The 144,179-nt window shown below is 43.3% G+C and overlaps 3 protein-coding genes across 9 annotated transcripts; all 3 read left to right on the top strand.

The window, feature by feature from the left end:
- The first annotated feature begins 8,880 nt into the window (after positions 1–8,880).
- On the top strand, positions 8,881–17,970 carry LOC115162357 (protein max-like). 3 transcript variants are annotated; one of them, XM_029713586.1, is made up of 4 exons: positions 8,881–9,066; positions 16,689–16,796; positions 17,151–17,274; positions 17,494–17,970. In XM_029713586.1, the coding sequence occupies exons 1-4, from the start codon at positions 9,031–9,033 to the stop codon at positions 17,679–17,681; spliced, it is 456 nt and encodes a 151-aa protein (XP_029569446.1). In that variant the 5' UTR covers positions 8,881–9,030; the 3' UTR covers positions 17,682–17,970. The 3 variants fall into 3 exon arrangements, with proteins under 3 accessions (XP_029569446.1, XP_029569444.1, XP_029569445.1); XM_029713584.1 differs by having other exon boundaries at positions 8,882–9,066; positions 16,689–16,805; positions 17,136–17,274; XM_029713585.1 differs by having other exon boundaries at positions 8,885–9,066; positions 17,136–17,274.
- Positions 17,971–25,095: 7,125 nt separating this feature from the next.
- Positions 25,096–34,849, top strand: LOC115162356 (ras-related protein Rab-15). Of its 4 annotated transcripts, none has more exons than XM_029713581.1 (8): positions 25,256–25,321; positions 26,489–26,624; positions 32,264–32,324; positions 32,516–32,576; positions 32,717–32,794; positions 32,968–33,057; positions 33,153–33,218; positions 33,807–34,849. In XM_029713581.1, the coding sequence occupies exons 2-8, from the start codon at positions 26,618–26,620 to the stop codon at positions 33,963–33,965; spliced, it is 522 nt and encodes a 173-aa protein (XP_029569441.1). In that variant the 5' UTR covers positions 25,256–25,321; positions 26,489–26,617; the 3' UTR covers positions 33,966–34,849. The 4 variants fall into 4 exon arrangements, with proteins under 4 accessions (XP_029569439.1, XP_029569441.1, XP_029569443.1 ...); XM_029713583.1 differs by having other exon boundaries at positions 25,268–25,321; positions 26,533–26,624; XM_029713579.1 differs by lacking the exon at positions 26,489–26,624 and having other exon boundaries at positions 25,096–25,321.
- Positions 34,850–38,371: 3,522 nt separating this feature from the next.
- On the top strand, positions 38,372–137,485 carry LOC115162355 (signal-induced proliferation-associated 1-like protein 1). 2 transcript variants are annotated; one of them, XM_029713578.1, is made up of 21 exons: positions 38,372–38,662; positions 80,823–82,384; positions 82,643–82,773; positions 83,837–84,025; positions 84,301–84,475; positions 88,023–88,126; positions 88,309–88,466; positions 116,769–117,348; positions 119,072–119,346; positions 122,628–122,879; positions 122,975–123,124; positions 123,441–123,580; positions 124,022–124,104; positions 124,816–125,186; positions 133,102–133,326; positions 133,637–133,793; positions 134,036–134,237; positions 134,492–134,635; positions 134,770–134,878; positions 135,136–135,214; positions 135,625–137,485. In XM_029713578.1, the coding sequence occupies exons 2-21, from the start codon at positions 80,938–80,940 to the stop codon at positions 135,766–135,768; spliced, it is 5,115 nt and encodes a 1,704-aa protein (XP_029569438.1). In that variant the 5' UTR covers positions 38,372–38,662; positions 80,823–80,937; the 3' UTR covers positions 135,769–137,485. The 2 variants fall into 2 exon arrangements, with proteins under 2 accessions (XP_029569438.1, XP_029569437.1); XM_029713577.1 differs by having other exon boundaries at positions 38,373–38,662; positions 134,492–134,644.
- Positions 137,486–144,179: the final 6,694 nt, after the last annotated feature.

Genomic DNA, 144,179 nt, shown 5'->3' with positions numbered 1-144,179 from the left:
CCGGATCCAAGGCAGCTGCTTTGAGGTAGACTGGATCTGAAAAGGGGGCAGTGATTCCATCTTGTGTCCTGACCATTTTCACATTGATGAAGATTCCAATAAATCTTTTGTTCAGGGATGCCTGGAGACTTCTGACCAGGCCGCTCAGGAAATGGACTTGAGGCTTCCGCTGCTCCAGGTGGCGATTCAGGGACAGGACCGAGGGAACAACAGAACTGATTGTGACTATCTTCTCCCCCTGTGTCATATCTGTTGCCTCTCCAAATGGCTTCAGGATGTCCACCAACTCCTTCAGCTTATTCCACTCCCGTACTGTGAACAACTCCTGGTGCCCAGCCTTTTCTAGAACATAACTGAGTTTTTCATGGTCACATTGGATAACTGCCTTCTTGTCTGAGTGTTGAGTTCCATATTGTGTTGACAGCAGCAGGGATGCCTCTTTCTCCAAATTCAGCCTCAAACACCTCTTTGAATGTTGTGCTTGTATGTATCAGTGAGCTGATTTTTGATAACTTTGAAAGAGGAGTCATCACTTTTGTTTCTTTCAAACCATCTCCCACCACCAGCTGGAGAGTGTGGGCAAGCGCTGTTTTTTTGCAATAGCAGCATCCACTGTTTGCTGGTCTTCCAGGGTTAGGTCATTCCAGAGCTCTGGGTCATCAAGGTGATCTTCGTCATGTACTTCATCTTCTTGTTCAATGGGGAAGCACACCTTGAATGCCTTTCTCATGTTGGCAGCATTGTCACTAATGATATAGTCCAATTTATCTTTAATGCTGTACTCACCACATATGGCCTCAAATTGCTCACAGATTCTTTCGGCCATGTGTGGGCCTTTGAAGTGGTCACAGGCCAAGTGATTGGACTTGAGCTGTATCCTCTCTCCATCTTTCTCCATACAGTGCACAGTAACACCAAGGAACCTCCTCATCTTTCGGTCGGACCAAATGTCCACTGTGACTGAAACATGGTCTGTGTTGCTCAACTGAGTTTTCAGTTTTGAACGTCTCTCTGTAGCGAGGTTCTCTACTTTTGATGTCAATGTTCTACGACACACTGGGCTGTACTTACTGTCAACCACTGACAGAAAGTGATGAAAACGCTTGTTTTCCACAATAGACAGAGGCCAGTTGCAATTGATAACCAGGTCGGACAGTATTGCATTGTTGATAGCTTTATGTTGTGGATGATTCATGCTGTACTGCCCTACACGGGTCTCCATGAACTGTGACATTGGAGACTGTTGTGGTTCACTTGTGAAACTTTTGTTCATCTGGTATTGTTCAAATCTGTAAGCATATATAAAAAAAAAATTGAGCGGGGCAGTAGCACAATCTTGCCTGGTCTCAATCTTGGGTGCAATGATCACGTTCCCGCTCTGGCTGACTGTGTGGAGGCTCATTGATTTAACGTTATGTTAGCCTACATGCTATACTAGCAAAGTTATGTATAGCTGTTGGCTATATTAGCCACGACTTACCGTTCTTTGTGCAGCTTCAAAAGTCGAACAAAGATGGAAGTTGTTGCACCTCCATCTGTAATTTTCTTCCCACATGTTTTGCAAGTTGCAATCCGTTTTTTGTTGACTACAGCGTAGTCTGTATATCCAGAAATAATAATTGTGGGTATCATCTTTCCAATGGCTCAATCTGAATTCACCCGCCGATGTTCCTCTGCACTGCGACGCATAACTTTTTCTCTGCTGGCACAATTTGATTGGCTGCTGTCTTATTCAAACTTTAATCCGTTAAATGAAGAGTTAATGCGCTGCACACTTTTTTTAATAGCATAATTTGTAATATTTGGGCTTGGGGATGGTATCAAGTCAGGTCGAGTCATAAGGCTCAAGTCCAAGTCAAGTCATGAGTCAATGGTGTTAAAGTCAAAGTTGAGTTGCAAGTCATCATATTTGTGACTTGAGTCCAAGTCATGTGACTCGAGTCCACACCTCTGGTGAATACTTTATAAAGGCACTGTATGTGTTGTGATAATTGCATTGTAGTTCATATGCCTTGCAACCGTGATATATAGGCATAAGGCCGAGACAATAAGAAGACACAGTTGCAGAATAAATTCAACCACACCTTCATTTAATCACAAAACCGTCCACAAAGCATATTGCTTGTAACAAGCAGTTACATGACCTACAGCATGGTCAAGCAAGTTCATGTTTCAGACATTTTCGGACTACTAAACAACTATTGATTTTGAACCACGCAGAGCTACCTACCGCATGTCGCAAAGAAAACAGTTACTGCCTCCACTATTCCAGCACCATTTCAACAACATCAAATCACCTACCCTTAGTCTAGTACAGTGACAACTAAAAGATACCAAAAACAGTTTAGTCCAATCAATATAAGCTAAATATGATGTGGCTGTCAATGGTTCTGATTTTTTTGTGTGTGTGTGTGTGTGCGTGCGTGCGTTTGTGCAAATAGAAAAAACATGTTGACTCACCCTACTTGTAGAGAAATGGTAATGGCATCCTCCTGTCTTTCATGCAGTGGTGTATATTCATGGATGCCAAGGGAACACAGGCTTCCCCAAGAAAAAAATACGAAAACATACAAAATTATTTATCTTTCGACTCTCTCTGTGTTCATACATTTCCTTCAATTCGATTGTATCTCACCAGAGAAATCATCCGAGCAAACGAAACAACTACTGTCTCAATATGTGTAGTTGATCTATCTGATGCTGTTTGGTCAAAAAGAGCATGACATTGTTGCTGCACGTAGTATTGAATGCAAGGGAAGCCAGCAAGCATTTGGCCCCCCTTGATAAAAAAAACAACAAATAATAGCCAATCAGCGTTGAGCTAAACTGATGAGCTCAGCTGTGAATGGTCTTGGTGCAGCAAAAAAAAAAGTGTAAAGGGAAGCTAGTTTGGATTTGGCTTCAGACAAATCACATCAGAAGCTAAATGTCATTGACAGAAAAAAACTTGAATTGTTGCATGTTGTTGTCCTCCGGTGGCTAGCTAGGTAGCTAAAATCGTCCCTTTCCTAAATTAGCCACGGATGGAGATAGGGAGTTAGACTTGTGGTTTTACTTAATTCTCCATACTGGCCAATGATTATAACAGCGATTCTGATCCAACCATAAATTCATACAATGTGCCCCTGGCCTGAGAGGATGGAAATTCAATATGTAGCAAATGTTAACTAGCTAACATCGTTATATTTTTGTCTTGTATTTTATGCCATTTGCCTCATGACTCCTGCGTGCTTTGTTGACTATGAACTTGCTTGTTTACCTAACCATGGGACAGACTGTTTATTCCCACACTCGGGACTCTGACTCTCTATTGGTTACACGGACTCTTGGCCTCCCATCCTATTCTAACCACCTCTCGCTGGCTTTGTATTCATGTCACCTGATGAGATTGCTGTACAATATGATCTTGTTGCCATCTAATGTACATTCAAATGTCATAAATCAACACTTGATCCCCTCTGTCGAAGACAGTGGTATTGTTAATAAACACGACCCATAAAGAAAATGAGAATTAAAAACAGGTTCAGCCCTTGGTTCAACCGTGATCTGGCAGAGTTACTCCACCTCAAGAATTCCATTTGGCAAAAGGCTCAGCACACGCATACTCAGGCTATCCGGAAGGCCAAAGTTAGTTACTTTAAGGGGCAGTTCTCTCTCTCTAGATCTAACCTCAAGAAGTTCTGGAAAATGGTTAAAGACCTGGAGAATAAACCCTCCTCCTCACAGCTGCCCATGTCCCTTCATGTTGATGATGTGGTTGTTACTGACAAGATGCAAATGGCTGAGCTCTTTAAATCACCACTTCATTAAGTCAGGATTCTTATTTGACTCAGCCATGCCTCCTTGCCCATCCAACATTTCCTCATCTCCCACCCCTTCTAAAGCAACTAGCCCCAACGCTCCTCCCTCATTTTCCCCTGCCCCACTACAAAGCTTCTCCCTGCAGGCGGTCATTGAGTCCGAGGTGCTAAAGGAGCTCATTAAACTTGACCCCAAAAACATTAGGGTCAGATGGTCTAGACCCTTTCTTCTTTAAGGTTGCTCCCCCTATCATCGGCAAGCCTTTCTCTGACCTTTTTAACATGTCTCTCCTCTCTGGGGAGGTTCCCATTGCTTGGAAGGCAGCCACGGTGTGTCCATTATTTAAAGGGGGAGATTGAGCTGATCCTAACTGTTATATCCCAATTTCTATTTTGCCCCGTTTATCAAGTGTTGGAAAAACTTGCCAATAATCAACTGACTTGGTTTCTTGATGTCTGTAGTATTCTCTCTGGTATGAAATCTGGTTACCGCTCAGGTTATGGATGTGTCACTGCAACCTTAGAGGTCCTATATGATGTCACCATTGCCCTTGATTCTAAGCAATGTTGTGCTGCTATTTTTATTGACTTGGTCAAAGCTTTTGATACAGTAGACCAGGGGTGGGCAACTGATTGGTGTCACACTTTTTCTCCATCCCTAGCAATCACAGCTGATTAATCAAATTGATCATGATTAGGTGGTTATTGGAGTCAGGTGTGTTAGCTTGGACTGGGGTAAAACTGTGACACCAAATCAGGCCCTCGAGGACTGGAATTGCCCACCCCTGCGGAAGACCATTTCATTCTTGTGGGCCGGCTAAGGAGTATTGGTGTCTCTGAGGGGTCTTTAGCCTGGTTTGCTAACTACCTCTCTCAAAGAGTGCGGTTTATAAAATCAGAACATCTGCTGTCTCAGCCACTGCCTGTCACCAAGGGAGTGCCCCAAGGCTCGATCCTAGGCCCCACGCTCTTCTCAATTTACATCAACAACACATAGCTCAGGCAGTAGGAAGCTCTCTCATCCATTTATATGCAGATGATACATTCTTATACTCAGCTGGCCCCTCCCCAAATTTGTTGTTAAACGCTCTACAACAAAGCTTTCTTTGTGTCCAAAAAGCTTTCTCTGCCCTTAACCTTGTTCTGAACACCTCCAAAACAAAAGTAATGTGTAAGACGAATGCCCCTCTCCCCACCGGTGTGCTTATTACCTCTGAGGGTTTAGAGCATGAGGTAGTCACCTCATACAAGTACTTGGGACTATGGCTACATGGTACACTGTCCTTCTCTCAGCACATATCAAAGCTGCAGGCTAAGGTTAAATCTAGACTTGGTTTCATCTATCGTAATCACTCCTCCTTCACCTCAGCTGCCAAACTAACCCTGATTCAGATGAGCATCCTACCCATGCTAGATTACGGAGACGTAATTTATAGATCAGCAGGTAAGGGTGCCCTTGAGCGGTTAGATGTGCTTTACCATTCGGCCATCAGATTTGCCACCAATGCTCCTTATAGGACACCTCACTGCACTCTATACTCCTCTGTAAACTGGTCATCTCTGTATACCTGTCGCAAGACCCACTGGTTGAAGGTTATTTATAAAACCCTCTTAGACCTCACTCCCCCCCATCTGAGATCTCTACTACAGCCCTCATCCTCCACATACAACACCCATTCTGACAGTCACATTCTGTTAAAGGTCCCCAAAGTGCACACATCCCTGGGTCGCTCCTCTTTTCAGTTCGCTGGAATGAGCTGAAAAAAAACCCGCTCAAAACTGGACCGTTTTATCTCTTCATTCAAAGACTCAATCGTGGACACTAACTGACAGTTGTGGCTGCATTGGGTGCTGTATTGTTGTCTCTACTTTCTTGCCCTTTGTGCTGTTGTCTGTGCCTAATAATGTTTGAATTATGTTTTGTGCTGCTACCATGTTGTGCTGCTGCCATGTTGCTACAATGTTGTTGTCATGTGTTACTGCCATGCTATGTTGTTGTCTTAGGTCTCTCTTTATGTAGTGTTGTGGTGTCGCTGTTGTCGTGATGAGTGTTTTGTCCTATATTTTTATTTATTTTTTAATCGCAGACCTGTCCCCGCAGGAGGCCTTTTGCCTTTTGGCAGGTCATCATTGTAATTAAGAATTTGCTCTTAACTGACATGCATAGTTAAATAAAGGTTAAATAAAATAACAAATAAAAACGTTATCCATGAATGGAAGTTAGGCTAGCGAGCAAGCATTTTAGCCAGGTAGCCTAGGACAACAAAAAATATGTGTGTATTGTATGACAGAGTCATAAACCACGTGGAGAATTAAGTAAAACCACAAGTCCAAATGCGCCTATCTCCATCCATGGGTAATTTAGGAATGGTACAATTTGTACCTAGCTAGCTAGCCACCAGAGGACAACAACACAACAAGATACAACAATTCAAGTTGTTTCTGTCAATGATGTAAATCCAAACTGGCTTCTCTTGACACTTTTTTTTTTTTTGGTTCGCCAGGACCATTCACAGTTGAGCTCAACACTGATTGGCTATTATTATTATTTTTATTAAGTGAGGCCAAATGGTAGCTTGCTTCCCTTGCATTCAATGCTACGAGCAGAACCAACGTCATACTCTTTTTAACCAGGCAGCATGAGATAGATGGCATACACACAAAGTGACAGAGGGGCGCTGCTTCACTCACTTGGATGCTTTCTCCAGTGAGATACAAATCAAATTGTATTTGTCACATGCGCGTAATACAACAGGTGTAGCCTTTACCGTGAAATGCTTACTTACAAGCCCTTAACCAAGCAGTTCAAGAAATAGAGTTAAGAAAATATTTACTAAATAAACTAAAAAGTAACACAATAACATATCATTAACGAGGCTATATACAGGGGGTACCGGTACCGAGTCAATGTGCGGGGGGTACAGGTTAGTTGAGGTAAATTGTACATGTAGGTGGGGTAAAGTGACTATGCATAGATAAACAGTGAGTAGCAGCAGTGTAAAAACAAAGGGGGGGGGGGGGGGGTCAATGTAAATAGTCCAGGTGGCCATTTGATTAATTGTTCAGCAGTCTTATGGCTTGGGGGTAGAAGCTGTTGAGGAGCCTTTTGGACCTAGACTTGGCACTCCGGTACCGCTTGCTGTGCGGTAGCAGAGAGAACAGTCTATGACTTGGGTGACTGGAGTCTTTGACAATTTTTTGGGCCTTCCTCTGACACCGAGACTCTGATAACTTACTTACGTTTTATTTAGTATTATTTTGTGGCTACGGGGGGGGGGGCTGGCTTCTCTTGGTATCCATGAATACACACCACTGACCAGGTGAATTCAGGCGAAAGCTATGATCCCTTATTGATGTCCCTTTTTAAATACACTTCAATCAGTGTAGATGAAGAGGAGGAAACAGTCAAATAAGGATTAAGCCTTGAGACAATTCAAATCGGGCACGTCGCGCAGACAGGGATTGTGTATGTGTACCATTCAGAGGATGAATGGACATGAGAAAATATTTAACTGCTTTTGAACAGGGTATGGTAGTAGATGCGTTTGTGTCAAGACCTGCAATGCTGCTGTGTTTTTCATGCTCAACAGTTTCCCGTTGGGTATCAAGAATGGTCCACCACCCAAAGGACATCCAGCCAACTTGACAACTGTGGGAAGCATTGGAATCAACATGGGCCAGCATCCCTGTTGAACGCTTTCGACACCTTGTAGAGTCCATGACCCCACGAACTGAGGTTCAATATTAGGAAGGTGTTCTTAATGTTTGGTATACTCAGTGTTTAACTTCACATTTCAGAGAATTCTTTGGAGGCAGCAAGATGGCAATGGCTGTATGTTGGCCATTTGTTCATGTAAACAACAGTGAGGGTTGAGGGTAGCATATGGTGTGGGTGGTGATGAATATGGCGTTGGAAAGAGCTGGTTGTTCTATGAACGTTGATTCAGTTGATGTAAGTTTTCTAGTTGGGCTCGGTCTGGCCCATCTGACAAAGTCAAGCCTACTTAGGATGTTTATCATTTGATAGTGTCATTCTCTTTACTGCTAAAGAATCAGTGTCAAACATAACTAATACAAGAAGCACTTTAGTATTTATTATCAGAATATATCTACTGTAAGATCATCCATTAACTATCAGAGGACCATATGGCATAATGTCAGATGGTTGGAACATTTCTGTTTACTTATCTGATTGATTAGGTGAACACCAAACATAATCCCACTATGAATACTATAGGTGGCCTGTTTTTTGGGGGGTGTATTACAAGTACAAAAAAGCATATATCTAAAAAGTGTACAGTTATTTCCTTGATTATCAAATATCATACCCATTTGTGAGACGATAAAATGTTTTACTTGTTCTGCCAATGTTGCATACCATCAGACTGCAGCCAGGGGAATTTTCAGGTGCTGGTACGGAAACAATGGCTATATGCAGGTCCTATGGAGAGAAGTGTATGCTCAGGGTGGGGAGTGGGGAGGGCTGCTGAAGCTGAGCTGCCATCTGGCCTCATAATCACAGGCTGCAGACGGAGATGCCTGGTTATCGTCGCCACCTGCCTATACCCCTCTATTATTCTTGTGATCAATGGCCTCTGCAAACAAGAATGGTAACCATGCATGCTTAAACAGGAAAAATATAGATTCAACATACATACGCCTAATTATGAATAATAAACAGGCAAAGACAGCTATGGTGATATTACCAAAGATATTGTTAGGTTTCCCCCCTTTCATCTGTGATATTACTGTGAGTTCTCATCTGTATGTAGTTTGATAATTCCACCAGAATCCCTCAATCAAAGGTAATAAATTAACAATTTATCAATGTGAATTTACTGATCAGAATCTGTCTGTCTTTCTATGTATCTGTAGAAGACACTGCATTAGGATCAGCTGCCTATTCACCACAAGGTGTACGGTAAAATTATAAAAGCAGATATTGTAATAGTATTTCAAAACTTTGTCAGGAATAATACAGTCCAATTACAAAATGGTGACATAATGGTAAGTGTTTAATGAGTCACTCCAAGGACACCAATACCCATACAACATTTCGTGTTCGCACATGCGCATTACAGGCTGTTGTGTCCATGTGTAGGCGAATCACGTGGAGAGAATCCGTTGGTCGTCTTGTCCCTGCTGTAGGAGTTGCTCCGTTCTTGATTTCATTTTGGTTGCTACCTCGCTTTGTTTTTAACACTCCCCCCCTCATACATTTCACCAAAGAATGAGCGACAACGAAGATATCGATGTTGACAGTGACGTAAGTTAATGTGCTCGCTCGAGCCTTTGAGGGAAACGCGTGCTTGTTGTTTCCTGGTCTACTAGCTAGCTAGTGTAGCTGAACTGGCAGATCAGATATTTGACCCAGTAACCTGTAAACCCAGTTAGCTAAAACATTCTATCAACAAACGATATTTTATGTATTTTTAATGTCCATCTACGATAATGTCAAGTAAACGTTTGACTTACTAGCTAATGTTAGCGTTACCAGTTTTAGGAGAATGTAGTTAACGTTAGCCAACACGGAGCTTTCCTGTTCTATTTGAAGTGGTTAAATGAATGAAAATCGCTTGCTACCTAGCTAACTTGGCTAGACCCTTGGGCATCAACAAACAGCGATGCCTGCGACTCAAAATCCAGCTGCATCATTTGTATATCTTGTAAAATGATAACAACCCCACCATTACGCTGCTCTGCACTGGGGTTGTCTATCTTGCAAGAAGATAACCCCCCAAATTATGTTGAGATGCACTGGTGTCGGAACGCAAACATGGTTACATTAAGACACCTGGAGCTGGTGCCAGATATGGGTCTGAAAACGTACCTCAATGCAGGAATGGGATTAGTTCATGACTCTGTCCCATTACATTACATCATTGGATGAAGGCGTATTTTGTACGGGGGGTTTTAAGAGCCCTGACACTTGGTCTCAACATTAACACGCATCACTTGCAGTCGAGTTTTGGAAGGATAAGGAGCTTCTATTTCATATCAGTGAAAAATAAATGTAGTTCAATTGATACACACCTTTTTATATTGTTAGTGTTCCCACACTGCCATATCTTCACGAACAGCGCGTGTTGACAGAGGGACCACCTGTGCTCATTGGCTATATAACATGGTACGAACAGCTGTGTGTAAAAGCGTCAGCATGCTTCCGTTCGGATGGCATATATTAAGACCTTCGCGAGAAAAAACGGCAATAGTACTGTTTGTCCACTTCCTCAAGATATGTAATTGATTTTGACATTTTGAGAGGAGGATTTCATAGTTGCGCAATTTTGCTTCTGACTAGGATGTTTGGTGCAGTATTTCAAGTGAAAAAATGAGAACGAATCGTCTCCTTCAATGACAAGGTGCACTTCATTGAAGAATCCCTACTGTTGACCAATGGCCGACGAGGAGGGTGTAGACTTCGGCTACAGACCTGGCTACCGACTTTGCTTGCCTCCAGGAAAAAAATGTGTTCTCGAACAACCTGTGCTAATTATCTATCTAGCATCCGGGGAACACCGGTCACAGGAGGTTGGTGGCACCTTATTTGGGGATGGGCTCGTGGTAATGTCTGGAGTGGAATTAGTGGAATAGTATCAAATACATCAAACACATGGTTTGATGCCATTCCATTGACTCCGTTCCAGACATGATTAGGAGCCGTTCTGCCGGAGCAGCCTCCACTGACCTGTTTGTACACTAATGTGGGAGAAAGTGTAGTTTGTCAACTGGAGGCACACAGCATATAGATCTGTACAAAACTCCCACAGTAAGTCTTTTTTATTTGAAATAATATTTATTGCTGACATGAAAGATAAGGAGCATGCAGTGCGTTCTGAAAATATTCAGACCCCTTGACGTTTTCCACATTGTTACGTTACAGCCTTATTCTAAAATTGATTAAATGTTTTTTTCCCTCGTCAATCTGCATACAATACCTCATAATGACAAAGCAAAAACAGGCTTTTAGAAATGTTTGCTAATGTATAAACTGATACCACATTTACATAAGTATTCAGACCCTTTGCTATGAGACTTGAAATTGAGCTCAGGTCCATCCTGTTTCCATTGATCATCCTTGAGATATTTCTACAACTTTGAATGGAGTCCACCTGTGGTAAATTCAATTGATTGGACATGATTTGGAAAGGCACACACACCTGTCTATATCAGGTCCCACAGTTGACAGTGCGTGTCAGAGCAAAAACCTAGACGTGAGGTCGACGGAATTGTCCGTAGAGCTCCGAAACAGGATTGTGTCGAGGCACAGATCTGGGGAAGGGTACCAAAACCTTTCTGAGGGCCAAACTTTTTCAACCTCCTGAGGTCGTGCCTTCTTCGTGACTGTGAGTGTGTGTTTGGACCATTTTAAGTCTAGTGATTTGGACACGAGGAACTTGAAGCGGTCTACCTGCTCCACAACCGCCCATTGATGTGAGTGGGAGTGTGCTTGTCCCCCCTCGTTTCCTGTAGTCCACAATCAGCTCCTTGGTCTTCTTGACGTTGAGGGAGAAATTGTTGCTCCGGCCCCACACTGCCAGGTCACTGACCTCCTTCCTGTAGGCTGACTCTTGTCGCCGGTGATCAGGTCTGCCACTGTCGTGTCGTCAGCGAACTTGATAATGGCGTTGGAGTCCATACAGTTGTGGGTGAACAGGGAGTACAGGAGGGGACTAAGCACACACCCCTGTGAGGCCACTGTGTTAAGGGTCAGTGTGGTTCAGGGGATGTTGCCTACCCTCACCACATGGGGTCGGCCCATCAGGAAGTCCAGTTGCAGAGGGAGGTGTTCAGACCCAGAGTCTTATGCTTGGAGGGGATAAGGGTATTGAACGCTGAGCTGTAGTCAATTAACAACATTCTCACATAGGTGATCCTCTTTTCTGGGTGGGTGTGGGTAGTTTTGAGAGCAATTGAGATTGCATCGTCTATGGATCTTTTTAGGCAGTATGCAAATTGGAGTGGGTCTAGAGTGGCTGTGATGGTGGTGTTAATGTGTGCCATAACCAGCCTCTCAAAGCACTTCATGATTACAGAAGTGACTGTTACAGGGCAGTAATCATTGTGATATGAAGCCTTAGAGTTCTTAGGAACAGGAATGATTGTGGTCATCTTAAAATGTGGTGATTACAGACTGGGACAAGGAGAGGTTGAAAATTGAATGTGAATATCCCTGCCAGCTGTTCTGGACATGCTCTGAGAACGCACCCTGGAATATCGTTGGGGCCCGGGGCCTTGCGGGTGTTGACCTGATTTAAAGACCCTTCTCATGTCGGCCTCGGAGAGTGAGATCACCCAGTCCTCAGGGTGGGTGACAGCCCTCACACACGACTCAACGTTGTCAAAGCGTGCATAAAATGCATTGAGTTAATCTTTTAGAGAGGCATCGTTGGGTAGATCACGGTTGGGTCTTCCTTTGTAATCTGTAATGGACTGTAGCCCCTCTCACATGCGGCAGGTGTCGGAGCCTGTGTAATATGAGTCCACCTTATTCCTATATTGTCCTTTTGTTCGTTTGATGAATCTGCGGCGTTAGTGGGCCGCCTTGTACTTATTCCCGTCTTTGGTCGTAGCATCAGGGTTGTCTACGATAGCTCTGTGTGCGGTAGCCCTGCTTTTTAGTTTAGCGCCAACCTTGGTGTTAATCCAGGGCTTTTGACTGGAGAAGCAGCAAACCCTCACCGTGGGTACCACGTCGCCAATGCATTTTCTAATGAAGCGGGTGGTTAGCTCATCTATGTTATCGGCGGAGTCTCTAAACATATTCCTATCAGCGCTAGTAAACTAGTCCTGTAGCATAACATCTGATTCTGGAGACCATTTCTCAACTGAGTGAATCGCCGGTGCTTCAGGTTTCAGCTTCTGCTTGTAAAACAGGAAGCAAGAGTACGGAGGCCTGATGTGATTTGCTGAATTTTTTTTTTTTTTTTTTTACCTTTTATTTAACTAGGCAAGTCAGTTAACTTCTATGGCCTAGGTGGGACGCAAGCGCAAGCGTCCCACCGCTGGTACACCCTATCAACAGCAGGTGAAATATCAAGGGCGCCAAATTTGAAAACAATTAAATGTCATAATTCAGATTTCTCAAACATACAACTATCTTACACCCTTTGAAAGATAAACATCTCCTTAATCTAACCACGTTGTCCGATTTCAAAAAGGCTTTACGGTGAAAGCATAAAGTTAGATTATGTTAGGACAATACATTGAAAATAGCTGTGTGTAATGTTTTGTCAATGCAAAGACGGGCGTCACCAAAAGCCGAAAACCAGCTAAAATTATGCACTAACCTTTGACAATCTTCATCAGATGACACTCCTAGGACATTATGTTAGACAATACATGCATTTTTTGTTCTATCAAGTTCATATTTATATCCAAAAACAGCATTTTACAATGGCGTTGATGTTGAGAAAATATTTTCCCTCCAATACCGCCAGTCAATCAGCACAACAAATTAAATAATTACTATTCGAAACCATTGGTAAAATATTATATTGTCATTCAAAGAATTATAGATTAACATCTTGTGAACGCAACCGCATTGCCAGATTTAAAAATAACTTTACTGGGAAATCACACTTTGCAATAATCTGAGTACTGCGCTCAGAAAAATAGGCTTGGCGATACAGACTAGGTGCCATGTTGGAGAGATCTAAAATCAAAAATAATATGTAAATATTCCCTTACCTTTTGATTATCTTCATTAGAAGGCACTTCCAGGAATCCCAGGTCCATAACAAATGTAGTTTTGTTTGAAAAAGCTCATAATTTATGTCCAAAAAGCTCTGTGTAGTTAGCGCGTCCTGTAGGCTACTCAAAAACATGAATGTCGCCCGCCAGACTTGTCTTCACCAAAGAGGGGAAAAAAATAATATTTACGTTCGTTCAAACATGTCAAACGTTGTATAGCATAAATCATTAGGGCCTTTTTCAATCAGAACTTCAATAATATTCAAGGCGGACGATTGCATTCTCTTTTAAAACGTATTGGAACGAGAGTACCCAAACATGCACTCGCGCGCCAGAGTAGTATAGGCCATCCGCTTATGACCAACTTTCCAAGCCTCTCGTTCGGTCAGTTTTCACAGTAGAAGACTCAAACCACTTTGTAAAGACTGGTGACATCTAGTGGATGACGTAGGAAGTGCTCAATGATTAATAAGTCCCTGTGTGTTTCAATGGCTTAGGCTTAAAAGTAATTCAACACATCAGATATCCACTTCCTGTTAGAATTTGTCTCAGGGGTTTGACTGCCATATGAGTTCTGTTATACTTGCAGACACCATTCAAACAGTTTTAGAAAATTCAGAGTGTTTTCTATCCAAATCTGTTAATAATATGCATATCCTAGCTTCTGAGTTGGTGTAGGAGGCAGTTAAAAATGGGCACATATTTTTTTCAAAATTCTCAATACTGCCCCCTAGCCCCAACAGGTTTTAAGAACAAATTCTTATTTTCAATGACGGCCTAGGAACAGTGGGTTAACTGCCTTGTTCAGAGGCAGAACGACAGATTCTTACCTTGTCAGCTCTGTAAGTCGCTCTGGATAAGAGCGTCTGCTAAATGACTAAAATGTAAAATTATGTCTTTTGACAGGTTGTTCACACTTCATCAATAGGTGAAAAGACAATGCAGTCATTGCATTTGCGGCTGTTTGTTTCTGTTAAAGCCCAGAAAGCAACATACAGTGCTTTTGGAAAGTATTCAGACCCCTTGACTTTTTCCACATTTTGTTACCTTACAGCCTTGTTCTAAAATTGATTAAATCGTTTTTTTCATCAGCAATCTACATACAATACCCCATCATGACAAAGCAAAAACAGGTTTACCTATGTATTCATACCCTTTTACTCAGTACTTTGTTAAAGCACCTTTGGCAGCGATTACAGCCTCAAGTCTTCTTGGGTATGACACTACAAGCTTGGCACACCTGTATTTGGGGAGTTTCTCCCATTCTCTGCAGATCCTCTCAAGCTTTGTCAGGATGGATGGGGAGCGTCGCTGCAAAGCTATTTTCAGGTCTTTCCAGAGATGTTCGATCGGGTTCAAGTCCGGGCTCTGGCTAGGCCACTCAAGGACATTCAGAGACTTGTCCCAATGCCACTACTGTGTTGTCTTGGCTGTGTTCTTAGGGTCATTGTCCTGTTGGAAGCTCAACCTTCACCCCAGTCTGAGGTCCTGAGCACTCTGGAGCAGGTTTTCATCAAGGCTCTCTCTGTACTTTGCTCCGTTCATCTTTCCCTCGATCGTGACTAGTCTCCCAGTCCCTGCTGCTGAAAAACATCCCCACAGCATGATGCTGCCACCACCATGCTTCACCGTAGGGATAGGTCCAGGTTTCCTCCAGAAGTGACGCTTGGCATTCAGGCCAAAGAGTTCAATCTTGGTTTCATCAGACAAGAGAATCTTGTTTCTCATGGTCTGAGAATCCATTAGGTGCCTATTTTTAGCAAACTCCAATCGGGCTGTCATGTTCCTTTTTACTGAGGAGTGGCTTCCGTCTGGCCACTCCACCATAAAGGCCTGATTGGTAGAGTGCTGCAGAGTTGGGTGAACCTTTCAGAAGGACAACCATCTCCACAGAGGAACTTTGCAGCTCTGTCAGAGTGACCATCGGGTTCTTGGTCACCTACCTGACCAAGGCCCTTCTCCCCCGATTTGCGCAGTTTGGCCAGGCGGCCAGCTCTAGGAAGAGTCTTGGTGGTTCCAAACGTCTTCCATTTAAGAATGATGGAGGCCACTGTGTTCTTGGGGACCTTCAATGCTGCAGAATCTTTTTTGGTACCCTTCCCCAGATCTGTGCCTTGACACAATCCTGTCTCCGAGGTAGACGGACAATTCCTTCCATCTCAAGGCTTAGTTTTTGCTCTGACATGCACTCTCAACTGTGGGACCTTATACAGACAATTGAATTTACCACAGGTGGAATCCAATCAAGTTGTAGAAACATCTCAAGGATGATCAATGGAAACAGGATGCACCGGAGCTCAATTTCGAGTCTCAGCAAATAGTCTGAATAGTTATGTAAATAAGGTAATTCTGTTTTTTTTTGTTTTTTTTTATTGTAATCTGTTTTCACATTGTCATTATGGGGTACAAAACCGAAAGTTAAAATTTAAGAACGGGAAGCATAGAAATAGTGCACATAGAACAGATTTACACTTCTTAGACTTGCTTTCAATGAAAATGACAGCTCTGTAACTTAGATTTTTATGTGAATTTGGTCGATTGCCAAAATGTTACATATTGTAGCTTTTAAAGGGATAGTTCACCCAAATTACACATTGGTTTCCTTACCCTGTAAGCAGTCTATGGACAAGGTATGACAGCAATCCATGCTTTGGTTTAAATTCCCTTGTACTGTTTCTACATGCTAATGTTCTAGCATTTATGGCATAAATCCCATTTGTCATGGGACCAATATTAGCATTTTTCGCACATGTCCAAATCTTTCAAAAGTATCTCAAATGTATTGTGAAGCTCAAGTCACTTAGATGTTTTGAACATGTGTGAAAAATGCTAATATTGGTCCCATTACTTTAATGGGATTTGTGCCACCAATACCTTGTCTATAGACTGCTTACAGCGTAAGGAAACCAATGTAATTTTGTAGTTTGGGTGAAATATCCCTTTAAATCGTGCATCAGTCTATATTTATCCTTACTGTTACTAGGATCAACTCATTAGCAATGTGTTGGACTAATGTGTTAAATCATTGAGTTCGGATTCTAATGGGGATTAAAATGGACAGCCTATGTTTTAAAAAAAACTTCAACATTGGAGGAAGAAGCCAACTTTAAAATGTTTGCTTTAACATTTGGCCACCTATTAGCCCTATTGCTAGTTTGGGTTGACATCGATTCCTCTGTGAATCTCTCTTTGCAGGCTGACAAACGAGCACATCACAATGCGCTGGAGCGCAAACGTAGGGACCACATTAAAGACAGCTTCAGCAGTTTACGGGACTCTGTGCCTGTGTTACAAGGGGAGAAGGTTAGTGAAGTTAGTAATCGGTATTTTCTACTTTCCAGCTCTGTCAGACTGTAGAATAAATGCAATATGAAGTTAGTAGTTTGTATGAATGTCCAAATGTATTAATGCTAAATGTACTACTGTAGCAATGATGATCAAATAAGCCTCACCCATTATTTTGAATGGTATATTTTTCATTAATGAGTTAATAATCAGCTTGGAATGATACTTGGTTCCAATAAACTAATGGTATTTAGCCTAATCTTGAATAACTAGGCCACCAGTGTGTCATCTGTAATGCTCTGATAAGGACAAATGAAACATTGCCTCATGGCTGAGTTTTTAATTTGCTGCTGACAGCAATCTGTCAAACAGGCTTCCCGAGCTCAGATCCTAGACAAAGCCACAGACTACATCCAGTACATGAGACGAAAAAACCACACACACCAGCAGGACATTGACGACCTGAAGAAGCAGAATGCAATGCTAGAGCAGCAGGGTGAGTGTGGGCTCAAGGCCCAGGGACAACTGCAGGTGTAGGAGGGTGAGTCATGGTGTCTCTTGGTCATGGGCACTACTGATCAGAACCATACTTGCACTACTTACACTCTGCTTCTGATGGCCTTTATTGCATTATCCCAGTGAACAATGTTTCACGGTGGAGAAGGGAGAGACTTATACTTATCCTATTGTTCTGTGTTTCTCTGGTTGATTTTAGTCCGTGCACTGGAGAAAGCCAAAGGGAACACTACGCTCCAGGCCAACTACTCTTCCTCTGACAGCAGCTGGTACACCAACCCCAAGGGGAGCACAGTGTCTGCCTTCGATGGAGGCTCCGACTCCAGCTCTGAATCAGAGACAGAGGAGCCGGTCAATAGAAAGAAGCTGCGTGTGGAGCCCATCTAGACTCCATCCACAGTGCTATCACCAGAGAGACTCTTATCCACCAGCCCCCTCCTCCTCCTGTTCAGTCTGTTTCCATCCTTCTCATGCCAGTCCAGGAGACAGAGGGAAGACCATGTGAGAAAGGTGCGATCATGGCTTTTCCAACATTTTGTTACGTTACAGCCTTACTCTAAAATGGATTAAAATGTTTTTTAAATGTATGCGCATTACCACATAATGACCAAGCAAAAACTGGGTTTTAGACATTGTTGCACATTCATTAAAAATAAACGTATCATATTTACACAAGTATTCAGACCCTTTACCCTTTACTTGGCAGTGATTACAGCCTCGAGTCTTGGGTATTACGCTACAAGCTTGGCACACCTGTATTTGGGGAGTTTCTCCCATTCTTCTCAGCAGATCCTCAAGCTCTGTCAGGTTGGATTTGGAACATCGCTGCATAGCTGTTTTCAGGTCTCTCCAGAGATGTTCGATTGGGTTCAAGTCTGGGCTCTGGCTGGGCCACTCAAGGACATTCAGAGACTTGGCCCGAAGTCATTAGTGCATTGTCTTGGCTGTGTGCTTAGTGTCTTTGTCCTGTAGGAAGGTAAGCTGTCACCCCAGTCTGTCTTGAGCAGGTTTTCATCAAGGATCTCTGTACTTTGCAGTGTTCATCTTTCCCTCGATCGTGACTAGTCTCCCAGTCCCTGCCGCTGAAAAACACCCACACAGCATGATGCTGCCACCACCATGCTTCACCGTAGGTATGGTACCAGGTTTCCTCCAGATGTGACACTTGGCATTCAGGCCAAAGAGTTCAATCTTGGTTTCATCAGACCAGAGAATCTTGTTTCTACATGGTCTGAGAGTCCTTTAGGTGCCTTTTGGCAAACTCCAAGCAGGCTGTCATGTGCCTTTTACTGAGGAGTGGCTTCCGTCTGGCCACTCTACCATAAGGCCTGATTGGTGGAGTGCTGCAGAGATGGTTGTCCTTCTGGAAGGTTCTCATATCTCCACAGAGGAACTCTGGCGCTCTGTCAGAATGACCATCATTATTTATTTACAATTTACAATGACGGTTAACAGTGGGTTAACTGCCTTGTTCAGGGGCAGAATGACAGATGTTTACCTTGTCAGCTTGAGGATTCGATCTAGCAACCTTTCGGTTACTGGCCCAACGCTCTAACCACTAGGCTCCCTGCTGCCCCTTTGACCTCATGACTTGGTTTTTGCTTTGATATGCACTGTCAACTGTGGGACATTATATAGGCAGGTGTGTGCCTTTCCAAATCATGTCCAATCAATTGAATTTACACCAGATGTACTCCAGTCAAGTTGTAGGAATATCTCAAGGATGATCAATGGAAACAGGATGCACCTGACCTCAATAACTAAGAACCTGTTTTTGCTTTGTCATTATAGGTTATTGTGTGTAGATTGAGGAAATGTTTTTATCCATTTTACAGTAAGGCTGTAACGTAACGATGTGAATAAAGTCAAGGGGTCTGAATACTTTCCGAATGCAGTGTATATACAACTCTTCAACCTTTCTCCTCCTTTGCCAGTGTATTGTCACGCCTCATGGTGCACAAACACCTCTCAACACCCCCAAAGTGACACAGCTCTGCAGTTTGAATTACTTAATGCTTTTAAAACATCATTATTCAGAATCGGATATGAAGGTGAACAGCTTTAGTCTAGCTACAACAAATACTCCCATGTCTCGTTTTGGATCACCTCAATGAACCTGTTCGAAGAGTTGAGACTTACACAGACCTTTTGAGAAAATGTCCGTAGGAATAGTTTACCTTTTTAATATTTGTACTTTTCCACAAAATAATGTTAAGTTGCTTTGAAAAAAAATGTATGTAATGCAATCTTCTGGAATCAGGGTGGATGGATGAAGTCTTTAAATATAGGGATTTGATTACACATATTTCAAAGTGATATGTTAAAATTGATTTCTTATCCCATATTGTACATTTTTGTTGAACTTTACCACTTGTCAATGGAGATTGTTCATCCTTCATCAGTGTTGGCATCATTTAATATATTCTCACCTCACAGGTTCAGCAATGTTTTATTTTGTTATTCTCAAGAAAATGAATATTACATGTATTTTTTCTAAATGGATAAATATTTAATGTTACACAATGCAGTTAAAAGGTAGTAACCTTTTTATTTGTATTAAAGGAAAAGGCCATATCAGTGTAGTGCATATTACTGTATACTTGTAAATGTTGTCCATTCTACAAAGAAAAACCCCTCGAAATATTTGCCTGTCCTGGGAATGTTTGTCATTTAGATTTTTTATTTTACAGATAATTAATGTGTTTATTCTATTGATATTACAGGTGTTGTAAGTACTGCCAACAATTCTTGCAAGTTGAGGCATACCTTTGCTGAGAAACTTATAAATAAAACTATTTTATCCAGTGCTGTGTTTAGTGACAGGATGCATTTATTTTGAATGGTAAACTCTTGGTCTGATGGGGTGTTGTGATAGCGTAGCATACTTTTAGATGAACAGTCAACTAGATTACCCTTGTTTGAAAACCTAGATAGACTGTGCTTCAAGGTGGTCTTGCTTACAATCTCCCAGCTTTTATTATGACATTTGTTAGTGGGGGACTACAATACAGATGTAAAATGGTTCTGTACCAAGTCTACCTTATCCAGGAAGTCCCATTGCGGTCAAAATACCTATTTTACAAGGGAGACCTGGCCTAGATGGCAGCTTAAAATATATGTCAAAGAATGCATTACTGTTTGGTGAGTTTTCTTGGTACTTCGTTCTTACCAGCACCATTAGTGTCAATGTTTGTCCCACATTTTAAACCCTACATGCTCTAAGCACTGAGTTGCAAGGTGCTGGCTGACCGGCCTATTGACAATGCCAATTTGAAGTGATAACTGAGCTCAGATTATCCACATACCTGACACACACCTCTCATGCAGGCTCATCATGCATTTTAAAGGAGCCATCTTTATCTGGTGATGTAGGCTAAGTACCTGTTCTGTTTAACAAATCAACATTTTATTTGTCACATACACATGGTTAGCAGATGTTAATGCGAGTGTAGGGAAATGCTTGTGCTTCTAGTTCCGACCATGCGGTAATATCTAACAAGTAATCTAACAATTTCACAACAACTACCTTATACACACAAGTGTAAAGGAATGAATAAGAATATGTACATAAAAATATATGGATGAGCGATGGCCGAACGGCATAGGAAAGATGCAGTAGATGGTATAGAGTACAGTGTATAAATATGAGATGAGTAATGTAGGGTATGTAAACATTTAAAGTGTCTAGTGATACATTTATTACATCCAATTTTTTATTATTAAAGTGGCTAGAGATGAGTCAGTATGTTGGCAGCAGCCACTCAATGTTAGTGATGGCTGTTTAACAGTCTGATGGCCTTGAGATAGAAGCTGTTTTTTAGTCTCGGACCCAGCTTTGATGCACCTGTACTGACCTCGCCTTCTGGATGATAGCGGTGTGAACAGGCAGTGGCTCGGGTGGTTGTTGTCCTTGATTATCTTTTTGGCCTTCCTGTGACATCGGGTGGTGTAGGTGTCCTGGAGGGCAGGTAGTTTGCCCCCGGTGATGCGTTGTGCAGACCTCACTACCCTCTGGAGAGCCTTATGGTTGTGGGCGGAGCAGTTGCCGTACCAGGCGGTGATACAGCCCGACTGGATGTTCTCGATTGTGCATCTGTAAAAGTTTGAGTGTTTTTGGTGACAAGCCACATTTCTTCAGCCTCGTGAGGTTGAAGAGGCGCTGCTGCGCCTTCTTCACCACGCTGTCTGTGTGGGTGGACCATTTCAGTTTGTCTGTGATGTGTACACCGAGGAACTTAAAACTTTGCACCTTCTCAACTACTGTCCTGTCGATGAGGATAGGGGGCTGCTCCCTCTGCTGTTTCCTGAAGTCCACGATCATCTGCTTTGTTTTGTTGACATTGAGTGTGAGGTTATTTTCCTGACACCACAATCCGAGGGCCCTCACCTCCTCCCTGTAGGCCGTCTCGTCATTGTTGGTAATCAAGTCTACCACTGTAGTGTCGTCTGCAAACTTGATGATTGAGTTGGAGGCGTGCATGGCCACGCAGTCATGGGTGAACAGGGAGTACAGGAGAGAGCTGAGAACGCACCCTTGTGGGGCCCCAGTGTTGAGGATCAGCGGGGTGGAGATGTTGTTTCCTACCCTCACCAGCTGGTGGCGGCCCGTCAGGAAGTCCAGGACCCAGTTGCACAGGGCGGGGTCGAGACCCAGGGTCTCGAGCTTAATGACGAGTTTGGAGGGTACTATGGTGTTAAATGCTGAGCTGTAGTCGATGAACAGCATTCTTACATAGGTATTCCTCTTGTCCAGATGGTTTAGGGCAGTGTGATTGCGATTGCGTCGTCTGTGGACCTATTGGGGCGGTAAGCAAATTGGAGTGGGTCTAGGGTGTCAGGTAGGGTGGAGGTGATATGGTCTTTGACTAGTCTCTCAAAGCACTTCATGATGACGGAAGCGAGTGCTACGGGGCGATAGTAATTTAGCTCAGTTACCTTAGCTTTCTTGGGAACAGGAACAATGGTGGCCCTCTTGAAGCATGTGGGAACAGCAGACTGGGATAAGGATTGATTGAATATGTCTGTAAACACACCAGCCAGCTGGTCTGCGCGTGCTCTGAGGACGCGGCTAGGGATGCCGTCTGGGCCGGCAGCCTTGCAAGGGTTAACACGTTTAAATGTTTTGGTAGTGGGCCGTGTCTGTGGCACTGTATTGTCCTCAAAGCGAGCAAAGAAGTTGTTTAGTTTGTCTGGGAGCAAGACATCGTGGTCCGCGATGGGGCTGGTTTCCTTTTTGTACCCTGCCACATACCTCTAATGTCTGAGCCATTGAATTGCGACTCTACTTTGTCTCTATACTGACGCTTAGCTTGTTTGATTGCCTTGCGGAGGGAATAGCTACACTGTTTGTATTCGGTCATGTTTCCGGTCGCCTTGCCCTGATTAAAAGCAGCGGTTTGCGCTTTCAGTTTTGCGCAAATGCTGCCATCAATCCACGGTTTCTGGTTGGGGAAGGTTTTAATAGTCGCTGTGGGTACAACATAACCGATGCACTTGCTAATAAACTTGTTGTTGTTGTCCGACGCTATGCGGAACATATCCCAGTCCACGTGATCGAAGCAATCTTGAAGTGTGGAATTCGATTGGTCAGACCAGCGTTGAACAGACCTGAGCACGGGCGTTTCCTGTTTTAGTTTCTGTCTATAGGCTGGGAGCAACAAAATGGAGTCGTGGTCAGATTTTCCGAAAGGAGGGCAGGGGAGGGCTTTGATATGCTGATAAAATTTAGGGAGCCTGGTTTTCAGATTAGCCTTGTTAAAATCCCCAGCTACAATAAATGCAGCCTCAGGATATGTGGTTTCCAGTTTACATAGAGTCCAATGAAGTTCTTTCAGGGCCGTTGACGTGTCTGCTTGGGGGGGATATACAAGACTGTGATTAGAATCTAAGAGAATTCTCTTGGTAGATAATGCGGTCAGCATTTGATTATAAGGAATTCTAGGTCAGGTGAACAAAAGGACTTGAGTTCCTGTATGTTGTTATGATCACGCCACGTCTCGTTAATCATAAGGCATACACCCCCGCCCTTCTTACCAGAGAGATATTTGTTTCTGTCGGCACGATGCATGAAGAAACCAGGTGGCTGTACCGACTCTGATAACATATCCCGAGTGAGCCATGTTTCCGTGAAACAAAGAACGTTACAATCTCTGATGTCTCTCTGGAAGGCAACACTTGCTCGGATTTCATCTACCTTGTTGTCAAGAGACTGGACATTGGCAGTAGTATACTCGAGAGCGGTGCGCGATGTGCCCGTCTACGGAGCCTGACCAGAAGAACGATCCGTCTGCCCCTTCTGCGGCGCCGTTGTTTTGGGTTGCCGGCTGGGATCCGATCCATTGTCCTGGGTGGTGGACCAAACAGAGGATCCGCGTCGGGAAAGTCGTAATGTTGGTGAGTTGACGTTGCTCTTATATCCAATAGTTCATCCCGGCTGTATGTATTAAAACGTAAGATTTCCTGGGGTAACAATGTAAGAAATAACACATAAAAAACTAAATACTGCATAGTTTCCTAGGAATGCAAAGCGAGGCAGCCATCTCTGTCGGCGCCGGACAGTGAAGAGAGTAAAGGAATGACAACACATCCACTTCAACGACTGATGTTTGTCAAAGTTTGAGGATGAAAACATGTTAGCAATTCAAAGGAGTTCGAAATGATGCTTTCAGTATGTACACTTCACTGGCTTTCAGTTTTGGGTAAATGAGCATCACATGAAAATATTCTCAGAGGATGGATGGTAGACTGGTATGTCCATGTACTCCACACTATCTGCTACAATAGCCTATCAACACCAAGATGTGCTTATATTGCTAAAGTGCTTCTGAAATTATGCCTATGCAGGCATCAAACCTTAACAGGAGGAAATAATTCCAGTATTTGTGACGAGAAATAGAACAGCACTAACATCTGGTAGATAAGGGTAATAAGTAGCAATACTTTCTTCAGGAAATCAGTATGTGCAGTTCAACGTGAATAATTTTTTTTCCAACTGCTACCATTTGACACTAAATTTAAATATGAAATACTGCTTGTATTTTGTTTGAAAACTTTTTACAGAGATGAAACGAATATATAGTTTGTTTCATTTGTGAAAGAGATGGGCTACTTTGTAACCCCTTTATTTTCGTGGCGCTCTCATCGCTTCTCCAAGCCTTTGATCTAACTGCCCTTCTGAAAGCAGGTTCGATCCTTCCCTCTGTCAGATCGGGTCGCAAATGATAGAGCCACCCACATGCATGTGAGTTCTCGCCATAGAGATCATGACTAGGAAATAACCAATGTTTGCATGGACATTGTAGGAAAAGTAAACGGGTTGCGAGCCATCAGCTAATGATCAGAGAGCATTGTCTTACAATTGGTTTCCGTAGTTTGTAAATGGCTTTAAGATATGACCGCCATCTAGTGGCCACAAATTAATTACAATATTTGGTTCAACATTCCAGCATCGCAGGTGCATCAAACTAAGAAGAAAATGTACTACTTTAAAACAAAGATGCTGTCACATACGCGATAATGGCACGTGTAGACCTACAACGTTGTGATTTCTATACTTCTCACTAATGGGGAATAAGGGGAAAACTCAGGGAAACAGGTGTATTCATTACGTCTTGCAACGGAAACCATTTATCGTTTAAGAACCAAATGGTACGAAACAGCGTGGGACCTACCTGAATTTGTCCAATAGAAACTCGTTTTCGTCACCAAGCTTTTCCGTTTGGAGTAAACGATTTCTGTTGCAAAACATTTAGCAACAGACGAAACGTTTTGCAACCGAATAGGCGTAATGAATACACCCCTTGAATACCTACAAGGAATGCAACTAATTTCCTCATCAGTAACTATGCTATATCTTTGGAATATGCGACAGGCATGTTTTATTTCATAGTTTGTTTTGTCCACCATGGCAAAGCAGTACGACGTTTTGCTCAGGTTGCTGATTTTAGGAGATTCCGGGGTTGGGAAAACTTGTTTGTTGTGCAGGTTCACGGATAACGAATTTAATTCATCGCATATCTCTACTATTGGTAAGCTGTTGTTGATTGCAATCGGTTAGTTAGTTTGACCGTTGATTCGTGCAAGTGATTGATAGCAAGTAATTCTAAAGGAAAAGCTAGAATGGACTTTCTTGTAGTTTTATCATGGGGCGCTTCAACATCTTTGTTGAGGGACATGTTTCTGAAACGCTACTGCGCCGTAGTCCTAACTGTATCAAAGGTTGCCTTTGTAGCATTAACAAACTTAAACAGAGGAAATGTTTCACAGAGTGAGAACCTACTACAAACTTTGAACCAGGTGATTGTTTTCTCATCTTCCATGTATAACATGTAATTCCTGGGCCCTGGCTATGGACAGTTTGTTTAGACACCCCAGTGAGCCCACTGTGGACAGTAGAAGTGCTTAAAATAAGTAGGGCCTTGGTCACAATTTTTTCAGAATCTGAGAGTGAAATACTTACACACTGGTTTCCATTACAAGACAGAATGTTGAATGAACTTCATTTCAACTTAGTTTACCTGTTGTCCGTAGATTTTGTCCCTATGTCGGAGGTAGTAATCTGATACAAAATGTCAGTGTTATCAACCCGACCTAAAGTATTCTTGTCTATATTTCTGGTTTTTATTTTCAATACTGATGCAATTCGCACATGACAAAACACTTTCTTAATATGGCCAAGCCTTTACTGAATAGTGAACACGTCCAGCTAATTGCGAGGATTAACGTGCTTCAGTCCACTATATTCGGTTAGTGTGTTGTGCGTCACATGCAATGCTTCAACAGATTGAAAATATGAGCGACAGACTAGCACCGCCGCAAACAGTCTGGTAAACAACACTTTCCTGTGGATACCCTGTTTCCACCAAAAGGACCAGTAGCATGTACAATAGTGATCGGTCATTCGAAACAAACATCTTTTTGAACGGATTTGTTTAGTGAAGGTCGTTAATAGGGGTGAAACGGTTACCGGTTTCACGGTTTTAGTGTTACCGTAGTAGTATTATCGTTTTAATTATCATTAAAACCGTGTTTGATTACCGTGGTTTGAAAAACTCAACCAAAGTAGGCAACAGTCTGAAGCAGGCGTGGGTTTTGTTTGTGTAAAAACATTGTGGAAGGCAGTGACAGTGCTCGAGATTTTTCAGCCTTCTAAGAGGACCAAATCTGAAGTGTGGTCGTACTTTGGGTTTTACAAGAGTGCTGAGGGAAACTCAATCGAAGATGGTCACCCTTTCTGCAGAACCTGCAACAACAACAAAAAATCGCTGCGAAAGGGGGCAACACTTAAAATCTCTTGAGTCATCTTCGTGACCACTTTAAAGTGAATGCAAGGTAAGTTAACTTTTAGCTCAATGCATAATGGGGGGAAAATGTCATGGTTTGTCTAACTTACTAATAGCTTGTCAATCATGTAAACTGAAGCTTTCAGTGCTACCTACTCCTGTAAAAACACTACAGTTCTGCTGCTGTATGCGTCGTGTGTCTGCAGACTCTATTCGCCCATTGCACACGATAACACGTTATGTAGTTTAGTCACCCAACCAAAATATTTTGTTCATTTAAAACCCGTCAGTCGTCGAATTGGTTGTAAAAGTGTTCCAACAGGAGAAACACGATAGACTCCTATACAAGACTCCCGTATTTATGTCAATTGTTGGGCTCTTTGCAATTACTATCACTGTCTAAAGACTCATTTGTATTTATGTAAATTGTACATGGGGTCATTGCATATACTGAAATGCAACACAGAAGATAGACTGTATGTGTGAATAATTACAATGCAACGAGGGGCCATGCATCAGAGCTTTTGTGCATCCCAGCAACCAGCGTGCCATCAGAGAGTGTTCAGTGACAGCGTGCACATTCTCTCCCCTCGCAGATCACTACTTAAACCTGACAAAGTAAAAATGCTGACATTTTTACATTTCAATCTCAAGTGAACAAAGATGCATACATACAGGATGTTAGGCCAGCAGCACCTTATTTATTTATGAAGGAGAGAACGGACATACAATCAGTGCTGTTCATTTGATTTGTTTACACATTTTGTTATTTTAATGTCAACACCTGCACATTGGCTTTGTTTACATATGGTTGTATTGTTCTTACATGCACATTGCTTTACTTGTGTTGCTTTTATATGCACATTTTGATTTGCTTAAGGTTGTGTTCATAACCTGCACTAGGGAAACCTACCTCATGGCCACATGGTACCATCTTTAATGTTATTATTTTAATCTTTATGCACACAAAGTGCATAGTGCTGCTAATTTTGTTTATTTGATTTGCTTAAGGTTGTGTTCATTTAAACCCGCGCATGGGGAAACTTACCTCCTGGGGACATGGTGCCATCTTTAATGTTATTATTTAAATGTTTATGCACACAAAGTGCATTGTGCTGTTCATTTTATTTGTTTGTTGATTTTCAATATAAAACTTGCTGAAATAATTTCACTGTATCAGTACTTTTTGAAAATTTCCAGCACATTTTAACAATATCGCGATAATACTGATAACCGTGCTAATTTTGGTCACTATAATCGTGACATGAAATTTTCATACTGTTTCATCTGTAGTTTAAATTTGTTTTTTTTTTTTAGCTCAAAACAACAATTACTTACCTTCAAATAAGTTTAAAAATAATTTTCTAAAGAGGGTCAATCCTCAATGCAGAAACAATACATTTTACGTCATTTAGCAGACGCTCTTATCCAGAGCGACTTACAGTAGTGAATGCATACATTTCATACAATTTCATTTTTTTTTTTCTGTGCTGGCCCCCCGTGGGAATCGAACCCACAACCCTGGTGTTGCAAACACCATGCTCTACCAACTGAGCTACAGGGAGAATGTGTCATTCTGGTCCATGCCCATTTTAGCATTTCAAAAAACTTTTTGTTACATGTGATCTAATTTATTCAGGAAAAAATGTATTGAAAGAGAATTTTATGATCTGACAATGGTGGACTACTTTTTGGGCTTTACATTGGATATTTGACAAGTTTCTTTGGTTCTAAAAATTTACATTTTGAACAGAGTCAGCTCAATGAAAATACTCTGAATTCCCATCACTAATGTACAACCGGTAAAGGAAGTCAAATATCTTTTTATTCAACATTCTGCCTTGTAGAGACTATTCCCAGCTAGCGATGAGGAAGCAGCCCTCTTCCGGGGGGCTGGAACTGATTTGAATCGGCCCAGAATCTAAATGAATGACTGCCCAGAATCGGCCCAAGTACATCGGGCCGTTTCCATCTACAGGAATTAAGCCGACTTTTCTGGCATCTTACCAGAATCCCCCCCAGAAGCGGCCCGATGCCAATTTAAATAAATGTATTCAAAATTACCCAATTTAGTAATTTTAAATATGACTATTATACCTGCAGAAAAAACATTTGTAACATAGTGAGGGGAAAAAAGTATTTGCTCACCTGCTGATTTTGTACGTTTGCCCACTGACAAAGAAATGATCAGTCTATAATTTTAATGGTAGGTTTATTTGAACAGTGAGAGACAGAATAACAACAAAAAAATCCAGAAAAACACATGTCAAAATTTTTTATAAAATGATTTGCATTTTAATGAGGGAAATAAGTATTTGACCCCTCTGCAAAACATGACTTAGTACTTGGTGGCAAAACCCTTGTTGGCAATCACAGAGGTCAGACGTTTCTTGTAGTTGGCCACCAGGTTTGCACACATCTCAGGAGGGATTTTGTCCCACTCCTCTTTGCAGATCTTCTCCAAGTCATTAAGGTTTCGAGGCTGACGTTTGGCAACTCAAACCTTCAGCTCCCTCCACAGATTTTCTATGGGATTAAGGTCTGGAGACTGGCTAGGCCACTCCAGGACCTTAATGCGCTTCTTCTTGAGCCACTCCTTTGTTGCCTTGGCCGTGTGTTTTGGGTCATTGTCATGCTGGAATACCCATCCACAACCCATTTTCAATGCCCTGGCTGAGGGAAGGAGGTTCTCACCCAAGATTTGACGGTACATGGCCCCGTCCATCGTCCCTTTGATGCGGTGAAGTTGTCCTGTCCCCTTAGCAGAAAAACACCCCAAGTATAATGTTTCCACCTCCATGTTTGACGGTGGGGATGGTGTTCTTGTGGTCATAGGCAGCATCCCTCCTCCTCCAAACACGGCGTGTTGAGTTGATGCCAAAGGGCTCCATTTTGGTCTCATCTGACCACAACACTTTCACCCAGTTGTCCTCTGAATCATTCAGGTGTTCATTGGCGAACTTCAGACGGGCATGTATATGAGCTTTCTTGAGCAGGGGGACCTTGCGGGCGCTGCAGGATTTCAGTCCTTCACGGCGTAGTGTGTTACCAATTGTTTTCTTGTTGACTGGTTCCAGCTGCCTTGAGATCATTGACAAGATCCTCGGCCTTGGGAGATTGACAGTTCTTTTGTGTTTCTTCCATTTGCGAATAATCGCACCAACTGTTGTCACCTTCTCACCAAGCTGCTTGGCGATTGTCTTGTAGCCCATTCCAGCCTTTTGTACGTCTACAATCTTGTCCCTGACATCCTTGGAGAGCTGTTTGGTCTTGGCCATGGTGGAGAGTTTGGAATCTGATTTGCTTCTGTGGACAGGTGTCTTTTATACAGGCAACAAGCTGAGATTAGGAGCACTCCCTTTAAGAGTGTGCTCCTAATCTCAGCTCGTTACCTGTATAAAAGACACCTGGGAGCAAGAAATCTTTCTGATTGAGACTGGGTCAAATACTTACTTCCCTCTTTTAAAATGCAAATCAATTTAACATTTTTGACATGTGTTTTTCTGGATTTTTTTTGTTATTCGGTCTCACTGTTCAAATAAACCTACCATTAAAATTAGACTGATCATTTCTTTGTCAGTGGGCAAATGTACAAAATCAGCAGGGGATCAAATACTACGGTAGCGTCCCACAGACCTCCTAGAAAAGTTAATCAAGGTCAACAGACAATCGGAACAGTTTCAAACAGTACTAGAAGCACAGTTTGGATTCACCAACAACACAGAGCTGACGCAAAGATTTCACAACAGGATATGCTTCAGGTAACAGATTGGCATCATACAGTGTCTTAAAGTATTCACATCCCTTGACTTTTTCCACGTTTTGTTCTTATAGCCTGAATTTAAAATTGATTAAATTGAGATTTGTTGTGGGGGGGGGGAGCAGACATTGAATATCCCTTTGAGAATGGTGAAGTTATTAATTACACTTTGGATGGTGTAACAATACACACGGTCGCTACAAAGATACAGGCGGCCTTCCTAACTCCGTCGCCGGAGAGGAAGGAAACTGCTCAGGGATTTCACCATGAGACCAATGGTGACTTTAAAACAGTTAGTTTAATGGCTGTGATAGGGGAGAACTGAGGCTGGATCAACAACGTTGTACACTCTACATGTTGCGTTTATATTTTTGTAAAGACTTGTTGGTCCCATGTTTCATGAGCTGAAATAAAAGATCCCCAAAATGTTCCATATGCCAACATTTCTCTCAAATGTTCTGCATAAATTAGTTTACATCCCTATTAGTAAGCATTTCTTTAAGCTAAGATAATTCATCCACCTGACAGGTGTGACATGTCAAGAAACAGTATGACCATTACATAGGTGCACCTTGTGCTGGGGACAAAAGGCCACTCTAAAATGTGCCATTTTGTCACACAATGCCATAGATGCCTCAAGTTATGAGGGAGTGTGCATTTGGCATGCTGACTGCAGGAATGTCCACCAGAGCTGTTGCCAGAGAATTGAATGTTAATTTCTTTACTGTAAGCCGCTTCCAACTTCATTTTAGAGAATTTGGCAGTATGTCCAACCGGCCTCACAAACGCAGACTACGTGTAACCACATCAGCCCAGGACCTCCACATCTGGTTTCTTCACCTGCAGGATCATCTAAGAACAGTCACCTGGACAGCTTTTGAAACAGAAGTATTTCTGCCTGGTAATAAAGCCCTTTTGTGGGGAAAAGATCATTCTGATTGCTTGGGCTGGGTTTCTCCAGTGGGTGGGCCTGGCTCCCAATGGCTGTGCCCCTGCTCAGTTATGTGAAATCCATGTATTTCAATTGACTGATTTCCTTATGTACTTAACTCTGAAATCTTAGAAATTGTTGCGTTTTTATATTTTTTGTTCAGTGAAAATTAAAGAAAAGCTCATTTATAAATACATTTATAAAAACATGTTTTCACTGCCATTATGGGGTATTGTGTATAGATTGGCATCATACAGTGCCTTCAGAAAGTAGTCACACCCCTTGACTTTTTCCACATTGTGTTACAGCCTGAATTCAAAATGGATTAAATAATCACCAATCTGTTACCTGAAGCATATCCTGGTGTGAAGCGTTTGCCTCAGCTCTTTGTTGGCATGTGTGGTTTTTGTTGTGACGTTAATGTTGCAAGCAGCTGACCTTTTGCACCTGACTATTTGCTGGGTTTTTGCGCTTCTTCAACTGTGAAGCTATCACTCACACCACTGACATTTTAAATGTATACATTTTTCATGCAGAAGTCGATAGACAACCCAAGTCACGTCTTCCTTGGCCCTGCAGGAATGCACTGTAGTAAATAACAATTGAATTCCCTTTAGCAAGATGACCTCTAAAGACCGATTTTGAAAGGACCTTCAACTGGGTTAAGTGGGTGTCTAAGTAACCCAGTCCTCATCAGTATCCCCTTCAAGTTTGTGTCACTGTTACCCTTAGCCCAGGGGTATGAATGTTAACCTACCAGGGTTACTTATTGACTAGTACAGGCTGTTTTGATGCACTAATAGGATATATTGAGATTAGACTACACTCTTTGAGGCTTCGGTAAAACTCCAGTCCGGCAATGGAAGTATAAAGAAGCATGAAAGCACAAGCTCAGTAAGGAAAACTGGAGGGAGATACAGAATTCAACAATGGGGAGATGGAGGACCAAGAGTAATACATGTTTGCTTGCAAAACGTAATTTTTAAACTTTTTTTAGGAGTGGATTTCAAAATGAGAACATTACAAGTAGATGGCATTAAAGTACGACTACAGATATGGTGAGTGACAAGATCGTCCAGACAATGACTTACCATATACAGTAGTTATTGACACACCTATCACAATTGTGAATTTTACATTCTGTAAAACAGTGTTTGAAATAAGCTGTACCTGTTGATTTGAGTAAGATTATAAATATTCTGAAATGTGGTCACATGTAAAACTGGGGATTGCCTCTGTCTGTGTGCAGGGATACTGCTGGCCAGGAACGATACCAGACCATCACCAAACAGTACTACAGACGGTCACAGGTGGGTTCTCTATACACCAATAATCCCTGTTCAGGAATGAATAACTGTACCAGTTAAAAAGCAGTTTACACAATATGAAGTGCCTAGTCATGTGCTCACAATCTGTCATGACAGTCCCTCCCCTCTTGATCTTTCACTAGGGAATTATCCTGGTGTATGACATCACAAGTTCCAGCTCCTTTCAGCACATTTTGAAGTGGGCTAGTGATGTGGATGAGGTAAGGCTAACACCTACTGATAAAACACAGCCCTCTCCATTCATGCTGTCATTCTTTTTGTCCCCCCCTTCTCCTTTTCTCTGCTTCTGTGTTTGACTGACCTAGTATTTACATCGTCTCTCATTGAACTGGTGCCCGGTTGTCTATTTCTCAACCCTGTCACACTGTTTCAGTTCGCCCCTGACAAGGTGCAGAGGATCCTGGTGGGGAACAAGGCTGATGAGGAGCAGATGAGGAAAGTTCCTAAAGAACAAGGAAGCAAGGTTGGCCTTTATCTCACTGTTTGACTCAGCCATAATAACTATTTTCTTTCATACACAGTTGAACATTTTCCATCCTTAATGAGCTCTTGTTACAGCTAGCAAAAACCTATGGAATGGAATTCTTTGAGACAAGTGCCTGCTCCAACTGCAACATAAATGAGGTGAGACATAGACCTTATTGAACAAAAATATAAATGAAACATGTAAAAAATGTCTATGATTTTACTGCGGTAGAGTTCATAGAAGGAAATTAGTCAATTGAAATACATTCATTAGGCCCTAATCTATGGATTTCACATGACTGGGCAGGGGCACAGCCATGGGTGGGCCTGGGAGGGCATAGGCTCACCCACTTGGGAGCCAGGCCCAGCCAATCAGAATGCGTCTTCCCCACAAAAGGGCTTTACTATATACCGAAATACTCCTCAGTTTCATTACCTGTCTGGGTGGCTAGTCTCAGATGATCCCGCAGGTGAAGAAGCCAAATGTGGAGTTCCTGGCTGTCGGGTGGATGAATTATCTTGGTAAAGGAGAAATGCTCGCTAACAGGGATGTAAACACATTTGTGCACAATTATTTGAGAGAAATAAGCTTTTTGTGCGTATGAAACTGTTGATATTTTACTTCAGCTCATGAAACATGGGACCAACACTACGTGTTTGCGTTTTTTATATTTTTGTTCAGTATATTTACCTTATGTTGGGGAACATGAGGCAATTGTGGTGATATATTTTCTTTACATCTTCCAGTCATTCGTCCGGTTGACACAGCTGGTTCTACAGGCTCACAAGAAAGAGATGGATGCGTTCCTGGGTTCTACTAATTTATACCTAGACATGACTTCTCTGTGGGGAGAGCAGGACAAACAGGACAGTGATGAACACTCCCTGAAGCCCTGTACATGTTAGCATAAGGGCCAAGCTCTCAACCCCTGGCCCTGTGACATAATAGACATTGGAATGAGTAACTTATGAAATGTAAGAGTATGTTCTGTGCTTACTGAATATTACCTTTGCTTATGCTCATATGAATGCATTATCACTTTTTGGCCTACTCACTGTTTTCATCTTCATTCATAATTTCATAGTTACTTGGCTTTTTCATGTTTATTACCCTATTCTGCAACACCTAAACTGATGGCACGCTGAGTTAAGTAGTCCACATGTAATAAGAACATTTGCCAGCTGAGGGGCTGTTGTCTGCCATACTCTGAAAGCTGCAACTCAGTTACTGGGTATACTTAAGCCTTCTCCTGTATAATTTGTGTTGCCAAAATCTTACGCTTCATATCACAAACAACTTTGCTGTCTACTTGAAATAACAAAAAGTATACTTACAAAGTAATTTGCTAAAAATATGAATTGTTGGGCTATAGTGAAAGACAAACTGAGGCTCTTGAGTGGTATGAGGATAGGGGAGACAGGGAGGGCAAGGCTAAATTATTAATACACAGAAATAGAATCCAAGCTAGCTGGAAGGGATAAATTGCCTATGGAAGACCAACCCATACTCAGACAAGCATTAATGCAAAAAACTCAACTTCAGTTTTAGATTATGTTCAACTCAATCTTTGAGTATGTTGTGTGAATTTCACTGCTAATTCTAAGTGTTTTTCCAGGTTGAAAATCTGTAGCAAATGCCACACTGGTGCATACACGTATACTATTATAAAGGGCATTTAGTGTGTTGCTGACTGTTTTGGTGAAGTTTTTTTTTAATGGCTGTGCTAGCTATAAGATCCTTTTTTGTGTGGAAAAATAACAAATACTAATTAAAAGTCCAGGTTAATTTATTGGTGCTCTTGTTGTTTTTGTGAGATTTACTAAAGGGGAGTTGAGTGACGACTCGTTCCTTTGAGTTTTTAAATTAGAACTAGAAGATCAAATGGAACAGTCCTTTTTTATCACATACTGGGAAAGGCAGGTAATGACTTGATAAATGGTTGATGGTGAGAAACTGATATAGGCCCTAGAATTAGCATAAAGCTGAATATTGTGCCCGTATCATAATACATGGTTCCCTTCTTCCTTATTATTCTCCCAGGAAAAGTCATTTGTCATGACAGACAACTAACTAGCTACAACCAGTGTATTTTATTTTACATTAGATCTCTGGTAAATGTTTTGATACTGTGGAATACATTCTTACAAGATCAGATTCACAGACGAGTCTGACTAAAACCACTAGGTGTATTTGTCCTTAATACAAAAACTTGAAGGGGTGAAGATGTTAATGCCTAAATGTAATTTGTATGAAACACTTTACTGTGCAATTAATCCTGTTATGATATTATGCTGTTTTAACAAACCATGCACGGTATTACCATAGGTTTAATATAACCCTCTTCATACCGATCTGTGCAAGTTTACAACCGATCTGTGCAAGTTTAAAAGCTGAACTATGAGCATGTCTGTGTGTGAGAGTATTGTATGTCAGGTGGGTGTCAGTTTTCTGCAGTTATTTGACACCCGGGTAAGGTAAAACGGTAGCATATATTTATTTGAAGTTAGATGAGGTGTGGTGGGATTAACACAGACACACTGGTCCTCACTTCTGCCAGCGTGACCTCAGGACCATGACGTTCATTGCTAGGACCTATGATCTGAAGTCCACAATGCTGGAGGGGGATTCAGTAGACTTCAATGTGTTCCGAAGGGCAGGTGGTCATCATTGAGAATGTGGCATCGCTCTGAGGGACAACCACACAGGACTATAGCCAGCTCAACCTGCTCCAGAGCATGTATCCTCACCAGCTAGTGGTCCTGGGCATCCCCTGCAATTGGTTTGGCTACCAATTCACTATGTAACATCTTGGCCTTTGTGGTTCAGTGAAATCCATAAAAACAATTAATCTTGTAAAATATTCTGTTACCAGTATCAGTTGATTTTAATTATGAATGTCAGATGAGAATGTTTGTTTTACAGGAGAACTGTTCAGGATCTCCCCCATTTTAACTCATTGAGGTATGTGCGTCCTGGAGATGGCTACCAGCCTGGCTTCACGGTCTTTGAGAAGTGTGACGTGAATGGAACCAACACCCACCCTGTCTTTGTCTATTTGAAAGACAAACTTCTCTACCCTGATGATGATGATGATGATCCACACTCCCTCATCCAAGATCCTAAATTCCTCACCTGGAGTACCATCAGCAGGACAGACATCTCATGGAATTTTGAGAAATTCCTGGTTGTGCCAGAGGGAGAGTGCTTTAAACGGTACAGCAAAAAATTTGAAACTATCAACATGGAGCCTGAAATCCAAAGACTGAGTCCAACAAAGACCTGAAAATAGCATTGAAATGTTTTTCTTGTGCGCTACTCCTTCTGCTACACATGACTTCACGTCTATGATGATAGAGAGGACCTATTATGGTGTCGTCCATCCTTTTGAGGTTTATTGAACGAGGGTAATATTCTAAAAAACCTATGGGAATATTATCTGAAGCCTTGTAAGTGCTCAAGTGTTGTCGGTCATGCTGCGATAGTTTGTCTTACTCATCATGTAATGAAAAGATGGAAAGCATCCGTTATATTTTTGTTGCTCCTGTAACATATACTCCCCTATGTATTTATTTGGAAAGTGAAGATAATGTTTAATTTGGCGCTATACTCCAGCATTTTGGATTTGAGATTAAATGTTTTGTGAGGCGACCACACAGAATGTGACCTTTTTATTTGAGGATATTTTCATACTTATCTGTTTTACCATTTAGAAATGAATGCACTTTATTTGATCTACTGCCCACATTTTTAAAGGGGTCAAGTTTGTCTATACAAACTTGTTGGATGTATTTGCAGTTTGTTTTGGTTGTTTCCTATTATTTTGTGCCCAATTAATGGTAAATAATGTGTTGTCATTTTGAAGTCACTTTTTTTTGCAAATAAGAATATAATTTGTTTCTGAAATTACTTTGACATTAAAACGTTTTGAGCATCACACTTATTTAGTAGCCTACTAGTCTATACAGTAAGTTCATGCCCCCCAAACTTACCAATAATAGGGGAGGCTGGATTTTTTTTTGGGGGGGGGGGGGTTGTTGTGTATCATATTTTATTTTTATTTGCGCAGATTACAACCGGTTTAGACCTTACCGTGAATTGCTTAGTTACAAGCCCTTAACCAACAATGCAGTTCATGATATGACATGCCTGTGTAACTTTCTCATTCATCATTATTAACAATTCATTTATGATTGTGTGTAATCATGGTACATTAATATTCTATTCCTATTTACAATAAGTGACTGACTTAGTGAACCCTTTCCTCACTCTATTCCCATGCTGGCCAGCAGGTGATGCCACTGACTCATTGAGGAAAAAATAACATTGTCAAAATTGACATTTTAGTTGGAATGAAGTTATTGTATTCTACTTTTATTACCCGAAAAGTATCTTATTGTTCCACCATACAGCATGTGTAGTAATCATGTTATTTTACATTGTCTAGTTTCACATGTTTTTTAAAGACCTTTTTGTGTCGCAAAGTAGAAATAATATATTAATGGTACAGGTGTTGTATATCTTGTTAGAAAGGTACTTCCAGGTAATTCCCCTGTCCTGAACCAGCCCCATGATGACAGAGGCTGGCCTGCTATAATAGATTCTGTGTCTACAGGCATATGCATACGAAATGGTGCCAAGTTTCTCAACATCACACCCCCTGCAGTCCCCTTGTCTACCCTGTCCATCCTGTGTCACTGAACACTAGAATACCTCCAGTCATTCTTCTGATCCCCATTGTTTTAGTTCCAATAAATGGGAGGTTTTGGCAGAGCCACCCAGCAGTAGAGGAAAAGACAGAGCATTGCATATCTTCTCAACTAGTCCCATCTACTGCTGACTGAGACAGTGCTGCTGAGTAATGCCCTAATGTAATTTATGTTATGACAGTCCCTGGAGAAATCTGGGACAACAGATAGGCTACTTTTCTCTGAGGTAGCTATGCATTTTCTCTAAAGCCTGTTTTTTGCAAGTAGAATGAGTGCCTTGACTAACGCAATACCGTAGCTCAGTCCAGAAACAACCTATAGCCCCTATACCCCCATAGCCAAAATGTACAAGAACTCTAGGATAAGAAGCCTATAACTCGTTATGGGAAACAGAAAGCTCATATGACACAGAAATGATTGATTGCATTTCATCATATCACATTGACTGATTTGCACAGTATTGCAGTTGAGTTCATTTGCTCTATCCTAGATAGGGGTTGTTTTTCTTTTCGAAGGGCCAATTCAAGAGAGCTACTGCAGAAACACAACCAGGTGAGCAGAAATGGATTTGTTACCACAGTAACGTTTGCTTTATAGTATGAAGTCCTCTCGCGAGATTCCAGTACAGCGAGGGAGGGTGGTTGGTATGATCTCATCACTACAGCAGCTGCATAGTGCAGCGAAGCAAACCCGTAACTTTGTATCAAACTTCTACATATCTGACGAAGGCAACAGGATCATTTGGGATTTTAACCTGAACGGAAACAACTGTTTAAAGCAATATACATAACGGTGTTGCTGCATTTTTACACTGACGGGTCTTGGAAAAACAAAAGGGGAAAAACGCTTAGTATTGTGTTCATGCCATCCAATGGTTAACGGGAAGAGGAGAAAAGGTGAGTCGGGAAACATGCGTTTTAACGTTGGGGAACGATCCATGTCATGTGCATGATGTTTTGAGGTACATGGTCGCAAGCAACATCAGGATAGTCTCCTCAACCAATAAACATTTTACACAGCGACATCTGACCGATTAGTATGTGTTCTATAGTAGCCTACATTAGAGTGCGCAATCAGGGTATTTTCTTTCCCGAAAGTAGGAGGGAACCAGAAAGGTTGCTTTGTGGGTTCAGAACGCGCACTCTGCGCGTGACGAGTGGAAAATGTCAATTTTGGTCAATGGAATCCGCAATTATATCACGTTCGTCAAAGACAATGTGCATCGTTTCGGGTCCAACTTGGGTTTGGTGATTTCCAGGTGGCATCGAGCAAACGGGCTTGATGTAATAGCGCTGTAATAGGTGTGTAATGCTGCAGCTTTCTGTGTAGTCCCCTCCTTAGCAAGCTATAGCCTACATCATTTTCTACCATTAATATAGTTAGTTCGGGCCTCTACAGGTGGTGGGTTAATGTAGCTGAAGGGTTAATGTTGATGTTCCTTTGTAAGTGACAGACCACCACTATCAACCCAAATGGTTAAACAAACTATTGGGCATTACACATCTTGCTATGAGCAAGGCAACAACCATTGATGTGGATTGGACTGTCACAAGGGATAACACTAATGTCTACACAACTAGTTGGTACAAAAACTGTACATTATTGCTCAACACTGTGCACTTAGGAGAAACCCCTTCAAATTACTAGATTCAGCTATTTCAGCCACACCCGTTGCTGACAGGTGTATACATTCGAGTAAACAGCCATGCAATCTCTATAGACAAACATTGGCTGTAGAATGGCCTTACTGAAGAGCTCAGTGACTTTCAATGTGGCACTGTCATAGGTTGCCAACTTTCCAACAAGTCAGTTCATCAAATTTCTGCCCTGTAAATGCTGTTATTGTGAAGTGGAAATGTCTAGGAGCAACAACAGCTCAGCTACGAAATGGTAGGCCACACACGCTCACAGAACAGGACCACCGAGTGCTGAAGTACGTAAAAATCGTCTGTCCTCAGTTGCAACACTCACTACTGAGTTCCAAACTGCCTCTGGAAGTAACGTCAGCACAATAACTGTTCATCGGGAGCTTCATGAAATGGTTTTCCATGGCCGAGCAGCTGCACACAAGCCTAAGATCACCCTGCGCAATGCCCAGCTTCAGCTGGAGTGGTGTAAAGCTCGCCGCCATTGGACTCTGGTGCAGTGGAAACATGTTCACTGGAGTGATTAATCACTCTTTACCATCTGGCAGCCCCAATGCATAGTGCCAACTGTAACGTTTGGTGGAGGAGGAATAATGGTCTGGGGCTGTTTATCAATGTGCGGGCTAGGCCCCTTAGTTCCATTGAAGGGAAATCTTAACGCTACAGCATACAATGACATTCTGCTGCCAACTTTGTGGCAACAGTTTGGGGAAGGCCCCTTCATATTTCAGCATGACAATGCCCACGTGCCCAAAGCGAGGTCCATACAGAAATGGTTTGTTGAGATCAGTGTGGAAGAACTTGACTGCCCTGCACAGAGCCCTGACCCCAACCCCATCGAACACCTTTGGGATGAATTGGAACGCTGACTGCGAGCCAGGCCTAATTACCCAACATCAGAGCCCGACCTCACTACCCGCAGCAGTGTTCCAACATCTAGTGAAAAAAGAGTGGAGGCTGTTATAGCAGCAAAGGGGGACTAACTCCATATTAATGCCCATGATTTTGGAATGAGATGTTCAGCAAGTGTCCACATATTTTTTGTCATGTAGTTTATTTTTGTGTGCAACCTGTGAGACATGGTAGAAATTACACTGAACAAAAATATAACCGCAACATGTAAAGTGTTGGTTTCATGAGCTGAAATAGGTCCCAGAAATGTTCCATATGCACAAGAAACGTATTTCAGATTTGTTTACAACCCTGTTACATCCCTGGGGCGGCAGCGTATACTAGTGGTTAGAGTGTTGGACTAGTGTCCGAAAGGTTGCAAGTTCAAATCCCCAAGGTACAAATCTGTCATTCCGCCCCTGAACAAGGCAGTTAACCCACTGTTCCTAGGCCGTCATTGAAAATAAGAATTTGTTCTTAACTGACTTGCCTAGTTAAATAAAAGTAAAAAAATCCCTGAGCATTTTTCCTTTGCCAAGATAATACTTCCACCTGACAGGTGTGGCATATCAAGAAGCTGATTAAACAGCATGATCATTACACAGGTACACCTTGTGCTGGGGACAATAAAAGGCCACTCTAAAATGTGTAGTTTTGTCATACAACACAATGCCACAGATGTCTCAAGTTTTGAGGGAACGTGCAATTGGCATGCTGACTGCAGAAATGTCCACCAGAGCTAATGCCAGAGAATTGAGTGTTCATTTCGCTACCATAAACCGCCTCCAACGTCGTTTTAGAGAATTTGGCAGTACGTCCAACCGGCCTCACAACCCCATACCACGTGTAACTACGCCAGCCCTCCACATCCGGCTTCTTCACCTGCAGGATCGTCTGAGACCAGCCACCTGGACAGCTGATGAAACTGTGGGTTTGCACAACCAAAGAATTTCTGCACAAACGGTCTCAGGGAAGCTCATCTGTCTGTTTGTCGTCCTCACCAGGGTCTTGACCTGACTGCAGTTTGGCATCGTAACCGACTTCAGTGGGCAAACTCTCACCTTCGATGGCCACTGGCATGCTGGAGAAGTGTGCACTTTACAGATGAATCCCGGTTTCAACTGTGCCGGCAGATGGCAGACAGCATGGCGTTGTGTGGGTGAGTGGTTTGCTGGTGTCAACTTTGTGAACAGAGTGCTCCATGGTGGCGGAGATGTTATGGTATGGGCAAGTATAAGCTATGGACAACAAACACAATTTAATTTTATTGATGGCAATTTGAATGCACAGAGATAACGTGATGAGATCCTGAGGCCCATTGTCGTGCCATTCATCTTCCGCCATCACCTCATGTTTCAGCATGATAATGCACAGATCCATGTCACAAGTATCTGTACACAATTCCTGGAAGATGAAAATGTCCCAGTTCTTCCATGACCTGCATACTCACCAGACATATCACCCTTTTAGCATATCTGGGATGCTCTGGATCGACATGTACAACAGCGTGTTCCAGTTCCCACCAATATCCAGAAACTTCGCAAAGCCATTAAAGAGGAGTGGGACAACATTCCACAGGCCACAATCAATAGCTTGATCAACTCTATGCGAAGGAGATGTGTCGCGCTGCATGAGGCAAATGGTGGTCACACCAGATAATGACTGGTTTTCTGATCCACGCCATTACCTTTTTTTAAAAGTATCTGTGACCAACAGATGCATATCTGTATTCCAGTCATGTGACATCCATATATTAGGGCCCCATTTATTTATTTAAATTGGCTGAACTTATATGAACTTTAACACAGTAAAATCTTAGAAATTGTTGTGTGTTGCGTTTATTTTTTTGTTCAGTGTACTTAGTTTCAGGGGCAATTCAAATGACCAAGTAATAGCCTATTGAATTACATAACGCTATTGGTTGAAACTTTATAAGGCAGGCAATGTTTTGGCATTGAATGAGCCCTACAGTGGCAAATCTGGATTCACTTGGACACAGGATTTGAATTAGACCTCTATGACCGGCTGTTACTGACAGTTCCAGTAGCTGTCAGAAGGAGTCCAAATAGAGTAGATTTAGCACTCATTCACTGTTTGCTCTTTTTTTATATATATATCTTTGCATTTGTACTTGCTGTCCTATGCAGATACGAGCTTCAGTGTTTAATTCCCCCCCCCCCCTAATAGTCCATCTGTATTGGTGTATTCTATTCTGTGTAAACCTGCTTGGTTATGGTGGGATGTGTCAGATAGGGCGAGGAAAGAATATTGAGTTGCATAGTTGGCAAAATATTAGCATTCTTCATAAACTTGGCTGACTGATGACTGGGATAACATCAGTCAGGTTCATAGTCATAACAATTGAAGACCTCTGTTTTGCCGTTTAATAAATATTTTCTTTACACCATTACTCTCATATTTAGTCTGATATTGTTTTGCTGATGCCAAATCATCATGCAAACTGGACCAGTGCCTCTTATTATGGAGTTTTCACTTTCAATCAATCCAGTGCTGACACTACTATGGGAAAAAGTATCTTTCTATTTTAATCTTCATTGATGGGAAAACCAGTCTCTGCTTTGTGCTATAGACAAAGATATCCTTCATGGTTAACATAAGACAATAGTATAGGATACAGTGGCTTATGAAAGTATTCGCACACACACCCCTTGGCATTTTTTCTATTTAGTTGCCTTACACCCTGGAATTAAAATAGATTTTTGTTGGGGGGTTTGTACCATTTGATTTACACAACATGTCTACTACTTTGAAGATACAAAATATTTTCTATTGTGACACAAACAACAAATAAGACAAAAAACTGAAAACTTGAGCGTGCATAAGTATTCACCCCCCCCCAAAAAAAGTCAATACTTTGTAGAGCCACCTTTTGCAGCAATTACAGCTGCAAGTCTCTTGGGGTACGTCTCTATAAGCTTGGCACATCTAGCTACTGGGATTTTTGCCCATTCTTCAAGGCAAAACTGCTCCAGCTCTTTCAAGTTGGATGGGTTCCGCTGGTGTACAGCAATCTTTAAAGTCATACCTCAGATTCTCAATTGGATTGAGATCTGGGCTTTGACTAGGCCATTCAAAGACATTTCAATGTTTCCCCTTAACCTCCCTGGGCAAGGTGGAACAGTCAACAGCCAGTGGAATCGCGTGGCGCGAAATACAAATACTTCATAAATGCTACAATTTCTCAAACATATGACTATTTTACACCATTTTAAAGACAAGACTCTCGTTAATCTAACCACATTGTCCGATTTCAAAAAGGCTTTACAGCGAAAGCAAAACATTAGATTATATCAGGAGAGTACCCTGCCAAAAATAATCACACAGCCATTTTCAAAGCAAGCATATATGTCACAAAAACCAAAACCACAGCTAAATGCAGCACTAACCTTTGATGATCTTCATCAGATGACACTCCTAGGACATTATGTTATACAATACATGCATGTTTTGTTCAATCAAGTTAATATTTATATCAAAAAACAGCTTTTTACATTAGCATGTGATGTTCAGAACTAGCATACCCACCGCAATCTTCCGGTGAATTTACTAAATTACTCACGATTAACGTTCACAGAATACATAACAATTATTTTAAGAATTATAGATACAGAACTCCTTTATGCAATCGCATTGTCAGATTTTAAAATAGCTTTTCGGCGAAAGCACATTTTGCAATATTCTGAGTAGATAGCCCGGCTATCACGGCTAGCTAATTTGACACCCACCAAGTTTGGCCCTCACCAAACTCAGATTAACTATAAGAAAAATTGGATTACCTTTGCTGTTCTTTGTCAGAATGCACTCGCAGGACTTCTACTTCAACAACAAATGTTGTTTTGGTTCCAAATAATCCATAGTTATATTGAAATAGCTCTGTTTTGTTCGTGCGTTCAGGTCACAATCCGAAGGGTGACGCGCGAGCGCATTTCGTGACAAAACAATTGAAAATATTCCATTACCGTACTTCAAAGCATGTCAAATGCTGTTTAAAATACATTTTTATGCGATTTTTCTCGTAAAATAGCGATAATATTCCAACCGGGCGACATTGTATTCATTCAAAGACTGAAAGATAAACATGGAGTCGTCTCGTGGACGCGCATCTCCAGTGTTATTGTTCCCTGCCTGACCACTCACAAAAACTCCTGCTGTTTTTCGCCCAGAGACTGCAGAGACGTCATTCCATTTTCTGGCGCCTTCTGAGAGCCAATGGAAGCCTTAGAAAATGTCACGTTACAGCAGAGATGCTGTATTTTTGATAGAGATGCCACAGAAGGACAACAAATTGTCAGACAGGGCGCTTCCTGTATGGAATCTTCTCAGGTTTTGGCCTGCCATATGAGTTCTGTTATACTCACAGACACCATTCAAACAGTTTTAGAAACTTTAGAGTGTTTTCTATCCAAATCTACTAATTATATGCATATTCTCGTTTCTGGGCAAGAGTAGTAACCAGTTTAAATCGGGTATGTTTTTTATCCGGCCGTGCAAATACTGCCCCCTAGCCCCAACCTGTTAAACCACTCAAGTGTTGCTTTAGCAGTATGCTTAGGGTCATTGTCCTGCTGGAAGGTGAACCTCCGTCCCAGTCTCAAATCTCTGGAAGACTGAAACAGGTTTCCCTCAAGAATTTCCCTGTATTTAGCGCCATCCATCATTCCTTCAATTCTGACCAGTTTCCCAGTCCTTGCTGATGAAAAACATCCCCACAGTATGATGCTGCCATCACCATGGTATTCTCTGGGTGATGAGAGGTGTTGGGTTTGCGCCAGACATAGAGTTTTCCTTGATGGCCAAAAAGCTCAATTTTAGTCTCATCGGACCAGAGTACATTCTTCCATATGTTTGGGGACTCTCCCACATGCCTTTTGGCGAACACCTAACATGTTTGCTTATTTTTTTCTGGCCACTCTTCCGTAAATCCCAGCTCTGTGGAGTGTACGGCTTAAAGTGGTCCTATGGACAGATACTCCAATCTCAGCTCTGGAGCTTTGCAGCTCCTTCAGGGTTATCTTTGGTCTCTTTGTTGCCTCTCTGATTAATGCCCTCCTTGCCTGGTCCGTGAGTTTTGGTGGGTGGCCCTCTCTTGGCAGGTTTGTTGTGGTGCCATATTCTTTCCATTTTTTTAATAACAGATTTAATGGTGTTCTGTTCAAAGCTTTAGATATTTTTTTATAACCCAACCCTGATCTGTACTTCTCCACAACTTTGTCCCTGACCTGTTTGGAGAGCTCCTTAGTCTTCATAGTGCCGCTTGCTTTGTGGTGCCCCTTGCTTAGTGGTATTGCAGACTCTGGGGCCATTCAGAATAGGTGTATATATACTGATATCATGTGACAGATCATGTGACACTTAGATTGCACACAGGTGGACTTCATTTAACTAATTATGTGACTTCTGAAGGTAATTGGTTGCACCAGATCTTATTTAGGGGCTTCATAGCAAAGGGGGTGAATACATATGCATGCACCACTTTTCCGTTTTTATTCTTTTGAATTTTTTGAAACAAGTACTTTTTTTCATTTCACTTCACCAATTTTGACTATTTTGTGTATGTAAATTACATGAAATCCAAATAAAAATCAATTTAAATTACAGGTTGTAATGCAACAAAATAGGAAAACCGCCATGGGGGGTGAATACTTTTGCAAGGCACTGTATATGCAGCTCACATCTCATCACCAGAGTGTGATGACTGTAGGTCATTACTAAACTCTAAGACTCTAAGAACAGGTCAGTCATGAGGAGCATGACATCCAGCCACAGTATACGGCAGACAACTGTGTGGGACAGTAGCCAACAGCAGGGTCAGGGAGGTGGACTCCAGGGCAGGCTCTCCAGGGCAGGTACGGTTTTGAGCATTGTTCAGGTTTATAAAGTGCCTTTCTGGAATGTGTTTGCTTCAATTCTGAGTAGCCATCGTGAAATACTAACACTAACTGTTTGCTTTGTTGTTCATAAGAGTAAGCCTACACTCTACCAAAAATGGGTTCCAAATGGGTTCTTTGACTGTCCCCATAGGAGAACCCTTTTTGGTTCCAGGTAGAACCCATTTTGGTTCCAGATAGAACCCTACATGGAACCCAAAAGGGGTTCTACCTGGAACCAAAAAGGGCTCTACCTGGAACCAAAAAGGGTTCTTCTATGTGGACAGCTGAAGAACCCTTTAAGGTTCTAGATAACATTGTGTCAAAACGGTGCTATCTATTTAAGTGATAATGCCAGAGAAGGCAGTGTTTGGAGGATATACTGGCACAGGTGTCCAAACACCGGCTTCAAGGGCATTATCACTTTTATGCAACGGGTTGCCAACATATTCATAATGATTGACATATTTTCATTAACTTTATTTTGATGCATTTATTAATACTATTTAATTCTTCCAAAAGATATACTGTAGTCCTGATACAAATCTAGGGTTGCTACCCAAGCTGGCTGGTTATTCGTTCTATCGGTTCGGTTGCCAGAGAACGAACAACTGCAACCCAGTTGTTCGTTCTAAATGTTCAATTGCCATACTGGCTGGCAGCGTTCTTATCCCTTGCTTGCTAGCTAGCCAACTACGGCTAACAGTCACGTCAAACAGTATAGCCAGAATAATGACAGTAGCTGCCTTTGCATTTGTTTAAGCTGTTTTCTAGTGACATTTACTTGGATACATCCATAACAATGAGCTAATGAGGCGGCATAGAAAATGTGCTCTCTCGTCAGGACACTTGTTCAGAAGAGCTAGCCAACAACACCGCTAACACAATCACTTCAAACTAAAGCTGGAAAGACTGCAAACTAGCTGGACTTTGTTTCGTTTGACCTTTTTTCAATTGACATTTCTTGCTATATATCCATAAAAATTATGGCAGGTGATTCATGATTTCGACTGGCAGAGAAACGCTGCCTGGCTGTCTGTCTCGTTCCAACTCCCGACACGTTCATTACTATGGGACAGCTGGAGATTGAATTTCAATATTGAAACAATGTTGCAAATGTTGGAGAGACAGACAGCAAGGTTTATACAAATCTCTGCTATTTAAAAAACTCAATGTTACTCTAAAAGAAATGTGAGGTAATGTCTAGAGGCTTTTTATAGTGGAAATCAGGTGTATAAATTGCCTCGCTGGGCTGATGAGATAGTGGATTGCACAGTAAGATGGAACAGAGTACACAGGCATTTTAACATCATAGATTTAGCCGGTGGTAACTTGTGGAATAGACACCGGCTAGAATGCGGTTTTAACCAATCAGCATTCAGGATTAGAACCACCTGTTGAATAAAGGTATACAGTAACATGTCATGATAAGATTACAGAGTGGAATATGATTCCAGGCCAATTAAATACCCGGGCCCGCCTGCCTATTTATTAAAGGTGCTCAAATGTTTACATTCAACAATAATTAGGATAATCAGTTTGAATTCTCATTCGAAAGACACTGTCTAGTCCACTGTGAGTTTGAGACTTAAGTCGTCTCTCTCCTTTTAAAACAGTTCTTCACCTCGAGTAGACAATGTTGTCTGGCTTCCCTCCTTATGTTAGTTGGTCAAGGCTGAAAACAGACATAACAGACTCTGGGATGTGCCACTGAATGGACTGATACACCAACATGTCTGGTGTCAGTACAAGGCCATCTTCTTTTAATTTCTATTCTGACTCATCACTGTGAAATAAAATAAGTGGATTGACCTTTTGGCCAACCGTCCGTAACCACAAAAGATAACGACTAGAAATGTATTACCATTATGGAAAAATTAGTAGGCTCCTGTTCATATGATTAAGCAGTGTTTGTCAGACCCAAAGGCAGAAGAGTAAATGATTGGCTTGGCAATCTGTCCTCCAGTGCCCTACGATGTCACCATTGAATTGAAGGGGAGTGATAAATCTGACTGGGATGAGGATGACTGTAGTAGTGTCTCCTATTAAACTGTTGGAATGCACCGGCTTTGTCTGCTTGGGCCTACCGGGGGTATGCCAACCGATGGAAACGGAGAGAGAGCTCAGTACTCACAATGGAGATGATGTAATCTCTTTCAGCTCGCTGTCACAGAGTACATGCAGATGAACAAAGAAAACTTCCCCTTCGACCACGTTTGGGGAACGTCAACCTCACAGAAATGCTATTGGCGTTTGTGGTTTTACTATTATTTATGTGGAGATCAAATGTTTTGCCTTGTGACAACCCCCCTACTTATTCTCCTGATGAGGCAGAATGTAATGTAGTGGTGCAGGTGCAACATAGTTGATGTGCTGATTTGGGACAAGATGTCTATTCTAATCTAGCCCTCCCACAGCTGACAAATAGTCCTATTCCCTACAGTGTCAGTCCAATTCTTGTTCTGCCCTGATAGTCTGTTAGTCTGTTGCTAATGCTGATGAACTCAAGTAACCTCACACTAAAGCCTTGTTCACACTGCATGCCTTAATGCTCAAATCAATTTTGTTTTTCAAATCCTTTTTGGAATACTGACTGGCCAAATGGTATATGTATGTGTTCAGACAGCAGCCATTTACTGACATGGCTACGCTAGTTGTCATAGTGATGACGGGTGTGTGCACAGTGGTGTAGGCTGATGATGGTGATGCTCGTGCTTCCTATCACTCAGAAGTTATGTAGCAAGCTAGGGTGACAACCAATGTTCCCTCCATTTTTTTCAGCACTGAGCAAATTTCAGGTCTGCTGAGCGCAAACTTGAACTTGTCAAAATTCTGTGCAACTTTCGGCGTGCGTTTATTGTGAACACTGAGGCTGTACCCGCTTTAAGTTACAGTGCCAAGAGGGCTACTGTGGCTATTTGATCATAATGTAGACCTACCAGAGTGGCCTACCATCAAAAACAAGAGAAAAACGCACCCCATAACATTTTAACATAAATAAATAGCTGTTCTATCATTCAGCCTGCAGTAGCAGCCTATGTGTGGTGTTCAATGCCTACATTCCATGAGACTTAAAAAAAACGTGCAGGGCTTGACATTAACCTGTTTATCCACTTGTCCATCAGACAAGTGGATAACAGGTGACTGAAAATGTTGTGTTTGATGCAAGAAACCACTTTACAAAATAAAATGCATTAATATTTACAACCATTATTACAGAGAATCAGACAAATTATGCTACGCTCTGCCTATTGGCTACTTAGCTTATTCAAGATCGTCTCAAAATACAACACTTCCCCTTTAAGACGTAAAAAAGCTCAAAGATGGCTAGAAATGTACACATTTTGTGCTCTTGTTGGAAGCAACGACTCCCCCTTTGTTGACCCGAAATGAGCTATAACTGGGCTAATAACTCACTAACTAGCAAAGAATATGAACAAATGTGCACATGTGGATACATGCAGCTCTTACTTTGATCTCAAAACAAGCGCATCTACTCGCAACCGCTCTTACTGTAAACACAGTCCAGTTCAAAGTGAATGGCACAGCTTCATATGGCAATGGCTATTTGCATATAGGCCTACTGCAACTCTGATTGGTTATGGCACACTTGTCTGTGTAGAGTACAGGCTTGAGTAGTGCCTGTCAACGCAATAGAATCCTACTCCAATGCGCTCTGCCAACAAGACAATCTCTTGCACAGTTAGTTTTGCATATTAAATCTTGCATAGTTCATTTTGTTTCAGTATATTACATTGAAAGTGGCTAATATTGCGTTGATTCGACCACAATTCCCACAGTAGATGAAGTGTTGATAGTGTTAACTAAAGGGGAAAACTGTCGAAAGTTGAGTAAAGTTCAACCTCGTGCTTCTCTGCGCAAGCTCATATTTATTTTCTTCTGCGCAGCAGTCCAAGGGGAGCTGCGCCCCCGTGCGCAATTTAGAGGGAACATTGACGATAACAATACCTGCCATGGACGTTTCCCAGTTTATTTTAGATTTTGAATGTTCAAAATCATAGTGTAAGAATAAGATAAGATGATCCAACTTTCAAAACAAGTTATGTTTGACTAGCCACAGTAGTCAACTAGCTAGCTTGGTAGCTGTTTAGCTTTCTGGCACATTAACTAATTTGTTTGTAAACAATTAACTGGCTAGTTAGCTACCATGTCATGTTCTTGTCAAATTGTCAACAGAGTAGCTAGCAAGAAACAAGATATGCCAAATAACAGTCTTAAAACCACTTGAGGGCAACTAAATCAGATATGACCGTTCAGACACAAGTCGCATGGCCGGGAATCAGATTTGTATCTGACTTCGTAGGTAGTTTGAAATGTTGCTTGAAATATCTGATTCCCATGTGGCTTTTGACTGTTCAGACTGCAGGAACAATAACAGATTTGAATCGGATATGCCAAGAATTGTGATTGTAAACATGACTTAGCCGAACCCTAACGCAAAGCCACAGTCCCACTACACCAGACAGGCTGTAATTCCCATCACTCAGGTCCAACAATAGTGTGTGGTGTGCAGGGATCGGGGAACAAACAACCACACAGAGAAAAACAAACTGTTTGGAAAGAAAAGGGTTCCGTAATGAAATGTTGGTCCCTGAGGATGTGTTGTGTTGCTTCAGACTATCTTGCCTGACATAGTGATAATCTGTCTGGTTTTGTCTGAACATGCCAGTCAGTCTCTACACGGTATCACACTTTAAAGCCTACTCCCCCTGTCTCTCCCTCACATACTGTAGTTGACAGGGCTCTCTACTACTATTCATAGTCTATAAACAGAGAACAAGGCCGATGCCCCATGCTGTGTCTGCCATGCAATAGTGACATATTATTTGCCCATACGGGTCGAACAACAAAGCTGTACTGTTGTTCTGTGGACAGAAATATGAGCAGATTGGAATGTGATGTGGATTGGTCATTCCTGAATCAGGATATCAATCTGCAGACAGGTCTTGAAGAAAAAGAAGCAGCAGGGGTGCTTCAGGTATTCCAAAACAACCACAGGTGCTTTTGGAGGGAGATAGTGCTAGAAAAGCAAAAGGAAAACATATAACCACAAATAGGTGCTAAGTGGCATAAAAAATAGAAGTCCAGGCAACCATGTGGGGTTTCAAGTAAAAAAGCCGTTAATTTGTGGGATAAGTCATAATTAAAATACACTGAATGGACATGGATTTTTTATGCCACTTGCACCTATTTGTGGTTATAATCTTTCCTTTTCTGCAGACAGGTCTGTTCAGCTGGTCCTTCACTTTAACAGCTGAACTGTTTTTGTTACTTTCAGGAGCAGCGTGGCGTACAGTGGAATTCCAAGCTCCATAGCACCGCATGAGTTCTCCTCAGAACTTAGTGTGTTGGGAGTTTCAACATATTATCTTATCAACATATTATCTTTGTTAACAACATTTTTGAAAGAGTTGCAGGTTCCCCCTCCTCCCCTTTGTTTCCTGCATCCCGGCCAGCAGAAATCCCACTTCATATTGCTCCAAGATTTCACATCCTCTCTGTAGTCGAAGCACATAATACGTTTCCATCCTGTGAGTTAAGTTCCTGCTCCGCTCCGGGCATGGTGGGGGTGAGGAATGAGACTGCTTGGCTCCAGTTCCTTCCTTGTCCTGTGTGAGGATGTCAGGGGCTCTTCTCTGAAACACACAAAAAGAGAGTGGGGGAAGGAATTCAATGCAATGGAATAGTCAATTTACTGTTCTCACCTGATATCGCTATGATTTCCTGACAAGGGGGGACAATTCTGTAATATTAAAGGGTAGATAGCATAAACATAATCACATGTAACATGTGTTTGCATTAGTATACACATCAAAAGTCCCAATGCAAAGTTACACCTTACTTTTCCATTTTTCAAGTTATTACATACAAACCTATCAGAATTTTGAAGTCATGCCGGAAATAATTTTTTAGCCCTACCAGCCTGCTAACATTACCTTGGCGCTGCATGAGTCAGTCAGATGCAATCAACACCTAGCTTACATTAAAGTAAACCAATGTTTTGGAAATGCATAACACCATCTAACCAATTATCAATAATGTTACCGGTATATGCAGTTATGTTTGCCAGCAAGCCAGCCAGCAAAAGTTAGTTATTTTAACCTGCTAGCTAGCCTAGCCAGCTAAGTAGCCTAGCTAGCCAACCACCACAGTCAACATAGCTAAGTAGTAAACCAGAGAACAACACCAACTAGTCTAGCACAGGCAGGAACCCACAGAACACAACAACAACAAAAAGCCAGCCAATATAAAGTAGAGAGAGCATAGACTTAGCGATTGACGGCTGAGTTAGCTACCAAAGAAAAGCCAAGGACAGAGACTCTTCAGAGGGAGAGGCCGTTTCACTGGTTGAGGGAGAGTCAGCTAATCCAATAGCGATATAGTGATGTAAATCTAAAGTAGATAGATTCCAGAGGCAATAATCTAGAGGCAGCATTGGGCACAGGAGATAAGGGGAAGAGTTCTACAATAAGACGTTGATTGGAGGAGGCCCCCAGTCAGATGGAAATGATCACAACAGCACAGTAAATCAGCTACTGTAGTGCGCTACTACTAATCCAAGGTTGAAAAACTCTGGTAGCCTACTTCACAGAGATAATGCGCCCCCCACGTGTAAGGAATCTGATTTGGTTGTTTACATCACACCTCCTCGTGATTGGTGGATTGTAGCTCACCACTGCCGACACTAGGTCTGCATGGCTAGTGGCTAATGTCAGCCAGCTCGAGCTAGCTAACGTAAAGTAGATTCTCCATATGATGGTGCATTGTGGGTCGTTTAGAAGATATCTGGAAATAAGTTCATAAATATGTAAAAAACCCAAAACATAACTATGTTTGTAGTTATAGGTAACCAGATCGTGACTACAACTGAGTTAGTACGTTTTTGACCACTCTGTGTTGTTACGTTGGTGAATAAAAACTAGAGCTGACCCCCAATTAGCCAACTGGACGATTGCTTGGTTAGGCTGTTCGTCGACCGATCATTTTTTTAGTCAAGCAGTACCATATATATTTATTTATTTTTATGGCACACGAGACACCTGTCTTATTCGCACACATCTCAGTGAACTAATCCATTGCGGAGGCCGAGACTAATCTATTGCGGAGGCCGCGGTAATGGCACAGTCCAAGAAGAAGGTGAGTGTGGCTGCACAATGCACATCTCTCTCCAGAATACGCTCTCTCCCACCAATTTGTGCACATTCATTGTTTCATAACTTCATTGTGTAAATTGTTTGCGTTTGATTGTTAGTCTATCAATTCCCAATTACATACAGTGCCTTCGAAAGTATTCAGACCCCTTGAGGTTTTCCACATTTTGTGACGTAACAGATTTTTTCCCCCTCATCAATCTACACACAATACCCCATAATGACAAAGCAAAAACAGGTTTTTAGAATTGTTTTCAAATGTATTAAAAAAAAGTATTCAGACTCAGTTCTTTGTTGAAGCACCTTTGGCAGCGATTACAGCCTCGTGTCTTCTTGGGTATGACGCTACAAGCTTGGCACACCTGTATTTGGGGAGTTTCTCCCATTCTTCTCTGCAGATCCTCTCAAGCTCAGTCAGGTTGGATGGGGTGCGTCACTGCACAACTATTTTCAGGTCTCTCCAGAGATGTTAGATCGGGTTCAAGTCTGGGCTCTGGCTGGGCCACTCAAGGACATTCAGAGACTTGTCCCGAAGCCACTCCTGCGTTGTCTTGGCTGTGTGCTTAGGGGTCGTCCCTCGATCCTGACTAGTCTCTCAGTCCCTGCCGCTGAAAAACCTCCCCACAGTAGGATGCTGCCACCACCATTCTTCACCATAGGGATGGTACCAGGTTTCCTCCAGACGTGACGCTTGGCATTAAGGCCAAAGTGTTCAATCTTGGTTTCATCAGACCAGAGATTCTTGTTTCTCATGGTCAGAGAGTCCTCCAAGCGGGCTGTCATGTGCCTTTTACTGAGGAGTGGCTTCCGTCTGGCCTGGTTGGTGGAGTGCTGCAGAGATAGTTGTCCTTCTGGAAGGTTCTCCCATCTCCAGAGAGGAACTCTGGAGCTCTGTCAGAGTAACCATCGGGTTCTTGGTCATTTCCCTGACCAAGGCCCTTCTGCCCTGATTGCTCAGTTTGGCTGGGCGGCCAGCTCTAGGAAGAGTCTTGGTGATACCAAACTTCTTCCATTTAAGAATGATGGAGGCCATTGTGTTCTTGGGGACCTTCAATGCTGCAGAATGTTTTTGTTACCCTTCTCCAGATGTGTGCCTCAACAACTCATGTCTCAGAGCTCTACCACAGGTGGACTCCAATCAAGTTGTATAAACATCTCAAGGATGATCACTGGAAACAGGATGCACCTTTCTTGTCTCAAAGCAAAGGGTCTGAATACTTACACTACCGGTCAAATGTTTTAGAACACCTACTCATTCAAGGGTTTTTCTTTATTTGTACTATTTTCTACATTGTAGAATAATAGTGAAGACATCAAAACTATGAAATAACACATATGGAATCTTGTAGTAACCAAAAAAGCGTTAAACGAATCAAAATCTATTTTATTTTTGAGATTCTTCAAATAGCCACCGTTTGCCTTGATGACAGCTTTGCACACTCTTGGCATTCCCTCAACCAGCTTCACCTGGAATGCTTTTCCAACAGTCTTGAAGGAGTTCCCATATATGCTGAGCACTTGTTGGCTACTTTTCCTTCACTCTGCGGTCCAATTCATCCCAAACCATCTCAATTTGGTTGAGGTCGGGGGATTGTGGAGGCCAGGTCATCTGATGCAGCACTCCATCACTCTCCTTCTTGGTCAAACAGCCCGGAGGTCATTGTTTGGTTACGGGGATGAATTGGACCGCAGAGTGAAGGAAAAGTCCTGTCCTGCGAGCAAATGTTGGCATATAAATGTTCCCATTTGGGGATCTGATAGTATTTCTGATTGTCTTAACGCACCACCACTAATGAGCTGTGGAGCTTCTCAAAGTAATGTTTTCTTCACCACAAACAGCAAGCAAACAAAGTCTGTTTTTACATCCATTGAGAATGACAATAGTCCCTAAATGTATTTGAAAAATCTTTCCAGCTCTCTCCCTTTTGAAAACTACTCAGCGTGAAAGGGAATAATGTCATGCTCTGATCCAGAGGAAACATCATAAAATAGGCTTACCTGATTACTTCTTATCCCTTGCGCAAATAGCCTACAGCTGTTTCTGTCCCAAGCTCACTAGAGCAGGAATCTCTGAGGGCCCAGAATATTTTATACAATGTTGCAAGTTTGCAAGCATGAGCTTTTGGCCATACCCAAGTTGATAGTTACAATGTTTCAAGTTGGTTGCAGACAGGCCATGCGTAGCCAATGTGATTTATAGGATATTTATTTTTATCAGGATGTTTTCTACCTGCAGGCTGCAATGTTTTTATTTGTTGGCTTTATAGGCAATTTATGACATAGTTGGCAATAGAAGTTACTTTTTAGGTTTGTGTCACTCCTTGTGTACCGGCAACAGAATCTGTAAAAGCCATTAGGACCGGGAGGAGGAGAGTCGGGAAAGGTTGAGGTTTTTTCTTCTGGTTGATCTCTGGCTCCCTCTTGAGTCATTTGTGTCTTATTTCATCAAACAGTACGCTTATTAAAGCATCAGACAAGTTCAATGCATACATAGTTGATTTTATTAATTAGGGATAGCCCCCTTTTTTTCAATTTTCGCCTAAAATGACATACCCAAATCTAACTGCCTGTAGCTCAGGCCCTGAAGCAAGGATATGTATATTATTGGTACCATTTGAAAGGAAACACTTTGAAGTAGGAGAATATAACACAATACATCTGGTAGAAGAAAATACAAAGAAAAAAACACGTTTTTTTTCCCTACCACCATCTTTGAAATGCAACAGAAAGGTCCCACTTCTAGCCATTACTCTGGTTGTAATTCCGATGGTGTCCACAAGATGGCAGCAGTGTATGTGCAAAGTTTCAGACGGATACCTTGAAGTATGAGCAAACTACATGACATTTAGTGTGAAGTCACCCAGGTACATTTGGGCAAATCGTGAAGGAGACATTTGCATTCATATTACATTTTTCTGCAAGAATATCATCAAATCTGTGTACTTGGACTTTTCCAGTATTAGTAGCCATATTATAAGTTCAACATTTGCAAAACAACTAGTTTTCATAACTTCATAACTCTGAATATTCGTATAATTTTTGTCCAAAAGGAAAAGGCATGCTGTCGCACAAGGTTAGCAGCTACATTTTGCGTATAGTTGCATATGTTCCTAAGCTTGGGTCCCAGGAAAACACAGCATTTCTAATTTGGGTCCCAGGCTGAAAAAGTTTAAGAACCCCTGTCTAGATATGGAAAAATACATGTTTAAAAAGTTTGACCAATCGATTGGTCAGACGATTTTCGGTTGACTAAGATTTTTTTTGGGTCGCGGACAGCCCTAGTAAAAACTCATGCCTCACACCCTTCAAGGATCGCCCCTCTCTTTCTGTGTTACTTTTTCACTTTTGTGGTTGACAGTGACTCAACCTCATAGATTAGGAGTATTAGAAATTGGTAACACATGAGTGCCTTGCCTACTTTCTGACTAGATAAACTTATAGGGAGTGAGTGGGACAGTTTAACTGCTGGAGAGAGACACTTTCCATCTGTCCCAAGGTGGAGAGAGCAGATTGGGCCCGACCAATAACAAACATGACTGCTGCTTTTCCAGGCTTTCCTCCCAGCCTGTTTCCTGTGTATTTCATTTATGTATTCCTGGATACCTTGGCTACAGCTTTGCTGCTGGAATGAGATACATACATCAACTCCCCAAATCCAAAGCTGCTGGATGGAGGCCTATTTGGAAGCTCATGCTCTCAGCAATAAATAGCAATACACTTTTGACAGATTTGGTCTGTTTTTATGATGTTGCTCTTGAAGCCAAGGACAAGGAGCTAGACTACTAGACTGACTCTAGATCTGATCTATGGAAATGCCAATTGAAACGACGGCACTGTGTCTCATCTAAATAGGGGTGTATCATGATATTCTCCCTTAGTTAAGGTAACAAGTGCTGAGTTGAAGTGTTGAGTTGAAGGGTGGTCATCTGCTACAATACATTAACTAAGGAGGGACTGCATGGCAAAGAGGTGTGCAGTCTGCTGTGCAAGGTATCACATAAAAGCCTGCCTGCCATTATTGCTCAATTAGAGGCAGGGAGGATCCTTTGTGATGTGGGCCTTTTGTGGCTGGTGGAATAGTTTTTATGTGGGGTGGCTCCCTGCCTTGAATGCTAATTAGCAGAAGTCACAAGGGATCAAGTACTGTTGGAATCAAAACACCTGCACCTGCACACCATGGCCTCTCACCCTTCTGCTCCACTTGGTTCCCTGTAAACAACACGGATAACCTTAGGATCACAACGTTAACCTTAACTTTGATATGTTGTTAGTTAACCACTGCAGACGTCACTGTGTCTGTAGTGAACCAGGTTGACGCTCTCTCCACAGCTCTGATGCAATGTGTGTGTGTGACACTCCTGTTATTGTACAAATGCAAATGAAGGATCACACAGAGCTCAAACCTCAGCATGTTTTTTCCTTCAAGACTTCTGGGGATTCTGAGCCTTGATTAGAGCGAGGTGGGGGTATGAGTGGGCCGTGTTAATTGCATTCCGCTTTTTCCTGAGTCCCTTGAACCAAGACTACAATGGAAAAATTGGAACAACTGTTACATGTTGTCAGCCCAATAAAGTGTATGCTAATCTGTAGGCCTTTTGGTGTTTTTGTCTGTGAATGAGTTCTCTATATTTTTCAGTTTATTTTTGATGGGAACAGGAAAGCGCTCCACCCTAGGTCTTGTGTAGATCAGTTCTGGCTTGTATGGAAATGGTTTTTGATCAGCACCGTTCCAGAGTTGTCTACAGTGTGGGCTACCGTGTAGTGTGTGTGCTAGAGTTCGACCGATTATGATTTTTCAACGCCGATGCCGATTATTGGGGGACCAAAAAAAAGCCTCTGCCGATTAATCGGACGATTTTTATATATATATTTGTAATAATGACAATTACAACAATACTGAATGAACACTTTTATTTTAAATTAATATAATTCATAAATAGAATCAATTTAGTCTGAAATAAATAATGAAACATGTTCAATTTGGTTTAAATAATGCAAAAACACAGTGTTGGAGAAGAAAGTAAAAGTGCAATATGTGCCATGTAAAAAAGATAACGTTTAAGTTTCTTGCTCAGAACATAAGAACATATGAAAGCTGGTGGTTCCTTTTAACATGAGTCTTCAATATTCCCAGTTAAGAAGATTTAGGTTGTAGTTATTATAGGAATTATAGGACTATTTCTCTCTATACCATTTGTATTTCATATACCTTTGACTATTGGATGTTCTTATAGACACTATAGTATTGCCAGCCTAATCTCGGGAGTTGATAGGCTTGAAGTCATAAACAGCGCTGTGCTTCAAGTATTGCGAAGAGCTGCTGGCAAACGAAGGAAAGTGCTGTTTGACTGAATGCTTACAAGCCTGCTGCTGCCTTCCACTGCTCAGTCACACTGCTCTATCAAATATCAAATCATAGACTAAATTATAATATAATAAACACACAGAAATACGAGCCTTAGATCATTAATATGGTCAAAACCAGAAACTATCATTTCGAAATCAAAACGTTTATTCTTTCAGTGAAATATAAAACCGTTCCGTATTTTATTGAACTGGTGGCAACCCTAAGTCTAAATATTGCTGTTACATTGCACAACCTTCAATGTTATGTCATAATTATGTAAAATTCTGGCAAATTAATTACGGTCTTTGTTAGGAAGAAATGGTCTTCACACAGTTCGCAACGAGCCAGGCGGCCCAAACTGCTGCATATACCCTGACTCTACTTGCACTGAAAGCAAGAGAAGCGGCACTATTTCCCTAGTTAATATTGCCTGCTAACATGAATTTCTTTTAGCTAAATATGCAGGTTGTGTATTGATTTTAAGAAAGGCATTGATGTTCATTGTTAGGTTCATTGGTGCAACGATTGTGCTTTTTTTCGCGAATACGCTTTTGTTAAATCATCACCTGTTTGGCGAAGTAGGCTGCGATTCGATGATAAATTAACAGGCACCACATTGATTATATGCAATGCAGGACAAGCTAGTTAACCTCTCTATGGGGTGTGGGACGGTAGCATCCCACCTGGCCAACATCCAGTGAAATTGCAGAGCGCCAAATTCAAAAACAGAAATACTCATTATAAAAATTCATAAAACATACAAGTGTTATACATCGGTTTAAAGATGAACTTCTTGTTAATCCAACCACGGTGTCAGATTTCAAAAAGGCTTTACGGCGAAAGCAAACCATGCGATTATCTGAGAACAGCGCCCAGCAGACATATCATTACCAGCCAAGTAGAGGAGTTACAAAAGTCAGAAATAGCAATAAAATGTATCACTTACCTTTGATGATCTTCATATGGTTGCACTCACAAGACTCCCATTTACTCAATAAATGTTTGTTTTGTTCGATAAAGTTCCTCTTTTTATCCAAAGTCCCTCTAAAGTCCCTCTTTATATTCACGTGTTTTGTTCAGTAATCCACAGGCTCAAAGGCAGTCACAACAGGCAGATGAAAAATCCGAAAAGTATCAGTAAAGTTCGTATAAACATGTCAAACGATGTTTATAATCAAACCTCAGGTTGTTTTTAGTCATAATAATCAATAATATTTCAACCGGACAAAAGCTTCGTCAATATGAAAGGAAAACAAGAAAGGCGTGCTCTCGGTCGTGCGCATGAAAAACCTCTGGGACACTGCAGTGTCCACTCATTCAGAGTGGTCTTACTCCCTCATTTTTCAGAATACAATCCTGAAACTATTTCTAAAGACTGTTGACATCTAGTGGAAGCCATACGAAGTGCAATTTGAGTCCTAAGTCAATGGATACTGTCATGGCATTCAATAGAAAACTACAAACATAAAAAAATCCCACATCCTGGATGGATTTTTCTCAGGTTTTTGCCTGCCATATCAGTTCTGTTATACTCACAGACATTATTTTAACAGTTTTGGAAACTTTAGAGTGTTTTCTATCCAAATCCAATTATATGCATATCCTAGCTTCTGGGCCTGAGTAGCAGGCAGTTTACTTTGGGCACGCTTTTCATCCGGAGGTGAAAATAGTGCCCCCTACCCTAGTGAAGTTAAACTAGTAATATCATCAACCATGTGTAGTTAACTAGTGATTATGTTAAGATTGATCGTTTTTTATAAGATAAGTTTAATGTTAGTTAGCAACTTACCTTGGCTCCTTGCTGCACTCGCGTAACAGCTGGTCAGCTTGCCACGTGGTCTCCTCATGGATTGCAATGTAATCGGCAATAATTGGCGTCCAAAAATGCAGATTACCAATTGTTCTGAAAATTTGAAATCGGCCCTAATTAATCGGCCATGCCGATTAATCGGTCGACCTCTAGTGTGTGCAGTACAGATCAGCAGCAGCGCACCATGCAGGTTTGACATTTGTAATTTAGCGTGGCTACAGTTATGCAATGCTGCCTGAATGAATGCTGCACAAATGACACTGTATGAATTGATCAACTCTGAGGCTTTATTGTACATAATTGGAGCAAAAGTGAATCAAGCCAGAACTGGAACCATGCCCAAGTAAATTACTGGAAATAATTCACATGTAAAGGAAATGTTATGGAATTTAAATATGGTATATAGAACTAATATAATACAGTGTGATATGTTGATCCTACATACACTATATATACAAAAGTATGTGGACACCTCTTCAAATTAGTAGATTCGGCTATTTCAGCCACACCCATTGCTGACAGGTGTATAAAGTCAAGCGCACAGCCATGCAATCTCCATAGACAAACATTGGCAGTAGAATGGCCTTACTGAAGAGCTCAGTGACATTCAACGTGGCACTACTGTCATAGGATGTCTGTCTGTCTGCACTGCTACAGCTGCCCCAGTCAACTGTAAGTACTGTTATTGTGAAGTGGAAACGTCTAGGAGCAACAACGGCTCAGCCACAAAATGGTAAGCCACGCAAGCTCACAGAACAGGACCGCCGAGTGCTGAAGTGCGTATCGCGTAAAAATCGTCTGTCCTCGGTTGCAACACTACCGAGTTCCAAACTGCCTCTGGAAGCAATGTCAGCACAGTAACTGTTTGTTGGGAGTTTCATGAAATGGGTTTCCATGGCCGAGCAGCTGCACACAAGCCTAAGATCACCATGGTCAACGCCAAGTGTCGGCTGGAGTGGTGAAAAGTTCGCTGCCATTGGACTCTGGAGCAGTGGAAACGCGTTCTCTGGAGTGATGAATCACGATTCACCATCTGGCAGTCTGACGGACAAATCTGGGTTTGGGTGATGCCAGTAGAAAGCTACCTGCCCCATTGCATAGTCCCAACTGTAAAGTTTGGTAGAGGAGGAATAATGGTCTGGGGCTGTTTTTTATGGTTCGGCCAAGGTCCTTTAGTTCCAGGGAAGGGAAATCTTAATGCTACAGCATACAGTGACATTCTAGACGATTCTGTGCTTTCAACTTTGTGGCAACAGTTTGGGGAAGGCCCTTTCCTGTTTCAGCATGACATTGCCCCCATGCACAAAGCAAGGTCCATACAGAAATGGTTTGTTGAGATCGGTGTGGAGGAACTTGACTGGCCTGCACAGAACCCTGATCTCAACTCCGTCGAACACCTTTGGGATGAATTGGAATGCAGACTGTGAGCCAGGCCTAATCGTCCACCATCAGTGCCCAACATCACTAATGCTCTGGTGGCTGAATGGAAGTCCCCGAAGCAATGTTCCAACATCTAGTGGAAAGCCTTCCCAGAAGAGTGTTGTTATTGCATCAAAGAGGGGACCAACTCCATATTAATGCCCATGATTTTGGAATGAGATGTTCGACAAGCAGGTGTCGACATACTATTGGTCATGTAGTGTATTGTATTTCATATTGCAGCATTTTCATGCTGTGTGAATCTGCAAGAAGGTGCCCACATTCTGTTAGAACAAGCTCATTGACTGAGCCAGCTTTCTGTGCGCTGTAGGATTATATACTGTCAGCTGGGCTCCTCAGTGGGGTGATCCAGTGTTTCTCCTCCCCTTCATCATAGCCTGGGACTCGAACAGCAACAGATTTATCCTGTAGTCAGCACCTGCAGGCAGCTAGGACTTGATGTTCCTAAAATTATTACATGGCCTTGCAGAACATTAGTTATTGTAGCCCTTACTCTTCTATGAGATTTTAATGGATAAGACCCCTTACTGTTAATCCACAGTCGTTCGATGGGTTAATTAAAAGTACTCATCTTTTCTAGAGCACATCTTCTTGTGTGGTAGAGAAGCAATTAGTGTATGGGAGCAGCAGAGCAGCTATTTGGCGGTGTGAGGGGATGTTAATGAGGCTTTCACCTTGAGATCTGTGTTATCAGGGAACGTGAAAGGTGTGTCTCACGGTGCTGCTGCATCAGGCTTTCTAAATGACATGTATCTTAATGATCCTCATACACATGCTATTACTCTTATTATTCTAGAAAAACCACAGAGTTTGTGGCACAATAACCGTATATTCATGTAACCAACGATTATGGATGAAGACCTTCATGAAAATAAAATAACCGTCGTAACCGTTTAAAATCATTTCATTATTATTTGTGTTTTTTGTAGGGCTGTCCCCGACAAAAAAAAATCTTGGTCGACCAAGAGTCGTCTATTCTTTCGACCAATTGATTGGTTGAAATTTTTAAACTTGTATTTTTCCATGTATAGAAACATCCTGTGTTTTAATCAAACAAACTACAGTATATGCACTGAGCTTGTCTGATGCTTTGAGCAGAGTGTTTGATGAAATAATTAAGTGACTAGAGGGAGTCTGACCGCAATTGATTTGATTGGGCCAGCTCAGACTTGCTGCAATGTGTTAAAAAAATGACAGTGAGTTACTGTGACTAGCACCCATTGTCGCTCTCTCCTCCCTGCTGCAGCGACCACCACAGTGTATATCGCGCTGTCTGTGTTGCTGAAGCCGCAACATAATTACAGCCATTTCTGACTGAAAAGTTCTGTTACCGAAATCCCTCATTTGTTTAGGAAAAACATTCCCTCAACCCTTGCTCTCTTTACGTGACACATGTATGCATCGCATGCACATGACCAATAGGGCCTGACCTACAGCATATCATAATCACATCAATAAATTGGTTATAACAAATTCCGAACACCTTGACAGCAAAATGGATGCAGAGGACGTGACAAATAAACTCTAAATGGGGGAATATCTACTGGTTGCTCAGGAGGTAAAGGGGAAGTCAGATGTGTGGAATAAATTTGACTAGTTGTGGAAAATACTGGACATCAAGAAAAAGAAGGTAAGGAGCAAGCGCTACATGCATATTATGTGCGCCAAACAGGTGCTGTCAGATTACAATAAAATGTTTCTGACCATTTGGAACAATGTTAATAACACCAAATCAATTATAAGCATACCAGAGTCTGTAACGTTTCTTTTGTTAATGTCACGCTTGTCGTTGGAAATGGAGGACCAAGGCGCAGCAGAAGTGTGGACACTCATGTTTCTTTAATTAACAAAACAAGTAAAGTATCCACTGGGAAAAACAATAAACAAAACAATGAACAGTACTCACGGTACGACAGTGTAGCAGGCTAAACCCAAAAAATAATAATAATAATAAATAAATAAAAAAATAAAAAAACAGTGCTCAACACAATTCCCCACAACCCCCAGTGACAAACATACTCCTACATATATGACTCCCAATCAGGAACAACGATCCCCAGCTGTTCCTGATCAGGAGTCACAAGACACAGAGAACACACACAAGACTGCCACGTCCTGACCCCCAAACTACTACAACAGCTCCATCTGCTGGTCAGGACGTGACAGTTAAGCCATTATTACAGCAAAGACTAAAAACAGTCGCAGTCGCATTCATTCGGGAATGCAATTTCCAAAATCAAACAGTTCATTTATTTTTGATGTTAATTATTCAAGGCTCACTTTGTTATTTTATTTATTTTATTATTAACTAAAATGCTTGATTGAACTTCAAATCATGAATGACTCATATGCAATGTCCCCTCTAATTTTGTTCACCATTGAGCACATTTCTGTTCTGCTGAGCGCACACTTGAACTTTGAAAATTCTGTGTAACTTCTGGCGCACGTTTACTGTGAACACTGAGGCTGCACCCGCTTTAAGTTACGGTTATAACAGTGGCCAAGTAGGTTACTGTGACTATTTGATCATAATGAAGGCCTATCAGAGTGGCCTACCATAAAAAACAATGGAGAAAATGTATCCCATAACATCTTAACCTGGAAATAGCTGTTATATCATTTCAGCCTACAGTAGCAGCCAATGTGTGGTGTTCAATGTAGGCCTACATTCCATGAGTCTTGAAAAAAACAGGTAGGGATTGAAATTAACCTGTTTATCCTTCAGACAAGGTGACTGAAAATGTTGTTGTTTGATGCAAGAAACACTTTACAAAATAAAATGCATACCATTATTACAGAGAATGAGACAAATTATGCTACCCACTGCCTATTGGCTACTTACAGTAGCTTATTCAAGCCTGTCTCAAAATACAACACTGCCCCTTTAAGACAGAACAAAGCTCTTTACCTGACTAGAAATTAGCTATAACTGGGCTATTAACTCACTTACTAGCAAAGAATATGAACAAATGTACACACATGGCTACATGAAGCTCTCGCTTTTACCTCAAAACAAGCGCATCTACTTGCAAACACTTGCTGTAAACACAGTCCAGTTCAAAGTGAATGGCACAGATCCATATATAACAATGGTCTATTTGTATGTAGGGATACTGCAGCTCTGATTGGTTATGGCGCACCGGTCTGTGTAGAGTATGGGCCTGAGTCATGCCTGTCAATGCTATAGAATCTTACTCCAATGCGCTCTGCGTAAAATAAATTATCTTGGATAGGTTGTTTTGTTTAGATATGTTTCATTGAATGTGGCTAACATTGCATTGATTCAATTACAATTCCCACAGTAGAGGGAAACATTGATAGTGAAAATTCGAAAGTTGACTGAAGTTCAATCTCGTGTTTCTCAGTGCAGGCTGACATCTTTTCTGCACGACAGTCCCGTGGAAATAAGAGGGAACTCTGTGTGATGACATGAATGAATGATTGATTGATACAGTAGCCAATATAAGTATAAAAAATATGGGCCTAAGTTAGTTACGGTATTAAGACTAAACAGAATTCGCTCTTAGGCCTACAGCTCAATATTGCTCATATAAGGCTGCTATACTAAGCCTACTAATAATAATTACTTTACTTATTATTATAATGATGATCATACTAATAATAATAGTAATAATAACAATAAGAAGCAGATAAAGAAAAAAGGAGGGTTATTTTTATTATAAATAACAATTTTCACACAATTTGGAACAGTGTAAACAACACTAAATAAATTATAAATAATACCAGAGAGGCTGTTCAAACGGAAAAAAACGCGTAAAGCCTTTATTAGATGTAAGCAAAGATTAAAAACGTCCAAATTGGGGAAGTTTGTGGTTGCGTGAGGCTTGGTGCTCACGGAATAGGCTATTAAACAAATACTCAAACAGGCAACAGAAGCAGGATCTGTTTTATTTCTGTAAATACAGTACCAGTTAATCGTTTGGACGCACCTACTCATTCAAGGGTTTTTCTTTATTTTTAATATTTTCTACATTGTCGAAGAATAATTAAGACATCAAAACTATGAAATAACCCATATGGAATCATGTAGTAACCAAAAAAAGTGTTAAACAAATCAAAATATATTTTACATTTGAGATTCTTCAAATAACCACCCTTTGCCTTGACAGCTTTGCACACATGGCATTCTTTCAACCAACTTCACCTGGAATGCTTTTCCAACAGTCTTGAAGGAGATATACTGAGCAGTTGTTGGCTGCTTTTCCTTCACTCTGCGGTCCAACTCATCCCAAACCATCTCAATTGGGTTGATGTCGGGTGATTGTGGAGGCCAGATCATCTGATGCAGCACTCCATCACTCTCCTTGGTCAAATAACCCTTACACAGCCTGGAGGTGTCTTGGGTCATTGTCCTGTTGAAAAACAAAGGATAGTTCCAGTAAGCGCAAACCAGATGGGATGGCGTATCGCTGCAGAATGCTGTGTTAGCTATGTTGGTTAAGTGTGCCTTGAATTGTAAATAAATCACAGACAGTGTCACCAGCAAAGCACCCCCACACCATCACACCTCCTCACCCATGCTTCAACGTGGGAACCACACATGCAGAGATCATCTGTTCACCTACTCTGCGTCTCACAAAGACACGGCGGTTAGACCCAAAAATCTCAAATTTGGACACACCAGACCAAAGGACAGATTTCCACCTGTCTATTGTCCATTGCTCGTGTTTCTTGGCCCAAGCAAGTCTTTTCTTCTTATTGGTGTCCTTTAGTAGTGGTTTCTTTGCAGCAATTTCACCATGATGGCCTGATTCATGCAATCTCCTCTGAACAGTTGATGTTGAGACTAGAGGTGGACCGATTAATCGGCATGGACACCGATTATGGCCGATTGCATTGCAATCTATTATAACGGCGACCGCAGTCATTTGGCTGACCAATAACCATCATCCAAAATTCCATGACCATCACATCCCTACGTTTGTCGTTTTCACTTCTTGGTAATGAGGAATCATAAATGTATCTATTTTTTAATGAATGACAATGTAGGTTATGGTTAGAGTGTGTGTCTCTCCTTGCCGCATGTTGCTGGTTACAGGCTTACTCAACAGAATCTGTCAATACGAGATTAAGTTTACTGTATCTTGTTGGACTGGGATTATTCTAGCTGGTTTGGTGGTGTTTGGTGGTAGACGGGAGCTGATGGTAGCTTATCATATGTTTACTCAGTGAGTTCCTGACCCTTTCCATACTGATGTTTCCACCTGTCACTACAGCTCTCCTGTCAGATCAACCCAGCCAACCTGCTCTGACAGCCCTATGTCAAAAAGAGTCACAATAAATTGACACGTCCCTGTCCTGAGCAAAAGATTATTCAGGGAGAGACATTTTTTAGTTTTTTAAGTTATTATCATTTATGGCATTATTTATACATGTGATATAATATTTATCAGTAAGCAATGTGTAACCCACGACCTAGAGGTGTGTTATTTTATGTAATCTGATAGGATTAATGCAGTTATTTCATTGTCAGTGGCAACAGATGTAATGTTTATGTAACAGATACTCTAAACACGATGATGACAATCTCTATGTAGTATTAGTAGTAACAGAGTTATAAGTACATGAGTTGACAGGTCTGTCGATAGCATATCATTCTCAGTATCTTGTTAGACTCTGAATTGAAAGATATTTAAAGGATATTTTTGTGTCATTTAGCTGTGCTTTACCCCCTGTATCTCTGTGCCCTGGCCCACGGTGTGAAAGGATGCTGCTGGATGGCTTACAAACATCACAGGTCTGTGCCATATTGACACCTCTGCAGAGGGAATCTGTCAGGTCACTGTCAACTGACCTTGCTGCTATACTGCAGTTTGTCACTAGAACCACGATTTTTTCTCTCTCTCTCTCTCTCTCTCTCTCTCTCTCACTCTCACTCACTTACTCACTCACTCACTCACTCACTCACTCACTCACTCACGTGAACGTTGTGCGCATGGATGTCGCGCAGCCCGCAAACACGCTCACACACATAGGGACATAAGATAGATTTTGTTCATTTGTGTATTTTGTGGGAAATGGATATGATTATGTACATGGTTTAACAGTTTCCAGGACTGTTGTTCAGTCCCTGTTGTAGAGACCCACAGCGTCCAATGTGGGAGAAAAAATGGGTGTTTTGGCTGTGGCCCAGTATGGACTGGCACTGGGCAGTTGACCAAATTAGCGCTAACGGGCTGACTGGCACACACAGCCCAAATCTACCCCCATACAACACCAGCACAGAGCCCGGACATGCACTGACACTGGCTGCCCTTAATGTCCCAGGCATGTGTCAATGCACTGCTCCTGGATCGAACACTCACCCAATCATCTATTGAACTACCTAATGAAAGGGCAAAATCGAAATGTCTCTGTTCTAATCATCATCGTGGAAATACTAGCCTGTCGTTAAGGTGTTGATTAGTTTAACTGCTTGCATTTTCACTAGATTCCCCAAACACAGTTCATACATTCTCTCATAGTGAGCATTCTCTGCTCGTATTATTGGTTCTGGCGTTGATTCAGTGTAGCAGTCAAATGAGTCTATGCTAGGCTACTGGAAATTTAGCCTGAGTGCAAAGTCCCCATTGTTTTGATGCTGAATTACTGTCATCTGAGGGCGAGTTGATAGCAGCCTTGGGGGAAGGAAGGCTGGTGCTTGGCTCGCCACCAGGGCTTTGCATCTGGAGAGGATGAATTATAGGATGCAGACACTCAACGATTCCACCGCCCCATCCCTGGGTTAATTATACTGCTATGCTATCTATCACTTCTATTTCAGGCTCATCTCTCCCTGTTTGTGTCGCTATAGCATTATCCACCCACCACCCCCAAATCCGTTAAGATGAGGATATTTGTTTGATCACAAATGGGTCCAGTTTTACCTCAGATTATTTTAAGGGATTATTTACCTTTGTGGAGTGCATTGAGGAAGGTGACATTCACTCCCTTTTAGCTCATCCTGCTCTGCCTAATTTTTAGACCGCATATGCTTCTGGGAACTGCTCAAGCTAGCAAAAACAATGAATGGCCCAGTTGCGAAATCCTCCCTGCAAGGCAAACTTTGGTCAAGGGCTCCTAACATTGATTGCATTGTGTATTGTGGCCTGGAGGAAAAAGCAGCACATAGTTCACAGTAGTTTCTATTCAGAATGCAAGGTGGGTGGTTGGATAGGGAGTTGATGTGAAGCCTGCATGCACATCCTCTATTCTAAACTAACATTGGGTGAGAGAAAGTTGTAGAGAAGAGGTAGTAGAAGGGGAGTCAATCACGCTAATAAGCATAAAACAACCGTGGAGAAAGCCCCACATCACTCCTCACAAATTGACTGCAGTAAACCATGGCAGTGCCACTGTCATCAACGATCTGAATTTCAAAGACATCTCTCAAGGCGATATGTCATGAGTCTTTTGTCTGTGTTTAGTTCAGAGGGGAAGCTAAGGTGCTGGGAAGGCTAAGATGTTGGCAGAGAATTTTGATGGAAAATGGCTGTCAGTGTTCTCCCTCTAGAGCACGACTGAGATGTGGTTGTCACAGTTAATACTTCCAGTTGTCTTTTGAATCTACTGCACCACCACTACCACCCCACCCCATTCCTGTTCTTAGTGTGGGTTTTCAGATGTAGGAGCAAAAAGAAACTTTGCAGACGGATGCACCTGTGTAGACCTACTTTCCTGATTCATCGAGTCTCTTTGAGAACTCAAATCGAGTCATTTGAAATATCATATCCAATATCAGAAAATCTTTACTGAGGTTAGATTGGACCCAGACTGCTGAGCCCTTTCGCCAATAAAGCCCTTTCACCTTTTGTACTACTGTGGTGTGTGTACGAAGAAGTGACTTGCAGCATATTACCCCTGTGGCCCTGTCTTGCCTTCCTTCTTGTCTCTCTAATGGAGTGAAAACCCTTCTGGTTGGGAAGAGAGGAGAGGTAAGTTCAGAGGCTGCCGGCATTGAGGGCAGGGAGAGGGAAAGTACAGCCTACAGCAGGCTCAGACTGACTGACTGACTGACTGACTGACTGACTGACTGATGCAGCTCTCTATAGCCAGTAACAGAGGCAGCCAGGCACCTCATTAAAATGCTTCACGTTCCTCTTCAGGCACCAATGCTCTCTCTGCTTCCTCTTCACTGCGCTTTATACTACAGAGCAGGCTGGGGAAAGTTGACGACCTCAGAAGTCTGAGCCTCTTTGTAAAACGGATGAAGCTTATGCTCCTCTATTAAATAGGACCAGTTTTACCGTCTCCACCCACTCAACCACATAGACAGCTTGTGAATAAATCATATTCATCTATAGAATGATTAAGCAGAACATGAATAATGACTTTTTATAGAGAGAGAGAATCCCCCCGTGAGACATAGGCTTTGTCAGACATTGGATCTTAGAGCTGTTTTTCTTGCAGTGTTTTTTTGTCTGGACAGTGAGACCACATAAGCCACAACCAGTTCAGTTATTCGTTTAGGCAGTTTAATATGGCCCTCCACAAAATAACACAACTTCATGCCAAACCTCCAGCCCACCTCTAAATACACCACTTTTGGTTGAAACAGATACCACGAGCTTAAATGCAATTTGGACAGTGGTGCCACCCAGCCATTATCTCATTACTGCCCACAACACAAAACAATTGAATGTGGTTGAGCGAAGATCCAAGGATAGGAGGAGGAGGAGAGAGCGAGAGGGCCCTAGCAGAGATACCGACAGTGTCTTCGTTTGGCGGGCCTCCAGATCTGTCTTCTTGTGTAGGGTTCAGTTAATCACACTTTGTCAGTGGTTAGCTATGCTCATTGAACTGTGGTGGGCATCCACTGAAGGCCCTGGTGGTGGTGAGCTGTGCTGTAGCTAGTAGTGCTGCTTTGAAGTGTTCACATGCCAAGCCTTTTGCATGTCTGTGTGGTCAGTAGAGCATGTCATCGCTCCAATTACTGTTTATTGTGGTGTGCTAATCCATGTGTGGAAAGTATTCCCATGATCAAAGCTGATGTCATTGGCGCTGATTGTGAAATCAAAGTGGATTTGGGGTTCTTTGGGTATTTGGTGCTGTTTTCTTTGTAACTGTAACTTTGTCACTGTCTGATGTCAGACAGTCTCGACCTTGTACTATCCACTCTCTGTCTCTAACTCTGTCTGGGCTTGCTTTCATCTCTCCTCTCCTGCTTACATACTCATCACTTCCTCCATTGATGAAATTGGTGAAATTCCAGCCCGTCCGCCTGCGGTTTGGTGTGGGTGGGTATCGTTTGCTTGCCGATGGTAGGCATGTGTGTTTTTCTCACGAGGTGTCAGATTCTCACCCACTCTGCAACCACGTTATTTCTATGTGGAAATGTGCGTAATAATGGTTGAGACACTGATCAATGACATTTCAACCTTTATTCACCCAATCAAAAAGACAGCCAGAAGTTTGTTGAATTCCCAATGCTTTCATCCATTTAAAAGCACAACCAAATTCCAATAGAAAAACAACGTCTGATTTTTTTGTTTAGCTGTCATCTGAATGTGTTGTCACTGCGCTTTCAACCATTTAAAACCACAACAACGTTCAAATGGAAATGCAATGTCAGCTATCTTGTATGTATGCAACAATTTCATGTGTTATGACTGTACTTCATCTAATAGCACAGCTAAATGACCTGGATTGCAGTTCACGTTAAATTAAAAGTACATAGTGCAAGTGATCAATGCTGTTCAAGATTCTGAGCAGATTATTATAGCAATTGTGAAGATTTCCACAGACCGGCGAACTTTACATGCTATCTTGAACATGCACACTTTCTATGATGACATAAGAAGACATTTATAGTTACAATAAACTCAATGTGACAATTGATGAGTTACTAATTTTAAGGTTGAATAAATACTGTTACATTAGTTTGTAGTATAGCCTTAACTTTAGACTATTTACTGTATTACTAAGGTAATATTGAATTATATTTGGTTGACAACGCAACCAAATATTAACAGTTAAAGGGCATGTATCTAATGCTTGGAGAGTTTCATCTGACCCACTGGCTTGATCATATTCTTTAACTTTTGTTTTTGGTTTAGTTGGAGACGTGAATCCAACATATCATTAGTTAACTTGTCGAAAAGATAATAGGCTATTTACTGTATTGCAAAACTGATATTGAATTGTGTTTGGTTGTCAATGCAACCAAATATTAACATTTGAAGGAGATGTACAGTGAGGGAAAAAAGTATTTGATCCTCTGCTGATTTTGAGCGTTTGCCCACTGACAAAGAAATGATCAGTCTATAATTTTGATGGTAGGTTTATTTGAACAGTGAGAGACAGAATAACAACAAAAAAATCCAGAAAAACGCATGTCAAAAATGTTATAAATTGATTTGCATTTTAATGAGGGACCTAAATATTTGACCCCTCTGCAACACATGACTTAGTACTTGGTGGCAAAACCCTTGTTGGCAATCACAGAGGTCAGACGTTTCTTGTAGTTGGCCACCAGGTTTGCACACATCTCAGGAGGGATTTTGTCCCACTCCTCTTTGCAGATCTTCTCCAAGTCATTAAGGTTTCAAGGCTGACATTTGGCAACTCGAACCTTCAGCTCCCTCCACAGATTTGCTATGGGATTAAGGTCTGGAGACTGGCTAGGCCACTCCAGGACCTTAATGTGCTTCTTCTTGAGCCACTCCTTTGTTGCCTTGGCCGTGTGTTTTGGGTCATTGTCATGCTGGAATACCCATCCAGACCCATTTTCAATGCCCTGGCTGAGGGAAGGAGGTTCTCACCCAAGATTTGACGGTACATGGTCCCGTCCATCGTCCCTTTGATGCGGTGAAGCTGTTCTATCATCTTAGCAGAAAAACACCCCCAAAGTATAATGTTTCCACCTCCATGTTTGACGGTGGGGATGGTATTCTTGGGGTCATAGGCAGTATTCCTCCTCCTCCAAACACGGCGATTTGAGTTGATGCCAAAGAGCTCCATTTTGGTCTCATCTGACCACAACACTTTCACCCAGTTGTCCCCTGAATCATTCAGATGTTCATTGGTAAACTTCAGACGGGCATGTATATGTGCTTTCTTGAGCAGGGGGACCTTGCGGGCGCTGCAGGATTTCAGCCCTTCACGGCGTAGTGTGTTACCAATTGTTTTCTTGGTGACTATGGTCCCAGCTGCCTTGAGGTCATTAACAAGATCCCCCCGTGTAGTTCTGGGCTGATTCCTCACCGTTCTCATGATCATTGCAACTCCACAAGGTGAGATCTTGCATGGAGCCCCAGGCCGAGGGAGATTGAAGTTCTTTTGTGTTTCTTCCATTTGCGAATAATCGCACCAACTGTTGTCACCTTCTCACCAAGCTGCTTGGCGATGGTCTTGTAGCCCATTCCAGCCTTGTGTAGGTCTACAATCTTGTCCCTGACATCCTTGGAGAGCTCTTTGGTCTTGGCCATGGTGGAGAGTTTGGAATCTGATTGATTGCTTCTGTGGACAGGTGTCTTTTATACAGGTAACGAGCTGCGATTAGGAGCACTCCCTTTAAGAGTGTGCTCCTAATCTCAGCTCATTACCTGTATAAAAGACACCTGGGAGCCAGAAATCTTTCTGATTGAGAGGGGGTCAAGTACTTATTTCCCTCATTAAAATGCAAATCAATTTTTTACATGCGTTTTTCTGGATTTTTTTGTTGTTATTCTGTCTCTCACTGTTCAAATAAACCTACCATTAAAATTATAGACTGATCATTTCTTTGTCAGTGGGCAAACGTACAAAATCAGTAGGGGATCAAATACTTTTTCCCCCCACTGTAGGCTAACTCCTGTATAAAATTGAGGACACAGCCATGCAATCTCCATAGGGAAACATTGGCAGTAGAATGGCCTTACTGTAGAGCTCAGTGTCTTTTCAACATGGCACCATCATAGGATGCCACTTTCATCAAAGTTCATCAAATTTCTGCCCTGCTGGAGCTGCCCCAGTCAACTGTGAGTTATGTTGTTGTGAAGTAGAAACAACTATGAGCGGGACTGTAGAGTGCTGAAGCGCGTAGCACGTTTGTCCTCGATTGCAACACTCACTACCAAGTTCCAAATTGCCTCTGGAAGTAACGTCAGCACAATAACTGTTTGTCGGGAGTTTCATGAAATGGGTTTCCATGGCCGAGCAGTCGCACACAAGCCTAAGATCACCAAGCGCAATGCCAAGCTTTGGCTGGAGTGGTGTAAAGCTCGCCGCCATTGGACTCTGAAACAGTGGAAATGTGTTCTCTGGCGTGATGAATCATGCTTCACCATCTGGCAGTCCGACGGATGAATCTGGGTTTGGCGGATGCCAGGAGAACGCTACCTGCCCCAATGCATAATGCCAACTGTAAAGTTTGGTGGAGGAGGAATAATGGTCTGGGGCTGTTTTTCATGGTTCGGGCCAGGCTCCTTAGTTCCAGTGAAGGGAATACAATGACAGCATACAATGACGTTCTAGACCAGGGGTGGGCAATTCCAGTCCTCGGGGGCCTGATTGGTGTCACAGTTTTGCCCCAGCCCCAGCTAACACAGCTGACTCCAATAATCACCTCGTCATGATCTTCAGTTTAGAATGAATTTTGATTAATCAGCTGTGTTTGCTAGGGATGGAGAAAACGTGTGACACCCATCTGGCCCCCAGGACTGGAGTTGCCCACTCCTGTTCTAGATGATTCTGCGCTTCTAACTTTGTGCCAACAGTTTGGGGAAGGCCATTTCCTGTTTCAGCATGACAATGCCCCTGTGCACACAGTGAAGTCCATACAGAAATGGTTTGTCAAGATCGGTGTGGAACTTGACTGGCCTGCACAGAGCCCTGACCTCAACCCCATCGAACACCTTTGGGATGAATTGGAACGCAGATTGCGAGCCAGGCCTTTCAGAAAGAGATGCTCGACGAGCAGGTGTTCACATTCTGTTGCTCATGCAGTGTACATTTCCTTCAAATGGCGAAATTTGTCTGCATTGAAAACAGATATAATTCAATATCCAGTTTGTTTACAAATTAATAATTAACAGGTTGGATTCACGTCTCCATCTCAACCAAACATCAACGTTAAAGAATAGGACTAAATCATATCAAACTTTTAATACACTTTAACTAGGAGGGGGGGGGGCGAGTTTGAGAAACCCTGCAGTACAGTAGGAGGTGCTGCCCAGCCTGTTTTTATCTAAAGGTGGATATAACGTTGAAGATCTGACGTTGTTTCCAGAGTACAAATTCAACAGGTTTGTCTATGTTGAAAATGAATTACCATGATGACATAATCCTGCGGTTGACACCCTCAATACAACAGTTTACGTTGATGACTTTTTGCTAATCTAATGCATTTCCCACAAAGACTTCACGTGCCAATGCATTGACAAATTCTGTTGAAACGGCGTTAGTCTGCCGCCAGCTTCACAGAGGCAGTAGGCAACGAGTGAGTGAAGACAAGGGTGTATATGGGCCTCGACTGCCTTGTCTTTTCCTGTGCCTCTGCTCAGTTCGTGGGCTGCAGCAGTGGGTCTCTCATCACAGACGTGGGCTGACTCAGACCTCACCTCACCTCTCGTTTTCCCTGTACTCCTCCTACCATTCTCGGGAAGGGAAGGAGTGTGGGAGAGTATATTGCTGAGGAGTCTTTTTCTTTCAAAGCTATAATTCTCTCTGCTCAGTTGGTGCATGACCTCTTGGTCCTGGCTCGCTGCGGAGGAGTTTGTTGTTGAGCTGTGAGTTTGTTTTCTGTTTTAGTCCTCGTTAATACGAGGCTAGCCAGTGATGTTGGTTGCATGTCATTCTCTGGCAGCTCATCTGTCAGACAGAAGTCATCTGCTGTGTCAGGTGCATGTCATGTTAGTCAGGGCTTAGAGCTTGACTCACTTGATTAGACACACTTCATCATGTCCCAATGTTTGACCTACACACACACACACGACATGGCCTTTTTTGGATTGTCCCGTTTTACCTTCCTTTGCTTATCTCTCTGATTATTTATCCTCTTCTCATCCCTTTCTAATGCCTCTAGCACAGTGCTTCCCAACTCTGGTCCTCCAGTACCCCCAACAGTACACATTTTTATTGTAACCCTGGACAAACGCACCTGATTTCAACTTGTCAACTAATCATCAAGCCCTCATTGAGTTTTTTTTTTACCTTCTTTTACCTTTATTTAACTAGGCAAGTCAGTTAAGAATAAATAATGTTTTACAATGATGGCCTACCCCAGCCAAACCCTCCCCTAACCCGGACAAAGCTGGGCCAATTGTGCGCCGCCAATTGTGCTCCGCCCAATCACTGCTGGTTGTGATACAGCCTGGGATTGAACCAGGGTCTGTAGTGACGCCTCTAGCACTAAGATGCAGTGATTTAGACCGCTGTGCCACTCATGAGCTCGGGAGTTGAATGAGGTCTTTTTGTCCAGGGCTACAACTAAACTGTACTGTTGGAGGTACTGGAGGACCAGGGTTAGGAAACACTGTTCTAGCACACACCTTCTCTCTCTCTCTGTCCCCCTTTCCCATCTCTCTCTCTCTCTCCCCCATCCCCCTTTCCCATCTCTCTCTCTCCCCCACCCCCCTTTCCCATCTCTCCCTCTCTCCCCACCCCCCTTTCCCATCTCTCTCTCTCCCCCATCCCCCTTTCCCATCTCTCTCTCTCCCCCACCCCCCTTTCCCATCTCTCCCTCTCTCCCCACCCCCCTTTCCCATCTCTCTCTCTCCCCCACCCCCCTTTCCCATCTCTCCCTCTCTCCCCCACCCCCCTTTCCCATCTTCCCTCTCTCCCCCCTCTCCTCTCTGTGATTCATTAGGTCCTCTTAGTGGCTCCTACACAATCAGGGTCAGCCTCTTATCAAAGGCCTCTCTGTACTGGAGATGAGGCCCAGTCTTCCACAGGACAGAGGGAACTTTGTGCCAGCTGCCCACAGCCCAGTGGGCCTGTTGGAGGAGAGGAGTAGGGAGACAGGGAGAGGTAGGGAGGCTGAGTGATGCCTCTTGTGGTGTGGGCCAGGCAGTCCCATTCAGTGAGTCTCACTAGGCCAAGCAGCTAAAGTTGAAGTGATTACAGCTTGTAGGCCAGGGATTCTGGTCTATTCTGCTCCATTGTTGGGGGCTTTGTTAACACTGAAGCAGGGCACTGGGAATCTGCTGCCACTCTGTTCATGGAAACAGCTAGCGGTCTCCTAAGCATTCCCGGACATGTTGTTGGTTCTCTCATGGGGGCGTAGCTTGGCCTCCATGGGGCTCAGGCCGACCAACAGAAGTGTGCCTCTCACCATTGTAAGCTGGCATCAGTGAGCCCTGGCTGGGAGTTGCCTGGGTAACGTCTACACTACTGAATGTGCCCTCACAAGGAAATGCTTTTATCGGGAGCTTTTAGAATACCTTGGAAAAGTGCAAGGTTCTCATCTCAAATGATTTTAATAAATAATTCCCCAAGTGCTAAGTGTTCTCGCCAGTGGCTTTGATGTTGTGTGCTTGGTAACTGGGTCTGTGTATCTGCTTAATAACACAGTAGACTGAAAGCACCTGGCTGTGCAGATCACCCATAAGGCTATATTACCCTCGCTGGCACAACAAACCCAACCCCTCCTAGTCTCCCCAGTGGCAGCCATGATGACATGACCCCTGTCTCTCTCTCTCTGTCTGAGTGGTGCAGCCTAATACTCATTTGTCCCCAGGCCCAGTGGAGCAGCTGGGAGTTCAGAGCCCCAATTACAGGAAGTTAACCTCACTTAGTCAACAGGCTTACGGTGCCTCGACATGTCCCACTGACATGCTAATATACACTACCAATAGGGAGTAGGGAGCCAGAAGCTTCATTCACTTTCCCACAGTTTTTTCCCTCCTCAGTTCTCCTCACACATTCTCAGGCTCTCCCCACCCCTGGCTGAAGTCTGAAACTGAGGTTATGTGAGGAAACGTGAGCATAGCATTATGCATGCATGTACACACACACCGGCCCCTCAAAATGTGTTTTGGAAGCCAGATAAAGGCCTGTGGCTGTGTTTCGGCTGCGGTGGCTGTGTGTGTTGTGGTTCTATTTATCTGTCCCTGTGGACTCTGCTCTGTGCAGCAGGCAGGCAGCGGGCCCAAAGCTGCAGTGATTGAAATGCGGAGTGCAAACAGGACAAGGTTTGCCATGCCATGGCTAAGTGTCCATCCATTATAGCAGAGCGCTAGCCGCACAGCCCTAGCCGCACAGCCCTAGCCGCACAGCCCTAGCCGCACAGCCCGGCCCAGCCAGGAGGAAGGAACCTCTGCTCTTCATGCACCGTGAGCACCACCAACCACAGTCTCCATTACCCTATTTATTATAGCTTGGATTTCATCATTCATGATATGACTTACTAACAGTCAAATGCGAAACTGATGCGGAACAATGAACTTCATGTACAAGAATGAGATTATGTTATGATGAATTAAGATGCTATTTTTGATCCTTTTTGTAGACTCTCTGGTGCAGGAGCAAATCGCAGTGTATTTTGAGATTTCGATATAGAGCCTGAAGTAGAGCGAGTCTCCATCAGTCCGAGCAGTATTCATGTTCTGATTAAAAGTCAATGAAACAGTGTGATATCCAGTTTGTTTGTTTATTTGTTTGTTTAGAATGGGAATTATTTATCTCAATCTGTCTGCAAGCATTTCTACTACTTACACTAGATCCAATAAGATCATTAAGCACATCAGGAGGGAGGCTCAGACTGGTGCCCAACGTGCACAGATGTAGGAGTTTTTTTTGGTGTCAAAACCTCCCTCTTGTCAACTCAATGTGTTTATCAGCTCACTGGGGATGATGAGCCTGGAACGCGAGGCACCCCGGAGGAACTCTAGAGCACGGGTCGGCAACAGACAGGCATGCAGGCCAAAACCGGACCCCCAAATGTTACATCAACAACAACAAAAAGACTCAAATCAACAGGAATTCAACAACAAAATTTATTTCATTTAGGAAATTTGTTCACCAAGTTTTCCCACGAATACAAAAAGAGACTTGATCCCTGCCATAGAATACAGCCTATATTTGTTTTGGTTCCTAATGTACTGTATTTTATTCACAATATTTCTATTGGTGCAGAGTGAACGTATGGCACTCTTTTCAGAGTGACAATTTAACCCATCTCCCTGGGGTCACTGGCTTACAGTAGCAACACTGATGGCTCCTGGGTAATATGGACTGGTTGTGTGGATAGAAAATGTATTTATTCATTTGTTGTGTTTGGAGATTCTTAGTGGCAGAAGCATTTATTTATACTGCTTTTGATTTTCTTTCAGCTTGTAATCATTTCTGACACATTTTCAATTTAACATGCTTAGAGAACGTGTTCATATTTCTGGTGTCTCATCAAGTAAATCAATTCGCATACATGTCAATGTCTATTTCCCCTGAAAGTGTGACTGTTTTGTATGTATGGAGTAGTGTATGTGTCTGTATGAAGCAGTTTTCTCTGATGTGTGAATGTGTTTGGCATGGAGAAATGCAAGCCCATCACAGCATTGACAGCCAGTGGCTAATGTGATCACAGCTTGTGTGCTGCAGGACTGACTGAGAGGAACCGTAATCTCTCCGAGGGTCTCGCTGCCAAATTGGCTCAATCTGCCAGGGAGAAACATCAGAGTTCTCTGCTGTCGGCTTTCGAAGGGCCTTTTTTTATGTGGGCTCAGGATGTTTGATCCAGTAAACTGTATCTCAGCACTTTGATTTGGTGAACCTGCTATCCATAGCATGTGAAGGGACTTCATAGGGATCACTAGTCCAGCGTCAGTGACAGAGAGAGGGGAACCAGAGCCCTGCCTCCCAGCTGAACACACTAGGCTATATCGATCAGATAATGTACTCAATTTGTAAGTCGCTCTGGATAAGAGCGTCTGCTAAATGACTTAAATGTAAATGTAAATGTACTCTGGACAAGATTCGTTGATAGATCAAAACCTCACATTTTGTTTAACACTTGATATATAAATAGTTAATAGTGCGTTCTATTGGTTTATTGAATTACCTAATAGTCTACTTTGGGAGTTTGTTACATGAATGTAATGATTAGGTTGAAGGCATAATTCTGCTCAGGTTGGATTTGGCTGAGCTTTCATGTTTCCCCCAGATTTTATGCTGAAATTGGTTTGAAAAGTAGAGCCATTATATGAAATTGAAATGTCAGTGACTTTTTACTGTGTCAGTTTGCCAGGAGGCAAAAATCACATCCAAATATGACTCTGCAGGCTTGTTTGTGAAATCCAGATATCCCTTTCAATCCTGAAGAATAGAAATGTCTGCATGTTTGGAAGGCTGTCCTGGAGTTTCTAAAAGCATCTATCTGACTGACTCTGCCGATCATAAACACCCCCTGGACATGTCAGGAGAAAGTACGCCTGGAAAACCCCGAATTCTGAAAAGAGAGAGGCCATTTCTAATTTAGCAAATGCCTCGAGAAAAAAAGCTAAACTATTTATTAAGAATTTCCATTTGGGAAATAAATTGGTACTGCAGCCATTTCCTACTCCCACACAGTCAGTCAGATGATTAAAGTTGGAGAACATTAGCTTGCTTACTCAAGGCCCAAAGAGAGATGAACTAATTAGACACAGTCCAATACTTTCCACTGTGCTGCCTGCTAGTCTGCAATAAAACCTAGGAGCATGAGAGAGGCCACATCAGTGACAGGGCACTGCACACAGCCAATTACCAGGCAGGTAGCCTATGTCACTGTGTCATTGTCTACCTTTCCAGACCAGAGCTATTGGTTTCATTTTCAACACCAGTTAGGCAGCTTACATTCCCCAACTGTTTCCACTCTTCGCCTGGTTAGAGAAAGTTGGTGTTAATATGAAATGTGAGGGTATGCAATTATTGAGTTTACAGTATGTTCTAATACCAAAACTATTTTCAGGTTGTAGCCAGTTGGAGTGAGATGAGAGCCCAGTGGAGTAGCAGACACACTGAGCATCCAGCTTAGCCATGCCTTGCTGCTGAGTGCCCTGGTGACCAGCTCTGGCCTTGGCACCATGACCAGTCTGAAGCGCCCACCCATGGAGCGCATCGTGGGGGGCTCTATCCCAGCCATCGACGAGTTCTACACCCGCCACCTCCGCCTGGCCAACGGAGGGGCACGCATAGACAGCGCCCACCCTCCAGGGGGCCCGGGGGTGCCTAAAATGGGGGTACGGGCACGGGTTGCCGAGTGGCCCCCGAGGAAGGACCTGGGTGCTCTCTGGCAGGTTACCACAGAGCCAGAGTCCCCAGCCTTGGCCGGAGGTGGGCAGAGCCACCTGAAACTAGGTCACCTGATGAGCCCCCAGGACTCCTCTATGCTCCGCAGCATCCACAACACACTGAAGAGTAAAACCCAGGGGGCCAGATACAGCCCAGACAGCCGTTACCTGTCCCCCACAGACTACAGAGTCCCCTCCCACAGAAACATCCGCCGCATCCGCCAGCGCAGCAACAGTGACATCACCATCAGTGAGCTGGACGATGGCGGGGACAGTGGGGAAGACTGGGGCCCCTCAGGGGCCAAGTGGTCCCCACTACACAGAGAGTATGGCAGCACCTCCTCTATAGATCAGCACGGGGCGCCAGGGGAGAGCTTCTTTGAGATGCTGAAGGGCTACCAGGGGGACAAGCCTGACCAGCGCAGCCCTGCACCAGACAGACTAGAGGACTTGCTGACTGCTGGACTCAAGCAGGCCTCCATAGAACTACATGAGGAGACTAGTGAGAGCCAGGCATCCAGCAGAGTCAAGGAGAGAGAGAAGCCCCTAAAGAGACGCTCCAAGTCAGAGACAGGGGGAGAGTCTATATTCCGTAAACTACGCAGCGTGAGGGGGGAGTCGGACTCACCACGGGCCGGCTCTGATGCTGAGGACGGTCGGTCAGAGGACTGGGTAACCCCCCTCAAGCCATGGGTGTGTCAGAGGGGCTTCTCCCACTACGACGTGCAGAGCATGATGTTTGACCTGAATGAGGTGATCCAGAGCAGGCAGATGGCGGCGGGGAAGAGGAAGAACACGACCACAGGGGCGTCTGCTGCAGCTGCAGCCTCCAACACCTCCACCGTGTCCTCCACCCAGAGCCTGGCCTACAGCTCCCCCGCTGGCAGCCAGGAGGAGCTCAGTGCCGGGGCCAGGGACAGCCCCAGCATGGGCACCGGGGACGAGCAGAGCAACGAGATGCTCCTCAGCTGCCCCTGCTTCCGCAATGAGATTGGGGCCAACGGAAGGCGCACGGCGGGAGCCGGGCCCCCCAAACAGGGGAGCGGGGGCTCGGGGACCCTGGGAAGCGAGGGCAGTCAGTTTGAGTCGTCCCTCAGCTCCCACTGCACTAACGCTGGGGTGGCAGTGCTAGAGGGGCCCAAGGACAGCCCCAGTTCCCTCAGTGACAGAGGCAAACACTACATCGTAGAGCATGTGGACCTGGGAGCTTACTACTACAGGAAGTTCTTCTACCTTAGAGGTGAGATAGACTCAGTTGAACGTACATTATGTATCCTCTCAAACTTATTCAGTTACAAACATTATACAGTACATGAAGTACTATAACACTAGAATGTCTAACATAAACAAATAGTCCTACACAGCCCACTGTGTAATACAGTTTCCAAATTCAAATGCATGAAGTGTATGTTTATACATAGCTGTCTACTTCCATTTCTATCGCTCTCTCTTGCTCTCTCTCTTTTTCTCTTTCTCTCTTTTTCTCTCTCTCCCTCAGAGCACTGGAACTACTTTGGGATGGACGAGGCTCTGGGTCCAGTAGCTGTGAGTCTGCGCAGGGAGAAACAGGAGGAGCACAAAGAGCACGGCCAGCAGTACAACTACCGGGTCATCTTCAGAACATCAGAGGTCAGACAGCTAGCCTCCTGGTTTTACAACTGCTCTCCCTGGACCATGTAACTTATAACAGCGTTAGCAGTTAATGATCCTGCTAGATAGATTGAGATTTCTGGAATTGTTATCAAATCCAGTCACGTTGATTGTCTGTAGATTTGTTTTTCTGTAGATAAGTAACTCTCCCGTGTCTGTCTTCCTGGTAGTTTCACGGTAAGACTAGCTGGAGGTGAAACTCAGCTCTCCATCTCTCTCTGCTGATTATGTAAGAAGCCCAGAGGGCCATCAGCTGTTCTCTCAGATCAGCACTGTGTAAAGAAACTATAGAAAACGCTCTCATCCTCCTCACATCTCCATGGCCTGTCAATGCTACACAACCTCAAAACACTATAGAGAACTCTCCTTTTACATTTCACTGGAAAATAATTTGCTTCATTAAGTTGGAAGGTTGTGATTTTAGTTATGGAGTGACTGCGACACAGCACCATTATTCACCATTCCCAGCTATAGATTTAAGGCACCTGCCCTGGAGTGTCCAGAGATGGTTGTCTGGGGGTTTTTCCCTGGGTTGGAAGGTGGCCAGGTGTGGGTGAATAGACCCTCCAGCTCTGTGAGACACCCCGGGTCCCCAGGGCCCCAAACCTGTGGAACACTGTCCTTTTGTTCGGGCCCTCTCCTAGGAGTGTGGGAGAGAAAATTCCCCTCCGTTCCAGCTGTATATGATAGCAAGTGATTGAGTTCACGGCCTCTGCTGAACACAATGCACACTCTGTGTACATATTATGCGTTGCTGAACAACCCCAACCCCACCCTCAGCTTTCTGCCCCCAGGCCAAAAGTTTGATTCATAACTGTACCTGGTTCTTCTCTGTTGTTTTATGTCAGATTCCTTTAGATAAATAGTTATGAACTTACTCAGGATAAGTTAGGGTTTTTGGGAAGAAAAACCGACATGTTCATTTTGGCTATCGCTTTGTTCCACCTTGATGTGAAAGTTCCATGGACTGGGGATTCCTGAGGCACATTCCTCCTCTCACACCTCTTTCTCTTCCTCTCCTTCTTTTCATCCCTCCATCCAGTTGACCACACTCCGGGGGTCTATTCTGGAGGATGCGGTGCCCTCGTCCTCAAAGCATGGCACTACCCGGGGGCTGCCCCTGAAGGAGGTGCTGGAGCACCTGCTTCCAGAGCTGGATGTGCCCTGCCTCCGCTTGGCCCTCAACACGCCCAAGGTCACAGAACAGCTGATGAAACTGGATGAGCAGGGGGTAGGAGGATAAATAAACACTACATAAAACCCTCCCTGAAGAGCCCAGCCATGCTACAGCTATATGCTGTTATTGGGCCAGTTACCATATTTCATAGCTATTTTGATTGGCACTATATGTTGGCACTATATCATGCTATAAAATTAGGCTTGTCTGATCTCGTATAGTTTTTGCACTGCAAACATTTTTTAACGTTAAATCTGTCACTCTCTCTCCCCCTCTCTTCCTCCCTCCCCCTTTACTTTCTCCCCCTCTCTCGCCCTCCTCCTCTCTAGCTGAGTTTCCAGGTGAAGGTGGGGGTGATGTACTGCAGGGCGGGGCAGAGCAGTGAGGAAGAGATGTACAACAATGAGACGGCGGGCCCTGCCCTGGAGGAGTTCATACAGCTGCTGGGGGAGAGAGTCCGCCTCCAGGGATTCACCAAGTACCGCGCCCAGCTTGACACCAAGAGTACGCTCACACACACACACACACACACACACACACACACACACACACACACACACACACACACACACACACATACACACACACACACACACACACACACTAGCAATGGTAGTCAAAATTGACAAAAGGTCAAAAATACAGTTCTGATGAATGTAACAGCTACATAAGAGTAAGATGCTTAACTATTTTAGATTTTAAAAAGTCCATCAAATATTGACCTTTTTATCACAATTGTATAATGAGAGACAGAAAATCTATGGAATCCAGACATTTTGGTGGGACTTCAGGTATTCAATTGAAGGTTAAATATAAAATGTTTTCTTATTTGAAATGACACATGCCAACATTTTTTAACCATATCTGGCCCTTTTATATGTTTTGTTATTATATTGATAGAATAATAACGTTCGGAAATAACAACTAATTTGCATATACGGTGCATTCAGACCCCTTGACTTTTTTCACATTTTGTTACATTACAGCCTTATTCTAAAATGGATTGAATAGTTTTTTTATTCTCATCAATCTACACACAATACCCCATAATGACAAAGCAAAAACAGGTTTTAAGACATTTTAGCAAATTTATTTAAAATACAAAACTGAAATATCATATTTACATAAGTATTCAGACCCTTTACTCAGTACTCAGTACTTTGTTGAAGCACCTTTGGGAACGATTACAGCCTCAAGTCTTCTTGGTTATGATGCTACAAGCTTGGCACACCTGTATTTGGGGAGTTTTTCCCATTCTTCTCTGCAGATCCTCTCAAGCTCTGTCAGGTTGAATGGGGAGTGTTGCTGCACAGCTATTTTCAGGTCTCTCCAGAGACGTTCGATCAGGTTCAAGTGGCTCTGGCTGGGCAACTCAAGGACATTCAGAGACTGTCCTGTTGGAAGGTGAACCTTCCAACAAGAAGTCCTGAGGTCCTGAGCGCTTTGGAGCAGGTTTTCATCAAGGATCTTTCTGTACTTTACTCCGTTCATCTTTCCCTCGATCGTGACTAGTCCCCCAGTCCCTGCCGCTGAAAAACATACCCACAGCATGATGCTGCCACCACCATGCTTCACTGTAGGGATGGTGCCAGGTTTCCTCCAGACGTGACGCTTGGCATTCAGGCCAAAGAGTTCAATCTTGGTTTCATCAGACCAGAGAATCTTGTTTCTCAGGGTCTGAGAGTCCTTTAGGTGCCTTTTGGCAAACTCCAATCGGGCTGTCATGTGCCTTTTACTGAGGAGTGGCTTCCGTCTGGCCACTCTAACATTAAGGCCTGATTGGTGGAGTGCTGCAGGGATGGTTGTCCTTCTGGAAGGTTCTCCCATCTCCACAGAGGAACTCTGGAGCTCTGTCAGAATGGCCATCGGGTTCTTGGTCACCTACCTGACCAAGGCCCTTCTCCTCCGATTGCTCAGGTTGGCCAGGCGGCCAGCTCTAGGAAGAGTCTTGTGAGTTCCAAACTTCTTCCATTTAAGAATGATTGAGGCCACTGTGTTCTTGGGGGACCTTCAATGATGTAGACATTTTTTGGTACCCTTCCCCAGATCTGTGCCTCAACACTATCCTGTCTAGGAGCTCTACGGACAATTCCTTCGACCTCATGGCTTTGTTTTTGCTCTGACAGGAAGAGTCAGATGAGGAAAATGTTTTATGTAATCCATTTTTTAGAATAAGGCTTTAACAACAAAATATGGAAAAAGTCAAGGGGTCTGAATACTTTCCAAATGCACTGTACATGTGGGCATATGAAGTTACTCTATCCAACCAGCTATTTCTAAGGTACCACCCCAAAGAGAATTGGTAAACGCCCCCTCACAATCTCCCGTCAACGTTCACCATGGCTTTTACCCAAATATGTGCAACATTACTTATTCATGATTGTCATCTAGAATATTAACTACAAGGCAGAAATGTTTTGTATCAAAATAGCACCCACTTGAGAATTAACCAATGCATATTTATTTGACAATAGGGGAAAGATACAAAATGACATGATTGAATAAGATATTTAGATTTTTCGTGTCAGCTTTCTTTTCTGAGTGACAACTTACGTTATCATCTAATCAAACATTTAAAAAAAAATTATCCCACAAAGGGAAGACTAGCTGTAAGTAGACCGGTTTCTCTTCTTTCTTGTCATGTGGTTGCTGTGTCCGTGTGTTTAATCCCCATCGGTATATAAACTTTATAAACACGTGGGTCAAAACCTTTTTGTCCCATGTCTTCAATTTCTGACGATACCCCCATCCTTTTGAGACATCGTTTCACAATTTTCTTCAACAGTAAAGTCCAGGAGAAAAGGTGTTAATAGGATGAATATTGTCAAAAAAATGTTTTGAAAGCAATCGGTGAATTGACAATTAGTTGACAAATAGATGATCCACTTCTCAAACACAGCCAAATGATAGCTAAAGACAGGAGTATTCTCAGCTGGGCGTGGCTTGAGCCTTGCTACACACATACACACAAACACACAGTTGTGTTTAACTAACCTTGGGGACACACACAATTGATTCCCATTCAAAGCAAAGCACTGACAGTGCATTTAAAAGTGTGATTGACCTTTTTTATTTGACCAAGGATGTAGCATGACAGGCTCCTGTGTGGGAACCTCACTGACCCTCTCTCTGACCTCCTCAGCCCAGGTCTCACAGCTGTAGAGTCTGCTTAATATTTGCTTTTGACGGTGCTCTGTTCTGCCTTGTGTGTTATCAACAATAGGTTTGGGGTAATCTCTGTAATCCAGGAAATAGCTGTTCCTCTCCTGTCTCTAGCAGGGTTTTTTATGTGTAGTCCCTTTTTACTTCATGTAGCCTGTTTTTCTTTCAAATCTCTCTTGTAACCCCTCATTTCGCCTTGCGAGTCTTATCACTCCACCATACCTGTTCCTCTGACCAACTCTTTCTCATAACCCGTACTCCCTCCCTCCATCTCTCCGTCTGTCTCTGGTGTATTGAGGACTAAATCATGTTCACAATGGCTGGCCCACACGCTCCACTAGATCCTTTATGTTCCTAATGAGAGCAGAGCAGGAAATGGCAGCTCATCGCAATTATGCACTTAATTACATTAGACTATTTCTGGCACTTCCTCTATTCATAAGCTCAGTGAATATGAACATTCCTCTTTTGTCCATACATTTTAATTGTGGTGGCTGCCTGGGTAATCTTGCACCCAAAACCAAATCAGTTACTGTCAAGAGAGACAAGCGCATGGGTACCTCTGCTCTTAGGGTTATAGTAGACTAGTAGGGTTGTGACATACTCTTTACAATGCTACATTTTTAGATGTAGTATTTTTGAGCAACAATACAGTATTGTCGATAGGGCTCTACCTGTATGACAACAATTATTTGTTGTGGTTTTCCTGTCTCACTATGTTGGCAGACATTGATCAGACTACACTAGCATGGCTTATTGTTTGGGCTATGAAACAGGAGACAGTCTAGTACATAAAGCACTGAGCAGATAGGTTGCTGGAGGACAGAGTTGGGTTGCAGGAGCAGTACAATGGGGCCTTATATTGTGGTGCTCCTCTCCCTTCCTCCAGCTGATTCCACTGGCAGCCACTCCCTGTACACGGCCTACAGGGACTATGAGATCATGTTCCACGTGTCTACCCTGCTGCCCTACACACCCAACAACAAACAACAGGTACGGAAGGGTTCTATGATATCACATAATACATGAATATCTAAGAGAGATGCTTTAGGATAACATGATATGCCATAGATGGATTCAATTATTAATCAAGTTCAATGCTGCCATGCTGAAGAATAGGATATTCATTGAGATAGTGTAATTCTTGTATGGTTATACCATGTTTGTCCTTGTAGTTGCTGAGGAAGAGACACATTGGAAATGACATCATCACCATAGTGTTCCAGGAGCCGGGAGCGCTCCCCTTCACCCCCAAGACCATCCGCTCCCACTTCCAACACGTGTTCATCATCGTCCGTGTGCACAGCCCCTGCTCCGACAATACCTGCTATAGGTGAGTGTAAACCGTGTTTAGACCACTAGAGAGCCTGGCGGTCACTAAGAACCTGGAAAGCCCCTGGTACTACAACAGTGGTTGTTTTGAACTCACACAGGTAGATAACATAATGAGGAAAGAGAACCACTAGAAGGCATGGTCACCAACCCAGATACATTCGCTTGGGTAACTACTGGCTCTCCTTATTTCTCTCTGTAGCCAGGGTACTATAGGCAGGGTACTATAGGCAGGGTACTATAGGCAGTGTACCATGCAGGGTACTGTAGGTAGGGTACTATAGGCAGGGTACTATAGGCAGGGTACTATAGGCAGGGTACTATAGGCAGGGTACTATAGGCAGTGTACCATGCAGGGTACTATAGGCAGGGTACTATAGGCAGGGTACTATAGGCAGGGTACTATAGGCAGGGTACTATAGGCAGTGTACCATGCAGGGTACTATAGGCAGGGTACTATAGGCAGGGTACTATAGGCAGTGTACCATGCAGGGTACTGTAGTCAGGGTACTATAGGCAGGGTACTATAGGCAGTGTACAATGCAGGGTACTGTAGTCAGGGTACTATAGGCAGGGTACTATAGGCAGGGTACTATAGGCAGTGTACCATGCAGGGTACTGTAGGTAGAATACTATAGGCAGGGTACTATAGGCAGTGTACCATGCAGGGTACTGTAGGTAGGATACTATAGGCAGGGTACTATAGGCAGAGTACTGTAGTCAGGATACTATAGGCAGGATACTATAGGCAGTGTACCATGCAGGGTACTGTAGGTAGGATACTATAGGCAGGGTACTATAGGCAGAGTACTGTAGTCAGGGTACTATAGGCAGGGTGCTGTAGGCAGGGTACTGTAGGTAGGGTACTAAAGGCAGGGTACTGTAGGCAGGGTACTGTAGGCAGTTTACTGTCGGCAGAGTACTAAAGACAGGGTACTGTAGGCAGGGTACTGTAGGCAGGGACTGTAGGTAGGGTACTGTAGTCAGGGTACTATGGGCAGGGTACTGTAGGTAGGGTACTGTAGGTAGGGTACTAAAGGCAGGGTACTGTAGGCAGGGTACTGTAGGTAGGGTACTTTAGGCAGAATACTGTAGGCAGGGTGCTGTAGGTAGGGTACTGTAGTCAGGGTACTGTAGGTAGGGTACTATAGGCAGGGTACTGTAGGTAGGGTACTGTAGGTAGGGTACTAAAGGCAGGGTACTAAAGGCAGGGTACTGTAGGCAGGGTACTGTAGGCAGGGTACTGTAGGTAGGGTACTAAAAGCAGGGTACTTTAGGCAGAATACTGTAGGCAGGGTGCTGTAGGCAGGGTACTGTAGTCAGGGTACTGTAGGTAGGGTACTGTAGGTAGGGTACTAAAGGCAGGGTACTGTAGTCAGGGTACTATAGGCAGGGTACTAAAGGCAGGGACTGTAGGTAGGGTACTGTCGGCAGGTACTGTAGCCAGAATATTGTAGACAGGATACTGTAGTCAGGCTACTGTAGGCAGGGTACTAAAGGCAGGGTACTGTAGGCAGGGTACTAAAGGCAGGGTACTAAAGGCAGGGTACTGTAGGCAGGGTGCTATAGGCAGGGTGCTATAGGTCGGGGTGCTATAGACGGGGTGCTATAGGCGGGGTACTAAAGGCAGGGTACTGTAGACAGGGTACTACAGGCGGGGTGCTGTAGGCGGGGTGCTGTAGGCGGGGTACTGTAGACGGGGTACTGTAGGCGGGGTACTAAAGGCAGGGTACTAAAGGCGGGGTACTGTAGGCAGGGTACTGTAGTCAGGGTACTATAGGCAGGGTGCTGTAGGCAGGGTACTATAGGCAGGGTACTAAAGACAGGGTACTGTAGGCAGGGTACTGTCGGCAGTTTACTGTCGGCAGGGTACTAAAGACAGGGTACTGTAGGCAGGGTACTGTAGGCAGGGACTGTAGGTAGGGTACTGTAGTCAGGGTACTATAGGCAGGGTACTGTAGGTAGGGTACTGTAGGTAGGGTACTAAAGGCAGGGTACTGTAGGTAGGGTACTAAAGGCAGGGTACTTTAGGCAGAATACTGTAGGCAGGGTGCTGTAGTCAGGGTACTGTAGGTAGGGTACTGTAGGTAGGGTACTAAAGGCAGGGTACTGTAGTCAGGGTACTGTCGGCAGTTTACTGTCGGCAGGGTACTAAAGACAGGGTACTGTAGGCAGGGTACTGTAGGCAGGGACTGTAGGTAGGGTACTGTAGTCAGGGTACTATAGGCAGGGTACTGTAGGTAGGGTACTAAAGGCAGGGTACTAAAGGCAGGGTACTGTAGGCAGGGTGCTATAGGCAGGGTGCTATAGGTCGGGGTGCTATAGGCGGGGTGCTATAGGCGGGGTACTAAAGGCAGGGTACTGTAGACAGGGTACTACAGGCGGGGTGCTGTAGGCGGGGTGCTGTAGGCGGGGTACTGTAGACGGGGTACTGTAGGCGGGGTACTAAAGGCGGGGTACTAAAGGCGGGGTACTGTAGGCAGGGTACTGTAGTCAGGGTACTATAGGCAGGGTGCTGTAGGCAGGGTACTATAGGCAGGGTACTAAAGGCAGGGTACTGTAGTCAGGGTACTGTCGGCAGTTTACTGTCGGCAGGGTACTAAAGACAGGGTACTGTAGGCAGGGTACTGTAGGTAGGGTACTGTAGGTAGGGTACTAAAGGCAGGGTACTGTAGTCAGGGTACTATAGGCAGGGTACTAAAGGCAGGGACTGTAGGTAGGGTACTGTAGGCAGGGTACTATAGGCAGGGTACTGTAGGTAGGGTACTAAAGGCAGGGTACTTTAGGCAGAATACTGTAGGCAGGGTGCTGTAGGCAGGGTACTGTAGTCAGGGTACTGTAGGTAGGGTACTGTAGGTAGGGTACTGTAGGTAGGGTACTAAAGGCCGGGTACTGTAGTCAGGGTACTATAGGCAGGGTACTTAAGGCAGGGACTGTAGGTAGGGTACTGTCGGCAGGTACTGTAGCCAGAATATTGTAGACAGGATACTGTAGTCAGGGTACTGTAGGCAGGGTACTGTAGGCAGGGTACTAAAGGCAGGGTACTAAAGGCAGGGTACTAAAGGCAGGGTACTGTAGGCAGGGTGCTATAGGCAGGGTGCTATAGGTCGGGGTGCTATAGGCGGGGTGCTATAGGCGGGGTACTAACGGCAGGGTGCTGTAGGCAGGGGTACTGTAGACGGGGTACTGTCGACGGGGTACTGTAGGCGGGGTACTAAAGGCGGGGTACTAAAGGCGGGGTACTAAAGGCGGGGTACTGTAGGCGGGGTACTGTAGTCGGGGTACTGTAGTCGGGGTACTAAAGGTGGGGTACTAAAGGCGGGGTACTGTAGGCGGGGTACTGTAGGCGGGGTACTGTAGTCGGGGTACTAAAGGTGGGGTACTAAAGGCTGGGTACTATAGGCGGGGTACTAAAGGCGGGGTACTGTAGGCGGGGTTCTGTAGGCGGGGTACTGTCGGCGGGGTACTGTAGGCGGGGTACTGTAGTCGGGGTACTGTAGTCGGGGTACTGTAGTCGGGGTACTAAAAGCGGGGTACTGTAGCCAGGGTACTATTGACAGGGTGCTATAGATAGGGTATACATTTTTGTTTGATTATGGTTGACGCGGAGAGATCACCCCTGCAGCTGCTGTCTAGCTGATGGGATGGGGCCCTACTCTATTGTTCTCCCTGTGATCACGGAGCTCTGTGGCATTCTCACTGACACCCTCATCCACACCTCACCCCCTGCCACACGCACAGAGACACTCACTCACTCACTCACTCACTCACTCACTCACTCAACCCTCCTGCCTTCCACACTGCCTTGGGGCAACGGAGCTGGAGCGATCTGAATGAGTTAGCGGCATACACATCAATGATTCCCTTGCTGGACGAGCGAATCAGAGGATTCTTGAGCAGCCATGCAGTGCTCTGTCCCTCAGTGCTCACAGACCCTCCCCGAGGAACACTTGTACAGGCTCTGGGTCTCAGCTCAAACTTCATCAAAGTTGGGCTAATTTATTCTGAACCCTCCCCTCCAGTAACCCCTCTACCCCCCCAGCGCTGACTGCCAACGATTAGATGCCCTCCTCAGCTGGAGTTGTTCTTTTTTAATGGGGACATCTTTTGATTTGAAGCCAATGAGTGTCGTCGAGGAGAAGAGGCTGAGAGGGAGAAATGCTGGCTTTTCTTCTTGGATGAAGTAGAGAGAGCGGGACCCTGAAGCAGTGAAGACTCCTCTCAGCATCCAGCCTCTGGCTCAGTCCCATGGATCTAACGAACAGACTACAAGTTCCAACCCCTATCTCTTCTGTTCTGCCACCAGAGAGCTGATATGCTAGAAGCCTGAATTGCTGGGAGCCTGGGATGCCATTTCAAAGAGGAGTTAAAAACTCACAAGATCTAGAAACAGAACAGCGGTTGGACGGGCAGCGCAAGCAGCTCTAGTTAGCTGGATAAAGCTGTGTGTACCTGCAGTAGTGTGATCAGACCGAGCAGACAGGAGAGGAGGATTCACTTCAAGGAGACATGTTTTTATAATGCCTAGCCCAGTCAGGAGTTGGTAGAGTCACATAAACAGACCAACTGGGAAACGTAAGGGTCAGATGCCGGCGCAAGAGCAGGTGGGTCTGGGGGTTGTGTCACTGTGTGTGTGTGTGTGTGTGTGTGTGTGTGTAGGAGGGATCCGAGATGTGATGCTGATGACCAGTGTGAAAAGGAGGGGGGTCAGTGTACACAGGGATTTCAGCGACCTCTCTCACACACACACACACGCCCGGCTGCACTACTGTGATGTATTACATAATGCGTGATACAATGACTACGTTTTGCCAAGGTTTTATTGGATATTGCTGTTTTGGTGATAGTGCGGTTGAATTCTGACTCATCAGAGATTAGAAAGTTGCTACAGTAGCTTTAAATATTGATCGGTATTGTGTGTGTGACTGGCTCTGTATCCTGTTCACACACAGTGAAAACGGGATCTTTGGAATGATGCATCAGTGATCTTCAGGCCTGTGGCCAGCCTAGGGATACAGCCTAGTGATACAGCCTAGTGATAATCTCGTGCTATCAACTGCTGTCCAAATGCAGATAGGTCAATTTAGCCATATTGCATAATGATCAGAGCTTTGTTTCTACAAATAGCGAGTAGCCTCCTCCTCTCCACTCCGCGTATCTTCTCTGTGATCTGGGGTCTAGGGCTGGCTGAGAGTGGCCGTCTCAGTGGTAGCTGGTTTGTCAGCTGCGCTGAATGTATAGTTATATACGCCTGCCTGGTTGAGCGAGGCTTGGGCTGTAATGTCGCGGCTGCATGCGATGGCTGTGTTATCTGTTTAATGGACTGGACTGAGGCTTGTCATGACTCTGACATCAGCCTACATGAGCCTGGCCTGCAGTGGGTTTCTATAGTGCTGCTGTTCAGCTTTTCCTCACCATTGTTGGATTATATATAGATTTGGAAGCCAATCATTGTCAGTCATCTGCATCAGAACTAGGTTAGCTTTCATGCTAATTTGTTTCATTAAACTCTAGGAGGCCTATTGTGGAGCAACAATGGGAGTTGAATGGGAAGAGTAGTAGGTAACCTAAATAGAGCCTTGACCATAGAAAGGCTCATGCCCTCTTTTATGCTGGGAAGGGAAAAGGACTAGGAGGAACGATAACCACGTGAAAACTCTATAAGAATGTCACTGCTCTTCTTTCCCAGCCTATGAAACTGTTTTCTGCCCTCTAGTCTACTGTTTTCTGTCCTCTAGTCTACTGTTTTCTGTCCTCTAGTCTACTGTTTTCTGCCCTCTAGTCTACTGTTTTCTGCCCTCTAGTCTACTGTTTTCTGTCCTCTAGTCTACTGTTTTCTGTCCTCTAGTCTACTGTTTTCTGTCCTCTAGTCTACTGTTTTCTGTCCTCTACTCTACTGTTTTCTGTCCTCTAGTCTACTGTTTTCTGTCCTCTAGTCTACTGTTTTCTGTCATCTAGTCTACTGTTTTCTGTCCTCTAGTCTACTGTTTTCTGTCCTCTAGCCTACTGTTTTCTGCCCTCTAGTCTACTGTTTTCTGTCCTCTAGTCTACTGTTTTCTGTCCTCTAGTCTACTGTTTTCTGCCCTCTAGTCTACTGTTTTCTGCCCTCTAGTCTACTGTTTTCTGTCCTCTAGTCTACTGTTTTCTGTCATCTAGTCTACTGTTTTCTGTCCTCTAGTCTACTGTTTTCTGCCCTCTAGTCTACTGTTTTCTGCCCTCTAGTCTACTGTTTTCTGTCCTCTAGTCTACTGTTTTCTGTCATCTAGTCTACTGTTTTCTGCCCTCTAGTCTACTGTTTTCTGTCATCTAGTCTACTGTTTCTGTCATCTAGTCTACTGTTTTCTGTCCTCTAGTCTACTGTTTTCTGTCATCTAGTCTACTGTTTTCTGTCATCTAGTCTACTGTTTTCTGTCATCTAGTCTACTGTTTTCTGTCCTCTAGTCTACTGTTTTCTGCCCTCTAGTCTACTGTTTTCTGCCCTCTAGTCTACTGTTTTCTGTCCTCTGGTCTACTGTTTTCTGTCCTCTAGTCTACTGTTTTCTGTCATCTAGTCTACTGTTTTCTGCCCTCTAGTCTACTGTTTTCTGCCCTCTAGTCTACTGTTTTCTGTCATCTAGTCTACTGTTTTCTGCCCTCTAGTCTACTGTTTTCTGCCCCCTAGTCTACTGTTTTCTGTCCTCTAGTCTACTGTTTTCTGTCCTCTAGTCTACTGTTTTCTGTCATCTAGTCTACTGTTTTCTGCCCTCTAGTCTACTGTTTTCTGCCCTCTATCTACTGTTTTCTGTCATCTAGTCTACTGTTTTGCCCTCTAGTCTACTGTTTCTGTCCCTCTAGTCTACTGTTTTCCTGTCATCTAGTCTACTGTTTTCTGTCCATCTAGTCTACTGTTTTCTGTCCTCTAGTCTACTGTTTTCTGCTCCTCTAGTCTACTGTTTTCTGTCCTCTAGTCTACTGTTTTCTGTCCTCTAGTCCTACTGTTTTCCTAGTCTACTTCTGCCCTCTAGTCGACTGTTTTCTGTCATCTAGTCTACTGTTTTCTGTCCTCTAGTCTACTGTTTCTGTCCTCTAGTCTACTGTTTTCTGTCCTCTAGTCTACTGTTTTTCTGCCCTCTAGTCTACTGTTTTCTGTCCTCTAGTCTACTGTTTTCTGTCCTCTAGTCCTACTGTTTTTCTGCCCTCTAGTCTACTGTTTTCTGCCCTCTAGTCTACTGTTTTCTGTCATCTAGTCTACTGTTTTCTGTCCTCTAGTCTACTGTTTTCTGTCCTCTAGTCTACTGTTTTCTGTCCTCTAGTCTACTGTTTTCTGTCCTCTAGTCTACTGTTTTCTGTCCTCTAGTTGACTGTTTTCTGCCCTCTAGTCTACTGTTTTCTGTCATCTAGTCTACTGTTTTCTGTCATCTAGTCTACTGTTTTCTGTCCTCTAGTCTACTGTTTTCTGTCCTCTGGTCTACTGTTTTCTGCCCTCTAGTCTACTGGTTTCTGCCCTCTGGTCTACTGTTTTCTGTCATCTAGTCTACTGTTCTGCCCTCTGGTCTACTGTTTTCTGCCCTCTGGTATACTGTTTTCTGTCCTCTGGTCTACTGTTTTCTTTCTCTGTCCATCTAGTCTACTGTTTCTGTCATCTAGTCTACTGTTTTCTGTCATCTAGTCTACTGTTTTCTGTCCTCTAGTCTACTGTTTTCTGTCCTCTAGTCTACTGTTTTCTGTCCTCTAGTCTACTGTTTTCTGTCCTCTAGTCTACTGTTTTCTGTCATCTAGTCTACTGTTTTCTGCCCTCTAGTCTACTGTTTCTGGCCCTCTAGTCTACTGTTTTCTTTCCTCTAGTCTACTGTTTTCTGTCCTCTAGTCTACTGTTTCTGTCCTCTAGTCTACTGTTTCTGTCTCTAGTCTACTGTTTCTGCCTCTAGTCTACTGTTTTCTGTCTCCTCTAGTCTACTGTTTCTGCTCTAGTCACTGTTTCTGTCCTCTAGTCTACTGTTTCTGTCCTCTAGTCTACTGTTTTCTGTCATCTAGTCTACTGTTTTCTGTCCTCTAGTCTACTGTTTTCTGTCATCTAGTCTACTGTTTTCTGTCCTCTAGTCTACTGTTTTCTGTCATCTAGTCTACTGTTTTCTGTCATCTAGTCTACTGTTTTCTGTCCTCTAGTCTACTGTTTTCTGTCATCTAGTCTACTGTTTTCTGTCCTCTAGTCTACTGTTTTCTGTCCTCTAGTCTACTGTTTTCTGTCCTCTAGTCTACTGTTTTCTGCCCTCTAGTCTACTGTTTTCTGTCCTCTAGTCTACTGTTTTCTGTCATCTAGTCTACTGTTTTCTGCCCTCTAGTCTACTGTTTTCTGTCCTCTAGTCTACTGTTTTCTGTCCTCTAGTCTACTGTTTCTGTCCTCTAGTCTACTGTTTTCTGCCCTCTGGTCTACTGTTTTCTGTCCTCTAGTCTACCGTTTTCTGTCCTCTAGTCTACTGTTTTCTGTCCTCTAGTCTACTGTTTCTGTCCTCTAGTCTACTGTTTTCTGTCATCTAGTCTACTGTTTTCTGCCCTCTAGTCTACTGTTTTCTGTCCTCTAGTCTACTGTTTTCTGTCCTCTAGTCTACAGTTTTCTGCCCTCTAGTCTACTGTTTTCTGCCCTCTAGTCTACTGTTTTCTGTCCTCTAGTCTACTGTTTTCTGTCTTCTAGTCTACTGTTTTCTGTCCTCTAGTCTACTGTTTTCTGCCCTCTAGTCTACTGTTTTCTGTCATCTAGTCTACTGTTTTCTGTCATCTAGTCTACTGTTTTCTGTCTTCTAGTCTACTGTTTTCTGTCATCTAGTCTACTGTTTTCTGTCCTCTGGTCTACTGTTTTCTGTCCTCTGGTCTACTGTTTTCTGTCCTCTAGTCTACTGTTTTCTGTCATCTAGTCTACTGTTTTCTGTCATCTAGTCTACTGTTTTCTGCCCTCTAGTCTACTGTTTTCTGCCCTCTAGTCTACTGTTTTCTGCCCTCTAGTCTACTGTTTCTGTCCTCTAGTCTACTGTTTTCTGTCCTCTAGTCTACTGTTTTCTGCCCTCTAGTCTACTGTTTTCTGTCCTCTAGTCTACTGTTTTCTGTCATCTAGTCTACTGTTTTCTGCCCTCTAGTCTACTGTTTTCTGCCCTCTAGTCTACTGTTTTCTGCCCTCTAGTCTACTGTTTTCTGCCCTCTAGTCTACTGTTTCTGCCCTCTAGTCTACTGTTTTCTGTCATCTAGTCTACTGTTTTCTGTCATCTAGTCTACTGTTTTCTGTCCTCTAGTCTACTGTTTTCTGCCCTCTAGTCTACTGGTTTCTGTCCTCTAGTCTACTGTTTTCTGTCCTCTAGTCTACTGTTTCTGTCATCTAGTCTACTGTTTTCTGTCCTCTAGTCTACTGTTTTCTGTCATCTAGTCTACTGTTTTCTGTCATCTAGTCTACTGTTTTCTGCCCTCTGGTCTACTGTTTTCTGTCCTCTAGTCTACTGTTTTCTGCCCTCTAGTCTACTGTTTTCTGCCCTTAGTCTACTGTTTTCTGTCCTGTCCTAGTCTACTGTTTTCTGTCCTCTAGTCTACTGTTTTCTGCCCTCTAGTCTACTGTTTTCTGCCCCCTAGTCTACGTTTTCTGCCCCTCTAGTCTACTGTTTTCTGCCCTCTAGTCTACTGTTTTCTGCCCTCTAGTCTACTGTTTTCTGCCCCCTAGTCTACTGTTTTCTGCCCCCTAGTCCTACTGTTTTCTGTCCTCTAGTCTACTGTTTTCTGTCCTCTAGTCCTACTGTTTTCTGGCCCTCTAGTCTACTGTTTTCTGCCCTCTAGTCTACTGGTTTCTGTCCTCTAGTTCTACTGTTTTCTGTCATCTAGTCTACTGTTTTCTGTCCTCTAGTCTACTGTTTTCTGTCCTCTAGGCCTACTGTTTTCTGTCATCTAGTCTACTGTTTTCTGTCCTCTAGTCCTACTGTTTCTGTCCTCTAGTCTACTGTTTTCTGTCCTCTAGTCTACTGTTTTCTGCCCTCTAGTCTACTGTTTTCTGTCCTCTAGTCTACTGGTTTCTGTCCTTAGCTACTGTTTTCTGTCTTCAGTCTACTGTTTTCTGCCCTCTAGTCTTACTGTTTTCTGTCCTAGTCTACTGTTTCTGCCCTCTAGTCTACTGTTTCTGTCATCTAGTCTACTGTTTTCTGCCCTCTAGTAATGTTTTCTGTCCTCTAGTCTACTGTTTTCTGTCTTCTAGTCTACTGTTTTCTGTCTTCTAGTCTACTGTTTTCTGTCATCTAGTCTACTGTTTCTGCCTCTAGTCTACTGTTTTCGGTCCCTAGTCTACTGTTTTCTGTCCTCTAGTCTACTGTTTTTGCTGCCCTCTAGTCTACTGTTTTCTGTCCTCTAGTCTACTGGTTTTCTGTCCTCTAGTCTACTGTTTTCTGTCTTCTAGTCTACTGTTTTCTGCCTCTAGTCTACTGTTTTCTGTCCTCTAGTCTACTGTTTTCTGCCCTCTAGTCTACTGTTTTTGTCATTAGTCTGTTTTCTGCCCTCTAGTCTACTTTTCGGTCCTTAGTCACTGTTTTCTGTCTTCTAGTCTACTGTTTTCTGTCTTCTAGTCTACTGTTTCTGTCATCTAGTCTACTGTTTCTGCCCTCTAGTCTACTGTTTTCTGTCCTCTAGTCTACTGTTTTCTGTCCTCTAGTCTACTGTTTTCTGTCCTCTAGTCTACTGTTTCTGTCCTCTAGTCTACTGTTTCTGTCATCTAGTCTACTGTTTTCTGTCCTCTAGTCTACTGTTTTCTGTCATCTAGGTCTACTGTTTTCTGTCCTCTAGTCTACTGTTTCTGTCCTCTAGTCTACTGTTTTCCTGTCATCTAGTCTAACTGTTTTCTGTCCTCTAGTCTACTGTTTTCTGTCATCTAGTCTACTGTTTCTGTCCTCTAGTCTACTGTTTCTTTCATCTAGTCTACTGTTTTCTGGTCATCTAGTCTACTGTTTTCTGTCCTCTAAGTCTACTGTTTTCTGTCATCTAGTCTACTGTTTTCTGTCCCTCTAGTCTACTGTTTCTGTCCTCTAGTCTACTGTTTTCTGTCCTCTAGTCCTACTGTTTTTTTTCCTGTCCTCTGGTCTACTGTTTTCTGCCCTCGTGGTCTACTGTTTTCTGTCCTCTAGTCTACTGTTTTCTGTCCTCTAGTCTACTGTTTTCTGTCCTCTAGTCTAACTGTTTTCTGTCTCTAGTCTACTGTTTCTGCATCTAGTCTACTGTTTTCTGTCATCTAGTCTACTGTTTTCTGTCTTCTAGTACTACTGTTTTCTGTCATCTAGTCTACTGTTTTCTGTCCTCTGGTCTACTGTTTTCTGTCCTCTGGTCTACTGTTTTCTGTCCTCTAGTCTACTGGTTTCTGTCATCTAGTCTACTGTTTTCTGTCCATTCTAGTCTACTGTTTTCTGCCCTCTAGTCTACTGTTTTTTCTGCCCTCTAGTCTACTGTTTCTGCCCTCTAGTCTACTGTTTTCTTCCTCTAGTCACTGTTTTCTGTCCTCTAGTCTACGTTTTCTGTCATCTAGTCTACTGTTTCTGCCCTCTAGTCTACTGTTTTCTGCCCTCTAGTCTACTGTTTTCTGCCCTCTAGTCTACTGTTTTCTGTCCTCTAGTCTACTGTTTTTTTGTCCTCTAGTCTACTGTTTTCTGCCCTCTAGTCTACTGTTTTCTGTCCTCTAGTCTACTGTTTTCTGTCATCTAGTCTACTGTTTTCTGCCCTCTAGTCTACTGTTTTCTGCCTCTAGTCTACTGTTTTCTGCCCTCTAGTCTACTGTTTTCTGCCCTCTAGTCTACTGGTTTTCTGTCATCTAGTCTACTGTTTTCTGTCATCTAGTCTACTGTTTCTGTCCCTCTAGTCTACTGTTTTCTGTCCTCTAGTCTACTGTTTTCTGTCCTCTAGTCTACTGTTTTCTGTCCTCTAGTCTACTGTTTTCTGTCCCTAGTCTACTGTTTTCTGCCTCTAGTCTACTGGTTTCTGTCCTCTAGTCTACTGTTTTCTGTCCTCTAGTCTACTGTTTTCTGTCATCTAGTCTACTGTTTTCTGTCCTCTAGTCTACTGTTTTTCTGTCATCTAGTCTACTGTTTCTGTCATCTAGCTACTGTCAATCTGGTTACTGTTTTCTCTGCCCTCGGTCTACTGTTTTCTGTCCTCTAGTCTACTTTTCTGCCCTCTAGTCTACTGTTTTCTCTGCCCTCTAGTCTACTGTTTCTGTCCTCTAGTCTACTGTTTTCTGTCCTCTAGTCTACTGTTTTCCTGCCCTCTAGTCTACTGTTTTCTGCCCCCTAGTCTACTGTTTTCTGCCCTCTAGTCTACTGTTTTCTGTCCTCTAGTCTACTGTTTTCTGCCCTCTAGTCTACTGTTTTCTGCCCCCTAGTCTACTGTTTTCTGCCCCCTAGTCTACTGTTTTCTGTCCTCTAGTCTACTGTTTTCTGTCCTCTAGTCTACTGTTTTCTGCCCTCTAGTCTACTGTTTTCTGCCCTCTAGTCTACTGTTTTCTGTCCTCTAGTCTACTGTTTTCTGTCATCTAGTCTACTGTTTTCTGGTCCTCTAGTCTACTGTTTTCTGTCCTCATAGCCTACTGTTTTCTGTCATAGTTACTGTTTTCTGCCTAGTCTACTGTTTTCTGTCCTCTATCTACTGTTTTCTGTCCTCTAGTCTACTGTTTTCTGCCCTCTAGTCTACTGTTTTTCTGTCCCTCTAGTCTACTGTTTCTGTCCTCTAGTCTACTGTTTCTGTCCTTCTAGTCTACTGTTTTCTGTCCCTCTAGTCCTACTGTTTTCTGTCCTCTAGTCTACTGTTTTCTGCCCTCTAGTCTACTGTTTTCTGTCATCTAGTCGACTGTTTCTGCCCTAGTCTACTGTTCTGTCAATCTAGTCACTGTTTTCTGTCCTCTAGTCTACTGTTTCTGTCTTCTAGTCTACTGTTTTCTGTCTTCTAGTCTACTGTTTTCTTTCTGCCCTATAGTCTACTGTTTTCCTGTCCTCTAGTCTACTGTTTTCTGCCCTCTAGGTCTACTGTTTTCTGTCATCTAGTCTACTGTTTTCTGCCTCTAGTCTACTGTTTTCTGTCATCTAGTCTACTGTTTCTGTCATCTAGTCTACTGTTTTCTGTCATCTAGTCTACTGTTTTTCTGTCCTCTAGTCTAATCTGTTTTCTGCCCTTAGTCTACTGTTTCTGCCCTCTAGTCTACGTTTTCTGTCCTCTGGTCTACTGTTTTCTGTCCTCTAGTCTACTGTTTTCTGTCATCTAGTCTACTGTTTTCTGCCCTCTAGTCTACTGTTTTCTGCCCTCTAGTCTACTGTTTTCTGTCATCTAGTCTACTGTTTTCTGCCCTCTAGTCTACTGTTTTCTGCCCCCTAGTCTACTGTTTTCTGTCCTCTGTCTACTGTTTTCTGTCCTCTAGTCTACTGTTTCTGTCCTCTAGTCTACTGTTTTCTGTCATCTAGTCTACTGTTTTCTGCCCTCTAGTCTTGTTTTCTGCCTCAGTCTACTGTTTTCTGTCATCTAGTCTACTGTTTTCTGCCCTCTAGTCTACTGTTTCTGTCTCTAGTCTACTGTTTTCTGTCATCTAGTCTACTGTTTTCTGTCCTCTAGTCTACTGTTTCTGTCCTCTAGTCTACGTGTTCTGCCTCTAGTCTACTGGTTTCTGTCTCTAGTCTACTGTTTTCTGTCATCTAGTTACTGTTTCTGCCCTCTAGTCTACTGTTTCTGTCATCTAGTTACTGTTTCTGTCCTCTAGTCTACTGTTTTCTGTCCTCTAGTCTACTGTTTCTGTCCTCTAGTCTACTGTTTTCGCCCTCTAGTCTACTGTTTTCTGTCCTCTAGTCTACTGTTTTCTGTCCTCTAGTCTACTGTTTTCTGCCCTTAGTCTACTGTTTTCTGCCTCTAGTCTACTGTTTGTCATCTAGTCTACTGTTTTCTGTCCTCTAGTCTACTGTTTTCTGTCCTCTAGTCTTATGTTTTCTGTCCTCTAGTCTATGTTTTCTGTCCTCTAGTCTACTGTTTTCTGTCCTCTAGTTGACTGTTTTCTGCCCTCTAGTCTACTGTTTTCTGTCATAGTCTACTGTTTTCTGTCATCTAGTCTACTGTTTTCTGTCCTCTAGTCTACTGTTTTCTGTCCTCTGGTCTACTGTTTTCTGCCCTCTAGTCTACTGGTTTCTGCCCTCTGGTCTACTGTTTTCTGTCATCTAGTCTACTGTTTTCTGCCCTCTGGTCTACTGTTTTCTGCCCTCTGGTCTACTGTTTTCTGTCCTCTGGTCTACTGTTTTCTGCCCTCTAGTCTACTGTTTTCTGTCATCTAGTCTACTGTTTTCTGTCATCTAGTCTACTGTTTTCTGTCATCTAGTCTACTGTTTTCTGTCCTCTAGTCTACTGTTTTCTGTCCTCTAGTCTACTGTTTTCTGTCCTCTAGTCTACTGTTTTCTGTCATCTAGTCTACTGTTTTCTGTCATCTAGTCTACTGTTTTCTGCCCTCTAGTCTACTGTTTTCTGTCCTCTAGTCTACTGTTTTCTGTCCTCTAGTCTACTGTTTCTGTCCTCTAGTCTACTGGTTTCGTCCTCTAGTCTACTGTTTTCTGCATCTAGTCTACTGTTTTCTGCCCTCTAGTCTACTGTTTTCTGTCCTCTAGTCTACTGTTTTCTGTCATCTAGTCTACTTTTTGTCTCTAGTCTACTGTTTTCTGTCCTCTAGTCTACTGTTTCTGTCATCTAGTCTACTGTTTTCTGTCTAGTCTATGTTTCTGTCATCTAGTCTACTGTTTCTGTCCTCTAGTCTACTGTTTTCTGTCATCTAGTCTACTGTTTTCTGTCATCTAGTTACTGTTTTCTGTCCTCTAGTCCTGTTTTCTGTCATCTAGTCTACTGTTTTCTGTCCTCTAGTCTACTGTTTTCTGTCCTCTAGTCTACTGTTTTCTGTCCTCTAGTCTACTGTTTTCTGCCCTCTAGTCTACTGTTTTCTGTCCTCTAGTCTACTGTTTTCTGTCATCTAGTCTACTGTTTCTGCCCTCTAGTATACTGTTTTCTGTCCTCTAGTCTACTGTTTCTGTCCTCTAGTCTACTGTTTTCTGTCCTCTAGTCTACTGTTTTCTGCCCTCTGGTCTACTGTTTTCTGTCCTCTAGTCTACTGTTTTCTGTCCTCTAGTCTACTGTTTTCTGTCCTCTAGTCTACTGTTTTCTGTCCTCTAGTCTACTTTTCTGTCATCTAGTCTACTGTTTTCTGCCCTCTAGTCTACTGTTTCTGTCCTCTAGTCTACTGTTTTCTGTCCTCTAGTCTACAGTTTTCTGCCTCTAGTCTACTGTTTTCTGCCCTCTAGTCTACTGTTTTCTGTCCTCTAGTCTACTGTTTCTGTCTCTAGTATACTGTTTTCGTCTTCTAGTTACTGTTTTCTGTCCTCTAGTTACTGTTTTCTGTCCTCTAGTCTACTGTTTTCTGTCATCTAGTCTACTGTTTTCTGTCATCTAGTCTACTGTTTCTGTCTTCTAGTCTACTGTTTTCTGTCATCTAGTCTACTGTTTTCTGTCCTCTGGTCTACTGTTTTCTGTCCTCTGGTCTACTGTTTTCTGTCCTCTAGTCTACTGTTTCTGTCATCTAGTCTACTGTTTTCTGTCATCTAGTCTACTGTTTTCTGCCCTCTAGTCTACTGTTTCTGCCCTCTAGTCTATGTTCTGCCCTCTAGTCTACTGTTTCTGTCCTCTAGTCTACTGTTTTCTGTCATCTAGTCTACTGTTTTTGCCCTCTAGTCTACTGTTTTCTGCCCTCTAGTCTACTGTTTTCTGCCTCTAGTCTATGTTTTCTGCCCTCTAGTCTACTGTTTTCTGTCATCTAGTCTACTGTTTCTGTCATCTAGTCTACTGTTTTCTGTCCTCTAGTACTTTTCTGTCCTCTAGTCTACTGTTTTCTGTCCTAGTCTACTGTTTTCTGTCCTCTAGTCTACTGTTTTCTGCCCTCTAGTCTACTGGTTCTGTCCTCTAGTCTACTGTTTTCTGTCCTCTAGTCTACTGTTTTCTGTCATCTAGTCTACTGTTTTCTGTCCTCTAGTCTACTGTTTTCTGTCATCTAGTCTACTGTTTTCTGCCCTCTGGTCTACTGTTTTCTGTCCTCTAGTCTACGTTTCTGTCTCTAGTACTGTGTCTGCCTCTAGTCTATGTTTTCTGTCCTCTAGTTACTGTTTCTGTCCTCTAGTCTACTGTTTTCTGCCCTCTAGTCTACTGTTTTTGCCCCTAGTCTACTGTTTTCTGCCTCTAGTCTACTGTTTTGTCCTCTAGTCTACTGTTTTCTGCCCTCTAGTTACTGTTCTGCCCCTAGTCTACTGTTTTCTGCCCCCTAGTCTACTGTTTTCTGTCTAGTCTACTGTTTCTGTCCTCTAGTCTACTGTTTCTGCCCTCTAGTCTACTGTTTTCTGCCCTCTAGTCTACTGTTTTCTGTCCTCTAGTCTACTGTTTCTGTCATCTAGTCTACTGTTTTCTGTCCTCTAGTCTACTTTTCTGTCCTCTAGCCTATGTTTTCTGTCATCTGTCTATTTTCTGTCCTCTAGTCTACTGTTTTCTGTCCTCTAGTCTACTGTTTCTGTCTCTCTAGTCCTGTTTTCTGCCCTCTAGTCTACTGTTTCTGTCCTCTAGTCTACTGTTTCTGTCCTCTAGTCTACTGTTTTCTGTCTTCTAGTCTACTGTTTCTGCCCTCTAGTCTACTGTTTTTGTCTCTAGTCTACTGTTTTCTGCCCTCTAGTCTACTGTTTTCTGTCATCTAGTCTACTGTTTTCTGCCCTCTAGTCTACTGTTTTCTGTCCTCTAGTCTACTGTTTTCTGTCTTCTAGTCTACTGTTTTCTGTCTTCTAGTCTACTGTTTTCTGTCATCTAGTCTACTGTTTTCTGCCCTCTAGTCTACTGTTTTCTGTCCTCTAGTCTACTGTTTTCTGTCCTCTAGTCTACTGTTTTCTGCCCTCTAGTCTACTGTTTTCTGTCCTCTAGTCTACTGGTTTCTGTCCTCTAGTCTACTGTTTTCTGTCTTCTAGTCTACTGTTTTCTGCCCTCTAGTCTACTGTTTTCTGTCCTCTAGTCTACTGTTTTCTGCCCTCTAGTCTACTGTTTTCTGTCATCTAGTCTACTGTTTTCTGCCCTCTAGTCTACTGTTTTCTGTCCTCTAGTCTACTGTTTTCTGTCTTTAGTCTACTGTTTTCTGTCTTCTAGTCTACTGTTTTCTGTCATCTAGTCTACTGTTTTCTGCCCTCTAGTCTACGTTTTCTGTCCTCTAGTTACTGTTTTCTGTCCTCTAGTCTACTGTTTCTGTACTCTAGTCTACTGGTTTCTGTCCTTCGTCTACTGTTTTCGTCATCTAGTCTACTGTTTTCTGTCCTATAGTCTACTGTTTTCTGTCATCTAGTCTACTGTTTTCTGTCCTCTAGTCTACTGTTTTCTGTCCTCTAGTCTACTGTTTTCTGTCATTAGTCTACTGTTTTCTGTCCTCTAGTACTGTTTTCTGTCATCTAGTCTACTGTTTCTGTCTCTAGTCTACTGTTTTTCTGTCATCTAGTCTACTGTTTTCTGTCATCTAGTCTACTGTTTTCTGTCCTCTAGTCTACTGTTTTCTGTCATCTAGTCTACGTTTCTGTCCTCTAGTCTACTGTTTTTCTGTCCTCTAGTCTACTGTTTTCTGTCTCTAGTCTACTGTTTCTGTCCTCTGGTCTACTGTTTTCTGCCCTCTGGTCTACTGGTTTTCTGTCCTCTAGTCTACTGTTTTCTGTCCTCTAGTCTACTGTTTTCTGTCTCTAGTCTACTGTTTTCTGCCCTCTGAGTCTACTGTTTTCTGTCATCTAGTCTACTGTTTTCTGTCCTCTAGGTTACTGTTTTCTTGTCTTCTAGGTCTACTGTTTTCTGTCATCTAGTCTACTGTTTTCTGTCCTCTGGTCTACTGTTTTCTTGTCCTCTGGTCTACTGTTTCTGTCCTCTAGCTCTACTGTTTTCTGTCATCTAGTCTACTGTTTCTGTCACTTAGTCTACTGTTTTCTGTCCTCTAGTCTACTGTTTTCTGCCCTCTAGTCTACTGTTTTCTGCACTCTAGTCTACTGTTTTCTGTCCTCTAGTCTACTGTTTTCTGTCCTCTAGTCTACTTGTTTTCTGTCATCTAGTCTACTGTTTCTGCCCTCTAGTCTACTGTTTTCTGCCCTCTAGTCTACTGTTTCTGCCCTCTAGTCTACTGTTTTCTGTCCTCTAGGTCTACTGTTTTTTGTCCTCTAGTCTACTGTTTTCTGCCCTCTAGTCTACTGTTTTCTGTCCTCTAGTCTACTGTTTCTGTCATAGTCTACTGTTTTTGCCCTCTAGTCTACTGTTTTCTGCCCTCTAGTCTACTGTTTTCCCTCTAGTATAGTGTTTTCTGCCCTAGTCTACTGTTTTCTGTCATAGTCTACTGTTTTCTGTCATCTAGTCTACTGTTTTCTGTCCTCTAGTCTACTGTTTCTGTCCTCTAGTCTACTGTTTCTGTCCTCTAGTCTACTGTTTTCTGTCCTCTAGTCTACTGTTTTCTGTCCTCTAGTCTACGGTTTTCTGCCCTCTAGTCTACTGGTTTCTGTCTCTAGTCTACTGTTTTCTGTCCTCTAGTCTACGTTTCTGTCATCTAGTCTACTGTTTTCTGTCCTCTAGTCTACTGTTTTCTGTCATCTAGTCTACTGTTTTTCTGTCATCTAGTCTACTGTTTTCTGCCCTCTGGTCTACTGTTTTCTGTCCTCTAGTCTACTGTTTTCTGCCTCTAGTCTACTGTTTTCTGCCCTTAGTATACTGTTTTCTGTCCTCTAGTCTACTGTTTTCTGTCTCTAGTCTACTGTTTTCTGCCTCTAGTTACTGTTTTCTGCCCCCTAGTACTGTTTTCTGCCCTCTAGTCTACTGTTTTCTGTCCTCTAGTCTACTGTTTTCGCCCTCTAGTCTACTGTTTCTGCCCCCTAGTCTACTGTTTTCTGCCCCCTAGTCTACTGTTTTCTGTCCTCTAGTCTACTGTTTTCTGTCCTCTAGTCTATGTTTTCTGCCCTCTAGTCTACTGTTTCTGCCCTCTAGTCTACTGTTTTCTGTCCTCTAGTCTACTGTTTTCTGTCATAGTCTACTGTTTTCTGTCCTCTAGTCTACTGTTTTGTCCTCTAGCCTACTGTTTTCTGTCATAGTCTACTGTTTTCGTCCTCTAGTCTACTGTTTCTGTCCTCTAGTCTACTGTTTTCTGTCCTCTAGTCTACTGTTTTTGCCCTCTAGTCTACTGTTTCTGTCCTCTAGTCTATGGTTTCTGTCCTCTAGTCTACTGTTTTCTGTCTTCTAGTCTACTGTTTTCTGCCCTCTAGTCTACTGTTTTCTGTCCTCTAGTCTACTGTTTTCTGCCCTCTAGTCTACTGTTTTCTGTCATCTAGTCTACTGTTTTCTGCCTCTAGTCTACTGTTTCTGTCCTCTAGTCTACTGTTTTCTGTCTTCTAGTCTACTGTTTTCTGTCTTCTAGTCTACTGTTTTCTGCCCTATAGTCTACTGTTTTCTGTCCTCTAGTCTACTGTTTTGCCCTCTAGTCTACTGTTTTCTGTCATCTAGTCTACTGTTTCTGCCCTCTAGTCTAGTTTTTCTGTCATCTAGTCTACTGTTTTCTGTCATCTAGTCTACTGTTTTCTGTCATCTAGTCTACTGTTTCTGTCCTAGTCTACTGTTTTCTGCCCTCTAGTCTACTGTTTTCTGCCTCTAGTCTACTGTTTTCTGTCCTCTGGTCTACTGTTTTCTGTCCTCTAGTCTACTGTTTTCTGTCATCTAGTCTACTGTTTTTTCTGCCTCTAGTCTACTGTTTTCTGCCCTCTAGTCTACTGTTTTCTGTCATCTAGTCTACTGTTTTCTTGCCCTAGTCTACTGTTTTCTGCCCCCTAGTCTACTGTTTTCTGTCCTCATAGTCTACTGTTTCTGTCCTCTAGTCTACTGTTTCTGTCATCTAGTCTACTGTTTTCTGCCCTCTAGTCTACTGTTTTCTGCCCTCTAGTCTACTGTTTTCTGTCATCTAGTCTACTGTTTTCTGCCCTCTAGTCTACTGTTTTCTGTCCTCTAGTCTACTGTTTTCTGTCATCTAGTCTACTGTTTTCTGTCCTCTAGTCTACTGTTTTCTGTCCTCTAGTCTACTGTTTTCTGCCCTCTAGTCTACTGGTTTCTGTCCTCTAGTCTACTGTTTTCTGTCATCTAGTCTACTGTTTCTGCCCTCATACGTCTACTGTTTTCTGTCATCTAGTCTCCTGTTTTCTGTCCTCTAGTCTACTGTTTTCTGTCTCCCTAGTCTACTGTTTTCTGTCCTCTAGTCTACTGTTTTCTGCCCTCTAGTCTACTGTTTCTGTCCTCTAGTCTACTGTTTTCTGTCCTCTAGTCTACTGTTTTCTGCCCTCTAGTCTACTGTTTTCTGCCCTCTAGTCTACTGTTTTCTGTCATCTAGTCTACTGTTTTCTGTCCTCTAGTCTACTGTTTTCTGTCCTCTAGTCTACTGTTTTCTGTCCTCTAGTCTACTGTTTTCTGTCCTCTAGTCTACTGTTTTCTGTCCTCTAGTTGACTGTTTTCTGCCCTCTAGTCTACTGTTTTCTGTCATCTAGTCTACTGTATTCTGTCTCATCTAGTCTACTGTTTTCTGTCCTCTAGTTCTACTGTTTTTCTGTCCTCTGGTCTACTGTTTTCTGCCCTCTAGTCTACTGGTTCTGCCCTTGGTCTACTGTTTTCTGTCATCTAGTCTACTGTTTTCTGCCCTCTGGTCTACTGTTTTCTGCCCTCTGGTCTAACTGTTTCTGTCCTCTGGTCTAACTGTTTCTGCCCTCTAGTCTACTGTTTTCTGTCATCTAGTCTACTGTTTTTCTGTCATCTAGTCTACTGTTTTCTGTCATATAGTCTACTGTTTTCTGTCCTCTAGTCTACTGTTTCTGTCCTCTAGTCTAACTGTTTTCTGTCCTCTAGTCTACTGTTTCTGTATCTAGTCTACTGTTTTCTGTCATCTAGTCTACTGTTTTCTGCCCTCTAGTCTAGTTTTCTGTCCTCTAGTCTACTGTTTTCTGTCCTCTAGTCTACTGTTTTCTGTCCTCTAGTCTACTGGTTTCTGTCCTCTAGTCTACTGTTTTCTGTCATCTAGTCTACTGTTTTCTGCCCTCTAGTCTACTGTTTTCTGTCTAGTCTACTGTTTTCTGTCATCTAGTCTACTGTTTTCTGTCCTCTAGTCTACTGTTTTCTGTCCTCTAGTCTACTGTTTTCTGTCATCTAGTCTACTGTTTTCTGTCTCTAGTCTACTGTTTTCTGTCATCTAGTCTACTGTTTTCTGTCCTCTAGTCTACTGTTTTCTGTCCTCTAGTCTACTGTTTTCTGTCATCTACTGTTTTCTGTCATCTGTCTACTGTTTCTGTCCTCTAGTCTACTGTTTTCTGTCATCTAGTCTACTGTTTTCTGTCCTCTAGTCTACTGTTTCTGTCCTCTAGTCTACTGTTTTCTGTCCTCTAGTCTACTGTTTTCTGCCCTCTAGTCTACTGTTTTCTGTCTCTAGTCTAATGTTTTCTGTCATCTAGTCTACTGTTTTCTGCCCTCTAGTCTACTGTTTTCTGTCCTCTAGTCTACTGTTTTCTGTCCTCTAGTCTACTGTTTTCTGTCCTCTAGTCTACTGTTTTTCTGCCCTCTGGTCTACTGTTTCTGTCCTCTAGGTCTACCGTTTTCTGTCTCTAGTCTACTGTTTTCTGTCCTCATAGTCTACTGTTTTCTGTCCTCTAGTCTACTGTTTTCTGTCATCTAGTCTACTGTTTTCTGCCCTTAGTCTACTGTTTTCGGTCCTCTAGTCTACTGTTTTCTGTCCTCTAGTCTACAGTTTCTTTCTGCCTCTAGTCTACTGTTTTCTGTCCTCTAGTCTACTGTTTTCTGTCCTCTAGTCTACTGTTTTCTGTCCTCTAGTCTACTGTTTTCTGTCTTCTAGTCTACTGTTTTCTGTCCTCTAGTCTACTGTTTTCTGCCCTCTAGTCTACTGTTTTCTGTCATCTAGTCTACTGTTTTCTGTCATCTAGTCTACTGTTTTCTGTCTTCTAGTCTACTGTTTTCTGTCATCTAGTCTACTGTTTTCTGTCCTCTGGTCTACTGTTTTCTGTCCTCTGGTCTACTGTTTTCTGTCCTCTAGTCTACTGTTTTCTGTCATCTAGTCTACTGTTTTCTGTCATCTAGTCTACTGTTTTCTGCCCTCTAGTCTACTGTTTTCTGCCCTCTAGTCTACTGTTTTCTGCCCTCTAGTCTACTGTTTTCTGTCCTCTAGTCTACTGTTTTCTGTCATCTAGTCTACTGTTTTCTGCCCTCTAGTCTACTGTTTTCTGCCCTCTAGTCTACTGTTTTTCTGCCCTCATAGTCTACTGTTTTCTGCCCTCTAGTCTAACTGTTTTCTGTCATCTAGTCTTACTGTTTTCTGTCATCTAGTCTACTGTTTTTCTGTCCTCTAGTCTACTGTTTTTCTGTCCTCTAGTCTACTGTTTCTGTCCTCTAGTCTACTGTTTTCTGTCCTATAGTCTACTGTTTTCTGCCCTAGTCTACTGGTTTCTGTCCTCTAGTCTACTGTTTTCTGTCCTCTAGTCTACTGTTTTCTGTCATCTAGTCTATGTTTTCTGTCCTCTAGTCTACTGTTTTTCTGTCATCTAGTCTACTGTTTTCTGTCATCTAGTCTACTGTTTTCTGCCCTCTGGTCTACTGTTTTCTGTCTCTAGTCTACTGTTTTCTGCCTCTAGTCTAACTGTTTTCTGTCCTCTAGTCTACTGTTTTCTGTCCCTCTAGTCTACTGTTTTCTGCCTCTAGTCTACTGTTTTCTGCCCCCCTAGTCTACTGTTTTCTGCCCTCTAGTCTACTGTTTTCTGTCCCTCTAGTCTACTGTTTTCTGCCCTCTAGTCTACTGTTTTCTGCCCCCTAGTCTACTGTTTTCTGCCCCCTAGTCTACTGTTTTCTGTCCTCTAGTCTACTGTTTTCTGTCCTCTAGTCTACTGTTTTCTGCCCTCTAGTCTACTGTTTTCTGCCCTCTAGTCTACTGTTTTCTGTCCTCTAGTCTACTGTTTTCTGTCCTCTAGTCTACTGTTTTCTGTCCTCTAGTCTACTGTTTTCTGTCCTCTAGCCTACTGTTTTCTGTCATCTAGTCTACTGTTTTCTGTCATCTAGTCTACTGTTTTCTGTCCTCTAGTCTACTGTTTTCTGTCCTCTAGTCTACTGTTTTCTGCCTCTAGTCTACTGTTTTATGTCCTCTAGTCTACGTTTTTCTGTCCTCTAGTCTACTGGTTTCTGTCCTCTAGTCTACTGTTTTCTGTCTTCCTAGTCTACTGTTTTCTGCCTCTAGTCTACTGTTTTTCTGTCCCTCTAGTCTACTGTTTTCTGCCCTCTAGTCTACTGTTTTCTGTCATCTAGTCTACTGTTTTCTGCCCTCTAGTCTACTGTTTTCTGTCCTCTAGTCTACTGTTTTCTGTCCTCTAGTCTACTGTTTTCTGTCTTCTAGTCTACTGTTTTCTGTCATCTAGTCTACTGTTTTCTGCCCTCTAGTCTACTGTTTTCTGTCCTCTAGTCTACTGTTTTCTGTCCTCTAGTCTACTGTTTTCTGTCCTCTAGTCTACTGGTTTCTGTCCTCTAGTCTACTGTTTTCTGTCATCTAGTCTACTGTTTTCTGCCCTCTAGTCTACTGTTTTCTGTCCTCTAGTCTACTGTTTTCTGTCATCTAGTCTACTGTTTTCTGTCCTCTAGTCTACTGTTTTCTGTCCTCTAGTCTACTGTTTTCTGTCATCTAGTCTACCTGTTTCTGTCCTCTAGTCTACTGTTTTCTGTCATCTAGTCTACTGTTTTCTGTCATCTAGTCTACTGTTTTCTGCCCTCTAGTCTACTGTTTTCTGTCCTCTAGTCTACTGTTTTCTGTCCTCTAGTCTACTGTTTTCTGTCCTCTAGTCTACTGTTTTCTGCCCTCTGGTCTACTGTTTTCTGTCCTCTAGTCTACCGTTTTCTGTCCTCTAGTCTACTGTTTTCTGTCCTCTAGTCTACTGTTTTCTGTCCTCTAGTCTACTGTTTTCTGTCATCTAGTCTACTGTTTTCTGCCCTCTAGTCTACTGTTTTCTGTCCTCTAGTCTACTGTTTTCTGTCCTCTAGTCTACAGTTTTCTGCCCTCTAGTCTACTGTTTTCTGCCCTCTAGTCTACTGTTTTCTGTCCTCTAGTCTACTGTTTTCTGTCCTCTAGTCTACTGTTTTCTGTCTTCTAGTCTACTGTTTTCTGTCCTCTAGTCTACTGTTTTCTGCCCTCTAGTCTACTGTTTTCTGTCATCTAGTCTACTGTTTTCTGTCATCTAGTCTACTGTTTTCTGTCTTCTAGTCTACTGTTTTCTGTCATCTAGTCTACTGTTTTCTGTCCTCTGGTCTACTGTTTTCTGTCCTCTGGTCTACTGTTTTCTGTCCTCTAGTCTACTGTTTTCTGTCATCTAGTCTACTGTTTTCTGTCCTCTGGTCTACTGTTTTCTGTCCTCTAGTCTACTGTTTTCTGTCATCTAGTCTACTGTTTTCTGTCATCTAGTCTACTGTTTTCTGCCCTCTAGTCTACTGTTTTCTGCCCTCTAGTCTACTGTTTTCTGCCCTCTAGTCTACTGTTTTCTGCCCTCTAGTCTACTGTTTTCTGTCCTCTAGTCTACTGTTTTCTGTCATCTAGTCTACTGTTTTCTGTCCTCTAGTCTACTGTTTTCTGTCCTCTAGTCTACTGTTTTCTGTCATCTAGTCTACTGTTTTCTGTCCTCTAGTCTACTGTTTTCTGTCATCTAGTCTACTGTTTTCTGTCCTCTAGTCTACTGTTTTCTGTCATCTAGTCTACTGTTTTCTGTCATCTAGTCTACTGTTTTCTGTCCTCTAGTCTACTGTTTTCTGTCATCTAGTCTACTGTTTTCTGTCCTCTAGTCTACTGTTTCTGTCCTCTAGTCTAATGTTTTCTGTCCTCTAGTCTACTGTTTTCTGACCTCTAGTCTACTGTTTTCTGTCCTCTAGTCTACTGTTTTCTGTCATTAGTCTACTGTTTTCTGCCCTCTAGTATACTGTTTTCTGTCCTCTAGTCTACTGTTTTTCTGTCCTAGTATACTGTTTCTCTGTCCTCTAGTCTATGTTTTTCTGCCCTCTGGTCTACTGTTTTTCTGTCCTCTGGTCTACTGTTTTCTGTCCTATAGTCTACTGTTTTTCTGGCTCTAGTCTACTGTTTTCTGTCCTCAGTCTACTGTTTTCTGTCATCTAGTCTACTGTTTCTGCCTCTAGTTACGTTTCTGTCCTCTAGTCTACTGTCTGTCTCTAGTCTACATGTTTTCTGCCTCTAGTCTACTGTTTTCTGTCCTCTAGTCTACAGTTTTCTGTCTGCCCTCTAGGTCTACTGTTTTCTGCCCTCTAGTCTACTGTTTTCTGTCCTCTAGTCTACTGTTTTCTGTCCTCTAGTCTACTGCTTTTCTGGTCCTCTAGTCTACGTTTTCTGCCCTCTAGTCTACTGTTTTCTGTCATCTAGTCTACTGTTTTCTGTCATCTAGTCTACTGTTTCTGTCTTCTAGTCTACTGTTTTCTGTCATCTAGTCTACTGTTTTCTGTCCTCTGGTCTACTGTTTTGCTGTCCTCTGGTCTACTGTTTTCTGTCCTCTAGTCTACTGTTTTCTGTCATCTAGTCTACGGTTTCTGTCATCTAGTCTACTGTTTTCTGCCCTCTAGTCTACTGTTTTCTGCCCTCTAGTCTACTGTTTTCTGCCCTCTAGTCTACTGTTTTCTGTCCTCTAGTCTACTGTTTTCTGTCCTCTAGTCTACTGTTTTCTGTCATCTAGTCTACTGTTTTCTGCCCTCTAGTCTACTGTTTTCTGCCCTCTAGTCTACTGTTTTCTGCCCTCTAGTCTACTGTTTTCTGTCCTCTAGTCTACTGTTTTCTGTCCTCTAGTCTACTGTTTTCTGCCCTCTAGTCTACTGTTTTCTGTCCTCTAGTCTACTGTTTTCTGTCATCTAGTCTACTGTTTTCTGCCCTCTAGTCTACTGTTTTCTGCCCTCTAGTCTACTGTTTTCTGCCCTCTAGTCTACTGTTTTCTGCCCTCTAGTCTACTGTTTTCTGCCCTCTAGTCTACTGTTTTCTGTCATCTAGTCTACTGTTTTCTGTCATCTAGTCTACTGTTTTCTGTCCTCTAGTCTACTGTTTTCTGTCCTCTAGTCTACTGTTTTCTGTCCTCTAGTCTACTGTTTTCTGTCCTCTAGTCTACTGTTTTCTGTCCTCTAGTCTACTGTTTTCTGCCCTCTAGTCTACTGGTTTCTGTCCTCTAGTCTACTGTTTTCTGTCCTCTAGTCTACTGTTTTCTGTCATCTAGTCTACTGTTTTCTGTCCTCTAGTCTACTGTTTTCTGTCATCTAGTCTACTGTTTTCTGTCATCTAGTCTACTGTTTTCTGCCCTCTGGTCTACTGTTTTCTGTCCTCTAGTCTACTGTTTTCTGCCCTCTAGTCTACTGTTTTCTGCCCTCTAGTCTACTGTTTTCTGTCCTCTAGTCTACTGTTTTCTGTCCTCTAGTCTACTGTTTTCTGCCCTCTAGTCTACTGTTTTCTGCCCCCTAGTCTACTGTTTTCTGCCCTCTAGTCTACTGTTTTCTGTCCTCTAGTCTACTGTTTTCTGCCCTCTAGTCTACTGTTTTCTGCCCCCTAGTCTACTGTTTTCTGCCCCCTAGTCTACTGTTTTCTGTCCTCTAGTCTACTGTTTTCTGTCCTCTAGTCTACTGTTTTCTGCCCTCTAGTCTACTGTTTTCTGCCCTCTAGTCTACTGTTTCTGTCCTCTAGTCTAATGTTTTTCCTGTCATCTAGTCTACTGTTTCTGTCCTCTAGTCTACTGTTTTCTGTCCTCTAGCCTACTGTTTTCTGTCATCTAGTCTACTGTTTTCTGTCATCTAGTCTACTGTTTTCTGCCCTCTGGTCTACTGTTTTCTGTCCTCTAGTCTACTGTTTTCTGCCCTCTAGTCTACTGTTTTCTGCCCTCTAGTCTACTGTTTTCTGTCCTCTAGTCTACTGTTTTCTGTCCTCTAGTCTACTGTTTTCTGCCCTCTAGTCTACTGTTTTCTGCCCCCTAGTCTACTGTTTTCTGCCCTCTAGTCTACTGTTTTCTGTCCTCTAGTCTACTGTTTTCTGCCCTCTAGTCTACTGTTTTCTGCCCCCTAGTCTAGTTTCTGCCCCCTAGTCTACTGTTTTCTGCTCCTCTAGTCTACTGTTTTTCTGTCCTCTAGTCTACTGTTTTCTGCCCTCTAGTCTACTGTTTTTGCCTCTAGTCTACTGTTTTCTGTCCCTCTAGTCTACTGTTTTCTGCCCTCTAGTCTACTGTTTTCTGTCCTCTAGTCTACTGTTTTCTGTCATCTAGTCTACTGTTTTCTGTCCTCTAGTCTACTGTTTTCTGTCCTCTAGCCTACTGTTTTCTGTCATCTAGTCTACTGTTTTCTGTCCTCTAGTCTACTGTTTTCTGTCCTCTAGTCTACTGTTTTCTGCCCTCTAGTCTACTGTTTTCTGTCCTCTAGTCTACTGGTTTCTGTCCTCTAGTCTACTGTTTTCTGTCTTCTAGTCTACTGTTTTCTGCCCTCTAGTCTACTGTTTTCTGTCCTCTAGTCTACTGTTTTCTGCCCTCTAGTCTACTGTTTTCTGTCCTCTAGTCTACTGTTTTCTGTCTTCTAGTCTACTGTTTTCTGTCTTCTAGTCTACTGTTTTCTGCCCTCTAGTCTACTGTTTTCTGTCCTCTAGTCTACTGTTTTCTGCCCTCTAGTCTACTGTTTTCTGTCATCTAGTCTACTGTTTTCTGCCCTCTAGTCTACTGTTTTCTGTCCTCTAGTCTACTGTTTTCTGTCTTCTAGTCTACTGTTTTCTGTCTTCTAGTCTACTGTTTTCTGCCCTCTAGTCTACTGTTTTCTGTCATCTAGTCTACTGTTTTCTGCCCTCTAGTCTACTGTTTTCTGTCCTCTAGTCTACTGTTTTCTGCCCTCTAGTCTACTGTTTTCTGTCATCTAGCCTACTGTTTTCTGCCCTCTAGTCTACTGTTTTCTGTCCTCTAGTCTACTGTTTTCTGCCCTCTAGTCTACTGTTTTCTGTCATCTAGTCTACTGTTTTCTGCCCTCTAGTCTACTGTTTTCTGCACTCCCTGAGAGGATTGGATAGGGATAAGACATATTAAAAGCAGCAGCTTGCCATCTTACGCCTATTGAATTCTTTCAGATCTAGTGCCCTGAGGATCCATTGAGATTGGGTATAGGACTCCCTCCTCAGTGCACTTACTAGTTAGTGACCTCTCTCTCTTTCTCTCCTCCCCCCCAGCGTGGCTGTGACTCGTTCCCAGGACGTGCCCTCTTTCGGTCCTCCTATCCCCAAGGGTGTGACCTTCCCCAAGTCCACTGTCTTCAGAGACTTCCTGCTGGCCAAGGTCATCAACGCAGAGAACGCCGCCCACAAGTCTGAAAAGTTTGGTGCCATGGCAACACGCACGCGACAGGAGTACCTGCGGGACCTGGCAGAGCGGCACGTGACCAGTACGCCGGTGGAGCCCACGGGGAAATTCCCCTTCATCTCCTTGGCTCACAAGCGGAGAGAGAGGGTACGGCCGTACAGCGGGGCAGAGCTAAGGAGCCTAGGTGCAGTGACATGGCCGGTGCATGCGGAGGACCAGGTAGCCGGGGCGGAGAGGGAGTGTCTACTGGCCATCTCCAACGATTTCCTCATCCTATTGGATCAGGAGGCTAAGGCTGTGGTCTTTAACTGTGCCACGCGCGACGTCATTGGCTGGTCCTCGGGCAGCCCCGCCTCCATGAAGATCTACTATGAGCGTGGGGAGAGCGTGTCGCTGCGCTCCATCAACAACAACACAGAGGACTTTGGAGAGGTGGTCAAACGCCTGGAGGTCAGTAGCAGTACAGTTAGTCTGTGTATTATTGCTACACTGATGGCTTTATAATATTTCACACACCATCTGTTGTGATTATTACAGGTGTCCCAGGTTTCAAGCCAGATAAGGACCTTTCATCACTAACAAATGGGTTATAATAAACATACCTCTCATTTCCACCTCTGATAATCCATTACGTTCAAAGGAGATGCAGAATAGGCCTACAGTGATTACAAACACAATGTTACAGGTATAGCACTCAGCATTGACCGTATTTGGAGAGGTAGTTTAATCATTCACATGCGATTAGGCAATGCCAGTTGTCTTGAATGAAAGATTAACACTATTTGCTAAGGGTTATTTCATGTTTGTGTGTACAGTGAGTGTGTTTGCCATACCCTTTCTTGTCGGAAAGCGGAGGCGTGCATCAGTGATGTAGCATAATATCCTGCTCTGGCCTTGTTGTGGCTGCCTGGAGGTTTGTGTTAAGTACTAGGTTACAACCTCTTTCCACCTGACACTGGGTCAGAAGGGCCAGGCAAGGTGTATTAAACCTTAAACCCTCCCTCCTGTACAAAAATACTTTAATTGAAGGGTAGCGCATCCGCTGATGATAGATTCAGTCTGTTAGTGTGTGTCTTATCAGATCTAAGCCCAAGGGCAGATTATGTTTATGTGATGTGTTTTACAGTAGCAGCAGCCAACAGAATAGTTTTGTTTTTTTATTTACTCAACCCTTATTTTACCAGGTAAGTTGACTGAGAACACATTGTCATGTACAGCAACGACCTGGGGAATAATTACAGGGGAGAGGAGGATGAATGTGCCAATTGGAAACTAGGGATTATTAGGTGGCCATAATGATATGCAAGACACTGGGGTTAACACCCCTACTCTTACGATAAGCGCTATGGGATCTTTAGTGACCACAGAGAGTCAGGACACCTGTTTAACGTCCCATCCAAAAGACAGCACACTACACAGGGCAATGCATTTTTTTAGACCAGAGGAAAGAGTGCCTCCTACTGGCTCTCTAAAACCACTTCCAGCACCATCTGGTCTCCCATTCAGGGACCAACCCTGCTTAGCTTCAGAGGCAAGCCAGCAGTGGGATACAAGGTGATATGCTGCACAGAGCACACACAGCACATGCAGTGTAGTCTGTCTTTGGATTTAGAGGTTTCTTACATTATGTAGTGTGGCAGACCAGGGGGTTGGGTCAAAATGTTTACACAGATCAGACACAGACAGAGTATGATTAGCTCAGTTTCAAAGGTGTTTAAAATAAAATAATAGTCCAAAAGAAAAGAATAGGTCTCCCCAAGAGACCCTCTCCAGTATACCGTATTCTGGGCTCCGGGTCTTGCTGTATCCTGTGGGGATCAAAACTGAACTCACTCCTGTTACCTCTGGTACCGCCCCCAACTATATGAGAGTCCTTTCCTCCCGCAGTCTCTCCCCTGTGTGCTGCCCTTCTGGCAGCTTTATGGGACTTGCACAGCTGGTGAGCAATCAGCCCTTGATTACTCACCAATCCCCAATCAGCCCCAATTAGTCCTGGCTGGAGAGCCCATCGAGACCTGGCACGTGATGGAGCCATCGCCTCGTGATGTATACTCCGTCTGTCACCAGGCCTCGACGAGTCTCCCCCTGGTGGCTGACCTGCTGTACGCCACAGTGTTATAAATCTTCTCCTTCACCTCTTTCTCCTCCCCCTCCTCCTCTCCTCTGTCTCTAGCTCCTGTCAAAGGGCAGCCAGACCACAGAGATGACCCTGAGGAGGAACGGCCTGGGCCAGCTGGGCTTCCATGTAAACTTTGAGGGCATCGTGGCAGAGGTAGAGCCCTACGGGTATGCCTGGCAGGCGGGGCTGCGCCAGGGCAGCAGGCTAGTAGAGATCTGTAAGGTTGCCGTGGCATCGCTGTCCCACGAGCAGATGATCGATCTCCTGAGGACCTCTGTCACCGTCAAGGTGGTCATCATACCCCCGCACGAGGACTCCACCCCTCGCAGGTACAGCTCAGAGACAACAAATAAGTTATCTATCAGATATGTCCCTCTATCAGTCATATCAGTAGCATGCATTTGGGTACTGGGGCAGCGCTGCAGTGTTTGTAGTGTATATCTCGATGTAATAATGGCGCCGAAGGAGATGGCTGCCGTTTTACGATCACGTAACCAATTGTGCTATTGTGTATGTTTTTTCGCGTTATTTGTAACTTATTTTGTACATAATGTTTCTGCCACCGTGTCTTATGACCGAAAAGAGGTTCTTGACATCAGGGCAGCGATTACTCACCCCGTACTAGAGGAATTGTTCTTCTTCAACGAGTTGGACAGGAAGGATTTACTCCAGACACCCGACAAGGCCTTCATCCCTGTCATTCGCAGGAGGAAAAGATGGAGGTATCGTGGACGACGGTCCGGGTGCCTTGTAAGGATCCATCACCGAGAGGGTAATCTACCTTTACCATCGGTCCAATTAGCCAACGTACAATCAATCAATAATAAAATAGACAAACTACGAGCACGTATATCCTACCAACGGGAAATTAAAAACTGTAATATCTTATGTTTCACCGAGTTGTGGCTGAACAACGACATGATTAACATACAGCTGGCGGGTTTTAAGCTTTTTCGGCAGGATAGAACAGCAGCCTCTGGTAAGACAAGGGGCGGCGGCCTATGCATATTTGTAAACAACAGCTGGTGCACGAAATCTAAGGAAGTCTCAAGGTTTTGCTCGCCTGAGGTAGAGTATCTCATGATAAGCTGTAGACCACACTATTTACCAAGAGACTTTACATCTATATTTTTCATAGCTGTCTATACACCACCGCAGACCGATGCTGGCACTAAGACCGCACTTAATGAGCTGTATACGGCCATAATCAAACAGGAAAACGCTCATCCAGAGGCAGCGTTTCTAGTGGCCGGGGACTTTAATGCAGGGAAACTCAAATCAGTTTTACCTAATATCTATCAGTATGTTAAAAGTGCAACCAGAAGGAAAAAAACTCTAGACCACATTTACTCCACACACAGAGACACATACAAAGCCCTCCCTCGCCCTCCATTTTGCAAATCTGACCATAATTCTATCCTCCTGATTCCTGATTACAAGCAAAAACTAAAGCAGTAAGCACCAGTGACTTGGTCAATAAGAAAGTGGTCAGATGAAGCAGATGCTAAGCACAGGACTGTTTTGCTAGCACAGACTGGAATATGTTCCGGGATTCTTCCGATGGCATTGAGAAGTACACCACATCAGTCACTGGCTTCATCAATAAGTGCATTGATGACGTCGTCCCCACAGTGACTGTACGTACATACCCCAACCAGAAGCCATGGGTTACAGGCAACATCCACACCGAGCTAAAAGGTAGAGCTGCAGCATTCAAGGAGCGGGACTCTAACCCGGAAGCTTATAAGAAATCCCGCTATGCCCTCCAACGAACCATCAAACAGGCAAAGCGTCAATACAGGACTAAGATTGAATCATACTACATCGGCTCTGATGCTCGTCGGATGTGGTAGGGCATGCAAACTATTATAGACAACAAAGGGAAGCACAGCCACGAGCTGCCCAGTGTCACGAACCTACCAGATTAACTAAAGTACTTCGATGCTCGCTTCGAGGCAAGTAACATTGAAACATGCATGAGAGCACCAGCTGTTCCACGCTCTCCTTAGCCGATGCGAGTAAGACCTTTTAAACAGGTCAACATTCACAAGGCCGCAGGGCCAAACGGATTACCAGGATGTGTACTCCGAGCATATACTCCGTGACCAACTGGCAAGTGTCTTCACTAACATTTTCAACCTGTCCCTGACTGAGTCTGTAATACCAACATTCAAGAAGACCACCATAGTCCCTGTGCCCAATAACACTAAGGTAACCTGCCTAAATGACTATGGACCTGTAGCACTCACGTCTGTAGCCATGAAGTGCTTTGAAAGGCTGGTCATGGCTCACATCAACACCATTATCCCAGAAACCCTAGACCCACTCCAATTTGCATACCACCCCAACAGATCCACAGATGATGCAATCTCTATTGCACTCAACACTGCCCTTCCCCACCTGGACAAAAGGAACACCAATGTGAGAATCCTATTCATTGACTACAGCTCAGCGTTCAACACCATAGTGCCCTCAAAGCTCGTCACTAAGCTAAGGACCCTGGGACTAAACACCTCCCTCTGCAACTGGATCCTGGACTTCCTGACGGGCCGGCCCAGGTGGTAAGGGTAGGGAACATCACATCTGCCACGCTGACCCTCAACATGGGGGCACCTCAGGGGTGTGTGCTCAGTCCCCTCCTGTACTCCCTGTTCACTCATGACTGCATGGCCAGGCATGACTCCAACACCATCATCAAGTTTGCTGATGACACAACAGTGGTAGGCCTGATCACCGACAATGATGAGACAGCCTATAGGGAGGAGGTCAGAGACCTGGTCATGTGGTGCCAGGACAACAACCCCTCCCTCAACGTGATCAAGACAAAGGAGATGATCTTGGACTACAGGAAAAGGAGGACCGAGCACGCCCCCATTCTCATTGCCGGGGTTATAGTGGAACAGGTTGAGAGCGTCAAGTTCCTTGGTTTCCACATCACCAACAAACTATCATGGTCCAAAAACACTAAGACAGTCGTAAAGAAGGCACAACACAGCCTATTCTCCCTCAGGAGACTGAAAAGATTTGGCATGGATCCTCAGATCCTCAAAAGGTTCTACAGCTGCACCATTGAGAGCATCCTGACTGGTTGCATCACTGCCTGGTATGTCAACTGCTTGGCCCCCGACCGCAGGGCACTACTTCCTGCCAAGCTTCCTACCATCCAGGACCTCTATATCAGGCGGTGTTAGAGGCAGGAGGCCCTAAAAATTGTCAAAGACTCCAGCCACCCTAGTCAGATTGTTCTCTCTGGTACCGCATGGCAGACGATACCGGAGCGCCAAGTTGAGGTCCAAAGGCTTCTTAACAGCTTCTTCCCAAAGCTATAAGACTCCTGAACAGCTAATCAAAGGGCTACCCGGATCCCTCTTTTACGCTGCTGCTACTCTTTGTTTATAATCTATGCATAGTCACTTTAACTCTACCTACATGTACATATTACCTCAATTACCTCGACTAACTTGTGCCCGCGCACATTGACTCTGTACCGGTGCCCCCTGTATATAGCCTCGCTTGTTATTTTACTGCTACTGTTTAATTATTTTTTACTTTAATTTTCTATTTTCTTTTTATTTGATTTTATTTGATTTATCTCTGTCTCTTCTCACAGAGGCTGTTCAGAGCTGTACCACATGCCCCTGGTGGACTATAAGAACCACAAGGAGGGGATGCCCTATGAGTTTAAATTCCCCTTCCGCAGCAACAACAACAAGTGGCCCCGCACCTCCTCCAGCCCCCAGAGCCGCACCACAGCGGCCCTGGGGGGGACGCTCATCAAGGCCCCGGCTTCAGACTTCCAGGAGCCGACCGGAGTCATCCCCCGCAGCGTGTCCAGCGATGGGCGCCCTCTCAACCCTAAAAGGTAAGAGAGCCACCCTGGCTAATAATATGATATAGTAGGAAAGATGTACAAGCTTCAAGCTTAGTAGTGGAATCTCTATGCTCTGTATCCCTCAGGTATTCACCAGGGAATGATAACTATGCCCTGGCTTGTTCCATCGTGATGGGCCGCTCTCCGCACACCCGTAAAGCTCCTACCAGCCTCTCCTACATAGACACTGGGAGCGCAGGCCCCAACCACTGGAGACAGAAGTCCATGCCAGATGGGTGAGAGGTCACTCAGGCCAGAACAAACCTGGGCCAATTTATGGCCACATTCAGACCACACCCAGATCATACACAGACCAAAATTCTGATCTAGAAACAGATCGCTGTAGGGTTTCACCTAAATTGCTCTATTTTCAGATGTAGTCTGTATTTACTGTAATTACTTCTTTGGGAGTTATCCAATAATAGAAAGGAAATGACTAAATGATATGTTGTCTCGTTGATATGTTATAGTCATCGTGGCAGAGGTACTCCTGTTTTGTTCAATAAATGATGCAGCTAGACATGATGCCGTCTTCTTCCGTCTATTTTCTAGGTTTAACAACAATACCCGCCACTCCCCTGTGTCTGCTGAGCGTCAGGGAGTGGGAGAGGGGTCTAACGGGACTAAGCCTGCCACCGGATGGCCCCGTGCGGTGGAAGAGGAGGTGGCCGACAGGGGGGCTGATAGAGCAGGTAAGAGGACACGCTTTAGAACAGTGTCATTCAAAGTCGCGGTCACGACCCCAGGAACTGCAGTGGGGTCGCCAAAATGATGTTTTTGAGAAAGATAATTTGAAAAATCTAATTGTATTGAGTAAATGTATTTATTGGTTTATTTTCATTTTGAAAATGCAATTAAGTTATTTTTTAATTAAAAATTCTAAATGTCCCGATTTTAAGGTTGTGTCATTATATTTGGCGTGGGGTGGGGGTCACGAGAAAATCTTTGGAAAAAATGGGGTCCCCAGAAATTTGCTGAAAATATTTGAATACCACTGCTTTAGAAAATGCCCAAGTCATGTCTCTGGTGTTTTGGGTGATGCAGATAATGAGAGTCAGAGACAGGAATAGCTCTCTATGTTACTGGTATTGTTATCTGTGTCTCATTCCTCTGTTTGTTCCTGTCCCTGCCAGACCCAGCTGAATCCAAGGCTGCAGTAACTCGTCTCCAGCAGCAGGAACAGGGGACACACCTGTCTCCCAACAAGAACATCAAGGTGAGGCACCAGGCTGAAATATGACCAAATATGTCTTCTAACATGCTGACCAGACCGCTTGTGCGCGATCAGGACAGGATCAGGACACGCAGGTTGAAATATCAACTATATTAATTTGGGGACAGGTCGAAAAGCAAACATTTATGGCAATTTAGCTAGCTAGCTTGCTGTTGCTGGCTAATTTGTCCTGGGAGATAAACATTGGGTTGTTATTTGACCTGAAATGCACAATTACCTGAAATTAATAATTATGTTAAAGTATTATTTCAGTTTTTCATTTGTAATACATTTGCAAATAAATCAAAAAATCTGTTTTTGCTTTGTGATTATGGGGTATTGTGTGTAGATTGATGAGGGAAAAAACAATGTAATCCATTTTAGAATAAGGCTGTAACAAAATGTGGAAAAAGTCAACGGGTCTGAATACTTTCCGACTGCACTAGCTTGGCAATATTATTGACTGTATGTTGACTGTATGTTGTTTACTCCATGTGTAACTCTGTGTTGTTGTATGTTGTCGAACTGCTTTGCTTTATCTTGGCCAGGTCGCAATTGTAAATGAGAACTTGTTCTCAACTTGCCTACCTGGTTAAATAAAGGTGAAATAAATAAAAATAAAAATAAAATGTAGATTCTTGTCTATGTCAAAGTAGTCTTTATTTACTATGGTCAAACAACCAGGACGTGACTGTAGGGTCTCTGTCTCTACAGGTGGAAGCTTCCTACTCCTCCAGCCAATCAGGCAGCAACACACTGTCCAGTAATGCCTCCAGCTCTGCCCACAGTGATGAAAAGTGGTATGAGATTGGCTCCAGCAGGACAGGGGTACGGCCTGACTCAGAGCTCAACGGCTACCTACAGGGGGCATCCACAGACAGCGGTATCGATGCTACCTCCTACGGGGCCACAGGGTCCGGGGGTTCCAGAGCCAAAGAGCGGCGGGCCCAAGAGACCTCTCCTTCAGCCCCAGACTCCCCCGGCCCCCCAGGGAGCAGCGCATACCCAGCCCAGAGCCCCCTTGTGTTCCCCCCAGCCACGGACAGTGGCTCTTACACCCTCAGTGATACTGCGTCCCACTCCAGGTGTGTGTGCCTCCCTGTGCTGTGCTACCCCACATGAAAAAATACTATAGTGAATACTATGGTAGGAATACTATAGTATTCACTGTATTGTTTTTGCTGACTTCACTGTAGTATTCACTGTTTATTTATTTTTTTGAAATTATTGAACCTTTATTTAACTAGGCAAGTCAGTTAAGAACAAAATCTTATTTACAATGATGGCCTACACCGGCCAAACCCGGACAATGCTGGGCCAATTGTGCGCCGCCCTATGGGACTCCCAATCATGGCCGGTTGTGATACAGCCTTAAATCGAACCAGGGTGTCTGTAGTGACGCCTCTAGCACTGAGATTCTTAGTGCCTTAGACCGCTGCGCCACTCGGGAGCCTGTAGTAGTGAATAATGTGGTATTTACTATTTGCAGTTTACTATAGTATAAATACTCTAGTAAAAAAAGTAGTATATACTATAGTATTTATTGTAGTGTTTTTGTATATATTACTGTAGTATTTACTATAGTATTTTTGTTTTATTATCTTTGACATAGAAATGGAGGTGTTCTCCTCCTGCTCTTTTCTATAACCATAGGGTACACAACCATGTGCCACGTGCCACCACAAACTGGGATATGTGGGAGGGGAAGGGGCAGGGTATATGCAAATTAAATACTGTAGTATTTACTATAGTTTTTTTAAAGTGTATTTGCGGACTGTAGTGTTTTTGCTGACATTTCTGTAGTATTTACTACCGTGTTTTTTTGTTGGTGGATAATACTGTAGTATATACTATAGTATTCTACAGTATACTACAACATTCTATACTAAGTACTACACATGATTGAGGGATACTACAGTGCAGTGTTGTGTTCGAGACCACCTAAAGCGAGATCGATTCAAGACCAAGACCGGAGCAAATCGAGTCCGAGTCAAGACTAAGTCCGGAGGGGGGGCGAGACCAAGTCAAGACCGGGAGGGGGACAAGGGGTCCAAGACCGAGACCAGAAAAATGTGAGTCCAATTCAAGACCATGATTGTAATTTTTTCAAATCCCCACCATAATAAGAGTTCATAATGTCCAGTATTTCTGTGTTCATATTTCAGAACAACATATGGATTCTTTAGACATTCAGAATAGTGAATAAATGCTGCTGAGGGAAAATAGAGCCACACATTATTATTAACCCAAACACAGTGGGGAACAATGAGGGCCTTCTACGCTTTCAGAGAAAGGCTAAGGATTTTAAATAATTATTATAATAACATAATAATAATGATAATTATATTATTATTTTCACTAATGTTCTGATTCAATCCCTACAGTTTTTGTTGGAAAGGAAAGGGTTAACACTGAAGAGAAAAAAATATACAATCAGGATTTTTCTTTGCTGGTCTCTGGGGAGATAAATTTAGCTAGCTAAGTCAGCCATTCAACTGTATTAGGGCACAATTTTGGAGTGACATTGGAATCAACCAATCATATTTTGACTAAATGGGTGGGACCGTTTTTACAAAAACGTATGGAAACTTCTGCCTTCTTTAAGGCCAACAGGTCACTGTGCAATCTGGTGAGTGGAACTGTGTTTTTTATTGCCGCATGCTTGCTGTTGTTAGCCATCTCTTTGAAAATAACTTATGTGTGTGAAACATTGTTGCATTTAAAGTGGAACTGACAGCATTTTAGCAACATGAAATCTTATTCAAATCTGTTCATATACATCCCCCAGGAAGAATATGTCACTTTTTTAAACCATTTTCCTGCAAGCGATCACTTAGATATGGTCACGTTGTCATGAATTCTTAGAATGTTTGGGAATTATGTATACTAAGGCATTTGTGAATATACTACAGCAATATAGAGTGGGAAAGCGGCTGTGCGTTCGGACAATTAATGAACACAGCAGTAAATAAAACCTAATAAAAACATCTGTCATGTCCAGGACCGGAGTCTACACAGACCGGTGTGCTATAGACAATCAGAGCTACAGTAGGCCTTTATACAAACAAGCCATTTGCCACATGGGCCTGCCATCATTCACTTTGAACTGGACTGTGTGTTTACAGGCAGTAGACCCTGCCATCATTCACTTTGAACTGGACTGTGTGTTTACAGGCAGTAGACCCTGCCATCATTCACTTTGAACTGGACTGTGTGTTTACAGGCAGTAGACCCTGTCATCATTCACTTTGAACTGGACTGTGTGTTTACAGGCAGTAGACCCTGTCATCATTCACTTTGAACTGGACTGTGTGTTTACAGGCAGTAGACCCTGTCATCATTCACTTTGAACTGGACTGTGTGTTTACAGGCAGTAGCAACAGCGCGGCTTTAGATCATTAGAATACATTCGTCAAAAGCCACAAAATACACCTGAATGGATTTCTGCAAATATGTTAATACCACGGGAGTCCTCTTACATTTGTGAACCTTACAGTCCTATTGATCAAACAACCATGAAAAGGTAGGTTCTCTCTCCCTCAGTTATCAACGACAACAAGATCAACAACTAATGCTAGGCAGAGCAAGATGAGCTAAATGCTAACGAAGGAACATTAGATAAACCCTCTCAAACTTTTTCAGCTAGTTGGCCGTCAAAATTGCACTGATGAACGATGGGGAATTGTAGCCTTCTCGTCCTTCTGCAGCTTGCCTGCCAATAAATGCTTGTCCCAACCAAGCACCCAAGCTAACTGGCTAAAATTGGCTGGCTTGCTAGCTAGCTACTTCCAGACACAAATGAGAGAACACCTCACTGAGAGAACACCATTTTCCTCGACGTAGCAGAGTTGGTTAGGCTGTTTACATGTTATTTAGAACATTCTTGACTAAGTATTACTTTTTTTGCCTACGTTTACTGACACCGGTCATATTCAGCGGGTGTTGCGCGTTCGTAAATTCATCAGTTCCCAGCTAGCAGCGAGGAATTGGCCCAGAAGCGGCCTTCTTGAACTGATTGAATCGGCCCGGAATTGGGTGTCGGACTTGGCCTGAATCAAAATGAATGACTGCCAAGTACATCAGGCCGTTTCCGTCTACCGGAATTCAGCCGACTTTGCCGGGATCTTACTAGAATCCCCCCACGGAAGCGTCCCGATGAAAATCTAAATAAGTGTATACAAAATGACCCAATTTAGTAATTTTAAATATTACTATTATACATACAAATTATACCATCCACAAAAAAAACATTTTGTGTCGGAGGAAACACCATACACCTGGTGACCGTGTCAGCGTGCGTGCGCCTGGCCCGCCACAGGAGTCGCTACAGCGCGATGGGACAAAGACATCCCGGCCGGCCAAACCCTCCCCTAACTCAGACGACGCTGGGCCAGTTGTGCGTCGCCTCGTGCATCTCCCAGTCGCGGCCGGCACGGATCTCGAACCAGCATCTGTAGCAATGCAGTGTGTTGCGCCACTCGCGAGGCTCCATCCACAAAGTTTTTAATGCTTATCAATTGCCTTGCACAAAGTATCAAAATACTAAAATACTACACAGGACTCTTAAAGAATTTAATTTAAATGTTAATTGTATTTTTTGATCACAGAAACAATGAGAAAATATGGAAAAATAAATCATGAAATGTTATTTCTATAAAGTAGCCTGTGTAATCATCTGCCAGAGAGTTGCCTTGAGCCCCAAGTACCGTAATTTCAGGACTAGTAAGCGTACCTGAATATAAGCCGCACCCACTGAATTTTAAAAAAAATATTATTTTGAACATAAATAAGCCGCACATGTCTATAAGCCGCAGGTGCCTACCGGTATATTGAACCAAATTAACTTTACACAGGCTTTAACGAAACACGGCTTGTAACAAAAATAAATAGGCTTTAACGAAACACGGCTTGTAACAGAAATAAATAGGCTTTAACGAAACACGGCTTGTAACAAAAAAATAATAATTATCAGTAAGCTTTAGTTGTCTTTTGCACTGAGTCAATTCCTCACGCTGCTGTTTCCAACGTCTTATCATCGACTCATTAAGACCAAGCTCCCGTGCAGCAGCTCTATTTCCTTTTCGAACAGCCAGATCAATCGCCTTCAACTTGAAAGCTGCATCATATGCATTTCTCCGTGTCTTTGCCATGATGATGGTGACAAAATGACTACCGTAATCAGAATGATGGGAAGTTTGAGAGCGCTCGATTTAATCTAAACAGTAAACAAAAAAGTTGTTTGACCTTAACCCGTTGGTCTAATGAAAGCTTCATGCCGGCAAAAAACTGAGCACGTCACAGAATGTGTTTTTTTGGAGAGAAAAAAATTGAAAGCGGGAAAAATCCATATATTAGCCGCGTCATTGTTTAAGCCACGAGGTTCAAAGCCTGGGAAAAAAGTTGTGGCTTATAGTCCGGAATTTACGGTAATACATTTGGGCCAGATAACTCACACCGGAATCGGCCCGAGCTCAATCCACGCATCCTAGCCATAAGTAATACTGCCGAAGACGGCCCAGACACGGGCCACATGACGTCGGCTGAGTCTGACTCCCAGCCGAGTGCCCCGACTCTCAGCCGGAATCGTCCCAGATCCACTGTGCTAGCTGGGTCATTCTGCGCTCTTGGGAACTCATACGAGAGTGCACTGAAATTGTAGTAGATAGCCAGAGTGAATTTGCGAACGCAAGAGATATGCTAACTGGATAACAGTCGTTCAAATTCTTGCTAGTTAACCAAATGACACCTCTAGCCAAAAAAACGATATGAGGGAAAAAGTCTGTCACTCACCCACTCCTCCAATGGCATGACATAACATCCTCCTAGCAACTAGCTAGCTAGCTAACAGGCTCTGTGTTTTTAGCTTGCTACATACATAGATACGCTAGTATATTAGCCATGTTATGACAGACTTGTGGTCATCGCCCTTGCTAGTTTGATTGTATTGACATTCCCAGCGTTAGTTACATTTGTTAGTTTTTGTCCGGAATATTGAGTCATTGAAACTGAAACAGTGCATCCCGAATGGAGGCAGCAAACAATGTATCAGGCCAGCTGGGATTTACAACCTGATAGCAATATTTTTTGGACTACCAAGAAATGTATTTGTGAATTATATTGATCATGTATTGAACTTCATCCATCTATTCTGCCAACAACGCCGTTCATGCTGACCACACCGACCGGCTAGCGCCAGTTCATCTTTCAATCACCCACGTGGGTATATGCTCCTAAAAACCAATGAGGAGTTGGGAGAGGTGGAACTTGCAGCGCGTCTAGCGTCACAAATAGAACCAAGTTACGCAGACGCTCGTTGACTTGCGTGAGCAGTGTGGGTGCAATGATTAAATAACATGTATGTGTACATTTATTTTGCAACACTCACGCACACGCCTCTGGCGGTTTAGTCAGCATGTTAGTGTACGTCATGGAACGTTGAGTCAAATATAACCTATTTTTAAAACCTCTTATGAAGTTGGTTTTGTAGAATAAGAATTTGATATTTTTTACTGATATTATGATCGTCTGTTTGTTTTTTTAGCCTTCCCTGTAGCTCAGTTGGTAGAGCATGGTGTTTGCAACACCAGGGTTGTGGGTTCGATTCCCACGGGGGGCCAGCACAGAAAAAAAATGTATGAAATTGTATGAAATGTATGCATTCACTACTGTAAGTCGCTCTGGATAAGAGCGTCTGCTAAATGACTAAAATGTAATGTAAATGTTTCATATCTGCAAAGTAGTTAAAATGCTTTAAGTTCTACTTTAGGTCACCAGTTACTTTGTGGGCTAAACATGAAATTATTTTTGCCAGGGGAGGTCATAGTTGTACATTTCGATTGGGAAATGCTTAATGGTTGTGTTTTGTAATTGGGACCTACTGGCTTATTATGTCAGAGTTTATGGACTGCTTCTCCTTTGACATCATACTGTGTGTATGACTGCTGTCTTTCCATCGGCCCTATGCATTTTTACATTTTACAGACGCTCTTATCCATTTCATGCATTTTTTTTTTTTTTTTTGTACTGGCCCCCCGTGGGAATCGAACCCACAACCCTGGCGTTGCAAACACCATGCTCTACCAACTGAGCCACAGTGGTGTAGTGATTCCTGGAGAAGTGGGTATACTCAAATTTTGCCAAAAAGTTCCCAAACAATCCGCCAAGCGAAGGAAAGACACCCTGTGTGAAAAATCGTATGTTTTCCGATGTTTTTTTATGAGTTTTCCTATAGACTTCCGATTTTCACTCTCAAAATCACACAAAAATATATAAATAGAAAATAGACCAAAAATGTGTGCACTAAACTTTTTTAATACTTGGTTTGATAACCCATTGTTGCCTTAGTTAGCATATACTGGTAGATATCATAAGTTTAAACGTCTTTCCTACCCTACCAGCTACTGATGTCATTCTTCTGTGAGCTGCTCCATCCCAAAACCAGTTGAGAGCAGCAAGCTCTTGCTGCCTGCAGATTATATTCCACTGAAACTAGGCTATGTGTGCGGCGCTCGTGAATATATTTCATGTGCTTTGTGATTGTGTAGGCTACTTTGTGCATGATTTCTCAGTTTATGGGGCTCCCGAGTGGCCCCCGAGTGGCCCAGCAGTCTAAGGCACTGCAGCTCAGTGCTAGAGGCATTACTACAGACCCTGGTTCGATTCCAGGCTGTATCACAACTGGCTGTGATTGGGTGTCCCATAGGGCGGTGCACAATTGGCTCAGCGTCGTTAGGGTTTGGCTGGGTTAGGCCGTCATTGTAAATAAGAATTTGTTCTTAACTGACTTGCCTAGTTAAATAAAGGTTCAATAAAATGATTATACCTGCATATACCCTCCACTACAACACTGGCCCTTTATGTTTTACAAAAAGTGCACTCTCCTACATCAGTGTGTTGGTATTACGACTGCTGTCCTTTCAGAATCACAAACTAGTCACACACTGAAGACCTATAGGTTCGCCACTGTACAAACATGTCTATAATAGATATAAAGGCTGTTGAAATAATGTTTCAAGAAAGGAGTCTATATATTTGGCCTGGCGAAGCAGTTTTATGTGCTGACTGAATGGAAGCTGATAATTATGAGATTTTTACTCTGCTGGTCTCGGGAAGAAATTAAGAGTCCTCACTGTCCGGGGGTACAGTGTGTAGTATAGTATACTACAGTTTACTACAGAATTCTATAGTAAGTACTGTAGTATTGTATAAGTAAACTGTAGTAGTTTTTCATGTGGGACACTAGAGTTCTATTACAGTCGACTCTTTATGCAGCCAATACATTTCCTCTCAGGTATCAATGTTTCGTTAAGCAGACAGTAATGCTTTGTAGTCCTTGTATATCCCTTATTGTCCCAGATGGAAAACTCCCAAGCCTTGCGGTTTGGTGGTGAGAGGTAGCAAGCAGCAACCTGCTGTATGTGTGTCTGTGTGTGTGTGTGTGCGCTGCGTGCTTGTTTGTGTGTGAGCCAGGTTCTCACAGAGAGAAAGAGAGCACTTGAAACACTGAGGAATGCTGAATGTGAGAGCTCAGCACTGTTAACACTCCTAAACCACAGTTCCTTTGAGTGAACAGAGGCTTTCCTCCTCTCCTCAGCCTCTCCTCTGTGGCTCTGAAATAACTCCAGCACCACCAGACTAGTGACTGTTTTATTGTACACACAGCATGTCTGAGGAGGGAGACGCTCGCTTTCATGTCAAACTGGGAGAAATGTTGTTTGAAATGTTAAAATGGAAGAAGTCCAAGGACACTCTGTCCTATTTCTTTTTCTTCATGAATTTCAATTCTCATCTCAAGATGTGGAGACATCGGAGATGTAGTGTGTGGGGAAAAGTAGTCAGAATTACCATATGTTTTTGAAATATTGTACAGAAATGTGTTCGTAGATGAGTGCACATTACAGAAATGTGAAGTGAAACACCAATGTAATGGTGTGTGTGAGTTATGAATACATTAGTGTAAATATACCTATACTAACGCATATCCGTGTTTTTCTGTACCAGTACTCTGAGCTCGGGCCAGTCTGGCAGTCCCATGGGTCCAGGCTGCAGTCCCAGCTCCTCCCAGGAGGAGTCAGCCCTTGCCACCTCCCCCACCACTCAGACCTCCCTCTCCCCTGGAGGCCCCAAGAGCTTCTACCCCCGCCAGGGAGCCACCTCCAAGTACCTAATCGGCTGGAGGAAGCCGGGAGGTACCATCAATTCTGTGGACTTTGGCAAAACACGCAAGTAAGCATGGGGGGCAGTAGAGGAGGAATGTTGAACATACATGTGTTTATTGACATGTCACTGAGGCCATTACACTGTGAGGGGTGTAAGTCATGTTGTGAAAGGATGTTCTTTCCCAATTGAAACAAATCTTACTGTTCTAGATTGTTGATGTTAGAGAGACTTGAGATCTGAGTCAACTGAGAGGAGATGCCTTTCCCTCTTGTCGTGGCTCATGTTTTGTTTATTAACGAGTGCAACACTCCCGCCATGAGGTTGAACCGAGAACTGCAACCTAACACTGCTGGTCTTTGCACTCCATCTTTCTCAGACGTCACCAGAGTGATGGGTTGCTGGGTGGCCAGCCCCAGCTCAGGGCTCAGCTCAGGGCCCAATCCCCCCAGCGGGTCACCACGTCCAGCTTGCAGGAGGACCTGAAGAAACTCATCACCCTAGACAGCCCCCCACCCTCCTCCCACGACCAAAAGGTAGCGGGCAGCACTGCTCTGTGTTAACAAGCAATGTCACCATCATCCATTTTACTATGAAAATTGTCAAATTGATGAGAACTCCCATGGAACTTCCAGAGTAGTCGATGTGCTGTATTTGCTTGATGAATCCAAATTCCCTCCCTTGCTTTGCCACATACACTTGTCAACATGCTGAAGGCTAAAGGCTGAGTTTATGGGGTCAATCAGCAGCCTCCTCTCTCTCCCCTCACTCTCTCCAGCCCTCTTTCCCCATCCCCCCTCCCAGCCGGCGCTCCTTGCACAGGACCCTGTCAGACGAGAGCATCTACAGCGGGCAGCGGGAGCCCTCGTACAGCGGGCACAGACAGACGCCCAACGACCTGCTCTTCAGCTGCTCCACCATACCCCGCTCGCCCACCGCCCGCCACGCGCCACCCCGACAACCCTCACACAAGTCTCTGGGTTAGCCTCTGATTATCCTGAAAGTAATCCTTGAGTAAAGCCAATGCCAGTTTATTCTACATGGGCTCCATCTCAAACCAGGGGAGCACAGTTTATCATAGAGTGTATCAGTGTATACTTATGTCCTTAAGCATGGGTTACTCTAAACAAGTTATGTGTAATCTTGTTTTTAGTATGTACTTTATTTGAAACCTGTCTCCACTTCCTCTGTTCTAATCTGCTATCTCTCGTCCCCCCGCTCCTCTTCCATGCAGGTGACCTATGTGAGTCGTCCAGCCAGGACCAGGAGGGTAGGAGACAACAACTGGGGGACCCATGCCTCATGCCCCTGCCTAACTCTGGAGCTGACTGTGCTCTGGACTGGTCCAACCTGGTGGATGCTGCCAAGGCCTTTGAGGGTAGGCAAAGTAAGCTGGAGATTTACTATCTTTACCAACCAGAGGGTAGCAGTGCCCTGTCTCATTCATGTGTGTTGTCAATCTGAGCTGTAACTGAAGCCGTAACTGTTGTGTTTTTATCGGTCTGTCTTCAGTTCAGAGACTGTTATCTGTTAATGATGGGAGCTCCAGCTCAGAGGTCACAGCCACCAGTCCCCAGCAGGGCGAACCCCAGGCTTCCCCACAGAGAAGCACCTCGCCTGGGTAAGACCCACTTACCTACTACATACCATGCACATCCAGAGAATTCTTTAGACATAGGTAGGGCCTGGAGCTTATCCTAACACTTGGGCCAGATTTTTCCTGACCAGGTAACATGATTATGAAAAACTCCTGGCCCTACTCCTAGGGTCTAAAGCTGTGGCTTGCTACACCTCTTGACTATTTTAAGCCAATATGCCCCAGGTCATGTTAGTCTTATAGTTAGAATATGGTAGTTAACACTGTCTCCTGTCCCACAGTGAGAGCCCAGCTTGTCTGATGGAGAAGGTGAGCCAGCTGGAGTCCATGGTGAAGCTGCTGCAGGATGACCTAAAGAAGGTGAGAAAAGAAAGAACCAGGTCTTCAGCACCGGAGGCTAAGCCTTAGCCATCTCTACTCTACTGTTCACCTCTTACTGAACCTGCTGCCCTTTCCCTAACAGTGGTTAGAACAGTAGAAAGACCAGTTGAAAGAGCAGCCTTCTCAGTGTGGAAAGGTCAAACAAGTGTGTAGTGTGGTTCCAGTTCTCCATATATCAGTAGTGCCCATTCGGCACAGGTACTTACTACTCTGCCTTTTGGTTATAGCTGCCCTGTATACATCTCCTGAGGACAGTATTAGAGAGTAATGAGAACCTCCCACTCCTCTTTGTGTTAATGATGACTCCCTGTGTGTGAGGACAGTACTAGAGAGTAATGAGAGCCTCCCACTCCTCTCTGTGTTAATGATGACTCCCTGTGTGTCCCCAGGAGAAGGATGCCAAGGTGTCCCTGCAGGCCCAGATACAGAGCCTGAGAGAGGACAACCAGCGGCTCCAGGAAGAGTCCTACAGCGCCTCGGCCAAGCTCAAGAAGTTCACAGAGTGGGTGTTCAACACCATCGACATGAACTGACTGATCCATGTGCTATTGACAGGAACAGCTGAACTCACGTGACCACAACACACTCAAACTCAAACGGATTCACACTATGGGTGCTCAGAACCACAGGACTTGCTTCTTTGATTCCTTCATTAGAACTGATATTCTGCTATTGACATGGACCGATTCACAATGGATGTAAATGCTGTATGATCATCATGAACCGATCGGCCACACAGTGGATCTGTATTAGCACCACCACTAACGACTCAATGAGAGGTGTTTTAAAGGAGGAGATAGAGGGAGAGAGACAGAGATGATCAGCATGCAGTCCTTTCTTTAGGATTTGCTGGTACTATACTGTGGTGTCCCTGCATGTCTGACAGAGATGTATTAACTTCCCTGGGCTATGCTGTGGAACCTTCCGATGTTGACCTTGTCCTTCAGATCCTGCTCCTTCATACTGTACTCCTCTCCACAGTGGAACAAATTGTCCATTGTAGGACAGTCTTGTGTTATTTAAGACATTCCCAGAAGGGAACAGTTCAGAAGTGTGTGTTGCGTTCAGTTCATACACAGGCTCTAACTATACCTGTTTGTTAACAGGTTCACAGCACGTTTAAGAGATTGCGAAAGTCCAAGTTGCATATTGAAGATTTGAGTGATCAGCTGTTATTTTGTTAGCAATTTATGGAAAAACATGATGGGGCTGTCGCTTGTCCCATAGAATTGAACTTGTCCCTTTCAGTACAAGTATAGAAAGGTAAAGACAGGCAGTCTCTTGGCCTGTGCACTGTGTATTGGATATAGTTTAATGTTAGTACTATTATGGTCGATGCCTCTCCCATTGATCCTCCATAAAGGAATGTAAAACATGTTATAGGGGGTTGAGTATACCTCACATACAGTACATGACTACAGCTAGTTAACTAATGAAAAGTACTTAACTTGCCACGTAAAAAATATACAAATGAAATAATATGGGTGCCATAATGACGAGAATAAGCTTCAAAATTCATAATCAACCAAAGCTGTTCAACATTTTATTTTGTAAATATATATGAGCAGAAATGTTACCACTGCAAAACACCTTATATTGTTTTACCACTACACACTATGACTCTATGGACTTGGCTCATTTCAGGAGGTTAAGATGGGCCTACTGGATGCAGTAGTTCCAGAATGTACTGTTGGTTATTATATCAAAACAACTGGACTGACTGGGTGGATGACTGGAAGACCAGGCGTTCTGTTCAATTCACTTCTAACATGGTATGGTCCCATCCTCGCCTGCCTGCTGTATTGGATCCACAGTGCCACCTAGTGATGATAACATGTTGTTACATGGAAATACGTACCATACTTGATCCTGATCTACAGCATGTTACAAAGCCCCTGGTGCCACGTATTTCATCCTGTTCTACTCTCTGTAGATGACATCGGTACTGTATGTCATGACATATAACGATTTTATGTAAATCCTCAAATGCCAGTTACAGTCATCTAAGTCTATTAGTAAGTAACTTGGTAGACCCTCCATGTCTACAGTCAGTTGTACTATTAAAACCCCCAAGCTTCCCCTTTGGTTCCCATTCTGTATAACCTGTATATATATATATCAAAGGATTCTGACGCTCATCATAATTTGCACCTTCCTTCTTGACATGTTTTACAGCATGTGATGATGTTTCCTTTGAGCTGTGATGTGTAAAAATGTTTATATCTATTAAAGATATTTTGTTCAATTGTATTTTTGTAGTGATGCCTGCATACCCAGATGCAGATTTGGTATGTATGATGTACAGGCTTCCACGTAGCTTCCAGGAATCCTGATAGATTATTATTAGGTTATAGATTATTACCTTTATTTAGGTTTTCCCCCCAGCAATAATGCATTGGTCTTAAATGAAAAAAAGCTACATGGAGCCTATGGAGTACAGCACACCCCATATCTTCCCTGTTGGAGCATGACAATAGAGGATAACCCACGAGGTGTTACCAGGGCTTGACAGTCCAGTGGCAGCCTCAGGAGTTTTATACAGGAAAGTCATTTGTGATATTGATATTTTTCATATTTAACCAGGTCTTTCTTGCAAAAAAACATATTTCTCAGTGAGATTAACCCGGATAAATTAAGATTAAATACAAGGAAAAAAACTAAAAGGACCATATTTTTCCATTTGTGAATCTACTGGCGAAAAATGTTCTCCCTGCTGAGTTCAGAGTTGTTGACTTCCCCAGATGTTCTCTCTAGGTCCTAGGACATGATTTAGAACATGCTGTGCTGTACACAGATCAGAACCAGTCCCAATTTACTGATCCAGTTGATTAATGCAGCGAGTCCAGAGAGGAGCAGAGGAGCGGAAGAGTTTGGGGATGTCATATTTCACAAATGAAGAACTGTTTGGCCTTTACTGCTATAGCCCATAGAAACACATTGAACAAAGCATTCATGGCAAAACAGACAGTCAAAAAATAAATCATAAGGAATAAGGTTTTTAAGTGTCTGTCCTATACCGAAGAGATATAAGAAAGCTCAGGAATTATGTATATATTGTTGACACATATCTAACCCTTGTTTTGGGGGGCACAAAACTACTTCCATACTTCCATTCATTTTTTTTACCGGTACCGGGTTACCTTCAGATGAGTCCCATGACACTTGTGGGGTCGTAGAACAGAACGGAGTGCACCATCGTGTTCGTGAGAGTCTCCCCTTTCCATAGAGTATATTGTAGGCCAAACCGGACGCTATAGACATTTTTGTGAAACGAAGCCCATACAAAATCAAATATATCTAACTTAAACAGATGGATTTCGCTGGAGATCTTTTTATTATGTTAATTAAATGATGCACGAGCCTAGCCCGTCTTAATGGTACATTTGACTGATGTACAGTGCCTTCGGAAATATTCAGACCCCTTAACTTTTTCCACATTTTGTTACTTTATAGCCTTATTCTAGAATTGATTAAATAGTTTTTTTCCCCTCATTCCCCTCATAATATCCCATAATGACAAAGCAAAAATAAGTTAAAAAAAGGAAAATAAATAAATATCACATTTACATAAGTATTCAGACCCTTTACTTAGTACTTTGTTGAAGCACCTTTGGCAGCGAATACAGCATCAAGTCTTCTTGGGTATGAAGCTACAAGCTTGGCACACCTGTATTTGGGGAGATTCTCCCATTCAATACAATTTCAATCAAATGTATTTATAAAGCCCTTCTTACATCAGCTGGTGTCACAAACTGTTATACAGAAACCCAGCCTAAAACCCCACACAGCAAGCAATGCAGGTGTAGAAGCACGGTGGCTAGGAAAAACTCTCTAGAAAGGCCGGAACCTAGGAAGAAACCTAGAGAAGAACCAGGCAATGAGGGGTGGCCAGTCTTCTTCTGGTTGTGTCGGGTGGAGATTATAACAGAACATGGCCAAGATGTTCATATGTTCATAGATGACCAGCAGGGTCAAATAATAATAATCACAGTGGTTGTAGTGAGTGCAACAGGTCAGCGCCTCAGGAGTAAATGTCAGTTGGCTTTTCATAGCCGATCACTCAGAGTATCTCTACCGCTCCTGCTGTCTGTAGAGAGTTAAAAACAGCAGGTCTGGGACAAGGTAGCACTTCCGGTGAACAGGTTAGGGTTCCATAGCCGCAGGCAGAACAGTTAAAACTGGAGCAGCAGCACAACCAGGTGGACTGGGGACAGCAAGGAGTCATCAGGCCAGGTAGTCTTGAGGCATGGTCCTAGGGCTCAGGTCCTCAGAGAGAGAGAGAAAAAAAAGAGAGAGAGGGAATTAGAGAGAGCATACTTAAATTCACACAGGACACCGGATAAGACAGGAGAAATACTCCAGATACAACAGACTGACCCTAGCCCCCCGACACAAACTATTGCAGCATAAATACTGGAGGCTGAGACAGGAGGGGTCAGGAGACACTATGGCCCCGTCCGACGATACCGCTGGACAGAGCCAAACAGGCAGGATATAACCCCACCCACTTTGCTGAAGCACAGCCCCCACACCAGGAGCTTGGCACACCGCTCCTGTTTCCTGTTTCCGGTCACAACTTGCAGACTTGTTTACGCTGTTGTGCGTTTTTGTTGCCGTTTTTACTTTGCTACCTGACGGTTTTTACTTTTTCATTACCGTATATTTTTACTTTTTCCCTCACTCAACTTTTTTTTTCATTCAACTTTCCTACCCCGGAGGTTTTATCTGGACATGGTTCGTCAGGACGTCCACCAGCCGAAGCTAAGTAACATTAACATGATGCCTTCTAATTGCAGTCGTTGTACTCATAATATACAGGAGAACGATCGCCTTACGGCAAGGATAGCTGTGCTGCAAGCCCAGCTTCAGACGCAATCGTTAGGCAAGGGTCATTTCAGTTTAGGAAAGGATGAAACAGCGTCTGAGCATATTTACATTCACACAGGACACCGGATAAGACAAGAGAATACTCCAGATGTAACAGACTGACCCTAGCCCCCCGACACATAAACTACTGCAGCATAAATACTGGAGGCTGAGACAGGAGGGATCAGAAGACACTGTGGCCCCATCCGATGATACCCCCGGACAGGGCCAAACAGGCAGGATATAACCCCACCCACTTTGCCAAAGCACAGCCCCCACACCACTAGAGGGATATCTACAACCACCAACTTACCGTCCGAAGACAAGGCCGAGTATAGCCCACAAAGATGTCCGCCACGGCACAACCCAAGGGGGGGGCGCCAACCCAGACAGGAAGACCACGTCAGTGGCTCAACCTACTCAAGTGACGCACCCCTCCCATGGACGGCATGGAAGAACACCAGTAAGTCAGTGACTCAGCCCCTGTAAAAGGGTTAGAGGCAGAGAATCCCAGTGGAGAGAGGGGAACCGGGCAGGCAGAGACAGCAAGGGTGGTTCGTTGCTCCAGTGCCTTTCCGTTTACCTTCACACTCCTGGGCCAGACTGCACTCAATCATAGGACCTACTGAAGAGATGAGTCTTCAATAAAGACTTAAAGGTCGAGACCCGAGTCTGCGTCTCTCACATGGATAGGCAGACCATTCCATAAAAATTGAGGTCTATAGGAGAAAGCCCTGCCTCCAGCTGCTTGCTTAGAAATTCTAGGGACCGTAAGGAGGCCTGCGTCTTGTGACCGTAGCATACGTGTAGGTATGTACGGCAGGACCAAATCGGAAAGATAGGTAGGAGCAAGCCCATGTAATGCTTTGTAGGTTAGCAGTAAAACCTTGAAATCAGCCCTAGCCTTAACAGGAAGCCAGTGTAGAGAGGCTAGCACTGGAGTAATATGATCACATTTTTTGGTTCTAGTCAAGATTCTAGCAGCCGTGTTTAGCACTAACGGAAGTTTATTTAGTGCTTTTCCGGGTAGTCGGAAAGTAGAGCATTGCAGTAGTCTAACCTACAAGTGACAAAAGCATGGATACATTTTTCTGCATCATTTTTGGACAGAAAGTTTCTGATTTTTGCAATATTACGTAGATGGAAAAAACTGTCCTTGAAACAGTCTTGATATGTTCATCAAAAGAGAGATCAGGGTCCAGAGCAACGCCGAGGTCCTTCACAGTTTTATTTGAGACGACTGTACAACCATCAGAATTAATTGTCAGATTCAACAGAAGATCTCTTTGTTTCTTGGGACATCTCTGTTTTGTCCGAGTTTAAAGTAGAACATTTGCCGCCATCCACTTCCTTATGTCTGAAACACAGGCTTCCAGGGAGGGCAATTTTGGGGCTTCACCATGTTTCATTGAAATGTGCAGCTGTGTGTCGTCCGCGTAGCAGTGAAAGTTAACATTATGTTTCCGAATGACATCACCAAGAGGTAAAATATATAGTGAAAACAGTAGTGGTCCTAAAACGGAGCCTTGAGGAACACCAAAATGTACAGTTGATTTGTCAGAGGACAAACCCTCTACAGAGACAAACTGATATCCTTCCGACAGATAAGATCTAAACCAGGCAGGAACTTGTCCGTGTTGACCAATTTGGGTTTCCAATCTCTCCAAAAGAATGTGGTATCAAAAGCAGCACTAAGGTCTAGGAGCATGAGGGCAGATGAAGAGCCTCGGTCTGATGCCATTAAAAGGTAATTTACCACCTTCCACAAGTGCAGTCTCAATGCTATGATGGGGTCTAAAACCAGACTGAAGCATTTCGTATACATTGTTTGTCTTCAGGAAGACAGTGAGTTGCTGCGCAACAGCTTTTTCAAAATGTTTTGAGAGGAATGGAAGATTCGATATAGGCCGATAGTTTTTTATATTTTCTGGGTCAAGGTTTGGCTTTTTCAGGAGAGGATTTATTACTGCCACTTTTAGTGAGTTTGGTACACATCTGGTGGATAGAGAGCTGTTTATTATGTTCAACATAGGAGAGCCAAGCACAGGAATCAGCTCTTTCAGTAGTTTAGTTGGAATAGGGTCTAGTATGCTGCTTGAAGGTTCAGAGGCCATGATTATCTTCATAAATGTGTCAAGAGATATAGCATTAAAAAAACTTGTGTCTCCCTTGATCCTAGGTCCTGGCAGTGTTGTGCAGACTCAGGACAACTGAGCTTGGAGGAATACGCAGATTTAAAGAGGAGTCCGTAATTTGCTTTCTAATGATCATGATCTTTTCGTCAAAGAAGTTCATGAATTCATCACTGCTGAAGTGAAAGCCATCCTCTCATGGGGAATGTTGCTTTTTAGTTAACTTTGTGACAGTATCAAACATTTTGGATTGTTTTGGATTGTTCTTATTTTCCTCAATGAAAATAGGATGATTGAGCAGCAGTGAGGGCTCTTCGATACTGTCTTTCCAAGCTAGTCGGAAGACTTCCAGTTTGGTGTAGCGCCATTTCCGTTCCAATTTTCTGGAAGCTTGCGTCAAAGCTTGAGTTTTTTCTGTATACCAGAGAGCTAGTTTCTTATAACAAATGTTTTTGTTGTTAGGGGTGCGACTGCATCTAGGGATTTACGCAATGTTATATTGAGTTCCTCAGTTAGGTGGTTAACTGATATTTGTACTCTGACGTCCTTGGGTAGGTGGAGGGAGTCTGGAAGGGCATCTAGGAATCTTTGGGTTGTCCGAGAATTTATAGCATGACTTTTGATGATCCTTGATTGGGGTCTGAGCAGATTATTTGTTGCAATTGCAAACGTAATAAAATGGTGGTCCGATAGTCCAGGATTATGAGGAAAAACATTAAGATCCACAACATGTATTCTATGGGACAAAACTAGGTCCTGTGGCAGTGAGTAGGTCCGGAGACATGTTGGACAAAACCCACTGAGTCGATGATGGGTCCGAAAGCCTTTTGGAGTGGGTCTATGGACTTTTCCATGTGAATATTAAAGTCACCAAAAATGTGAATATTATCTGCCATGACTACAAGGTCTGATAGGAATTCGGGGAACTCAGTGAGGAACGCTGTATATGGCCCAGGGGGCCTGTAAACAGTAGCTATAAAAAGGGATTGAGTAGGCTGCATAAATTTCATGAATAGAAGCTCAAAAGACGAAAACAACTTTTTTTTTGTAAATTGAAATTTGCTATCGTGAATGTTAGCAACACCTCCACCTTTGCGGGATGCGCAGGGGATGTGGTCACTAGTGTAACCAGGAGGCGAGGCCTCATTTAACACAGTAAATTCATCAGGCTTAAACCATGTTTCAGTCAGGCCAATCACATCAAGATTATGATCAGTGATTAGTTCATTGACTATAACTGCCTTGGAAGTGAGGGATCTAACATTAAGTAGCCCTATTTTGAGATGTGAGATATCACAATCTCTTTCAATAATGACAGGAATGTAGGAGGTCTTTATTCCAGTGAGATTGCTAAGGCGAATACGCCATGTTTAGTTTTGCCCAACCTCGAGGCACAGACACGGTCTCAATGGGGATAGCTGAGCTGGCTACACTGACTGTGCTAGTGGCAGACTCCACTAAACTGGCAGGCTGGCTAACAGCCTGCTGCCTGGCCTGCATACTATCTTCCATTCTTTTCTGCAGATCATCTCAATCTCTGTCAGGTTGGATGGGGAGCATTGCTGCACAGAACCATCGGATTCTTGGTCACCTCCCTGACCAAAGCCCTAGGAAGAGTCTTGGTGGTTCAAAACTTCTTCCATTTAAGAATGATGGAGGCCACTGTGTTCTTGGGGACGTTCAATGCTGCAGAAATAGTTTGGTACCCTTCCCCAGATCTGTGCCTCGACACAATCCTGTATCGGAGTTCTACGGACGATTCCTTCGACCCCATGGGTTGGTTTTTGCTCTGACATGCACTGTCAAATGTAGACAGATGTGAAAGGTGTGTTCCTTTCCAAATCATGTCCAATCAATTGAATTGGACCACAGGTGGACTCCAATCTAGTTGTAGAAACATCTCAAGGATGATCAATGGAAACAGGATGCACCTGAGGTCAATTTCA

This window comes from Salmo trutta, chromosome 25 (assembly GCF_901001165.1).
Source record: "Salmo trutta chromosome 25, fSalTru1.1, whole genome shotgun sequence".
NCBI classification, from domain to species: Eukaryota; Metazoa; Chordata; class Actinopteri; order Salmoniformes; family Salmonidae; genus Salmo; species Salmo trutta.
This window is presented reverse-complemented; position numbering and strand designations above follow the sequence as displayed.

Bases quoted from the DNA above. Each gene is read 5' to 3' on its own strand.
- LOC115162357 (XM_029713584.1), top strand. From the start codon at position 9,031: ATGAGCGACAACGAAGATATCGATGTTGACAGTGAC. The intron at 16,806-17,135 runs GTTAGTAATCGG...TGCTGCTGACAG, and splicing joins AAGGGGAGAAGGTTAGTGAA to CAATCTGTCAAACAGGCTTC. The intron at 17,275-17,493 runs GTGAGTGTGGGC...GGTTGATTTTAG, and splicing joins TGCAATGCTAGAGCAGCAGG to TCCGTGCACTGGAGAAAGCC.
- LOC115162356 (XM_029713579.1), top strand. From the start codon at position 25,198: ATGGCAAAGCAGTACGACGTTTTGCTCAGGTTGCTGATTTTAGGAGAT. The intron at 32,325-32,515 runs GTGAGTGACAAG...GTCTGTGTGCAG, and splicing joins AAAGTACGACTACAGATATG to GGATACTGCTGGCCAGGAAC. The intron at 33,058-33,152 runs GTTGGCCTTTAT...CTCTTGTTACAG, and splicing joins CTAAAGAACAAGGAAGCAAG to CTAGCAAAAACCTATGGAAT.
- LOC115162355 (XM_029713577.1), top strand. From the start codon at position 80,938: ATGACCAGTCTGAAGCGCCCACCCATGGAGCGCATCGTGGGGGGCTCT. The intron at 133,794-134,035 runs GTAGCGGGCAGC...CACTCTCTCCAG, and splicing joins CCTCCTCCCACGACCAAAAG to CCCTCTTTCCCCATCCCCCC. The intron at 134,879-135,135 runs GTAAGACCCACT...CCTGTCCCACAG, and splicing joins CAGAGAAGCACCTCGCCTGG to TGAGAGCCCAGCTTGTCTGA.